The sequence below is a fragment of the Delphinus delphis genome, chromosome 11, assembly GCF_949987515.2.
Source record: "Delphinus delphis chromosome 11, mDelDel1.2, whole genome shotgun sequence".
Classification (NCBI taxonomy): domain Eukaryota; kingdom Metazoa; phylum Chordata; class Mammalia; order Artiodactyla; family Delphinidae; genus Delphinus; species Delphinus delphis.
The window spans coordinates 6,772,233-6,882,419 of NC_082693.1; the positions used below are offsets into that span (position 1 = coordinate 6,772,233).

A 110,187-nucleotide genomic window follows, 5' to 3' on the forward strand; every position below is an offset into this window, starting at 1 on the left:
TCTGTTCATGTCTTTTGCCCATTTTCTAATTGGCTTGTTCATTTCTTTTACCTTTGAGTTTTAACAATTCCTTAAATATTCTAGATAAAGTACTTTGTCAGATAAGTGGTTTCTCCCAGTCTGTCTTTTGTCTTTTCATCCTCTTAACTGAATCTTTTGTAGAGGAAACGTTCTTAATTTTAAGATCCAATTTATCAACTTGTCCTTTAATGCATCACTTTTGATGTCACACTTTGCCTGGCCCTAGAGTCTCATAATTTTCTCCTATTTTATTTTCTAAGAGTTGTACAGTTTTGTTTCATATGTAAGTCCATAATCCATCTTGAGTTAATTGTTGTATGAGGTGTGACGTTTAGGTCGGGGTTCCTTTTTTTTGTCAATGGATGTTCAATTGCTCCAGGACTGTTTGTTGAAAAAGCAATCCTTCCTCCATTGAATTGTTTTGCATTTTTGTCAAAAATTAGTTGGGCATATTTGTGCAGGTCTGTTTCCGGGTTTTCTATTCAGATCCATGACCTATGTGTCTGTCCTTCTGCCAATAACATGCTATCTTAATTACTGTGGCTATGGTAAACCTTAATATAAGGTAGAATTATTTTTCCCACTTTATTGTGCTTTTTCAAAATGGGTTTAGCTATTCTAGGTCCTTTGCCTAATAGATCATTTAAAAAATGCATTTGTGTAAACTGGCAAGAAAATAGACTATTTAAGGACCAAAAAACTAAGTGAAAGCTGGTACCTGGAGAGGTAAATTGAGCACTGAAGCTTGTTTTGCCTTGAGGGCGTTTGCTTAAAAGTTGAATTTAGGCATGGTGACCTCATAGGGTGCCACTGTGGCATAGGAGACAGAACCCAGGGCCTGCATAGGGTTGGAAATCTAATAGAAGGCCCCCACTATAACACCAGAACCCCAGAAGACTATATCCTCATGTAAGAGTGGATTTAAAATATGCTAACACCTGAACTGCCCCTAGGGGACTGCATAGAAAATTTGCTCATCTGGAATCTAAGTGCCTACTAGAGATCTTTTCTTTTTTCTTTTAAATATATGCAGATAATTTATCATCAAAGCTGTGACTTTTCTGCCCGAATGCCTTGTTGGTCCGAAAAACAAAATAGCAAGAATTTAAAATGGTTCCAGGTTGACAGTGCCACCAAGCACCAGCCGAAACAATGCAGATCATCTCTGGATGAGCTGATCTTCAATCTAGGCCTTGGGGAATTTCCACAGATACGGTTCCAAGAAAAGTAGATTTTGGTCAAAAATGGGAAACAAATAAGGAGCAAAGAGCCAGGAGCAAGAGCCAGCAAAGATGGAAATAGGAAGTAAGAAAATTAGAAAATCAAGCCAAATAGTTCAATCTCTGATTAATAGGAGTTCTAAAAAGAGAGAAAGGTATGAGAGAACAAGATTACAAAAGAAATACAAGAAAAAATTTCTGAACTGAACAAGTCTTTCTGGATTACATAGTACACTATGTGCCTAGCACAGTGAAAGAAAAAGAACCACGTCAAGACACATCTTTGTAAAATCTCAGAATATTAGGGGAAAAGAGAAGATCCAAAAAGATTTCAAAAAGAGAGAAAGGGACTTCCCTGGTGGATCCCTGGTCAGGAACTAAGATCCTGCGTGCCACATGACATGGCCCCCCAAAAAAGAGAGAGAGAGAGAGAAAGGAACAGGAATGAGAATGGCAACTCAATACAGTATTAAAAGATACATGATGTGACAGTGCCTTTAAAATTCTGAAGAAACATGATCATTACCTAGAATTCTATACCAGCCAAACGAATATAAGACCAATACGTACCAGTATAAGATAAATATAGACATCTTTCAGATATGCAAGGAGGGAACATTTTTACTTCTCTTTCCAAGTAGGCTACTATAAGATGTGCTCTGGTAAGCAGGAAAGAGAAAGGCAGCAGAGCTAGGGAATGGAATGCTGGATCCACACACAAAACTGGTGGAGGAAATCTTTGGAATGAAAGCTACACCACAGACCCAGAAACAACCTGTCCTGCCTGAAGTAGGAGAAGGAGGAAACTGCAGGACAGTCTCCAGAGGGGGGGAAAAAACCTGTAAAGCATCTGACATGTTTAAATATTTGAAAAAGAATATGAACAAGTACTTTACAAGTCTGATGCGACATGCGGAAAAAATTAGAGCTAGATACATAGAAAATTATATTTTGAAAAAGAGGTAATTATAAACTTAGGGGAAAACAAAAAGTTGAATAAAAACTAGAAATTATCTCACCTTTACGTTAATTGATTTTCAACAAGAGTGTCAAGACGGGACTTCCCTGGTGGCGCGGTGGTTCAGAATCCGCCTGCCAATGCAGGGGACAGGGGTTTGAGCCCTGGTCTGGGAAGATCCCACATGCCGCGGAGCAACTAAGCCCATGAGCCACAGCTACTGAGCCTGCGCTCTAGGGCCCGCGAACCACAACTACCAAGCCCGCGAACCACAACTACCAAGCCCGCATGCCACAAGTACTGAAGGCCACGCGCCTAGAGCCCATGCTCCGTAACAAGAGAAGCCACTGCAACGAGAAGCCCGCGCACCACAATGAAGAGTAGACCCCGCTCACTGCAACTAGAGAAAGCCCGCGCACAGCAACGAAGACCCAACGCAGCCAAAAGTAATGAATAAATTAATTAATTAATTTTTTTAAAAAGGAGTGTCAAGACCATTTAATGGGGGAAGGAATAGTCTTTTCAATAAATGGTGCTGGGGGACTTCCCTGGTGGTCCAGTGGTTAAGACGCAGTGCTCCCAATGCAGGGGACCTGGGTTCGATCCTTGGTCAGGGAACTAGACCCTGCATGCGTGCCGCAACTAAAACATCCCACATGCCACAACAAAGATCCCACGTGCCACAAAGAAGATCCCCAAGTGCAGCAACTAAGACCCAGCGCAACGTAAATAAAGAAATAAACAAATAAATAAAATATTTAAATAAACAAATGGTGAAAGGACAGCCCACAGAATGGGAGAAAATATTTGCAAATGAAAATATTTATATCTGATACAGTACTGGTATCTAGAATATACAAAGAACCCTTCCAACTCAGTAATAAAAAAAATGAATAACCCAATTTGAAAATGGGCAAAGGGTCTAAACTGACATTTCTCAAAAGAAGACACACAAATGGCCAAAAAGCACAAGAAAAGATGCTCCACATCATTAACCGTCAAGGAAGTACAAATCAAAGCCACAATGAGGGCTTCCCTGGTGGCGCAGTGGTTGAGAGTCCGCCTGCCGATGCAGGGGACACGGGTTCGTGCCCCAGTCCGGGATGATCCCGCATGCCGCGGAGCGGCTGGGCCCGTGAGCCATGGCCGCTGAGCCTGCGTGTCCGGAGCCTGTGCTCCGCAGCGGGAGAGGCCACAACAGTGAGAGGCCCGCGTACTGAAAAAAAACAAAAACAAACAAACAAACAAACAAAAAGCCACAATGAGATACTACTTTATAACCACTAGGATGGCTATAATCAAAGAGACAGGTAGTACCAAATGTTGATGAGGATTAAACCAAATGCTGGAGAAATTAAACCTTCATACACTGCTCGTGGAAATGCAACATAATGCAGCCAATTTGGAAAAGAGCCTGTAGTTTTTCAAACAGTTAAACACAGAGTTACCACGTGACCCAGCAATTCCACTCCTAGGTATTTAACCAAGAGAAATGAAAATGCCCACACAGAACCTAATACACGAATGTTCATAGCAGCATCATTCAGAATCGCCAAAAAGTAGAAACAGCCCAAATGTCCACCAACTGATAAATGGATAAATATAGTGTGGAATAGCCATACAATGGAATACTATTCAGCAATAAGAGAAGTGGAGTGCTAATACTTGCTACAACATGGGGAAATCTTGTACCTACACTAAGATAAAGAAGCCAGTCACAAAGGATCACATGTTGTATGATTCTGTTTAGATGAAATATCCAAAACAGGCAAGAATCTACAGGGACAGAAAGTGGCTTAGTGGTTGCCTAGAACTGGGAGGAAGGGGGAACTGATGGTGGCAGCTAAGGGGCAGGGGGTTCATTTTGGGGTAATGTTAAAAATGTTCTAAAGTTGATTGTGGTATTGGATGCACAACTCTGCGAATATATTAAAAGCCATTGAATTGGGTGAATTGTATGTGGATTGTATCTCAATAAAGATACCAAGAGGTTTTTTTTAAATATAAGAAACATAAGTTATACCACAGTACACCATTTGGCTCAGTAGTAAACAATATTTAATAGTTCTAATAATGTAAACACTGTCTACTGATTTAAGGCAAAATGCTGATATAACTATAATGAAGAGGCGTGAGGGATAGGGGTTATAAGAAAGGAGGACATTGGGGCGTGTAAATCCAGCTTCCTAACAAAGTAACTAGTAAGGGCCACCAGCTCCCTCTTCCAAAATCACACGTGAAGAATCCATGGAAGCTATAGGGAATCATGAATCTCAAGAATTAACAAAGACAAAGGCATAAGAATACCTTGGGGAGACTGAAGGCTCTAGTTATGTGTTCAGTTGCATCCTGCAAAAGTTTTTATGTTTAAGTCCTAACACTCAGACCTCAGAATGTGACCTTATTTGGACACAGGTTCGTTGCAGATGTAATTAGTTGAGATGAGGTCATATTGTTGTAGGGTGGGCCCCTACTCCAGTATGACTGGTGTCCTTATAAAATGGGAAAATTTGGAGAGACACACACACAGGGAGAACGCCTTGTTAACATCAAGGCAGAGATTGGGCTGATATGTCTATAAGCCAGGGAACACCAAAGATAGCCAGCAAACCACCAGAGGCTAGGAGAGAGGCATGGAACAAATTCTGCCTGACAGCCCTGGTGAGGCCTCGTCTCAGACTTCTAACCTTCAGAACCGTGAGTTCGTACATTTCTGTTGTTTATGCGACCCAACTCACGGTACTTACGGCCACCCCAGAAAACTAACACAGCTATCTTGAACCAGCACATGTGTTAGATTCCCAAAACAAACAACAAATATCATACATAGATATTACACATACATGTGATGAAAATACCAACAGGGACCTGCAAGTGTGCTAAAGTGTTTGACTTGTTATGAATACTGATAAGTTTAAGAAACCAACAGGAGTAAACAAATATGAGTGTTTCTTAAAGCATGAATCACCCTGAAGACAAAAATAGAACATTGTTTTTCTGGAGGACCTCAGGTACAGAGGTGGAGTTAACTGCTACTCATCAATTCATGACACATGATCTCCACTTATGCATAGAAAGATTTCATTTCATTTTATAATTCCATTTTTCCTTATTCCCCTCCCCCGCCATAGAGAACATTATAAATTGTTTGATATTTATAATTTTGTGTTTTTGCAAAATGTGTAGTGTCTCCTGCACGTGTTTTTATTTTTATTTATTTACTTATTTTTAATGGATTGATTTTTAAAAATTAGTTAATTAATTATTATTTTTGGCTGTGTTGGGTCTTCGTTTCTGTGCGAGGGCTTTCTCTAGTTGTGGCGAGTGGGGGCCACTCTTCATCGCGGTGCGCGGGCCTCTCACTGTCATGGCCTCTCTTGCTGCAGAGCACAGGCTCCAGATGCACAGGCTCCAGATGCGCAGGCTCAGTGGTTGTGGCTCACGGGTCCAGTTGCTCTGCGGCATGTGGGATCTTCCCAGACCAGGGCTCGAACCCATGTCCCCTGCACTGGCAGGCAGATTCTCAACCACTGCGCCACCAGGGAAGCCCCAAATGGATTGATTTTTTTAAAATTATATTTATTTGGTTGTACTCAGTCTTAGTTGCGGCAGGCGGGCTCCTTACTTGTGGCCCATGAGCTTCTTAGTTGTGGCATGCGGGCTCCTTAGTTGTGGCATGCAAACTCTTAGTTGTGGCGTGCATGTGATACCTAGTTCCCTGAACAGGGATCAAACCCAGGCCCCCTGCATTGGGAGCACGGAGTCTTAACCACTGTACCACCAGGGAAGTCCCGCATGTATTTTTAATTTACATAAATGATATCATGTTTTAAATCTCATTGTTTTTTCACTCAGCATGAATTTTTAAAGATGAAATTCATATAATTTGTAAATGATCAGTTTGCTCTTTCCTTCCAATCCTCGCATGCATTTAATTCCTTCCTTCCTTCCTTCCTTTCTCCCTCCCTCCCTTCCTTCCTTTCCCCCTTTCTTTCCTTCTTTGTTTTTACAACACTGACTAGTACCTTCAGTACTAAGTTAAAGTGCAACAGTAATAGTGGGCATTCTTGCCTTGTTGCTGATCTTAAGGGAATATATATCCACTAAATATCTGTTGTTGATCTCTAGTATGTCACCTTTACCAAATTAAGGAAATTTCCTTCTGTTCCCAGGGTTTTATTTTTTAATTATAAATAGCTGAATTACTTAAATTCTCTTTTCTGTATCAACTAAGATCATCACAGAGGACTAAACCTTCACCCTTCATAACAGGAAGCTAATAGATGTCTCAAGCTGATAAGCCATGAAGAGCAGGAGGGCATATTATTTCCAATTACGATGACAAATACTAGAATAGTTCAAAGAAGTGAAAGTCTTTCATTCTGGGAAGCTAGTTTGGAGCGTAGACTGGGGTTAGGCAGGGGATTGCTCTTTTTGTCATATAACTTTCCCTTCTTTTTGATTAACTATATGCATGTATTACTTTGATTTTTTTAAAAATAAAGCTTAATTTAGAAATAAATGTTCAAGTCTCCCAACCCATGTTTTTAAGTGAGATAAAATTCATGCACCATATGAATCCACTCATTCAGTATATACCTAAGTGATTTTTAGTATATTCACAAGGTTGTGCAATCATTACCACTAATTCCAGAACATTTACATCAACCCCAAAAGAAACCCTGTACCTGTTAGTAGTCCTCTCCCATCCCTCACCCCTTACCCCATCCCCTAGCAACAACTAATCTACTTTCTGTCTCTGTGAATTTGCCTATTCTGGACATTTCCTGTAAGTGGAATCATACAATACGTAGCCTTTATGACTGGCTTCTCTCCTCTGCCATAGTGTTTTCAAGGTTCATCCATGTTGTAGCAGTACCTCATTCTAGTTTATGGCTGAGTAATGTTCCATTGTATGAATAGACCACACTTTGTTTATCCGTTCATCAGCTGATGGACATTTGGGTTGTTTCTTCTTTTTGGCTATTCGGAATAATGCTGCTATGAGCATTTGTGCACAAATTTTTGTGTGAATATGTTTTCAATTCTCTTGAGTGTATGTATACCTAGGAGTGGAATTGCTGGGTCATATGGTAACTCTCTATGTAACTTTCTGTGGAACTGCCAAACAGTTTTCCAAAGTGTCTGCATCCTTTTACTAAAGGTTCAGTCTTAATGGTTCTCTAGAGTCGTCTTTGTGATCTGACTCTTGCCTCCATCTCCTGCCCTCTTTATCACGCACCAACAAATACCATTTACAGCTTTCCCATACACACCATGCTGTTTCTCACCTCTGGACCTTTGTTTCTGTTTCATCTGCCTGGAAAGCCTGCTAGCCTCCACTCTTTAAGATATCTCAGTAATGGCTTCCTCCAGAAAGCCTTCCCTGCCCCCACTCCTGCTCCCCCAGGATAAGCGTCCCTCCTCTCTGAACCTACACAGTAGGTAATTAACAAACTTTAAATGCCATGATATATTTTATAATTATGTTTCTTTTTTTTTTTTTTTTTTTTGCGGTACGTGGGTCTCTCACTGTTGTGGCCTCCCCCGTTGCGGAGCACAGGCTCCGGACGCGCAGGCTCAGTGGCCATGGCTCACAGGCCCAGCCGCTCCGCGGCATGTGGGATCTTCCCGGACCGGGGCACGAACCCGTGTCCCCTGCATCGGCAGGCGGACTCTCAACCACTGCGCCACCAGGGAAGCCCCCTTTGCTATTTTTTTAATTGAAGTGTAGTTGATTTACAATGTTGTGTTGATTTCGCTGTACAGCAAAGTGATTCAGTTATACACATATATACATCCTTTTTTTATATCCTTTTCCATTGTGGTTTATCCCAGGAGATTGAAAATAGTTCCCTGTGCTATACAGTAGGACCTTGTTGTTTATCCATTCTAAATGTAATAGTTTGTACCTACTAACCCCAAACTCCCAGTCCATCCCTCTCCCTCCCCCCTCCCCTTATAAGTATGCTTCTTTGTCTACCTCCTGCATTACGTGGAATTCTTTAAATGCAGGAGTTGTATCTTTTTTTCTTTGTATCCCTGGAACCTACTGGTGACCTTCAGTAAATGGCTGTTGAATGGATTACTTCTACAGATATTTACCAAGGGCCTATTAAGAGCCAGTACACAAAGAGACCAGATATTAGACTACTACAGTGAACAGACATGTGCAAGACAGTTCCTGCCCTCAGTGGGAATGAGGCCTACTCCGTGGGGAAGGTGGACAAAGAGATACATAAAACCAAGCAAGATCGAAAAGCAAAAATATGAGTTCAGAGGCTCAGACATCTCAAGGTAAATGGACCTTGGAAAGTATTCCCTTGTCTTCTTCCACTTTTCCAAAGCCGTGGTATTTGACCCCGATTTAGAATCCCTTATGGAGCTTTTGAAAAGATGAATGCTTGGGACACCAGCTCAGGTTGATTTCATTGGTCTGGGTTCTAATCTTTTTTTTCTCTCTCTCTTTTTTTTTTTTTATGTTATGAAACCTGGATTTGGGTCCACTTGCCCAATACACAGCAAAGCCAATCTACTGACACCAGGTTGTGAAGGAAAGTAAAGCATTTATTGCAAGGCCAAGCAAGAAGAATGGGTAGCTTAAGCTTAAAAGGCCAGAACTCCCCGAACTCCCCAATGGCTTTTAGGGAAGGGTTTTTAAAGACAGTGTGAGGGAGTCACAGGGTGCATGATCAGCTCGTATACTTCCTTCTGATTGGTTGGTGGTGAGGTAACAGGGTGATGTTTCAGGAATCTCAATCATCAACTTCTGGTTCCAGCCAGTGTGGGGTCTATGTGTCTGTGGTCAGCATGTAGTTAACTTCTTACACCTGGTGGGGGTTTAGTATCTGCAAAACAGCTCAAGGATACGGCTCAGGATATTATTTATAACCCTCAGAGAGGAACTAAAGGTCCTTGATCTTGTTTTAAGGCTATTTATTTTGTCTTGCTTGACTGTTTCCTTTTGTTTCTGCATTTTCTCACTCCTCTGATTAAATTTGCTCTTTGGAACCTGGGGAAGGCCTAGGAGGCTAAAGATGTTCTACAAACAAGAGGCAGGGGACACAAGTGGTGGTGGGGTGTCAGTCCCCAGGAAGGCCCCACGGGGTCCCGCTGGGTTTCAAGCTCTGACAAGAATTCTAACATGTTGCCAGGATTGAACAGCACTCGTCTGCAGGGGAAAAAATAAATTTAAGCTCTTCATCCTGGCTGGCATTCAAGACTCCTAGTTATTTGGCACTAGATTTCCTATCCAAACTTATTTCCTACTATCAGAGAAAGCCTACTGTGTGTTAATGATCACTAACTAGTCCTATGGACTTGTGTAATTCCCACCTGAATTATTTCTGAATTATTTGAATTATTTCATATTCTGAATTATTTCACATTCTGAATTATTTCATATTCTTCAAAGCTCCTCCCTATAGATATTACTGTCCATATTTAACAAGGATTTCCCATTTCCATCAGCTGAAATTTTCCAAGATTTAGTTCAAATGTCATCTCTTCAACAAATAACTTTTCTGATCTCCCCCCAGCCAAAAAAGAACTAATTTTCCTATGCAATTATCATATCCAAATTTATATTGTTTACATATTGTATCTCTTAAGTAGACTGAAAGCTACTGAGAGTCAGGAACCAACCCTGACTTAGTGACTTATGTCCCTCCAAATAACACTGCACATAATGGTTCAGTGTTTATTGAATAAAAATATTACAGTTTCACACCAAAACCAAGATTGTTCTGTCCTTGAAAACATGATCTTATAAATCTTCACAGCAGGAAGATTCGATGCTCGTTGAATTAAATGATCATTTTCCTCTTTACCAAGAACCACACATCCTACTAAAACATGTACTCATATTCTTTGGGGCACCTTGCACTTAGCAGAATCTCAAATATTTGATTTTCTCTTCTCCAGTCCCACCAAATCATGTAAAGTATCCCAGAGCCACTCATACTTCACACCAACCTCTCCATTCTCATATCCAGCTCCTCTCCAGCCATCCCTTTAAAAATTCACTCCCTTTGAGTCCTGACACTCTCATATATACATTTACATGAGACCCAGGATCATAATGTATGGTCATGTATACCCATCAATCCACTTCTCCAAAATCTACTTTTCAGTTAATCTAACATGTACTTAATTAGCTTCACTTCTATTGAGCCTTCCAAAAGATAAAGTCCCAAGAAAGACACAAAATGTTACTGAGGTAGATTGCCTGCAAATATGTCTGTGGACACTTCCTCACATCCCTGTAATTGCATGCACGTTCTCTGATCCAAAAATGGAGTGCATTTCCACATAGCCTTGAATCTGCGCTGGCCTGTGACTTACTTTGACTGGTAGAATGCAGCACAAGTGACAACATGTCACTCCTTGGCCTGTGTCTATCAAACCTTGCAACTTCCATTTTTGCCCTCTGGAGTCAAGCCTCCATGTAAAGAAGTTTAGGTTAGCTAGACTACTGAATAATGAAATCACGTGGAAAAAAATCTCAGCCACTCCAATTGAGGCACCAGACATGTGAGTGAAGACATCTTGGACATTCTTGCTTCAACCAAGCTCCCAGCTGAATGCAACCACATGGTTGACCCCCACCAACACCAAATGGAGCATAACCGCCCTGCTGAGCCCAGATAACCCAGAGAATATGAGTTCATAATTTGTTGTTTTCAGTCACTAAGTTTGGGGATGGAGTATTATGTAACAATAGATAATCGAAACTGATAGTTTTAAAGGATTTGGATCAAATAAGAGACCTAATCACCCTAATTCCTTTACCTTCAAATCTCAGTTTATATCTATAACTAATTCACTTTCTTTCGTTTGCAATACTTTTATTGAAAAGTTAATTTAAAAAACCTATTTCCATTCATTTCTTCAGGTTTTTCTAATTCTTGGCAACTACACACACTCCAGAGGAGTGTCATTACCATTTACATTGCCAAACTCTGTACTGTTTTACATGCATAATTTCATTTATTCTTCACATAACCCTATGAGGAAAGTATTGTATTGTTCTTAATTGACAGGCTAAAAAAACTAAGCCTCAGAAATTACCTACTTTGCCTAGGGTCAAATAGAGTGGTATAGCTTGAGTCTAAACCCAGACCTGTCTGACTCCAAAGGACGTTTTTAATCAACAGTCTACACTATACTAGAGACTCATAATCAACCTGAAAAACCCTCCCAAGAAACACAAATAGCACTTTTAACCCACATAAAAGATTTCTTTAAAAGCAATATGTCAAATACTTTCCTTTTGCCCATTTCTTTTTTTTTTTTTTTTTTTTGCCATGCCTTGTGGCATGCGGGATCTCAGTTCCCCAACCAGGGATCGAATCTGTACCCCTTGCATTGGGACCGCAGAGTCTTAACCACTAGACCACCAGGGAAGCCCCTCAAATACTTTCCCTACTTCACTCTGCAAATATTTATTGAGAGCCTTACATAGGCTAGGCTCTGGAGACAATTTAACTCTAATCAATACACAATTCTAAAATTGTAGCAACATTTTTCTCCTCTCAGTCGAGTAATGTCAAACTTATTTAACTTGATTTATGGCCAAGCAAATTATTAAAAGATGAAAAAGCAGACAGTGTCATTATAGCTAGACCTACCCAGCCATCTCCCAACACATTCTATATTCCCTCACCATGCACCACGGATCACTCTTCTCTTCCCCACTTGAAATGTTCTACTTCTTTCTCTGCTTTCTGAAATCCAACCTCTTCTATGAAGCCTCTTCTGATTAGGCCAAACACATTCTCTTATCTAGGTTATTTATCACCCACATCAGTGGTTTCCAAACACAGCTAATTAAAATCACCTGGCTTTTAAAATTAGAACTACTTAAAATTAGAGGAGTCATACTTTGAGAAAGCAAAAGCAAAAGCCTGGAAACAATCTAAATGTCTATCAAAATGGAACTGGTTAAATCATTATGGTATATAACGTAAGGATATAAAACCATACCTAAGTTACATTAAGTGAAAATGTAACTTAGTGTGCATGGAATCCTACTTTTTTAATAAAGAAGACAGATAGATAGATAATATAAGCTTGTACATGCACAGTATATATCCAGAAAGATTAAAAAGAATCTCATAAGAGTGGTTGCCTCAAGGAGCACAAAAAGCAACCTGTGAGAAAACTTTTCATCTCATTACTCTTTTTTTTTGGCTGCGTTCAGTCTTTGTTGCCGCGCAGGCTTTCTCTAGTTATGGCAAGTGGGGGTCCTCTTTGTTGCAGTGTGCAGGCTTCTCACCGTGGTGGCTTCTCTTGTTGCGGAGCACGGGCTCTAGGCACGCGGGCTTCAGTAGTTGTGGTCCGCGGGCTCTAAAGCGCAGGCTTAGTAGTTGTGGTGCACGGGCTTAGCTGCTCCACAGCATGTGGGATCCTCCCAGACCAGGGCTCGAACCCGTGTCCCCTGTATTGGCAGGTGGATTCTTAACCACTGCGCCACCAGGGAAGTCCCTGATTACTCTTAATTTGAAATGTCTATATATCCTATATGGATGTCCATATGTCCTATATGGATGGATACATTTTTTAAAAATTATTAAAAAAAAAAAAAAACCACCCACATAGACCCACAAGACTCAGCTCAGCTCTACAGATCACAAATCTTTGGGGGCAGGGACTAGACTTTCTAAATTGTTAAACTACCCAGAGATTCTGATGATCAATCAGGCTTAGGAACCACTCAAGCAAACCACTCATATGGTACTTAATGCCTCATATTAAAGTGTACATGTGAGACTATAACTTTATACACGTAACTAGAAAAGCATGGGGGGAGGATATATTACATTTTGGCTTTCCTACAGTTCTCAGCTCAGAAAAGGTACTCAATAAATATTTTTTGACAAGATTAGTGCAGAAGTATAATTCCATTTTTCTATTATACTTCATTTCAGTGCGGAAGGGTTTTAGAAAATACATTTAACATGATGGCACTGTGGGGCAGTTTAAAATTACCACTTTCAATACATGAAGGGCCAAACATCAACAGATGCCAACAATAACTTTTTAGTTTTTAAACACCATAGGTATGGCTAGACTGCAAAGGGCAAGCGGTGAAGTCCAAACCTAAGACTATAAGACTTAGGGATGAGTTCCACTTCCTAGTCGCATGAATGAGTAAAAGTAGCATCTAGAGGAAAATAAAGATGTGGATAACAGATTTCAAAGAAGTCCCATTTTATTCCTGAGAGCATACAAATCCCTTTCCTCATAAGGAAAAGTACTTTCCCTTTCTCTTGGGTGATAGATACACCTCTTCCACAGTTCCAAGCATTCTCTTCTACCGGTACTTTCCACGTCGGTTAAAGCATTTGTAGAGATAGCTGATGCGTTTGTTCAGGTTGTGCAGGTCATCAATGAACATCCGATTTCCAACCATTCTCTTCTTTCGGATACAACGCTGCAATTCATTCCCCTTCCAGCCTCGAAGCCATATGGGGCCCTTGATCAGTTCTTTGGGGTGCTTTTCAAAGTTTCCTGTGTAATGTGAAAGAAGGTATTAGTTCCAAGAGGAGAGAACCCAGCCTCCACCAGCTAAGCCTTCAACACGGTTGCATCTCCCTAGCAGCACCTAGAGACAAAACACATTACGCTAGGGTAACAAGAGCACAGGCTCTGGAGCAAGACTGCTTGGGGTTCAAATTCTGGACCTGCCATTTACTAGCTTTGGAAAAACTACTTAACCTCCCTGTGCCTCAGATTCCTCACCTGCAAAGTGAAAAGGTTATGAGGATTAAATGTGTTAATGCATGCGGGGCACACAGAACAGTGCCGAACACAACGTAAATAGCCACGTGTTTGTTCTTACTATTGAAGAAGGTACCATTTCTACACAGGTGAAAAAAGATAATCATTACGGCATAACTGCCGCTCTGAAATTCTGCACTACCGAGTCGAGTCTTACCCAGGATCCCGATGTTGTCATATACCCCGAACATGGCCCTCTTCTCGTTCCAACGATCAACCACTTTGCGGGGCGGGAGGGTGACCCTCACATGGAACAATCTGGGAACACCTAGGGATGGGGAAGAAAAGGAATGAATCTGAGCCGCTTACTTTGAAGTAGTTCTCGGGGCGTCCTTCTGCATCAGCCACTTACCCAGAGAGAAGCTTCTGCAGGCCAGCGGCACCTGGCCCCATAGGCTCCTGCCTACTACCCAAGAGAGGCTCCCTGCCATTGCTCTCATCACTCCCCTACAACAGCCCACCTCACAAGCACAGGAGGGAGGGCCAGACGTGGCCTTCAAGGAGAGAACAAGAACCGTCCCCGCCTGGCTCACAAGGATACTACGTGCACGCAGCCATCTTGGGCTTTACGCAGGCAGCTCCGGGTGAGACCCAGCCTGGCCCCGCCTTCCCCAGCCACGAGCCCCGCCCTCCAGGTTCCGTTGCAGAAGGTCTTTGACGCCCCGCCCAGCCGAGGCGCTTCCGGTCTGCCCGCCGGAAGGTTTGGAGCTCCGGAAGAGCTGAGGGATTCGTGTCGTTGCCTAGGGCCCTCCAAAGCTGAAGGTCAAACAAATTCACCCTTTCCTGTTTCCGTGGGCGTCCCTCAACTGAGCGAGAGGAAGGTCCAGAACCTGGAACCCAGAGCTTCCTTTCTCTGTGCCCCACAGCAGTTTTGCGCTGTAGCTGTTTTTATTTCCCCTATTCGACAGGGGAGGAAATCTGAGGCTGAGGGAGTGAAGTGACCTGCTGGACGTCATAAGGCAGAGGACATGGCGGAACCTGGACTAGAGCCTAAGCCTTCTAACTGCCGGCCTGAACTTGCCTCCTGTCTTGGGGGTGACGGAGTGGGTCACGGTCCCAGGGGCACGGCCACTGCCCAGCTACAAACGCGGCATCTCCGGCAGGCACCGCCAGAGCTTCCGCTCCACCGACCGCCAAAAAAGAAGACTCTATGGGGAAAGAGGCGGCCGCGAAACTACGGCGTGGGGCAGTGGTGGGGGGAGCAGGAATCTAGGCCCCGCCCTCCTCGGGCCTTCCGGCTCCTGCGCTCTGATTGGCCGGTGTCTGCAGCGAGCGTCGCGATTGGCTCCCTTGCGGCCGTTGAGGTTTGAACTGCACTTTTGTGGCTTTGCCCGCGCGGCGCCCGGCTCGGAGGCGGGGTTTTGCCTCCGCCTGGCGGGTATTGGTCGGTCTCTCTACCCACGGGAGTGCCGCGTCGCAGATTGGTGCGTCTTGTGCCCTCCTTGGTTTTTCCTTCGTTTCAGCCCTACGTCCCGAGTTGGAGGAACGGCTGGCGAAGTGCTCTTGTAAGGTGCGGTGTTGAGGGGGAGCGGGGAAGGAGAGGCCGGGAAAATCGGCCACCGGGCTGTAGGACGCGGTATTGGGCTGGGAGGTCTAGTGGGTGTGTCCTTGTGGTACGACGTGGTAGAAACAGTAAGTCTCACAGATCCGCAGTGGAATTTGGGCAAATCGCTTAACCTTTCTTAGTCTCAGTTTCCTCATCTGTAAATTGAGCTATATTACCATGCACTTCATGAGATTGGCATTTGGAGACTTAGATCAGATAGGACGTTCAAATAGCCGAATAGAACCTGGCACAGAGTAAACAAATAGTTAATATTCACGTTCTCTCATTCTGGAGACAGGAAGCCCATTAGCCCATACTGGATCACCGTTCTGACCTCAGATGAGACAGTGTCTATATACTTAAGAAGTTTTGCCTATAAAAACAGAAATAACAATGCTAACTTAACGCATCGATATGCCACTTTACAGTTCTTTAAATACTTTAATACCCCTTGACTCATTTGATCCTGAGAAATTTGGTAAAGTAATTAGAGATCAGTAATCCTGCTTGACAGATGGGGCTCAGGGGGTTAAGTGACATGGCCAAGTGTCAGAGTCACAACTAGAATTAGATTCTAGTCCAGGCTTAATCTCACACGCTCTAAGATAATGTTATTAGCTTGATGTAAGACTAAAAAGTGTTATGTATTGGAGGAGGGGAATAATAGAGCCAGATTAAAAAGACGACCCTTAGATATAGACCCTGATGTGTTTGCTGTTTGGCTTCTAGCCCTGTGAGCCACTGGGGGAAAGATGTCTCCCCAACTGTATGAGTTCCATCTGCCCTTATCCCCAGAGGAGTTGTTGAAAAGTGGAGGGGTGAATCAGTATGTCGTGCAAGAGGTACTGTCCATCAGACATCTTCCATCGCACCTTAAAGGTAAGACTCCGTAGCTGCCACTGTGCCTAGCACTTCAGAACAACCACCCACATGTGATTATATTGTGTCTGTCTGTTCCACTACACCAGTAAGCTCCATGGGGGCACGGAACATGTCTTTCCTATTCCTTACTGTTTTCTCCCTAGCGTTGCATTACACGAAGAGTATGTTCATTGACCAGCTTCTCTAGGTTATTCAATAAACAGTCTTGGTGTGTATGGTTAGTCTTTGGGGAGAATTTTATTTTAGATCCTGACTTCTTACCATATGCCAAAATAAAGTACTGGTGGTTTTAAGAGTTGTAGGAGAAGATAGCTCCTAGAATGTCTGGGACTTGACCTGACCTGTTTCAGGTAATACTTTTTTAGAGTCTAGATCACATTTCCAAGAGTGCAATAATGGAAAAAAGCATATGTGCACAGTTGCAACACTGTACAATATATGTACAGTGCAGTTGCCCATTGAAACCTAGAGATGACCGAGAACAATTCATGCATTATCAACAAGACCCCATCCATAATGTCACTGTACTTCTTGGAAGGGTCTTGTGTCAGTTAGATTGCTTTGGAGAGTTATAGAGAGTAGAGATTAAGGCTGTGGAGCCAGGCTGCCCGGATTTGAATCCTGCCTCCACTACTCTGACCTTGGACAGTTACTGATTCTCTCTGTGCCTTGGTTTCCTCATCTGGATAGTAACCTACTTTGTTTGTTATCTCCTACAACAAGTAAGGTTCATTAATTATCAGGCACTTTGATAATATAATTTCAGCTTGTTTCTTCTTGGCCTTCCCATCATTGTTGCCAGATGACAGCTCCTTGCTCTGATGTGCAGAAGTAGAAGGGATTTTTCTATCTTGTGCTTTTTCTTCTTTCTTGTTTTAAAACTACCAGAAGTCTTATAACAGACTTAGCCAGAATTGGATCAGGTGCCTATTTCCCTAACTACTGGTAGGGGAAATGGAATTATCCAGATTGGCTAAATTGATCAAGATCATTACCTAGGCTTCCCTAAACCCGAACATATCACTATTTGGTAAGCAAGGAAGAGAACAGAGTGTGGAGTTGACTGATGGGTGTCCACAGAGAGACCATTCTCTCCATATTGTGTGGATCTGTGCATCGCCAATGGCACAAGCTGCACACTCTGGCAAACTGTTCTTCAGCTGTTATTATGCATCGCTTTGTTACATGAGTGCTCGTTCCTTTTAAGAGTCCTTTTTAGGGCTTCCCTGGTGGCGCAGTGGTTGGGAGTCCGCCTGCCGATGCAGGGGACGCGGGTTTGTGCCCCGGTCTGGGAGGATCCCATGTGCCACGGAGCGGCTGGGCCCGTGAGCCGTGGCCGCTGGGCCTGTGCGTCCGGAGCCTGTGCTCCGCGACGGGAGAGGCCACAGCAGTGAGAGGCCCGCATACCGCAAAAAAAAAAGAATCCTTTTTATAACAGTTGCATTGCTTTTGGTATTTAGAACCCTAAATACAAGTTCTACTATAAATACACAAGATCAGGTCATTTACTTTGTTCAAGTATTTACTGGTGTTATGCTATGTGCCAGGCAGTGTTCTAGGCACTGGGGATACAACAGTAAATAAAGCAGCCAAGGTGACAAAGTTCTTTCTCTCAAGGCTTTCAACAAGTAATAAATAAATATGGAGTATGTCAGATGGTTGTAAATGCCAAGGAGGAAAATAAAGCAAGATAAAAAAGATTACGGTGAGCCAGGTTATGGACTAGCATTTTATGTTGGATGATCAGAGAAGGCTTGCTGATAGATGACATATGAGCAGAGACCATACAAGTGAGGAAGTTACCTATGCAGATTCTCAAGGAAGGGCATTGTAAGCAGACAGGAAAGCCAGTGCTGAGGCCCTGAGGTGGGGAATTGTCAATGTGGTTGGAGGGGAGAACTCTAGGAAAAGAGAGGTCAGGTGGGAAGTGGTACAGATTATTCTAGAGTCTTGCTCTTCAGAGTGGTCTTCAGACCAGGAGCGTTAATTAGTATCATGATTTAGGAGCTTATTAGAAATGCAGGAGGAAGACCTATCCTCAAACTACTGAATCAGAAATCCATTTCTTTAGAAGATCCCCAGGTAATTCTATGTACATTTCAGTTGGAGAAGCACTGATCTAGGGTGTTGTGGGTCATGGTAAAGACTTTAGCTTCAGAGAGAGTGAGCTTGAAAGCCATTGTGTTTTGAGCACAGGAGTGACATGGTCTGACATTTAAAAAGTATATCTGCTGTGTTGAGCAGGGACTGTAAGGGGGAAGGGAAGAAGCAGGGGACTAATTAAGAGGCTAATATAATAATAGCAGGCAGCTTACCTGGGGTGATAGCGGTGGAGGTGATCATAAAAGGTTAGATCCTGAGTGAATTTTGAAAGTAGAGCCAACAGGATTGTTGATGGACTGGATTGGACTTACAGGGTTCGAGAAAGAAGAATTGAGGATGATTATAAATAAGGCTTTTTGACTTGAGCAACTAGAAGAATGGAGTTGTCATTTACTGAGATGGGTAGAGTATGAGAGGAGCACGTTTAGACTGTTGGTTATATGATTGTGGAGTTCAGGGGAGAGGTTGCAGCTAACGATACACATTTGGGATTTAATATTCAGCAGGTAGAGAGTGTTTAAAGCTGTGAGATTGGAGTAAGTATTGATGGAGAAGAAAAGCAGTTTCAAGACATAAGACCTAAGACAGTCCAACATTTAGAGGCTGGGAAAATGAGAGAGAACTAGTAGAAGAAACTAAGGACTAGTTGTTGAGGCAGAAAGTGAGCAAAGACGCTAAATTAAGAGAAGTTTCAAAAGGGAAAGGAGAGATCAGCTACACATTTAATTGCTGGACTTAGCAATGTGGCAATGGCTGGTAACCTTGAACACTATTTCAGAGCCGTGGGAATGAAGCCTGATTGGAATAGTTTATGAGAAAATGGGAAGAGAGAGGTTAGAGATGATGAGTTTAGATAACCCTTTCTTGTTGTTTTGCTTTAAGGAGTAGCAGAGAAATAGGGCGTAGCTGGAGGGGGAGGCAGAGTCAAGGGAGGACTTTTTTTCTTTTTAAGATGGGCAACATCACATGTGTATGTGCTGAATGGGAATAATCAGAGAGGGGGAAAGCTGACGCTCCAGAGGGAGAGTGAATGAGTGTTGGGAGCAGTATCCTTTAAGGAGTCAGAGTAAGCGATCTGGTGCTGGGGGAGGAGGTGGGTTATTAGAGCATGGACACTTTATCCACAGCAGCAAAAAAAAAGGCAGCGCTTAGGGCACAGGTGCAGGTCGTGCTGATAAATACAGACCTTGGCGCAGTTGGAGTTTCTCTTCTGATTCAGTTTTCTCAGTGAGATAGGAAGTGACGCCTTTAACTGAAGGGGAGTTGGGGGAAAATGATCTTGATGTTATGAACAGAGGAAAGGTGTGAAATAATTGCCTAGAAGAAAGCAAATAGGCCTGGGAACTTGTTATAGGCTTACTAAGAAATACTAAGGGCCTACTTGAGGTCATAAAGTGAGAATAGTTGGTATGGTTTTATGTTTTTTTGAGCCACTTTTATTTGTGTAGTTACATGAATGGAGTAATCAGTCAGTGGGATATAATCCAGATTTACAAGGGGAGTAAATGTGTTAATAATTAGTGGAAAAAATTAGAAATATCATAATGTCTAATGATAGAGGAACAGTAAGTTAATTGAGGTACATTCAGTGGAATGTTATGCAGTCATTAAAGACAAAGGTTTTTTTAATATCCTTATTGTAATATTAAGTTTTAAAAAACGGAACAGAGAGTTGAATATGTGACATGACCTCAACAATAGAAATAGTATGCATAGAAAATAAACTGAAAAAAATTAGCCAGATGTTAACAGTGTTTATTTCTTTCTCATTTTCATTTTACCGTATTTTCCAGATTACAGAAGGAGGTTTGTAAGAGTGGGAGATAGCTTTCAATTACTGAGTTACATTATGTGCTAAGTATTGTCCTGACTGTTTCATGTGGATTATCTCACTTAATCTTTACCAAAAAGTTCTGAAAAGCCCTATGAGGTATGATCTGTTATTATTCCCAGTTTACAAAAGAGGAAACTGAGACTTGGTAAGCTAAGTAGCTTAGCCTAGTAAATGTTCAAGCCACATGTAAACCTAAGCAGGGTGACTAGACTAGATCAGCAGGTGATGCTTCGGAGAAGTAAAGAGGGATGTGAATGGAGAGAATCATTGGATGTAATAAAAAATAGGTAATGGGTAATCTTTGAGAGAATAGCTGTTAGATTGGTAAATCTCAGAAACTAGGTTTCAGGGAATTGAGAAAGATTACACAAAATTTTAAAGGGATATGAGAGCAAAGTCATAAATGAAAGGCACTGATCGTTTTTGGTTTGTTTGTTTTAAAGAAGTAGGGGCCTAAGCACATTGTCAGGAAAAGAGCATTCCCTAGAGAGGATGAAGCCAGAGGTGAAAGAAAGGAGACAAGTCTTTGGGGCAGTGAGACAGCTTAGCTTCAGAACAGAAAATCTTTTCACTTGAGACTGAAGCAAAGAATGGGAAGGTGTTGGCAGAATGACTTGTTGACAGAGAGGCAGGATTACATGAGGGAGCTTTGGGTCTCATTCTTTTTGGTAAAGTAGAAAGCAGTCATCTGCTAAAAGAAGAGAGGCAAAGCATAAGAAGAGGTATAAAGAAAGGGGGAAACATGCTATGGGTATAGCGCTAGGGAGTCAGTAGGAATTGGAGAAATAAAATAGTTTGTTAAGCATCGCAGAGGACCAGGTTGTAGTTGGACAGCATAACACTGCAATATGATGAATCAGGTCAGTGAGCCAGCAGTGATAATGTAGTACAAGGTTCAAGCTTTGCTTTCTAGGCAAACCCACTTCTTACTGCAGAAAAGAAGAATTTGGTGGAATTCTTTCCCTCCACATCCACAGAAAGAACTAGATATACACCTTGGTTCAAAAGTTAACTCCCGGGATTTCCCTGGTGGCGCAGTGGTTAAGAATCCACCTGACAATGCAGGCGACACAGGTTCGAGCCCTGGTCCGGGAAGATCCCACATGCCGCGGAGCAACTAAGCCCATGCGTCACAACTACTGAGCCTGTGCTCTAGAGGCCACACATCACAACTACTGAAGCCCCCCTGCCCTAGAGCTCACGCACCGCAACTACTGAGCCCATGCACCACAACTACTGAAGCCCACGCACTCTAGGACCCACGTACCACAACTACTGAGCCTGCATGCTGCAGTTACTGAGCCCACGTGCTACAGCTACTGAGCCCATGCTCCTAGAGCCTCTGCTCCACAACAAGAGAAGCCAACAATGAGGAGCCCGCATACCACAATGAAGAGTGGCCCCCACTCACTGCAGTTAGAAAAAGCCCGCACGGAGCAACAAAGACCCAACGCAGCCAGGAAAAAAAAAAAATTAACTCCCATACTGCCTTGCTACTCTTGCATGTTGTAAGTCATAATTAGGTGCTACTCCCTTTTTTTTTTTTTTTTTTCTTTTTGCGGTACACGGGCCTCTCACTGCTCTGGCCTCTCCTGTTGCAGAGCACAGGCTCCGGACGTGCAGGCTGAGTGGCCATGGCTCACGGGCCCAGCCGCTCCGCGGCATGTGGGATCTTCCCGGACTGGGGCACGAACCCGTTTCCCCTGTATCAGCGGGCGGATTCTCAACCACTGCGCCACCAGGGAAGCTCTGCTACTCCCTTTTATACTGAAGTTTTTATATAGAAGCAGTACAGTGAAGATGAAAAGAGCACTGAGTTTGAGAGTCAAAAGATGCTGGGTTTTCAGGGAGTTCCCTGGTGGCCTAGTGGTTAGGATTTCAGGCTTTCACTGCTGTGGCCCAGGTTCAGTCCCTGGTCGGGGAACTGCAGCCCCCCCCAAAAAAAAAACAAATGCTGGATTTTTTAAATGTAATAGAAATACAGATGTCCCCCAGCTTACGATGGTTCAACTTATGATTTTTCAGCTTTATGATGGTGCAAAAGCAATATGTATTCAGTAGAAACCATGTTTCGAATGTTGAATTTTTATCTCTTCCTGGGTTAGCAGCATGTAGTAGGATACTCTTCTCATGATGCTGGGCAGCAAGCGCAGCTCCCAACCCACACACTTAGAGCCATCCTGTACCCAGACAGCCATTCTGCTTTTCACTTTCAGTACAGTGTTCAATAAATTACGAGAAATATTCAACACTTTATTATAAAATAGGCTTTGTAGTAGATGATTTTGCCCAACTGTAGGCTAATGTATGCTTAAGGTAGGCTAGGCTAAGCTATGATATTCAGTGGGTTAGGTGTATTAAATTTTTGAGTTACAGTGTTTTCAACTTACAGGGGATTTTTCAAGATGTAACCCCATCATAAATCAAGGAAAATCTGTGGTAACATGAACCTAAGTGTGTTACAGATGTTTGACCTAATCGCACTAAAGGATTGCAGGAGAACATAACTAACAAGCAACCAGGAGACCCAGTATTTTGGGTCTTTTGTTTGGCTGCGCTGTGTGGCATGCGGCGTCTTGCCCGACCAGGGATCGAACCCGCGCACCCTGCGGCGGAAGTGCGGAGTCTTAACCACTGGACTGCCAGGGAAGTCCAGCATTTTGACTGTAAACTCTATATGAAAGAACTTTACACGATTAGCGTAAGGTAGTTAGTAAATTTATTTTTTAAAGGGGTGTGGGTTAGCAATTCTGAAACTGTATTATGTGTATACTAGGATCAAGCAAATATATAAGTGAATTTATGTTTTTAATATATACACAGATAAAGATATAGGGGTGTGTGCATTTATACCTACATATATGTATATCCTGCTTTTGTCTACTGACAGGGCCTGAAAGCTCCAACAGCAGTGATTTTAACTAGGGCCTAGAACTTGGTTTCTACATACCATTCTCTCATAAAAGAAACCAGGACTCCAGTGAGAATGGTTGATTCCAGGACTGAGCCAAGGAAGGTACAAGACGAGCCTGGAACATCTTGTGGTACAAGAAAGTAAGAGAACAAGAGTGAAGGGAGCATGTCAGAGACACAGGCCAAGTTGAAGGAGCTCCCAGTGGTCAAGTATGGGACAGTCTGAGCAACAAAATTAATAATAAGAAGAATGATTAAAACACAGAATAAAAGAAACGTTCATGAGCCCATTCTGTTATAAACAAATAATTGGATACATAGATGAAGGGAAAGTAACAGCTCATCTTAGCCTGGCATTCCCATTAAGTAAGCATAAAAGGAATGATAGAAACAGACAAATCACCATTTAGTAAAAGTAATAATTGTGGCAGGCAAGAATCATCCATAGGTGCTTAAATAAGTGGCAGAAGGTGGTGAGAAACGGGATTTTCAAAGCGTCTCCCCACAAGATACTTACTGGTTGCAAAGGGGAAAATAGTAACTTTGTAGCGGAGACACCCAGGCGAACGCTACCAACTGATCAAAGTTAATATCGCTATAGTAATAAGACATTGACATCACCTCCTTCTGGGTTTGATGCATCTGGAAGGACCCATCCTCCCTTTCTCAGTGATCTAGCCAAAAGTGCATGACCTCAATCTAATCATGAGAAAATAGCAGACAAACCCAAAGTGAGGAACATTCTACAGAATAACTGGCAAATACACTTCAAGTGTCAAGATCATGAAAGACAAAGATTGGAGGAGACTAAGGAGGTATGACAAATCAATGCATTGTGGTATCCTAGGTTGGCTCCTGGTCTGGGAAAAGGACAAAAATAGAACAGCTGGCAAAATTCAAGTAAGATCTGTAGATTAGTTAATAACATTGAATTAATGTTCATTTCTTGGTTTAGAATAGATCCTTGTACTATGGTTATATAAGATGTTACCATTATCTGGGTGAAAAATACAAGAACTCTGTACTGTTTTTGCTTCTTTTGTAATTTCAAAATTGGAAAAAAAAAGATCCTGAGTTTATGTTCATTACTCAGTTGGACAAGTCACATAATTTATTTTCCCATAAAATAGGCACCGTACTGTTTGCTTCATCTAGTTCAGAGATGTGGTAATAAAACTCAAGTAAGGCTTTAATTGTAAAACAGGACAAAGTGTCAGATGTTATAATACTAGATTACATTGAAATGAAGTGTCTACTTTTGTGATTCTACCAAGAAAAGCAATTAACTCCATTTTCTGCCATGAGTAGAACTTACCAAAAAGGCCTGTCCCCGGGCTTCCCTGGTGGCGCAGTGGTTGAGAGTCCGCCTGTCGATGCAGGGGACATGGGTTCGTGCCCCAGTCCGGGAGGATCCCACATGCCGTGGAGCGGCTGGGCCCGTGAGCCATGGCCGCTGGGCCTGCGCGTCCGGAGCCTGTGCTCCGCAACGGGAGAGGCCACAGCAGTGAGAGGCCCGCGTACAGCAAAAAAAAAAAAGGCCTGTCCCTCTGTATTGATCAGTTTCTTTCATCTTTATAGCATTTCAGGCTGCCTTTCGATCTCAGGGGCCCCTGGCTATGCTGGAGCATTTTGATACCATCTACAGCATTCTGCAGTAAGTACCCTCTGATACTTTAAAAAGAACTGGTGGCTCTTTGCCCTAACTTTGCATGTTAGTCCTGAAATTCCAATTTATAGTTCACTGATAAATGGTTCTGGGTGCTGACATTTCTACTCATGAGCATTTACCCCAGCTTGCCACCATATTTATTCAGTCGAGTAGTTCCACGTGTTTTTTTGTTTTAAGTATTAGATTCCTCAGGCTTGATCTGATCTATTAGAATGGGCTCTGCAGGTTCCTGTCTCACCCCCCGCACTTTCTTTCCCTCATAGTCACTTCCGAAGTATAGACCCTGGCCTCAAGGAAGATACTCTGGAATTCCTGATAAAAGGTGTTTATGGGATAAAAGGTGTTTATGGGTCGGGGGTGGGGGATGGAAGGTGTGTGTTGCTGTTTGTTTGTTTACTGTTTCCTGCCACATGATGATATCAAGGCTGTGGTGATTCAGTTGGTTTGGCTAAGCCCAGGGACCTCTGACCTATAGGTCTGTAATCTTGGTGGGCAATACAGAGTTATGTGTGTTCACTGTAAGGGCAGACCAACAATAAATTCTTCCCACTCTTGAACTGCCTCTCTTCAATAGAGGCAGTTCTTCCTGTTGCCAGAGAGAAATTGGGGTAACTGGAGTGACAGAGTAGGGATAGGGCATGTTCAGGATATCAGGGTCAGGGGTCCCAGAGGACTTAGCTTGTGTTGTAGCCACTGAGAGATGAAACACAGATCTTTGGTAATCTGATGGCTGCAAGTGCTAGGGGTTTTGAAGTTGGGTTGTATGAGGAAAGTGAATGAAACTGACTCCAGATCCTGCCCCTCGCAGTGGTATCTCGCCACACCCAGGAACTTCCCACCATCTTGGATGATGCAACTTTGAGTGGGTCCGATAGAAGCGCACACCTAAATGCCCTCAAGATGAACTGCTATGCTCTGATATGCCTCTTGGAATCCTTTGAGACCATGGCCAGCCAGAAAAGCCTCATGGACCTGGCCCTTGGTGGGAAGGTAATTTGTTGTTCCTGGCTCACTTAATATGGGATCTGGGGAGATACGGGAATTGGTGGGAAAGATGGAATTCAGTGATTCTGAGAATCTTTTCCTTTCTGCCCTTGACCCATGTTTAAGGTTTATGAGGAGGTACTCAAAAGTATCACAATGTATCTTTTGCTGACAAGCAGCTCTTTTATATTTTGGAACTTGTAATACTTCCGTCTTACCTTCTACCTTGTCTCAATACTGGATAGTTTGGGCACTCAGACTAGCAGATCATGATCCTTTCAGCTTCCTTATTTTTTCTTAAGTATATCCTTTTTTAGGGTAGGAAAGCCCGGGCCAAGGCAACCCATGGCTTTGACTGGGAAGAAGAGAGGCAACCGATTCTTCAGCTTTTAACACAGCTGCTCCAGTTGGACATCCGTCACCTGTGGAGTCACTCAGTAATCGAAGAGGAGTTTGTCAGGTGGGTAGTTGATTGCTATAGGTGATATTGGCTGTGAGGAATGAGGGCTCTGTTGCTAGATATGCTATATATATATATATATATATATATATATATATATATTTATGTATGTGTGTATGTATGAATGAACGACTGCGTTGGGTCTTTGTTGCTGTGCGCGGGCTTTCTTCAGTTGCGGCGAGCAGGGGCTACTCTTCGTTGCGGTGCATGGGCTTCTCATTGTGGTGGCTTCTCTTGCTGCGGAGCACGGGCTCTAGGCATATGGGCTTCAGTAGTTCTGGTGTGTGGGCTCTGTAGTTGTAGTGCGTGGGCTCTAGAGCGCAGGCTCAGTAGTTGTGGCGCACGGGCTTAGTTGCTCCGCAGCATGTGCGATCTTCCCGGACCAGGGATCGAACCCGTGTCCCCTTCATTGGCAGGTGGATTCTTAACCACTGCACCACTGGGGAAGCCCTAGATATGCTTTTTGTTTTGTTTTGTTGTTTTTCAATTTTTTAACTTTTTATTTTGAGATAATCTCAGATTTACAGAAAAGTTGCAAGAATAGTACAAAGAATCCTCTATACCCTTCAGACTCCTCAAATGTTAACATTTTACCACATTTGCTTTACTAGATATGCCTTTTAAATACTTCATTTCATCCCTCAGTTCTGTCTGTAATACACAGAAGTATTCCCATTACGTTGAATTGTTCAGAAGTAGATAATGAAGATTAGAAACTGCGTTGAATTTCTCATCTTTAATGCCATTTATTCATTCATGAAACAGTATTTACTGAGAATCTCCTAGGTGCATGGCTGGTGTCATTAAAGTCACTGAAAACCAGCGTTTCTGCCCTCTTAGAGTTTATATTTTAGATCAGAAGACAATTTTTTAAATAAGTAAAAATATATAGTACGTCTTATAGTTTATTACTGTGGAGAAAGATAGTGGAGGGAGTGGGAAGTTTGATGGGAAAGTGTTGTAATCTTTATCAGCTGTTCTAGCAAGACCTCTTTGAGATGGTGATATTTGAGCAAAGCCCTCGAGAAGGTAATGAGAGCCATGAGGATATTTGGAGGGAGAGCAAGGGCAAGGGCAGGAAACAGCAAGGACAAGGGAGGGAGTGTGTTGAGCACATATAAGTAATAGCGCTGAGGCCAGAGCTGGCAGCTGAGACAGGGTGAGGGGTAGGCTGTGAGGTCGGGGCAACAGGGAGCCAATTGCAGATCCTCATAGGCCGTCACGGTTTGGCATTTATCAGAGTGAGATGGGGCCCCTCGGGTTCCAAGCAGGGCAGTGAGGTGGTCTGGCTTGTCTTCAACAAGGTCATCCTGGCTGTTGTGTTGAAACAGACTCTGGAGGGAAAGGAGGAAAGCGGGAGACCAGTAAGGAGGCTGTGGCGGTCACTTGGGCAAGAGATGACAGTTGCTTAGGCCCGAGAGGGCGCTGGAGATGGGGAGAAGTGCATGCAGTCTGTACTTGTTCTTTTAAGGAGAGCCTACGGGGTGAGCTGACAGATGCGTGAGGTTTGAGGGAGGGTGTGGTCGAGGGTGACTCACCCAGGGTTTTCGCCTGAGCATTTGGAAGAATGTAGCTGCCAGTAACTGAAATAATGGGGAAGGCTGTGGGAGCGTGTTTGGGGGGACAGTAGAAGTTCTGCTTTGGACATAGAAAGCTGGAGGTGCCTATTAGACATCCAAATAGTGTCAGGTTTGGTTGTGGAATGTACAAAGCTGGAGGAAGACAGGACAGCGGTCTAAGCTAGAGCACACATTTGGGAATATAATGCATTTATATAAATGGTATTTGCAGCCATGCGACTGAATGAGATCACTAAATCAGTAAGCACAGCTAGAAGAGGGCAGAAACCCAAGGACTGTGCCTTGGGGCCCTCCAGCATCAGGAGAGTGAGATGAGGAGAAAGAGCCAGCTGAAGAAACTGAGAAGGGAGGCTGGCCTCCTGGTACCAAATGAGGCATGTTTCAAGGAGAAAGAAGTGATCAGTTGTGTCAGATGCAGCTGAAAGGTCAACTAAGATGAGGACTGCGTTGGCCATTTAACAATGAGAAGTCAGTGGTGACTTTGTCCTGTCTTTTATCATATATTCAGCTTCTGTAGACATTATAACTGGTTGAAAGTTGGTAATCCAGAAGGAGGAAGTACCTATCTTCCTCCTTTGGGGGTCAGCAAAGCAAAGCAACTTGGTGTGGAAGGCGTTAGAATAAAGAAAACTAGAAGACCCTGACTGGGGCAGCAGAGGTGGAATGAATGAGGCAAGACCAATGTAGTTGAGTCCAGACCGCTGATGTCACCATCTCTACTCTTCCTTTCTCAGTTTGGTTACTGGCTGCTGCTACCGCCTCCTGGAGAACCCCACCATTAGTCACCAGAAGAACCGCTCCACCCGGGAAGCCATAACACACCTGCTTGGTGTCGCCTTGACACGTTATAACCATATGCTGAGTAAGTTAGCCCTCCACTTTGCCCCACCCTTTTCATCTTGCCCATGGTTTCTCACGTGTAGCACTTCCACAGGTGCCACTGTGAAGATCATCCAGATGCTGCAGCACTTTGAACACCTGGCATCTGTACTGGTGGCGGCTGTGAGTCTGTGGGCAACTGATTATGGGATGAAGAGCATAGTAGGAGAGATTGTAAGGTGACCCTTCCTTCTCTAATTTCTAATTCTCATTTCCCTCAGGGAGAGTATAAAGATTGGAAATTGCTTCTCTGTGTAACATTAGATTCCTTCAGATATTAGATGCCAACTTTACCTTCCCTTACTGGGACCTGAGTAATTAAGTTATGCTGCTATGGCTGTGTTTATTCCCCTGTGTAGAGAGATTGGACAGAAGTGTCCCCAGGAGTTGAGTCGGGACCCTTCAGGGGCCAAGGGCTTTGCCGCCTTCCTGACAGAACTAGCGGAGCGTGTCCCGGCCACCCTGATGTCCAGTGTGTGCATTCTACTAGATCATCTGGATGGAGAGGTAGGCGGTCCCCTGGGGATCTCAGGGTTTTCTAGGGGTTTTAAGTGCATTGTTGAAAGGCTGTTTCTTAACAAGAAGGAAGCTTTCACTGAAGTCAAGTTGTCTAGGCTAATCACTGTGGCAGTTCCTTCCTATAGAGAAGCAGATGAAGTTTATTGAATTAAATAAAGAGCCACTTATTAATCCTATTTCAGTATCACACTGGTTTCACCCAGGTCTGGAAGGGGAGAGTCTAGTGAGAGTGACTCAGCTGTGATTCTGGTTCCCACCCGTTCCTCAGGATGAAGCCCCTTCCTGCCCACCTGGTTCTCAGATCCACCCACATCATCTATCTTATCCCTCAGTGTTAGCCTGACTGCTTCCCAAGCTGATGCTGGCACTCCTCGGTGAATGTCAGGAACAAAGGCAGTCTGCTTGTTCATCTAATGTACTATAACCTTTTATGCAAGATCCCATTCTCAGGCTCTTGGCCTGGCAAAAACCCCAAACACTGTTCCCCATGATTCTGTAACGGACATGGTTGGCACCAGGGCTGATTTCTGCTTCCCTGTAAGTAAGATGTGGGAAGGGAAGTGTGAGAGAAAGGCGGTGTTTATTAGTAAGGATCAAAGGCTTTGAGGCCTCAGGTGAAAGGTAGTAATTAATGCTTTTCAAACATGTGTTGGTGGATGGATGTGATTTCATATTCAGCTGCCACCATGGTTACCTGGGTGAGCCTTGTGGGGAAAAACTGCTCTGGGCTCTTGTTTATTTTGTCCCTACATTCTCCTGACCAGACAAGGCCCTTCTGGGATTCAGCTTTTTCTAGTGACCTCAGGAGTCAATGAATACCTGCTGGGCAGTTGACCAGAGAAAGTCAGAGCTAAGAAAAGCAAGCTTAACCTTGCCTAAAGGCCTTACCCCTTCTTTATGCCTGGATGAGCACAAGAGTTTAGGAAAACGACAGTCAGTATGGGGGTGCAGAGGCTCATACCAGCCTCATATCCCTCTCAGAATTACATGATGCGCAATGCCGTGCTGGCGGCCATGGCGGAGATGGTGCTGCAGGTTCTGAATGGAGATCAGCTGGAGGCGGCAGCCCGAGACACCCGAGACCAGTTCTTGGACACCTTGCAGGCCCACGGCCACGACGTCAGCTCCTTTGTGCGGAGCCGTGTTTTGCAACTCTTTACCCGAATCGTCCAGCAGAAGGTGAGTGTCCTTTGACGTGATAAAGATACACGGTACCCCTCTATGTACAGGCCGAAGAAAAGGAATCCAGGGTCAAAAGAAGAGTAGCTATGTCAAAGAAGAGTCTAGAATTCAGGATTCTACTACCAGTAATAAAGGTCTTCCTCTATCAAGGACAAGGATTCTGGGCTCCATTTAAGGACTACAGTATGTCTTAAGCACTACAGACAGTCCTCTTGAGCTATGCACATCCCGCAGAAAAGTTTCCTTAGAATGAGTGGCTAGCTCATGTAGAGTGTACTTCACGATCATCTTGAGCAGAATGGAAGGTGTGGGGCGGGATCTGATCCTGTCTTTCTGTTCCACGTAGGCTCTGCCCCTGACACGTTTCCAGGCAGTGGTGGCCTTAGCAGTGGGGCGTCTGGCAGACAAGTCGGTGCTGGTTTGTAAAAATGCCATCCAGCTCCTTGCCAGTTTTCTCGCCAATAATCCCTTTTCCTGCAAGGTAAGTAGTCTGGGCCCACCCAAAAGAGAAGGAATTAAATGGAAATAGCAGTGAAATTCCATGACTCAGTGACCCTGATGTTCATTTTTACCTTGGTAGCTTAGTGATACTGACCTTGCTGGACCGCTGCAGAAGGAAACCCAGAAATTACAAGAGATGAGGGCCCAGAGGCGAGCTGCAGCTGCTTGTGAGTAGTTGCTGCGGGGGAGTTCTCACCCCAGACATCCTTCTCCTTGCAGCTGGAAACTCAGTGCAAGAGTCTAAGTGAGACTTTCTCATTCAGCCGCAGTGCTGGACCCAGGGGAGGAGTGGGAAGCCATGCTGCCAGAGTTGAAGGCTACCCTGCAGCAGCTGCTGAAGCTTCCCCAGGAAGGAGAGGGGATGCCCGAGGAGGTTGCCGAAACAGAGACAGCGGAAGAGGTGGAAGGACGCATCCGTCGATTGCTAGCCAAAGCTAGTTACAAGTATGTGAAAGAATGGGATATTCTCTCATGACCTGTCAGGTTTAGAGTTAACTTTTGAGACACAATATTTTTTTTTAATTGAAGTATAGTTGATTTACAGTGTTGTGCTAATTTCTGCTTTACAGCAAAGTGACTGTTAATACACATATGTACATTCTTTAACAATGTTTTTTTTAAATGAACTGCACTTAGGGTATGCTGCCATCAGATGGTGGTAGGTGTTTTCATTGCAGTAATAGTCTGAACACCAGATATATGCCAAAGGCAAAGTCTACAATTAAGCATGCTTTTCTGCTTTTACAAATGTTTAAAAAAACTACTAAAACAACTAGACATAAATCGTGTTATAATTAAATATGACCAAAGTCCTGCTTCATTTGAAGAAGACGACCTATAAGTATAATCCTATTTCTATAAAGTAAGTTACTTAAACTTTCTGGGTCTCAGTTTCATTATTTATTTAAAAATAGTTGATTAGGTCATAAGATCTCTAGTGGCTTTTTAATTCCAAAATGTGTGAGCTGATAAATAATAACAAACGTGCTCAATCGTACCTTAATTTTTAAATCAACCTGGTATGAATCCTGATCTTAGAGGAAAGATTTTTGTGACTAGAACTTGAGAGCACCTTGGCAACAAAAGCGTTAGAGCTGTCCACAGGTATTCTTAAACCTCAGCCACAAGTCATTAGTTTACTTCCTACCTAACTATGCTGCTCAGAAAGGCTGAAGAGAGGGTGGCTAGTTGGCTAATTCCCTACGTCTCTCTGGTGTCTCTCTTTGCTGAAGCGTAAAAGGCAGCCTGCTCTGCCTCCAAGCGTGCTAGTGATGAGTTAGGAAAAGGCTCCTTCTCATGTTAAAGATGCCCCTCCTCCCTCAGCAGTCCTCACGGCCAGTGCTGGGCGGAGTTCTTAACAGCGGAGGTTCTGGCTGCCAGTTACAAATTTAAACGTGTTAGAACGTAACTTTTTAACAGTTTAATAGCAGAGTTTGGGGGGATTTTTTTGGTTTTTTTTTAAGCAGGAAGCTACTTTTTCGTAATTAGACAATATATTCACATCATACAGTATTTAAAATTTGAACAAGGACGTGCCATGAAAAATCCCTTCCAAACCTGCTTTCCAGCCAGTTAGTTCCCTTCCCATAGCGAGCCTCCTTCTAGAGATAATATGTAGTCACACAGTCAGACATATCTACATTTTTTCCCCCTTTTTATACAAGTGACAGAGTTCTCTACCAGTAGGTCTAGGTTCTTGATGGAATCATGACACAGGCTCCCTGACACAAGGCTGCAGTGACACTCTTATGGGTGCCTGATTGGTGACAGGTGATGTTCTGTCAGGCAGGCCATCATTCTCACTCAAGAAGCCATAGGCCACTTCCAGGAATCTGAACCCTTCTGTCATATGGACCCAGAGGAGTCAGAGAAGACTGCGTTCTTGAATCTCTTAGGAACTATCTTCAAAGGTAAATTCCTTTTCCTTCTTCAGTCAGCAAACAAGACACTTCAACTGTATTTATAGACCATTTACTTTCTGTCAGACACTGGCCTGGCTGGCAGCCTGGTGCTGAAAGAGGCCAGAGGGGAGTTAGTGGTGCTTCTGCTCTGGAATGGAAGCAGCCTACGGGCCTAAGATTTAGTCACGGGGTATAAAAGGTTATTTCCAAACTGTAGAGGACTTGAGGAATCTTTTTTGAGAAATGAACCAACATATTTTAGAATAAATTCTAAATTTATACTTTCCTAGTGGGAATTTCCCGGTGGTCCAGTGGTTAGGACTCTGCATTTCCATTGCAGGGGTCACAGGTTCGATCCTTGGTCAGGGAACTAAGATCCCGCAAGTAGCGCAGCACGGCAAAAAAAAAAAAAAAAAAAAAAAAAAAGCTTTCCTATTGTAGAAACAAATATTCAGCGATGTTTAGAACTGTTGGGTTTCCCCGTATACCCTTGAACGAAAACCATCCTGTAATTCTTCAACTCTAGGCCCAGCAGCTCCCACACAGGAGAAGAATCCCCAGGGGGCTGCGGGGAACTTGGGCCCAGGAGAGACTGGCTGCAAAGACAAGCCCAGTGTGTCAGAGCCTGAGAAATGCAGGGAAAACGATGAGCTGGTGAAGCAGGAGATGCTGGTGCAGTATCTGCAGGATGCCTACAGCTTCTCTCTGAAGATCACAGAGGCCATTGGCATCATAAGCAAGATGATGTATGAACACACAACTACAGGTACGCCGGCATCCCCTCTGCAAGGACTGGGTCTTGGAGTTGGAAGAACCAGTCTTGTCCGTACTTTATTGATGTCTGTCCGCTCTTTTGAAAGGCCCGGATTCTTTCTTCAATTTGCTTTGTGTAGCCCTGCGGAGTGTGCATATAGTATTTCACAGGGCATTTAGGGGAGTTGGCATCCTCAGGGAAAAAGGAGGAAGGCCTCTGCTCGCATGTTGCTACATTAAGAAAGGTTCCGCCTTTAAGTATTGGGGGAGTTTTGCCAAGCAGATAGGTGACATTTGTGTCTGTCCTCTCAGTGGTACAGGAGGTGATTGAATTCTTTGTGATGGTATTCCAATTTGGGGTACCCCAGGCCCTGTTCGGGGTGCGCCGCATGCTGCCTCTCATCTGGTCGAAGGAGCCTGGTGTCCGGGAAGCTGTGCTGAACGCCTACCGCCAACTTTACCTCAAACCTAAGGGGGACTCTGCCAGGTAGATGGGCTGTGTTTCGCCTCCTGAAGGAGTTGGGGGGAGTGGGCACCCTTCTTCTAGAGGCGTTCTAGCTCCAGAGGCACTAGGTCTGTAATGGGCTCGGGGTGGGGCTGAACTTACAGTGAAACCCATCCTAAGCAGTTATTTGGTTTGTTTTTCTTTTTATTGAAGTATAGTTGATGTGTACAATATTAGGCGTCAGAAGTGTGCAATATGGTAACTCACTATTTTTAAAGGTTATACTGCATTTATAGTTATAAAATATTGCCCACGTACAGTATATCCTTGTAGCTTACTTTATACATAATAGTTTGTACCTCTTAATCTCCTGCCCCTGTATTGTCCCTCCCCCTTCCCTCTCCCCGCTAGTTTGTTCTCTGTATCTGTGAGTCTAAAGCAGTTATTTATTATTTGACATTGTGGTGGGATTGCCTAATAACCTGTTTGCCAGGTTCAGCTTCTTGGGCTTTTAATGACCCCTGATCTCTGCTGTTCCCACAGAGCCAAGGCCCAGACTTTGATTCACAATCTCTCTTTGCTGCTAGTGGATGCCTCAGTTGGGACCATTCAGTGTCTTGAGGAAATTGTAAGTCTCCTCACTTTGACTTACTCATTCAGCAAGTATTAGTGAGTGATTACTATGTGTTCAGCAACTTACTCAGCCCTGCAAAGAAGTATAAGATTATTCGCTTTCAAGTCTAGTTGGCAACCCAAAACACAACACATTTCTAGAGCAATGCAGCAGATTGCTAAGTGGCCCAGGCAATGATTATAGTAGCGATAGTAATATAATAATAGTAACACATTATGCCAGGTACTGTATTTAGCACTTTGCTCATATTAATTTGCTAATCCTCACAACAGCCCTAGGAGGTTGTGCTATTATCAGCATTTTACAATGAGAAATCTGAGGCACAGAGATCTTAAAGAAGTTGGCTAATTTCAGCTACTTAGGAGCAAAGGTTGAGATTCAAACTCGGGCATAAGAGTTCCAGAAAACATACTCTTACCTGGTATATTATATTGACGAGTAGAGTGGGAAAGGGAGCAGTGTGAGGTGGAATACTCGAGGGAAAAGCTTCCTGAAGGTGGCAGTACTTAATTTGGGCCTTGATGAGTAGGATTTAGAGAATTAAAGAAAGGAAGGAGTTAAAGAGAAATGAAAAAGAAATGAAAACATTTCAGACAGAAAGCCACGAAAGAGCACTGCCTATGTTGTAGAATGAAGACGATTGTGTTCTGGCTCAAAACTGTCATCTGGAAAAGATAGGAAGCTGGAAATGTGGGTTGGAACTAAATCGGGAAGATCCCGGGATGCCTTTCAAGAGTCTAGGACCTGAACCTTGTCAGCCAGGGACTCCAGCATTTTAGTGAGGCAGAGCTGCTTTGAAGGGTTTGGATTATGGGACAGAAGGCAGAGGTGGTGCTGCGTACCAGCGTCCACTGGGAGGAGCGTCACCGCGGGAAAGAAGAGCCTGCTGGTGGCACTTGGCCCGAGATCTTGTAGAGTGGCTGCTGGCCAGGAGCCCATGCAGCGGGCAAAGGAGAGCTATCTCTGCATGGTGAGCAGAGCTGTGGCATGGTGAAACAGACGTCTGGGGAGGTCACAGCATACAGGTTGGTTGGAGCAGAGGCTAGGGACAGGGATGTCCCTGGAGGCTGCTGTAGATGTGCAGTGACAGGGGTCTAGACTTTGGGGGTGGGAGGAAAATCTGGAGAATTGCACTTTAATGGAAGATAAATTTTAAGAGGAAGAATAGGTCGGACTAAGTGACTGATACATAAAATATTAGGTGACTATGAAGTTTGAAGCATATGTGACTGTTGGTGTTGGTGCCGTTGGCAAAATGAAAAGGCAAGAAAGGACGATGGCGTCCATTTCAGACATGCTGAGCTAGCGGTTACAGCAAGAAACCTACTAGAAATCCCCAGAATGTAGTCCAGACTGTAGATCCACAGGAACTCAAGGTCAGTTTCAGTGTGTCATCTTCATGAACGTAGATTTGAAGGCATGAAAGCAGAAAAGTAACAGAGATGGAAGTACCTCTCCAGCCCCCACTTTACATTTCGAGCCTCCTCCTTCCTCTCCCACTCCTCAACATTGCCTTTACTTACTTAGGTTCTCGATATTCTCTTCAGAGGAGGTGGACCAAGCATCAGGGGAATTGTTATTTTTTGGCCTGAGCCCTTTTTCTTTTCTCTTCAGCTCTGTGAGTTTGTGCAGAAGGATGAATTGAAACCAGCAGTGACCCAAGTGCTGTGGGAGCGGGCAACGAAGAAGGTGCCCTGCTCTGCTCTGGAGCGCTGTTCTTCTGTCATGCTTCTCGGGATGATGGCACGGTGAGGCTCAGATCCAGACAGGCGGTAGGACGAGAGAGGAAGGGAAGGTTCTCTTAAGACTGCTTCAGTGGGGCTTCCCTGGTGGTGCAGTGGTTGAGAATCTGCCTGCTAATGCAGGGGACATGGGTTTGAGCCCTGGTCCGGGAGGATCCCACATGCCGCGGAGCGGCCGGGCCCGTGAGCCATGGCTGCTGAGCCTGTGCGTCCGGAGCCTGTGCTCTGCAACAAGAGAGGCCACGATAGTGAGAGGCCCGCGCACTGCGATGAAGAGTGACCCCCGCTTGCCACAACTATAGAAAGCCCTCGCACAGAAACGAAGACCCAACACAGCAAAAATAAATAAATTAATTAATAAACTCCTACCCCCAACATCTTCTTTAAAAAAAAAAAAAAAAAGACTGCTTCAGTAATAGCAGTCAGGCCCAGCTGAGCTCTGTGCACGCATCAGCCACCTAAATGGAGAATAAAACAGTGACCGTACCAGTCTACCCCCAGGCAGCAGAAACAGTGGGGTCAACAGAGCAAGAGGGATGCCAAGGGGCCAGCCCTATGCCAGAGCCTCTCTGTAGCGCTCCAAGGCTCTCGAAGCCCTGAGTTGGGTGCTGGTTCCTACCCCCTTGGTGTTGTCCCCCACGCAGAGGGGTCCGTGAGTGGCTTTAACTCTATGGCTTCCTTCTCCTAGAGGAAAACCAGAAATTGTAGGAAGCAACTTAGACACACTGGTGAGCATAGGGCTGGATGAGAAGCTTCCACAGGACTACAGGTTGGCCCAACAGGTGTGCCGTGCCATTGCCAACATCTCTGACAGGAGGAAGGTACGTGGGGTGGGTACGTCCAAACTAAGGAGAGTGGGCATTCTCCTGTCCACCGTCAACACGCACCCGCGTTGTCTTCCCTGCTTTCGACAGCCTTCTCTGGGCAAACGTCACCCTCCCTTCCGGCTGCCTCAGGAACACTGCTTGTTTGAGCGACTGCAGGAGACGGTCACGAAAGGTGAGCTACCATGAAGGGCCTCGGGCAGAATTGGGCCTTTGTCTGCAGTGGCAACTTCTCCCTTCTGCTGCGCAGGCGTTGTCTGCCCAGACCCACTCTGGATCCCATTCAAGGAGGCGGCAGTGACCCTCATTTACCAGCTGGCAGAGGGCCCCGAGGTGATCTGTGCCCGGATGCTGCAGGGCTGTGCAAAGCAGGCCCTGGAGAAGCTGGGAGAGAAAAGCATCCCCCAGGAGGCCACGAGTAAGTAGGCAAGAGGGTCGGTGGGCCCGCGGGCAGCAGCCAGCTTCTGCTGCCGTCCCTGCCGGCCGGGAGCCACTGATACTACCACTTCCTACAACCACTCCCGATCCCCTCAACCCCCGCTGTCCCTTTCTGTCACTCAGGCCGGGCCCGTCACTGCTACCACACCCTCCACCCCCAGCTCTTGCCTCTTCACTGGGGTGTAGAGCGCGTGAGCAAGGGGGCCATCAGTATGGCGGGGCCTGTGAGACTTGATTGTCTTTTTCTCCGGGCTTTCCCGCTCCCCCTCCTGCAGAGGACACGCCTGTGCTCCCCACTTTCCTGTTGATGAACCTGCTGTCCCTGGCCGGGGATGTGGCTCTGCAGCAGCTGGTGCATCTGGAGCAGGCAGTGAGTGGAGAGCTCTGTCGGCGCCGAGTTCTTCGGGAAGAACAGGAGCATAAGACGAAAGAGCCAAAGGAGAAGGTGAGTGGCACGCCTGCGCATTTGGGTTCGGGTCCCAGGCGTTTCCCAGATTTGCTTCCGGCCCTCGGGTCCTTCACATTTCCTTCTGGGGATCTCCGCTTCTCTCCTGTTAAATGAGCTGATGGAGACTGCCTCCTTGCTGCAACTACTCTGGAAATGATTAGTGAGAACAAAGAAGGATCACCCAGGAAGGAAAGTTTTAGGTAAATACAGAGCATCGAGATAAGGACCTTGGCATAAGACACAGGCTGTGCCCTAGGCAGTGTTTGTTAGTTAGCACACTCCCAGGGCCTTTCCGGCAGCCTTGGTGACTGGGCGTAGCACCTGATGGGACCTTGTGTTCTCTCCACTAGAGGCAGTGATGTCTGGCAGACAAATGATTGACAGAGCCCTGCAGCAGTGAGATAAAGTCTGCCCTTCTCTGTGACCTTGAACCATTGTCTGGCAGGCTCCGTCTGTTTACTGTGTCTAGGAAGTTATGTGCTTCTGAGGAGGAATTCAGAAGAGGTGTGGGGTGCTTCGGCAACTTGAACACAAACGGACCTAGTTCTCTTCCGGTTTAATTCAAGAGTCCTTCTTTGGATACACGTGACACGCCTGTGACTGGTTTTGCAGAATTTGCCTTTCCCCAGATCCATTTGTGCGAAATGAAGGGTAGGCTGGAATCAAAACGGTCTGCTCACCCATGACCTGGCTGCTCTCCCATCAGAATCCAAGCTCTGAGGCCACCATGGAGGAGGAGATGGGGCTGGTTGGGGCTACAGCTGATGACACCGAGGCAGAACTCATCCGCGGCATCTGTGAGCTGGAGCTGCTAGATGGTGAGAAGAATTGCTGAGTGGCCCTCTCCCTGGCTAGGTAGGCTGTCCCAAACCTAGAGTTGTTCCTTCACCAGGCAAACAGACACTGGCTGCCTTTGTTCCACTTCTGCTTAAAGTCTGCAACAACCCTGGTCTCTATAGCAACCCAGAGCTCTCTGCAGCTGCTTCACTTGCCCTCGGCAAGTTCTGCATGATCAGGTAGGCCTTGGGGTGGGCATCACCTTCTCCAGGAGGATGGGGGATGGTATGGTTTCCCTGATGATCCTCTCTTTGCCCCTAGTGCCACTTTCTGTGACTCCCAGCTTCGTCTTCTGTTCACCATGCTAGAAAAGTCTTCGCTCCCCATCGTTCGATCTAACCTCATGATTGCTACTGGGGATCTGGCCATCCGCTTCCCCAACCTGGTGGACCCCTGGACACCTCATCTGTATGCTCGGTGAGGGACACCTCACAGCACCTTCGCCGTCCCTGCCAGCCCTGGAGGCTGTGGTGAAGTCAGTGTGAGAATCCCCAAAACTGTGCCCTGGTCTTTAATGTTCCCTTGAACATCTGTGCAGGCCCTGGCTGAGTGTGGCCCCAAAGGGATTGATGTTTCTTCTCTAAAGCCTTGGTTACAGCCTTGGCCTCTTTCCCCAAACCCAGCTTTCAACTCTAAACATCCCCTAACTGCTTCTAGAATGGCACTAGGAAGAGGCCATAGAGTCCTACTGAGGGCCTGTCTGCCAGCGTCAGCTTTAGCCCATGGTCTTGGTCCTAATGACTCGGATTTCATTCTTAGTCTCCGGGACCCCGCTCAGCAAGTGCGGAAAACAGCCGGGCTGGTGATGACCCACCTGATCCTGAAGGACATGGTGAAGGTGAAGGGGCAGGTGAGCGAGATGGCCGTGCTGCTCATCGACCCTGCCCCTCAGATCGCTGCCCTGGCCAAGAACTTCTTCAACGAGCTCTCCCACAAGGTGAGAGGTGGGGGGCAGCTTAGAGCTTGCTGCTGGGGGAACATGCAGGTCACCTCGTCTCTTTGATATGACTCTGTCTCTCTCACAGGGCAATGCGATCTATAACCTCCTTCCAGATATCATCAGCCGCCTGTCAGCCCCTGAGGGAGGAGTGGAGGAGGAGCCTTTCCACACCATCATGAAGTACAGTTCCCTGGGCCTTGGGGCACGTTTTCCATTGTAGAGCAGCCTTAGGAATCAGACAAACCTGTATGTGATTTCTGGCTCTGCTACTCTTTAGCCTGTGGACTTCAGCAATAACCACCTCTCTGTGCCTGTTCCTCCTGTGTAAAATGAGGCCAGAAATACTTCCCCTTTATTAGTTCTTGAAAAGATTCAATAAGGCAAAAGTCCTGACACTGGACAGCAGCTGCTTTTGTTATAAATTGCGTCACAGTGAAATTCCTCAGGAGGGTGGGGTGGGCCCTTCCCTGAGGCGTGAGAGAGGGCAGGAGGTACAGGCCCGGGCCTGGGCTGCGGCAGAGAAGAGCCTGCTACGGAGTCAGGAGGATGACAGAAGGCTGGTGCTGGGGAGGGTACGGGGTTGGTGTTGGCAGTGGGTGGGTTCGGAGCTGCCCCCAGAGACGGCATATCCGTATCTCCCCTCCTGCAGGCAGCTCCTTTGCTACATCACCAAGGACAAGCAGACCGAGAGCCTGGTGGAGAAGCTGTGTCAGCGGTTCCGCACGGCCCAGTACGCTGCCTGCCTTGAGGGCTCTTTGTGGCGAGAGGGAAAGAGCCCTCCCACCCAGGGGCCTCCCCGGGGCTGTGGGAGGCTGATGAGGAAGGAGGCCTTTCCCTCCTGGGTCCCACTGCTCCTCACAGAGCCATCCCGCCCGCAGGACCGAGCGCCAGTACCGGGACCTGGCCTACTGCGTGTCACAGCTGCCCCTCACAGAGCGGGGTCTCCGCAAGATGCTGGAAAACTTTGACTGCTTTGGAGATAAACTGTCAGACGAGTCCATCTTCAGCGCCTTTTTGTCCGCTGTGGGCAAGTTGCGGCGTGGAGCCAAGCCCGAGGGCAAGGTGAGCGGTGCCCGCCCGCATTCCAGCCGCAGTTCATTCCGCTGTTCTGAGGCTCTGGATTTCTGACTTAGCCCCAGCTGATTGCAACCAAGTAACCAGAGTGACCTGAGACCAGATCTTTCTGTCTCCAATTCCTGATTCTTTGTTTCTCTTTTTTCTTTTCTTTAGTAGACTTTACTGAGGGCAGTTTCAGGTTCAAAGCAAAATTGAGTAAAATATAGAGTTCCCCCATGTGCCCCCTGCCCCCAGGCAGGCACAGCCTCACAGCCTCCCCGGTTACCCGCATCCCCGCCAGAGGCTAGAGCAGGACATCCATGAACCTGCCTGGACACATCACCATCGCCCAGAGAGCGTGGTTTCCGGGAGGGTTCACTCTCGGTGATGTGCGCGCTGAGGGTTTAGAATGTATTGTGACCTGTGCCCACTGCTGTGCGACATTCAGAGTAGATTCCCTGCTCTGAGCATCCTCTGCTCCCCTGTTCACCCCACCTCCCCGAAGCCCTGGCAGCCACTGGTCTGTTTACTGTTGCCACAGCTTCGCCTTTCGCAGGGTGTCATATCATCGCACCCACACGGTATATGCTTCTCTCAGTTGTGTTCTTTCATCCAGTGATATGCGTTTAAGGTTCCTCCATGTCTTTTCACGGACTTGTTTTTTTTTTTTTTTTTTGGCTGCGTTGGGTCTTCGTTGCTGTGCGTGGGCTTTCTCTAGTTGCGGCGAGCGGGGGCTGCTCTTCGTTGCAGTGCGTGGGCTTCTCATTGCGGTGGCTTCTCTTGTTGCGGAGCCTGGGCTCTAGGTGTGCGGGCTTCAGTAGTTGTGGCTCACAGGCTCTAGAGTGCAGACTCAGTAGTTGTGGCACATGGACTTAGTTGTTCCGCGGCATGTGGGATCTTCCCGGACCAGGGCTTGAACCCTGTCCCCTGCATTGGCAGGCAGATTCTTTTTCGCGGGCCTCTCACTGTTGTGGCCTCTCCCGTTGCGGACGCACAGGCTCAGCGGCCATGGCTCACGGGCCCAGCCATTCCACGGCATGTGGGATCTTCCCGGACCAGGGCATGAAGCCGTGTCCCCTGCATCGGCAGGCGGACTCTCAACCACTGCGCCACCAGGGAAGCCCCCAGGCAGATTCTTAACCACTGCACCACCAGGGAAGCCCCAACTTGTTTCTTTTTAATCATAGAAATAACTATATTTCCAGGCCTGCTTTTCACCTCTTTTTGCCTCCAGGCTGTAATAGATGAATTCGAGCAGAAGCTTCGGGCCTGTCACACCAGAGGTTTGGATGCAATAGAGGAACTTGAGATTGGCCAAGCGGGTAGCCAGAGAGCCCCATCAGCCAGGAAACAGCCTGCTGGTACGTGAGGCAGCCCCTCGCGGGACAGACCAGGCGGGGCCCTCCTCTCAGATAGAGGTTCCTTTTGTCTTTCCTTTTTGGACTCATGCCTCTGCCTTTTCTAGTCTCTAGACACCGGCGTCTGGCTTCTGCAGCGTCACACAGTGACTTTGTCACACCTGAGCCCCGCCGTACTACCCGATGGCATCCAGACACCCAGCGGCAAGTTTCAAGAAAGAAACTCAGAATCGTCTTCTCAAGTGATGAGTCCAGCGAGGAAGGTACGGGGCTTCCTTCCACACCGAGCCCAGAAGAAGCATAGCTCGGGGGGGCGGGGGGGAGGCTGGCTTTGATGGGGTCCTGCTGCATAGGCCCCCTGCCCCCAAGGTCCTCTTCCTCCCTGCGCAGTGTGGCCTGGGACTGTCCCATTTGTTCTCTGAGACCTATGTTTCACCATCTTTGTGACTCAGCTTTTTCTTATTCCCCCAATTCTTTGAATAGAACCGTTAGCAGAGATGACAGAAGATGAGACACCCAAGAAAACCACCCCCATCCGCCGCCGAGCATCTGCTCACAGGCACAGGTCCTAGGGGCAGCCTTGCCTGTTCCCAACCCTGCTGTGCTGGTGTCTTGTGGAGTGACCTTGAATTCCGTTCCCCTTGTAAAATACTTGTTTGCCTGTCTCCTTGTTTTTTTTAATGCATAAATGGTCTTTGTAACAGACAGCTTTGCTCTTAAACTAGCCTAACTGAACTGAGTTGAGCTGCTTTCCTTGGAATATACATTTGCCAGTTTCCTAGTTTTCCAATGAATAAACGTTTTTATATACTTTTAGAGGTTTTTCCTAAGCTCATCTTTGTTTCACCTTTCCCGTTAGCCCAGAGGCAGGCAGCAGATAGAGGGTTATTGATCCAGAAGATGATGAGCCCAGGAGTCTGGGGCCCGTCCAGCATCTGCTGAGTTTCACGCCCCCTCAGTGCCTCATCTTTCCCTCTCGACCTCCCCACCCTGCACGCGTGGCAGGATTGCTCCGCTGTGCAGAATTAGGCAGCGTCTAGACTCCAGATCCGCACTTCTCAATCTGGGGGCAATTTTGCCCTGCAGGGGACAGTTGGCAACATCTAGAGACTATTTTTGTGGTCACAACCCAGCAGGGAGGGGTGCTACCAGCAGCTAGGGGGCTGAGGCCAGGGATGTTGCTAAATATCCTACAATGCACAGGACAGATCCCACCACAGAAAATGCTCCGGCCCAAAATGTCAGTGAAGCTGAAGTTGAGAAACCCTCCTCTCCAGCAAGGGCTGGCTTCTGTCCTGCCCTCACCCCGACTCGTGCCCCTGACCCCATCTCTAAAGACAGGTGACTGACCTGGCCAGGCTGATGGGAGATCAGGTCATGATTCCCCGTCAGCTCTAGACAGTGTCTCTGGGGACTGTCTGCCAGGGATTCCTCACCACGTTACAGGGTCTGCAGCAAGTCAGCCCCTCAGATGCAGGCCCCGTCCACCCCCTCCTACTCCCCAGTTCCTCTCTGCTGAATCACCTGAACTGGAGGCAGTGAGGCTGCTGTCATGGCTACAGTGGTGTCTTTGCTGTCATGACAACAGCACACTGCATCAGTCAGTCGTGCTCTCGGAGCACTGAGCTCCCTTTTCAGCAAAGGACAGTAATGAGAAATGACAAGCACGCGGCAAAGGGGGACGTGCTTTGGGTAGCACAGGAGGGTGGAGGGGCTCCTAAGGCCCTTGTCAGGGAAGGCGCTGCCGTCCTGGTGGAGCCTGAGGAGGTGGCGTCTCCCCTCCACTTACCCAGCAGACCCCTCAGTGCGGCGCTTCCCGCCTCCCCCACCATTAGCTGCCCCGTGGCCCTGCTCTTCCTGCTCCTGCAGAAGTCTGGCCATGGGCCATGCAGATGGCTGCCAGCCACAGCCAGCCTTGGGTCTGGGGCCCCAAGAGGGAGGGCAGTCCCAGAAAGGCAAGGGACGGGCTGGAGTCGGGGTGCAGGGCAGTGCTCTCTGCCTTTTAAGCAAAGGTTGTCACCGTGCGGGGCTAAACTTAGCCACAGGCTTTTCAGCTGGAAAAGGGGGCTGGTCTCAGGTTACGCTGGGCCAGCAAAGAGGCCCCAATTCTGTCCCCCAGCACCTGCTGATGGGCAGTGTCCATCCCACCCCACCCCCCTCTAAATCCTCAACCCTTCAAGTCCTCAGAACCAGCCCTTCCTCCATCCTCAGCTTACAAACCCAGCACAGTGCCAGCTTCTGACTGACGGGTCTTGGAGAGGAATGGATCCCTTCCTCCACATCACGTGTGGGAAGGGGCTGGGGGCCTGTTCCCACCATATGCCCAAGACCTCCCAATATTTTTCCTCTTCTGGACTCCTCACCCTGCCCCCAACATCCCCTGGACGCAGCCAGTGAAGGGGAGGCCCTGGCTGCAGGGCTGGCCTGCACGTCCCAGGATGGGGAGGGACTTCCGCCCTAGCGTCCTGCTCTCGGCCCAGGGCTGGACGGGCTGGACAGGGTGAAAGAGGCATTGTCTTCCAGCCGGGGCGGCACAGCCCTCACCTCAGGCTTCCCAGGAGAGAATTTGTGGGAGGCCTCCGGCCCTCTACCGGGCCAGCCCCCAGCAGCGATGCTATCCCGCCCCGGGGCCCCAGCCCGGGCCTAGGGGAGAGCAGCTGGTGCGCACAGGGCCTGGTTTGTCTGCCTCGATTCTCAGGTCTCCAGGCTGCCTGCGCCGCAGGACATCGTGACCTTCAGTGCAGACCCCTCCCCCTCATGCCTCCTCCGGAGCCTCCTTCCTCTCCAGGTCCCCACAGCCCAGGGCCCAGCCCCGGCCCCCGGCCCAGAATGCGGGCCGTTGGAGGGGGGGAAGGGGGAGGGGGAGGGGGAAGGAGGACTGGGCAGGGTCCTGCGGGAGGCCCCTCCCGAGCCTTTTCCTCTGCTGTTCCAGTGTCACTACCGAAGAGCCTCGAGAAGTTCCTCAGCCTTCCCGCCTCTCAGCCTTTGAAAGTAGGGGAGCGGGGGCGGGGAGGAGGAGGAAGGGGGACCCTGCAGCCGCGAGCCGTCCCTGGCTCCGGGTCCAATTCCCTATCTAACCGGCTCCCCAAGTTCTCCCGTTACATCCGTGCAGCATCCCTCAGTTCTCACCAGGGCCCACGGCCCCGAGTCCACAGAATCCCGCAGTAACCCCCCGCCCCCAATCCCCGCCAAGCACCATCACCGGTCCCCTCCTCCTTTGGGCCAGTCTCGGTCCCCTCCCCCTCTCCCTCAGCCCACACGCGCGGTGCCTGCACATTTGAAGAACCAGGCTGGTCCAAAAGAAGCGGGGGGCCGACTACTCGCGACTTTACGGGCGCACGTAGCTCATGCCTCCGCACCCGGGGGCTGGGACTGGGCTAGGCGGGCGTGCGTCACCACGCCCCCGCCCCTCCCCTGCCCTATAAATTCCGCCTGCAGCTTTCCCCTGCGCTCTCTGCTCCTACCCGTTCGACAGGCAGCCGTGTGTTGTGTGCAGTGCCAGGTAAAGCCTGGCGGAGAGGGTCCACAAAGGGCTCGGGGATGGCCCCGAAAGGGACAAGGGGTGTGCGCGGGCCGGGGGTGCGGCTGAGGAGGCCGGGGTCCGGGTCGCGGGGCCCCCGCATTGCAGGGGCGGGAGGAAGGACGTGCGGAAGCGCAGGTCCGGGATGGAGGCCTGGGGGAGGGGCGGGGAGGGCAGCGCCGGACTCCAACCGCTTCGCCGCGCGTTCTAATGCTCACCTCCCTCTGTCTGCAGCTGCGTCCCGGAGACAAGATGGTGAAGGTCGGAGTGAACGGGTGAGTTGCGGGGTGGCGCGGGGTGGGGCAGTAAGTCCTGCGCTCCCCACCGAATTGCGTCTGTGGGTCTTGCCCTACCGGGTCTCTGCCAGCGCGTGGGGGACCTGGATGGGGGTGGTCGTACCGCCCCCCAAGGAGAGCTCAAGGTCGGTGCTCAGACCTGGAGGAGGCCCTCGCAAGGCCTCGTGTCCCCCATCCCCGGCTGTTGCGCCTCCTGTTAACTCCGCCTCTGCGGAGCCTTCCACTCCGCCTGCGGCAGATACCCAGGAGTCTCCGATTCTTGATGTGGACCCATCCTCTAATCTTCCAGCTCGGGCCCTTTCTTTCATTTCGCGCCCTTCGCGGTCACGTGCTGGGGAGGAGCCGGTCCCCCACCTGCAGCCCGTGCCCCCGGCCGGGCGCAGCCCCGGGATGCAGGAGGCACAGCTGCGCGCAGAACCAGCTGGGGGCGGGGGGGTGGGGGCTGTTGGTCATCTGCGGTAACCAGCCGCCATGTTGCAACTAGGAAGGAAATGAATGAACCGCCCGTTAGGAAACCTTCCTTAGCCCTTCAGCCTTCCTCCTTCCTTGCCTATAACTGACCCTCCTACCCCTGTCTCGTGGGGTGGAGTCGCCTTTATCCCTTAAGCCAGGTGAGGCCAGGCTTTCCCGTTCTTGTTCAACTAGACCTCAACTCTGACCATCCCTTAAACCGCTAGCCACATTTTCCCCCAGGGATGATAGGACGCTTTTCCTAGATGGTTATCTGATGAATCAAAAACGTGGGTTTATGGGGGTGGCCTTGTGTTGTGTTGGGGTTTTTTTCCTTTCCTTTTTCCGTAGAGGTGTGGTAGCCGTGGCTTGGCGCCATGCTGGGGGAGCTGAGTCATGGGTACTTAGAAATTTTCCACCACAAAATGGCTCCCGGAGCTGCAGCCCCTGTCTTCACAGCGGCTCTCCTCGAAGCTTATTTCTTCCATCCATGCGTAGAGGTGACCCAACCCTAAGGGCCAGGCTGTAAAGGTCACCAGGAGGGATTAGGTGTCTGTGAGCCTCAGGCATCCTGCCCTTCTCCCCATCCCGTCTTCCAGAAACCAGATCCCCACTCCACCCTAAGCTGGGGTTAAATATAGCTGCCTGACCTTTCTGCAGCTGGGGTCCTGGGCTTCTGCTCTTTTCCACCTCCTCCCCCTGCCCTCCCCACACCCAAACGTCTGTTGCTCCCACTCCTGGTTTTTGGGAAAGAGCTAGGAAGGACAAGTACTAAGCAAATCGGAGTGCTGGGATTAGGGGTTGAGAAACCATTCCTTTTCCCTCTTTCCCTTTTGTAGGAGGGCCTTGGGGAAGGGGGGGTGGGTTTCCCCTGGCCAGTTCACTTCTGACCTTTGCTCTTGCCCTTTGAGCTTGGTGATGCTGAGTGTACAGGTCTTTGCTCTCTAGAGGGTGTAGCCCGAAGCTGGGCCAGGCAGGAACAAGCATTTACAGTCAGATGAGTGCCATGTGCCTGTCACGTGCCCAGACTGTAGGTGGCAGCAGCAGCGCACCACCCTACCCTGTCGCTCCTCAACAGATTTCAGATGGGTGGGCAAGTCTTTGAGCCTAATCACCTCTTGGGCAGGATGTGAGCCTTCACTTTGTGGCCGTGCTGGGAAGCCAGGCTGGCCTGGCAGAGTTGCTTAGGAAGGTGAAGTGAGCTCTCCTGGGACTTTTCTGGTGGTAGCAAAGTGGCATCCTCATCCCTCTGAAAGAGGGTGAGTGGGCCTGGGGCTGCTTGCATACCCAGGAGGACTCTCTCCTCCCTTCTCATGCCTTCTCACCTGTTGTCCCCCTCAGATTTGGCCGTATTGGGCGCCTGGTCACCAGGGCTGCTTTTAACTCTGGCAAAGTGGACATTGTCGCCATCAATGACCCCTTCATTGACCTTCACTACATGGTGAGTGCCACCCGTGCCGGTGGCGGGGAGCAGAGCCCAGCTGAGGCGCGGCCCCCTGATGCCCTCCCTCGTCCCCCCAGGTCTACATGTTCCAGTATGATTCCACCCACGGCAAGTTCCATGGCACAGTCAAGGCTGAGAACGGGAAGCTTGTCGTCAATGGAAAGGCCATCACCATCTTCCAGGAGTAAGTGTGGGAGACGGAACAGGAAGAAGTTTGCCTTGGAGGAGGTGCTGGAATGGGGTGATCTCCTTGGGTCCGTGGCAGCCCATGGCCCTGAGCTTTGTCCTGTCTTCCCTTGTAGGCGAGATCCCGCCAACATCAAATGGGGTGATGCTGGCGCTGAGTACGTGGTGGAGTCCACCGGCGTCTTCACCACCATGGAGAAGGCCGGGGTGAGCCACAGGGAGGCGGGAGAGGAGGGGACCCCGGGCTTTGGTGTGCCAGGAAGATTGGGTGGGGCGGACCTAGGCCGGGAAGGGGGAGCCTGGGTTTGTAAGTGCTCCTCTGCCGCAGGCTCACTTGAAGGGTGGAGCCAAGAGGGTCATCATCTCTGCCCCTTCCGCCGATGCCCCCATGTTCGTCATGGGCGTGAACCATGAGAAGTATGACAACCACCTCAAGATCGTCAGGTGAGCATGCGGAGAAGTGGGCAGATCGCGCTGCGTGTTACGCGAGGGGCGTGCCCCTGACCTGCCTCCCTCTTTCCAGCAATGCCTCCTGCACCACCAACTGCTTGGCCCCCCTGGCCAAGGTCATCCATGACCACTTCGGCATCGTGGAGGGACTCATGGTATGAGTGATGCGGGGCTTGCCAGGGCACATTCAGTCCACACCCAGGGTGGGACCCTTCTCCCTCCCAGAGCATGGCCCTGGGCTGTGGGGCTGAGGGGCTGAGGGGCATCCGGGGTTCCAAGGGATCTGCTCAGGTCACTTCTTCCCCCAGTAGGAGGGAGGGGGAAGGGGTGGCATGGTGAGCACTAGGCAGGGCCTTCACGCCCCCTCCTGTCTCCAGACGACGGTCCATGCCATCACTGCCACCCAGAAGACCGTGGATGGCCCCTCTGGGAAGCTGTGGCGTGATGGCCGAGGCGCTGCCCAGAACATCATCCCTGCTTCCACTGGTGCTGCCAAGGCTGTGGGCAAGGTCATCCCTGAGCTGAACGGGTGAGACTCGCTGCTGCTTTTCTGCCCTGGGGACCCGGGGATCCGGGACGCCTGGTGCCGACTCTGCTTCCTTGTGTCTACAGGAAGCTCACTGGCATGGCTTTCCGCGTCCCCACCCCCAACGTGTCCGTCGTGGATCTGACCTGCCGCCTGGAGAAACCTGTAAGTTCGGGCTGGAGCAGCCTTGGTGGGCTGGGGCTTGCAAGACTGGAGCTTGAATGACCGCCTGTGTTTACGTCCTCAGGCCAAATACGAGGACATCAAGAAGGTGGTGAAGCAAGCGTCCGAAGGGCCCCTCAAGGGCATCCTGGGCTACACTGAGGACCAGGTACTGACGGGTCAGGGAACTTGGTGTCCACGTGGCCCCAGTGAGCAAGACTGGGTTCTATTCTTGGCCCTCTCCCTCCCTAGGTTGTCTCCTGTGACTTCAACAGTGACACCCACTCTTCTACCTTCGATGCTGGGGCTGGCATCGCCCTCAACGACCACTTTGTCAAGCTCATTTCCTGGTGTGTGGCTGGGGTGGTGTGGGAGTTGGTGCGCCATAGTGGGACTGAGTCTGCTGCCCCCTGGCGGCCGACTCGGGAAAACAACCCTTAACTCCCTCTTCTTCCAGGTACGACAATGAATTTGGCTACAGCAACAGGGTGGTGGACCTCATGGTCCACATGGCCTCCAAGGAGTAAGAGTCCCTGGACCACCAGCCCCAGCAGGAACACAAGAGGAAGAGAGAGGTCCTCCGCTGCTGGGGAGTCCTTGCCCCAACTCCGTCCTCCAACACACTTGAGAATCTCCCGACCTCCATGCGGTTTCCATCACAGACCCCCTGAGGAAGGGGAGGAGGAGGGGCTTAGGGAGCCCTACCTTGTCATGTACCATCAATAAAGTACACTGCACCCAGGCTACTGTTCTGTCTTGCTCCAGGGTCTCGGATAAAGGGGACGGGAGCTGGGCTGGGGCCAAGGAGAACTACATCTTGCTGAGACCACCCAACCAGGCAGGAGCCCCGCCCCAGGGCGGACACTGCTCCCCTGAAGAGCCACGTGTCCTCAGGTCACCTTGATTCCTCTCTGAGGCCTTTGGGTGCCACGGGGACTCGCTGTGCTCCAGATGGCTGTGGCTGAGCCCAGGAATGGCCTGGCTCCACGTATCCAGATGCCGTTCTGTCTGCAGCTCCCCGAGGGTGACACTGGCACAGGAAGTCAGGGCAGAGTGTGCCTGGCCTCTGACCAGTTGGCTGACCTCTGCAGCAGCATGGAGCACGGCCAGCCTGCCGGGTGCAGACCCCAGCTCTGCCCAGTGGCTGCAAGTCTCAGTGCCCCGGTGATCACCAGCAGTGCAGCTGGGTGGGTGCCCTAGTGTCACCGGAGGGGTTACAGTAGGCTGGTCCATGGGAAGGGTGGGGATGGCTTTGCTCCCATGTCATCTGTCACCTGTGGATGCACGTGGCTTTGGCGGTAGAAGCACAGAGCTGGTGCCGGGAACCAGGGCTGAGGCTGCGGCCGTGCCACTCGAGGCACCGTTACCTTGGGCAGGTTACTTACAATCTCCGCACCTGCCTTGCACCTGCATGTTTTTAAAGTGATAACTAGCGCACTCTGTGCAGAGGACTGTATAACCACCACCAGACCAGAAAGTGCTGGAAACAGTGACACAGACGTGTTCAATCAATCAACAGTCGCCAGTTTCATTGTCATTAGATTCCACACAAACATCGGCTCAGCCCAGCCCACCTCAGGCGGCGACGACGAGGGACCCTCGGTCTCGTAGCCCCAGTTCACCAAGCTTTTCCGAGTCCAGGACATCTCACTCAGCCGGTTGGTCTCAGTGTGTGACAGACACGGAGGAGACACACCTGCAGCTGATGCTTGAAGAAACTGGGACCCTGAGGGCACATGCGCCCATACATGCTCGTGTGCACACACACGCCCCCCCACACACACAGCTTCACCTTTCTGTCACCGGGCGGTGACTGGGAAACAAGCAGGGGCTTCTGTCTCCCTCCACGACACTGACGCCGCACCCGGTCAGACCCAGAAGCCGCCGGCACCGGACGCACTAGGGCCCCTGCGACGTGCGGCACCTCCACCAGGGAAGGCTCACAGCCACGTCACTGCTGTCGGCCGGCACGGCCGTGAGCACTCGGACAAGAGGGAGGACAGAGCGCCCTGCCCAGGCCCGCTCCCTCCGCTTGTGACACGGAGGGAAGCCCTCTCTGGTGCACGAGCCACAGAACGTCCAGCCTAATCCCCCTCATACCAGTGCCCACGCCAGTTAGCACCAGTACAGAATCAAGACGGCCAGCTGGCTCGAGGCCACAGGGACGGCAGGAAGGACAATCCATCATGTTCCTTACTCAGTGGGGAGGTGAGGGGCCACGAGCGCTCGGGCAGCGTGTTAAAGATGGGAAGTAGCATTCACCCACGCAGGAAGGCAGGGGAGCCGGCTGTGCAGGGGGTCGCCCGGGAAGGGCAGGCCAAGCCTCGCTCCAGACACCCCAGACCCCTAGAGAGGCCAAGGACCAAGGGGGGAGGCTGGGGAGGAGCACCCCGTGGCCGGGGCCGGGCTCGGTGCTGCAGGACAAACGCGTTCCCTTCTGGGAACCACCCAGCCCCCTGCCTCGGTGAGTCCCAGCGGGCCGAGGAGGCCCCTATCTCACGGCGCCGTCGGATGAGACATCGCGATCGGAGTCCTCAGCCTCGCTTGGTGGCGGCGGGGGCGGCAGGTCGCTAAGCGGGGCCGCAGTGAAAGCAGGAGACTTTCTAGAAAAGAGCGTCAGCTGTAACCTCGGGGCGGGTCAGCTGTAACCTCGGGGCGGGAGGAGTCCTGACAAGGCCGGCACGCCCGCCACCCCTGGCCTGATCCCCTGGCAGGCAGCATCTCAGGCAGGGCAGGAGGACCACAGGGCAAGGGCGGATGCAGGGCAAGGGAGGGGGGAAGGGGGTAAGAAACGGTCCCCACTTTAACTTGGGGACCCGGAGAGGCTGAGTTCAGAAGTATCTGAGGTCACAGTATGAGACGCCGCCGGAGCCGGAGGGCACCGGCTCTGTGGCCCCAGCTTCACGTCTATGAAGTAGTTTTGCGATTTTTAAAAACTTACGCAGGGTCAAAGGCACAAATTGTGGCGCTGACTTTAGATAAAAGTCTGCCCCTTGTGCTCCCTGTCAGTCTTTAGCTGCCTTTCTAACCAGGGGAACCGCATCGGGAGGTTTCGGCAGTCCAACCACGGATGGACAACTGCCGAGGGGGAGGGAGCTGCCGGGCTGGGGCGAGCAGACCAGGCGATCTCCAACGGGCAGCCCCACGGCAAGACGGGCCTGAGTCACTGCCGGAGGGTCTCAGGGCTCCCCAGTGAGGGGCGCTGGGTACTGTCCCCTCCCGCCTGTGCCCGGGGGGCCCTTACCGGTCCCCGGACTGGGTGATGAGCCGGCGGCAGGTCTCCATCTGCACGTCCAGGCCCCGCTTCATGCTGCACATCTCCATGTACTCGTGCAGGTGCCGGTTCATGTCATTCTTGGCCGTGGCCAGCTCCAGCTGTGGCGGGGGCAGGGCAGGGCCGCCGGGTCAGCAGGGCCTGTCCCCCGCCCCCCGGAGGCTAACTGCCAAGCACCCCGGGCGGGGCACAGGCAGCCGTAGTGGAAGTGAAGGACTCAGATTTTAAACTAAACCAGCTCAAGGCAGAAGGTGCCCGATACCCCATCATTCCTTCTAGTTTCCCCGGGAGTCTCTCCCACAGAGGCTTTCACTAAGCGATCTGCTCTGGGCCTGCACTCTCGGAACAGACTCCCAACGAGAGCCGTGAGGAACGGATGTTCCTGAGTGCGTGGGCAGCACGTGGGGATGACCTTGCCCCTTCCTGGGGCCCCCCCGGGGCCTGCTCCAGTCCTCACTCCCCACACAGCGCTGTCCCCCCAGCCTGTCCCCCTCTGCAAGCTGGGAGCTCCTGGCAGGGCTGGCCACGGGGCCTACTCATCCCTGCGTGCACACCCCACACCTCGACGGCAGTCATTAGTTAACTTCAAGCAGCGTCCACGAGACTCATGGCCCAGAGGCCGGCTGGGCCCTGTTGAAAGGCACTCTGCTCTCTTACCACCTATTTCCTCTCATTGCTCTTCTCACTTGTAAGTCCTTTTCAGAGATGAACGGAAGGACTGCCTGCCTCGCTGAATGTCCGACGGGCTCTGAGATGTAGCCCGACTCAAGACACGTCATGCGTGACATGACGTGTGGCCCAGAGTCGAGGGCACGCAGTCTCCCTCCCAGACCCCGCCTCTGCGCCACAGGCTCAGAGGTAGAGCTGAGAGCCAGGCGCAGAGGCGGTGAAAGATCTGGCCACAGACAGTGTGCTGCCTCTCTCTGTTCTGGGCACAAGGGGAGGCAGAGAAACTGCTCGGAGGTGACGTGCTTGACTGCTTGAGAGCAAAGAGAAAGGGCGGGAAGCCACCTGTGAACGGTCTGAACTGGGCAGAGAGGATGCGAAACTCGGAGAGAAAAGAAAATAGTCACAGAGCCAGACACAGAGACGGCAGCCCAGGTGGATCAGAAGCCCTAGTGAGCACGGCTCAAACTCCAGCCTTGGTTCCAGAGCTGGGATCCCAGCCGGGGCCCAGCAGCAAGAGCATGTGCAGGGGCAGGACGCACTGACTGTTCAGTCCAGGAGGGAAATACGGTGCCGCCAGCTCTTGTCCAGACTGGCTGCCACCTACACCCCAATCCCTACACCTCAGGAGAGCCCCCCGGTATTAAAGAGGAGGGGTGGGCTCTGGAGCCCATCGCTCAGCGGGGCAGGGAACAAGGGAACGAACCAAACATATTCCAGGAGAATACGAGGCTAGGACGGCCACCAGTCTCTACACAGCCCCTCAGAGCAGGGCTGCAGGAAGGGGACGACCCCAAAAGCCACACTGCAAACCCCGTGCACGCTGGCAGCGGGGCAGGGCGGAGGGGTGAGGCTGGGAGCAGATGGAGGGGAAGGGGTGGGGGAAAGAATTCCCGCCCACCCTCCACCTGGGCCTTGGTCTCACCATCCAGTGGTGGAAATGGTCCTTGCCTCCATCCCAGGGCCCCTGAGAGATCAAAGGTCACTGAGTTGAAGGGACCTCAGGTGTCCCATTTGGATGTCCAGGAGCAACACTGCAGCCACCACCACCGTGTCCGCCCCGCTGACACCTCCCATCATGCCATTCTAGGCGTAGGGAGGAGGAGGACAGTGGGATGGTGTAAACGGGAGAGCGGAGTGCAGTTCCCCCTCCCAGCTCCTCAGCTAGTGGCGCACAGCTGGCTGTGTCTTTCTTTTCTTTTTTTTTTGGCCACATGGCATGCGGGACTTGGGGGGGGATCGAACTGGGGGCGAACCCGCGCCCCCTGCAGTGGAAGTGTGGAGTCTTAACCATGTGACTGCCAGGGAAGTCCCCAGCAGTGCCTTTAAAAGTGAGCACCTGTCTGCCCGGGCAAAAAAAATGAAAGCAGGTTTTGCTGAAAGGAGCAGGGCCAGCTAATGTGCGCTGGGGGAACGAGGATGTAGGAAAATAATTCCTCAACTTCCACTGCCGCTGTGAGGGCAGTGGGCTCGGAGAGAGGCCCCCAGCCTCATCCCCAAGTCAGAGTGCATGGCAAGGACCCTCTCACGCTCGGGCAGGAGGGCTCACGAGAATCGCACGCGCACGCAAGCCTCGTCCCACAGGCCCTCCTCCCAGGTGCCACAAATCCTTCCCGCCGCCCCTAGAGGCCTAGAGTTTAAGTTGAAGCACCAGTTCCACTCGCATCTCTAGAAGGTTCCTCAAGGCTAGGGAATAAGAATGGAGGTTTCCCCATTGGCTCAAAGGTTGAGCCGCGACAGCAGCAAAGTTCAAGTCCATCCGAGTGGACTTCACCACAGCACTAACAATAATAACAGCAATGATGATAAAGCAACGACCATATGCTGTGCTGACGACGAGACAGACGCTGCCCCACGCTCTGCCTGGGCCTTACTTCACTTGACCTTCAAACAACCCTGAGGGAGGTATTAGTAAGAACCCCACTTTATAAATAAAGAAGCATGCTCAGAGAAAAGAGGCCTGTTAAAAGTTAGAGTGGAAGTAAGTGACAGAGCTGAGGTTTGAACCCACATCTGTCGGCCTCCCTCCCCAGCCTGAGGTCTTAAGGACCCACCGGAGGTGCTACAGTGGGGAGATCACTCCGCCCCCGTCAGGAAGAAATGGGGAGGCCCTGGTGTCTGGGGTCCCGCAGGGGTGAGGCCATTGCACCTGCGACCAACCGGGAGCCTGGGCCCCTCGGCTTCAGCGCACGGCCTTACCTCTATCTGGTCAATGGTTTCCTGATATTCTTTCTCCCGGGTTTTGAACAGGGACTCAGTATCTTTAATCACCTTCTCCAAACTGTCTTCCGGCTGCTGGAGAGGAAAGGGAAGCAGGGGGAGGCCAGATGGGAGGGGTGGGACGGGGCACCACAGGGCAAGGCGAGGGAGAGAGTGAGTCAGGTTAAAGGAAGCCGGAGAAAGAGGGGACGAGGACAAAGGACCAGGGAGAAGCAGGTGACGGAGGGTGGCCACAAAGGGAAGACAGAGCACGGCGTGGACGGTGGGCGGGGAGGAGACGGCCTGGCGCCCGGAGAGGAGGAGCCGGGACCCTGCGGCCGGGAGGGCGGTTACCTCTCCCGGGGCCTCTGCAGCAGCCAAGGCATAGCCCGAGAAGTCCTCCCAGAGCAGCAGGGTCTCCTCGGTCTCCTCCCAAGTCAGGCTGTCACAGTCGTCCTCAAAATCATACTCCCTCCTAGAGACAGGGAGCCCCGGCGTCAGGGCGGGCGGCAGGGAGGGGCTGCTGGGCGGGGCTCCGGCCTCGGGGGCGGGGCGGCGAGGGGCCTGCGGGACTCACAGCTGGTTCAGCATGCGCTGCATCTCCTCGTTGATGCTGAGGGCCGTGCTCTCCTCCTCGTCCCCGTCGGGGTGGCAGGGCCCGTCACTCTCTGACAGGGAGGTGTCCTCCTCGACGGCAGCCTTGCGCTCCCGCTTCCGCCCCCCCATGGACGGGACCTTAATGGGAGACAAGTGCAGAGACTACAGAGACGAGGCCGGGTGCATGAGGAGAAGGGCGTGGGCGCCGGCAGGGGAGGGAAGCATGGACCAGCGGGAAGGGGGGGCAGACAGAGAGAAGACACAGTTACAAGACGGAACAGAAACACCAGCGTCACCGAGACAGGCAGACAGACACAGATGGGGACGGGGCTGCAGACTAGGAGGAAGACAGACAAGAAACAGAGAAAACAGAGCAGTAAGATAAGGGGGAAATGGCTGGCCTCGACCACAGTAAGATGTGCATAATGGCCCAGAGGATTTCTTTTCTAAAAAAAGTCTTCTAGTGAAATGACTGAACTGAGAGGAAACTTTCAGGCTGCAAGGAGGAGGGAGACACGGAGTTGACAAAGCAGAACCTGAGTCACACATCCAGATCTGGAAGCCAGAGGGCAAAGGGAGAGAGAGAACTGGAGGCAGAAGAATGAGAGAGAGGGAGAGAACAGGTGGGGGGAGGGGAGAGAACAGGTGGGGGGGGAGAGACAGAACAGGTGGGGGGGGAGAGAGAGAACAGGTGGGGGGGGGAGAACAGGTGGGGGGGAGAGAACAGGTGGGGGGGAGAGAACAGGTGGGGGGAGAGAGAACAGGTGGAGGGCGAGAGAACAGGTGGGGGGAGAACAGGTGGGGGGGAGAACAGGGGGGAGAGAAGTGGGGGGAGAGAGAGAAGGGGAGAGGGATAGAAGGGGAGAGGGAGAGAGAAGGGGGGAGAGGGATAGAAGGGGAAGAGGGATAGAAGGGGGGAGAGGGAGAGAGAAGGGGGAGAGAGGGAGAGAGAAGGGGGAGAGGGAGAGAGAAGGGGAGAGAGAAGGGGGGAGAGGGAGAGAGAAGGGCGGAGAGGGAGAGAGAAGGGCGGAGAGGGATAGAAGGGGGGAGAGGGAGAGAGAAGGGGGAGAGGGATAGAAGGGGGAGAGGGATAGAGAAGGGGGAGAGGGATAGAAGGGGGGAGAGGGAGAGAGAAGGGGGAGAGGGAGAGAAGGGGGGAGAGGGAGAGAGAAGGGGGAGAGGGAGAGAGAAGTGGGGAGAGGGATAGAAGGGGGAGAGGGATAAAGGGGGAGAGGGAGAGAGAAGGGGGAGAGGGAGAGAGAAGGGGAGAGGGATAGAAGGGGAGAAGGAGAGCGAAGGCGGGGAGAGGGATAGAAGGGGGAGAGGGGGAGAGAAGGGGGGAGAGGGGGAGAGAAGGGGGAGAGGCATAAAAGGGGGAGAGGGAGAGAGAAGGGGGAGAGGGAGAGAGAAGGGGGGAGAGGGGGGAGAAGGGGGAAGAGGGAGAGAGAAGGGGGAGAGGCGTAGAAGGGGGAGAGGGAGAGAGAAGGGGGAGAGGCATAGAAGGGGGAGAGGGAGAGAGAAGGGGGAGAGGCATAGAAGGGGGAGAGGGAGAGAGAAGGGGGGAGAGGGAGAGAGAAGGGGGGAGAGGGAGAGAGAAGGGGGAGAGGCATAGAAGGGGGAGAGGGAGAGAGAAGGGGGAAGAGGGAGAGAGAAGGGGGAGAGGCATACAAGGGGGAGAGGGAGAGAGAAGGGGGGAGAGGAAGAGAGAATGGGGAGAGGGATAGAAGGGGGTAGAGGGAGGGAGAAGCGGGGAGAGGGAAGGAGGGGTGGGAGATAAAGAAGGGAGCAGAGCAGCCGGATAGAGGGGAGGGGTCTGCGCTGAGAGCCCTGCGGGTCAGGAGGCCTGGGGAGCTGAGAAATGGGCCGGGGACGCAGGAAGCTTGCGTGAGAGCAGAACTAACCAGCTTCTTCTGTGGAGGAAGCAAGAGAAGATGAAAGGCAGAGAGGCGAGGAGGCAGACGGGAGAGAGAGGGGAGGGGAGAGACGGCGTTAGAGACCGCTCCAAACTCCTCTCCAGAGGTTGTCCCTCACCCCCAGCCTCGTCCCGCCAGGGCCCGGCTGCCGCGCTAAGCTCTCCGAGAAGGGGCCGGGCCCAGCTCCCGCGGAGGACCGGGCTCTCGCGGCCCCGCGCCCCCCTACAGAGCTCGGGCGCGGACACCAGGCGGTGGGACGGGGCGGGGGCCGGACCCAGGCGCCCCTCGCCCTCACCTGGAACATCTTGATCATGTCCTCGCAGTTGCGCTGCTGGGCCAAGTCACAGAGCTTGGCGGTGATGTCGATGCGGCGGCAGATGTCCATGTCCACCTTCATGGCCTTCTCCTGGATCTTCGTGTCCAGGTCGGACAGGTTCTGTGCGGGGAGCACGGAGGGCGGTGAGGGGGTCCTCAGGGCCCGGCAATGTCCCCTCATCCTCCCAGACACACGGCCCCTCCCAGCAGAAGGCACCCCTTTTCCTGGGTGCCCCTCCAGCACTCTGCCCAGGACAGCTGGCTCCCCGGCCAGACGGGGCCCCCGAAGGGCACGGCCCAGTGGCTGGGACATGCAGGGGGCTCCCTCCCGGAACTCAGGCTACAAGAGACACTGACTGGCTGACCACCAGGGGCTATGAGAGTGGAGAAGTATCGCAATGGTGACATCAGCTGACGCTGAACGAGCACCGCTGTCCTAACTCAGTGCATCACAACCTTCGAACCAGACTGCAAAGCGCGTGCTTTACTACCCCACTCCACAGACCCAGATACGAAGGCAGAGTGTCAGGACTTCACCCAGGGCCACACTGCGAGCAAACCACCCTGAGGAACAATGGAGGCCACGGGGACTTCCGCTGTCTCTTCTTCTCCGGAGTTAGGGGTGGGCAAGCGGAAAAGAAATGGAAGCACATACGCTGGGGGGAGGGTCAGTGAATTGGGTGCAACTAAAAAGGCCGGCTCCCTGGCCTCAGGCAGCCTCGCCCCGGCGGGTAGGGACGAGGGGTGACGCGGCGGCACTCACGTTGCTCATGAGCCCCTTGAAGACCACCAGCTCGGCCTTCAGCTGCTCCACCTTCAGGGCCAGCTCCTCCTGGCAGGCGTCAGCCTCCTGGGCCTCCTACGGTCGGGAGAAACCCGGCGTGAGCCGCACTGCCTGCGGGCGGCGGGCAGGGGAAGGTGGGACGAGGCGGGGCAGGGCAGCCCTCACCTCCTGGAGCTCGTTCACGCGCTCCTGCAGCTGCAGCCTCACCACGTACTCCTCTTCCCACCTGCAGACAGCGAAGGGCCAGCGCCTGGGTGCGGGGTCCTCCCGCCTCCGCTCTCCGCCCCCCGCCCGTCTGGCTCAGGCTCAGGCCCCGGCCCCGGGTCTGCTTCCCCAGACGGGAGGAGCCGGGCAGAAACGTGTGGCTCCAGGCTCCCCGCCAGCTCCCAGCTCACCAGCTGCCTTCCCGGAACCTCCGGCCTCGCACCATTTAAGAGCAACTGCGGCTGCTCTGGTCCCTCGCAGGGCCCAGCCCGACCAGCTGTCCGGCTGGCCTCGTCCCCCTCCTTCTGCCCACACCACCCGGCCCGGTCTCCCACCTCCAGTCCTCAGATCCGGGCTCCCGCCTGCTGCCTGCACCAGAACAGAGCTCGTCTAGCCCGCTGCCCTGCCTCCTGTGGTACCATTAATCCTGTAAAAGCAGCTGCAGGACACATACGGCATCAGCAAAGGTGGTCAGGAGCCTGCGAGGAGATGCTTGAAGTCCATCCCCACAAGCTCCAGAAACTGCCCACCCAGAGGCCCCGGGTGAGCCGCAGAGAGGGGCCAGGATGCGGGCAGGAGCCTGGGATCACTGAGCACCCACACCCAGAGGGAGAGGGAAACCGTGGTGGGTAAGAACTAGCGGCAGGACCTCCTGGGCCCCCGCATGCAGAGCCTAAGACCACGAGGAGGCTAGAAGGCGCTCCTGGCCAAGGCTGGGAGCTGGCCGGCGCGTCCCCCTCCTCCTCACACAGGCAGGAGGGCAGCGGCGGGGGCAACACCCCTGCTTAGGATTGATTTCAGGGCCCCGCAAGGTTGGCTGGAACAGCGGGACTCCTCAGACCCCACTGACATAGCCCAGCACTTCTCCCCCATCCTGGAAAGGCTTCCTCCAGGCTGAGAAAGGAGGGCAACTGCACCAGGGGAGAAACCTCAACGCCAGAAAGGTGGTTAGGAAGCAGCATGGAGAACACACTCCGCAGGCCCAGGATTTGGTCTTCCCCTCCCCTCCCCTCCATCTCTGTTCCCAGGTGCCTCTCAGCTCTCTTCCCCGGGCTCCTCCTCCAGGCCCATCTCTCCTAGCCCTCCCGTTCCTCCGCACTGCAGTGTTCCTAATAATAACTCCTCGACCTCACCGTGGCCGCCCCTCCTGGCGGCTGGGCTGGGCCGGGAGAAAGCAGCCCAGCTCCCCTCCCGTCTTCCTGGCTCCCCACCCAGCCCCTCCCCTCGCTCTGGCATTCTCATTCAGACAGTTGGGGCCAGCGAGGTGCCCCAGCAGTGTCAGGTTATGTATTTTCTTAAAGAAGACATTTGTCTTTCTGGGCCTTGGTTTCTTCGTCTACAGCGTGAGGGCAGGGGATGCAGTACCCTGATGCCCCTGGGGTCCATGCATCCCTGGAGGAAGCAAGCGAGACAGACAAGGGGACCAAAACCCTGGGGAAGATGCATCAGGGAGGGCAGGACAGTGAACTCAACTGTTCCAGGTAGAAACTTAAGGAAGTTAGGTATGGCTTAAGATTAATAAAATCTCAAACAAACAAACAAAAAATCTGAACATAAACCATCTGGAAGCTCACTAGAATTCTATTTGTACTCCAGCCAGACATTCCCACGAATGGGTTCGTTTTGACCTCTATTTAAATCTGGTCTCCCTCGCAAGGTTCTTTAAACATGGGTAGACGTTGAGCAATTTCCACGTATTCTACATTGAGCAAACATCTTTCTTCCAAATAAACGGTCTCCCTGAGTGAAGTGAGGAAGCAGGGGCCACTCCTATGTCGGAAAAACTGAGACCAGGAAAAAGAGATCCACCCAAGGTCGCACAAGGCAGGGGAGCTGAACCCAGAACCAGGAGGCCTCAGCTCCTTCCCAGTTTAGTGCTCATACTATGCCCACGTCTTCCAGGCTACAGACGGGAGCTAGCTTTGCTATGAAGAGAAGAGACCAAGGGCAGGGGATCTGGGGTGGAAGAATGAGTTGACTACCAGTATCACGTACCACCCACGTCTGGCTGTGAGGCCCTCTGCACAGCGGAGTGCTGCAGAGCTATGAGCTCATCAGCCCCCGAGGAATAACCCTTTGCTGCCCTGGACAGCTGGACCAAGGACAAATACTCTTCCGGTTAGAAACAGAACACCCCCACAACAGCAGTTGTTCCTGTGGTTATGGATGTATTCCAGAACTGTCCATGTTCCACTGCTGACGGCGTTAATTAACTCCTGCAGTGGCTGGGGCAGGATGGTTCTGGGTGGCATCTGAATGATGGTTTTAGGATAACTGAGACTCCCAAAGACACTTCAGTCATGGACTACAACCAAGGAAGGAAGCCAGCCAGCATGAGGACAGGACTCCACCTCAGCAAGCCTGCTGATCTGTGATCTGCTAGACTCTGGCGGGTTACAGATCCCTGAAGTTCGCCCCCGACCCCCAACCCGACCCAGCAGGCATTTGCCTGAGCATTCAGCCAATCCCCACCAGACACAAATCTCTGCTCCACTGGGCTGCAAGGGTAATTCCCAGGCCTGCCCACAAGGGGTCAGAGTAGCTCATTAAGAGGTTAAACTTGAAGGCTAAGCCTCTTTCCGACCTGTCACCTCCTCCGTCTTCAACCATGGCGTCCCAGGCACAGTGTACGAAGTGCTGGCTGTGCTCAGGCTGCTGTCCTAACAGCATGGTTATCAGCCGTCTAGGGGATCCACCTGGATGCAGCCAGCACTCCTGCGTCGCATCCCCTCCCCTGGCGCCTTGTGCTACCCCGCAGGGCTCCCTGCAGTAAACCAACTCCTCATCTTCAGAGCCACCCGGCCTGCCCCAGCTGCCTTGTGTCAAAGGTGTGGTGTGTCCATGTTCCCAGCCTTCTCCTACTCGGGTCCTTGCTGCCCTCTTCACACTTCCTCCGCCTTCAGCTCTGCACTTTCAGATCCCCCAGCTTCCAAGGCTAGCCCTGGGCCAACTACATAGGCCCTTCCCCTTTCCCTAGGGAATTCCCTTTACTCCTTCTTCCCGCCTCCCTCCTTTTCTGACCCACTCCCAGAAATGCCCTAAGGTCCCCACAGCATTCTGGTTTGGATGGAACCAGAGCAGCCGTGCTGCTCCCTCGGACGCCGTTTTGGGAAACGCTGGGCAGAGGCAGGATCACCTACTGCAAGGTGCAGCCCCTCTCCAACCCCCTTCTCATTGCCCTTCGACTCCCAAATTAAAACTACAACCTTTGCCTCTAACTTTTGATCAGTAATGTGGAGCCTATATCACAAAGTCGCTCCGAGGGCTGAGACTGGGGGATTAAGCAGTAGCCCGGATGTGGCCTCTCCGACCCATGTCCCTTTTACACATCACAAAACCCCCAGTTAACACAGTCCTCCAAACACTGCAGCCTAGATGAAAAACAAGTGTTCCCCGCAGTATTCGGCTCCTAGACGCCTCCTTCCGGTCACGAGTCTCGACTTCTGCATTCTCTAGGGATTCTAGTCTCCGGGTATCCAATTCCTTCTGTGGACTTCCAAGCTCCTCCTTACACAGCAGGAACTTTACTCATACTGACTCCTCCCTGATTCTTGGGCCCCAGCTGCTCTCGGCTCCAGTACGCACACCTAGCCCCGGCCCCAGTGTGGCGTGAGCTGAGCCCCCTCCCCACCTTCCCGATCCCTACCTCCGCTTGTACTCGTCCCGCTCGCGCTTCACTTTAGCCAGCACGTTGTAGAGAGCGCGGATCTCGGGGGTGATGGTGTCGATCTGGACGCCCACCCCGTCGGGGTGCACCCACGACAGGCCAGGCCCTTGCACCAAAGTGGGCTCCAGTCCCGGCCCGAGCCGGCGGGCGTGAGAGAAGGACCAGATGGTGCCGGGCATGAAGCGGGCCGACGAGGAGGAGGCAGAGGAGGCGGAGGTGGAGGTGGAGGGAGCCGGGTGGCAGGCCGCGGAGGGCGCGAGGGGGCCTGCCGGCGAGCGCGCGGGCGAGCCCAGCACCCGCGCCGACGGGGTGCAGACGGCAGCCGGCCGGGCGCCCAGGGGCAGCCCCAGGGGTCTGACGGGGCTGACGAAGCCGGTCTGCACGGCCTGGTCTCGGCGAGCCAGGCCCCGCCGGCCCTGCTTACCCTCCTCCAGCGCCTGCTGCAGCTGCTTCTCCAGCAGCCGGTTGCGGCGCTCCAACTCGTGCACCTTGGCCAGGAAGCAGCGGAAGCGGAGGTTCAGGGTCTTGAGCACGTTGATGTTGGAGCCCAGGTCGTTGCGGAGCGCCATGGCGGCGGGGGGCGCCGGGCCCGGCCCGGGCGGCGAGTAGGAAGCCGAGCCGGCCCGGGCGGGCGGCGCCGGGGGCACGTCCCCGCCGCCGGCCAAGTGGTCGCTTCCCACGGGGTCCCCCAGCGGCCCGGCCAGGCCTTGCTGCTCCTGCTGGAGGAGGAAGAGGTTGGGGCCGAATAACGGATTCATGGCTGCGCCTTCTGCCGGGAGATGGAGACCCGTGCAGGAGCAGGGCTGGAGGGCGAGGGAGGAGAGCCAATGAGGCGCCAGGGGGACGAGGGGCAGCCAATCAGACGGCTCGGCGGAAGGGGCAGAGGTCAGCGGGGCGGAGGAGGCCAGGGAGGAGGCCAATGAAAGGCTCATTCGGAAGCTGGCACCTGGACCGACCTTTCCGGGTCTGAGGCTGAGCCCTGAGCCGACCGGACCCCGACCCATGCCCAGAATCCAGCCAGCGTGGCAGGACATAAAACCCAGGTCCTCCAGTACTCCATGGTTCTGGTGGCACGAAATTCACCTTCCCTACACCCCAATTGCCCTCCTCTCCCCTGAATCCAAACACCCAGGCTCTGACTCCATGACTCTCCTTCCCTGGGTCCCTGGGAACTGACCTTATTTCTCAGTATACCACACTGTCCGCTCTCTTCAGGGGTTCCCCGTCCCACCCTCCCACCTCTACCCTTCAAGCAGCAAAGCCAGTACCCAGTCCCCTCAAAAAAACACACAGCAGCCAGAGATTGTAAAATGTGTATTAAATTTCACATCCCCAGTGGGGAAGCCATCCTCACAGAGGTAAGAGTTCCAACCCAGTAACAATGGCAATGAGCCACCCCAGTATAGTTCAACCATCCATCGGAGACAGCAGGGGCTGGCGGCCGCCTCTGGACAGAGATTTTCTCCTCTTTGCTGGTGGGGGCCGGCTGTGACCCCCCCGGTGGGGGGACATGACTGGAGTCTTAGGTCCCTTGGGGGTACCATTCTGTTTCTGGAAGGCAGCTTTCTTGAGAGGCTGCTCTGGCACCCGCTGTTTAACCTCCTCAGCCCCTGTGGTGTTCCCCAGGGGCTGACCACGGTCCTCAGGCTTGAGAGTGGCCTGCGTCTTGGAGAGGGACGGCACAGCAGGTGTTTCCGTGCAGGTGCCCTTAGGAGGAGCGTGCCGCTTCCGGAAGGCAGCTTTCTTGGAGGACTGCAGTTCGGGTGACTGCTGCTGTAGCTTCCCGGCTACCTTTGGTTCCCTGACCCCTGCTGCTTTTTCAGCTGGCTGACTGCTATCCTGCAGCTTAGAGGAAGCTTGGGCCTTTGTGACAGAACACACAGTGGACACTTCTGAGTCTGTCCCTCTGGAGACACCGTTCTGCTTCTGGAAGGAAGCCTTCTTGGGATGTTTCCGTTTCTGCAGCCGCTGCTTTGCTTGACCAGCCACTCTGGCCTTCTTGGCAGGCTGCCTGCTGCTCTCAGGCTGGGGGGTCACCTGCCCTTTCAGGTGGGGCAAGTCTAGGTTTGTAAGGGTGGATATCACAGAATTTCCTGAGGTTAAAATTAAACAGATGGTTTGAGAAAACAGGCCTCATCACTGGGTCTTGATCATTAGTGGAGGAGGTAGGTAGAGGTATTAAAATAAGGAAACTGCCGGGGTACTATCTCTTGGCCAAGTGTTCCACACAATTGGGACGGTGCCTAAGAGCAGATTACCTGGCTTCATATTACTTAATATCACCTGGTCTTTACGCAAGTCATATTTGAACCCTGTATTAAAGAGAAGGCATCACTACCCATCCCCATCCTTGGGCCAAAAGGTTTTCAGAGGAAGCTGTGCCCCCTTGAGGCCAGCAGGTAACAAGACACTCTAAGGAGGAGGCGAACCCTGAAAAAACCTGAAGCACTGGGCTTTTCTTTTAATCAGAAAAGATATTTTTTTCATGCAGAGTTTGACGAGATGCAGGAAAATAAGAATGCACACAGAGCAACTAGAAAAAGCTAGTCTTCATTAATGAAGACATACTAAATATGTATCTTTACAGTTACAGCAAAAAAAAAATGCAAGAAATTTTGCTACTTCTTAAAGAGGTTTTTGTTCTGTTAACATTCAGATGTGACTTTTGTTAAGAGGCATTGTTTATGAAGAGGAAAAAAAATCAACTCAATAAGTCATGTTGTTTGTGTCCAGAGAAGCCCGCCTCTCCCTCTTCCAACTCAGCTCAGGGTGGCATCCCAGCAGGCAGAGCCCTCAGGCTTGTTTCAGAAAACCCCACCCTTCCCCTTGAGATCAAGGCCAGACTCCTCAAGATGGCTGAGGAAACGATCTGCAATTAGTGTGATGGGCTCAGAGAACGGACAGTTCTGAGGAGTCGCGTGCCAACCCAGTGCTGACAAGGCTGGACTGGCAGAGGTCTATTACCAGTAAGGCAACCCTCGGCCAAGAAACCACACTCGCACTGGGAATGCGTTTAGTGCCGACCAACTGCAGCCATTTGGCAGGATCAAGGGAAAGACCCCACCCACGTGAACCCCGTAACGCACCGAATGGGGCCCAGGCTTGGGAACAACTAGCTGGGATGAAAGGGGTCTCTCACCCAAGCGTGCAAAGGCCAGGAGAGGGAGGCCGAGATCCGCCCTTCCCCGCAGTCACACCAGAAAGCCTCCTGAAGCTATGGTAGAAAGAGCAAAGGTGGAGAGGAGAGGTACAAAGAGCACACTGCTTACCTGTTTGGGACTGGGGGATAGAATTGGAGAATTTCTTGAACTTGGCAATAAAGAAACCATCCACGTTGTGGGTGTGAGGGTAGAAGCGGCGGGTGGAGCGCAGGGTAGGGTGGAAGCGCCTTTCCCGGAAGCGGGTGAAGCCCTCCTGGCCGAAGTCCAGGCCCGTGGGCACCAGCCGCACGTTCCTTTTTCTCAGGGCGTAGTCTACCACCCACTCGTTCTCTTCCACCTGACGTGTGGGGGAGACAGAGACGGAAGGGAAAGCGGAGCTGGAGCCGAGGGGGTGCTGGGGGGCGCCGGCACCAGCCCTGCCCCCTCTCGCCCCACGACAGGCCTCACCATGATGGAGCAGGTGCAGTAGACGAGGTAGCCCCCCGTCTTGGAGGTGGCGCTGACAGAGTCGATAGCGCTCAGGAGCAGCTCCTTCTGAAGGTGAGCGCAGCGCAAGATGTCCTTCTCATCCTGTCCCAGGACGGAGAGACCCACAGCGCTGGACTTTCTAAAGGTAGCCTCAGGAGACGTGAGCTGCTGACTGCCCACCTCCCACTCCGCTTCGCCAGCCCCCCTTCCCCGAGACTTTTCAGCAGGTCCCCCAACCCCTGCACCTTGTTCGTCTTCACTGCTGGGTCCTTGGAGATGATACCGGTGCCACTGCAGGGGGCATCCAGCAGGACTCGGTCAAAGCCCCCCACCACCTGGGGAAAAAGGTAGGCTAAGTGGATGTTTTCGGCAACCTGAACCATACCGATTATTTCCTAAGGGCAGGTCTCAACATCCTGAGGTCGGGAAGGGAGCAGGTGAGACGCCCCAGGAGAGACACACAGCGGGGAGCCCCACCTTGGGAAACTGGCGCCCGTCATAGTGGCTGATGACGGTGTTGGTGACTCCCAGCCGGTGCAGGTTGCCCACGACGCTCCTGAGCCGCTCGGCATTGGCGTCATTGGCGAGGATCACACCTGTGTTCTTCATGAGCTGGGCTGAAGGGAGGAGGGCACAGTGCTCACCGGCAGCTCCTGTGCCTCCACACCTGCCGGCCACCCTCTAGCCCAAGACTCTGCCTGTGAAGTCTCACCCCTTCCCCAAATAAGCTGCAACCCCACCGGCTACCCGGTCCGCACCAGCCCTGTGATAAGCGAGCCCGCCAGGATGACTTTTCTGTTACTGAACACCCTTCTGATCCTTCAGACTAAGTTACTTCTTCCAAGGGATAACAGTTTAATAAAATGGTTACGACTAATTATACGTAGCGGTTACTGTGCCAGGGACTTGCATATGCGCACCTCAACCCTCAGGACCCACGCATAACATAACAGCCAACACGAGCACCATCACCTCGCCGTTCCACAGGTGCCCAAGGTCATGTGGGCAGTAAGAGGCCCTCGTGGGGCTGGAGCTGGGCCGCCCCCAGAACCTGTGCTGCCGCCCACTCTGCTGACCGCCTGTGCAACCCCACCTCCTTCATAAGCAGAGTGCCAGCTGAAGCCTAGCCCCACCAGCCCTTCTCATACCTATGTAGCTGGTCTTTCCTCCAGGGGCACAACACATGTCCAGGATCCGCTCATGTTCCTGGGGTGCCAAGGCCATGACGGGCAACATGCTGGAGGCCCCCTGCAGCATGTAGTGCCCAGCCAGGTACTCGGGAGTGGCACCTGTGGATGAGGACCCGCCTGTGACATGCTGGGACGAGGGCACGGGCAGAAGGGCTCCGGGGCAGGGAACACTTACCAATGGGCACCGAAGAATCATATACCACGAGTCCAGTCTTCGACCACTTGCCCAGGGGATCCAGGTTAACCCCACGATTGATCAGCGCCTGAAAATAAGATGGATGAAAGTGTTAAAACGTCGGAAGCTACTATACCCAGTAGGGGACTGGAGACGTGACACCCTGGTCCTGGCAGGAGGCCCGTGGCACCACGACCCCTGGAGCTTAGTCAGGACACAATCATCACAGGCGCACGGAACAGTCTGTCCCATCCCATGGTCTCCTCTTCCTTAGCCTCAGGTTCTAACTCAAGGTCTGAATTCCATCCCAATGGAGCACACTGCCAGCTCCTGTTCTTTCATCTCCTGGAAATGGACCCCGACTTTCCAAGAGCCTCAGCCCCCTTGCCATCCTAAAACTTAACGTTATTGGTTATAGCAACGTTAAAGATAACTATCGAGTTACCTTCCAGGGAGAGGCAACAGAAGACAGACACCAGGAGACAGACAACACACAAGGCCACACCACTGCCTCTGGCACCAGGGTTTTAACCTGGGGCCCCTGAACCCCTGGAAACGAGGAGCTTAAAACACTGCTTGTGTGTGTGTGTCACGTCTTTTCCCGGGGATAGGGATCACAGCCTCACCAGCTTCTCAATCATCTACGAGGCAGACAACCCCCTCCCACTTCTCTGTGAGGCGGCATTTTCATCGTGATGCGGATGTCTCAGCCCTGTCACAGGGAGCAGAGGCTGAAGGGACGAGCTCCCCAATCGACAGAGGTCCTCAGCCCTGCCAGACAGACCCAGCGTGACACCAGGCCTAGGTCTGCCTCCTGGGACCATGCCTGTACCAAGAAATGCCTAGGTACTAAGACCCCCCACGCCCAGTGCGGTGGGACGGGGGGGGTGGGCGGGGGTCTCTGGGATTCAGTGCCTCCCTGAGACAAGCAAACCTCAGGGCCCACCCCTCACCTGAGCGAGGTCCCGGCGCCGGGTCTTCAAGGTATTGGTCCTGAGGGTGATGGGCCGAGGCACCTCATTGGCTTCCAAAAACTCCACCAGCTGGGACAGAGCATGGCAGGGAGCAGGTCAGGCTGGCCTAGGAGCGCAGCCAGAAAAGCAGAGAGCAAGGGGGCTGGCTGCCTTCTTACACAGTGTAAGAGAAGAGAGAGTGAGGAAAGAAAAGCATGAAGGGCATCAGAATGGCAAGTCGGTACCTCAGACAGAGGAAAGAGGTCCATAAGCTTGCCAAGGAGGAAGTCTCCATAGGAGTAGTAAGTGGCCAGATCCTTCCGAAGCCGCTGCAGGTATTCAGAACGAGACCGACCTTCCTCCCGCTGAGTCCCAAAATCGCGCAGCACTCCCACTATGTCTTGGATGCGCTTGTGAACTCGCTGCAAGTCTGGAACCTGGGCATGTGGACCTGTTAAGGAACTGCTTCCTGGTTTCCTGGGGCCTGGAAATGCCTTCTCCCCAGCATCCCCCTCCGGCTCCCCCTGCCCCAGAAGGATATCCTGCTCCATCTCCCCAGCAGGGGGCAGCACAAAAGTCTCCTCCTCGTCCGCGTTGATCTGCAGGTCCCCTTCCATCTCATCATCCTCTTTGGGACCTGACCCAGGGGACACTTTCTCCTCTTCCTCCTCTTCGTAGGTCTCCTCCTCACTCCACTGGCCCCTATAAACAGGTCCAAGAACAGAGTGGTTCACAGATCAAAGCAGACACCTCCTCCTTCCTCACATTTTCCTTCATCCCAGCCACTGCCTACTCTCCACCCTAAGAGTTTCCAAAACTCACCCAGCAACAGCCTCCTGGGCCTTCTGCTTCCGAGCAGCCCTTTCAATGGGCAGCAACTGAATAAAGAGACAAGAGGCTGGTGATGCAAAGCTTGCCCTTCCACCAGCCCATGAAATACTTCCTACCTCTGTTTTTTTCCTAAATACAAACATAACTCTTGCTCCCAGAAAAAAATTTAGACCCTGAAGAAGTGAATATAAGATTAGCAAAATATTTACCATTACTGAAGTGAAATGATGGATTGAAAGAGTTCGGTACATTGTTCTTCCCATACCCATATGTACACGGGTGGGCAGGCAGGACACGGACACACACACACACACATACACACACACAAAAACTGCCCTGGGCACCCGTTTTGCCATATTTTCCTCCACGCTTACTCTACATTTTTCACACAGTTAAAATCATGATTCATTTTCGAGTCTGTTTCTCGCCTTTTCTCATTCACAGATCACAAGCATTTTCACAGACGCAATGGCCAAACGTTAATTTAGCATACGAATGAACCACAGTTCACTTAAGCCTATTAGGCATTTTGGAAGTTTCCAGAGTTTGGGCATTATGGTCCACATGGTGCCTGGAAATCGCAAAACAGTAGCTCTGCAGAGAGAAGGGGGGTTGGGGGAGAGGGGTGAAAGTGGGAACTTCCTTTTTATTCCATACGACTCGATTATGCTTGAATTTTCCTAGTAACACACTCATATACTTAAACTGTATAATACATGATAACTTCTTATACTTCGGCAAGTAAACCTGTCTACATTCTGGATCACCTTTCTAAGGTGGAATTACTAAGTGAAAAGGAAAAACCTTTTTAAGGTTCTCAGATACCAAATGCTTAAAAAAAAAAAAAGTGTGCATTTCTAGTCCCAGCAGTGGGGCCATACAAGTGTCCGCCTTCCCCTGTCCTCACCAGCACTGAGCATCGTTATATTTTAAAGTGCTCTATCCTGTGGCTCTTTTAAACTTGCACATGCGCTGAGAGGAGGTAAGGTGCTACGAAAAGTGATGGAACGCTAAAATCCCTTTTCTCCACTCAGGCTTATCCTTGTCACCGAGAGATAGTCTCAAGGATCTGGAAAGACTCTAAAAGGCAAGGATAGCTTTCTGAAGACCCAGAGAGATAAAGCTCACCTCTGCACCGTCATCCTCATCTTCGTCCTCTGAGCTGGAGTCAGCTCCATAGTCATCTACCATATCAGCGTCACTGTCCTCGGAGCCCCAGAGGTCCCCCTGGTTCGCCACACCACCCCCTTCAGAGTCTTCCTCCTCTTCTTCCTCGTCACTGCTGTGGGTTGGTGCTGGGCGCTTCTTGCCTCGAGCACTGTTAAATAAGGACGGGGCTCCCTTCTTACTGGGTGCCTGGACAGCTCCTGCAGAGATCCCAGAGGGTTTGAAGAATCCTGGACTGATGGCAGCCACACACTGATGGAGCCTCTGTACTTCCTACCCCCAAGAACGTCCTCTGGCTGTTCCTTTCACTTCAGAAATACTCAACAAGCCCCTCCCTACCCAGGACCCAGAGGACTCCTCACGTGGCACCCAGCTCCTATGTCCACTGACCTTCTGACAGCTTTCCAGGCAATGGTTTGGCCCCAGGGGACTTATTCATCTCAGGGGCTTCAGCAGAGCCCAACCTCCTCCTGGCTGCCCTGAAAACATAAAAGGAGTGAGGAAATGGAACACACCTCTAGGCTCTGCCACTTCCCAGTGCAGGGAAACCTGACAGTCCCCAACAGCTCTTTCCATCAGCATGATCACATGGGAGCAGTGCCTAAAGATGAGTGGGACCAGTTTAACCTGGGTAACGTAAGTCTAGACATGCACACTCACCTCTTTCGGGCACGACTGGACAACCTCTTGAAATTTTCATCACCACCTGTTTAAAAAAAAAAATTTTTTTAAACAGGCAGAACAGGAGGTTACAGGGGAAATGAAAAAAAAAAAGCAACGGGAAAGGAAATAAAAGGGAAAAGAATTGGAACACTAGTTAGAGGCAGTAGATGATAACTCACTCCACTGTGCTCTACCGGGAGCTGGATAAGAGATGTAGAGGAGATGATTTCCACCTGGCTGTTCACCAGCCAAATCCAAACAGGGCCTCCCTCCAGACTGATTTCAACACACAGCATCATCATCATTCTGGTAACACAGATTCAAAACTTTCTTCTCCCCTTTCTTTTACTCTCAACTCATCAGTTACCAACCACGATACATTTTACCTTTACAACTGCTGCTGTTCGTATACTCTCCAAGAAACAGAAAATTTAAATCTCAGCTCTGTCATTTAATAACTATTTACAGGTTAACCTCTCAGCACCCATTTCCTTAGCAGGGCCTCTCTCACAGGACACTGAGAATGAGAGGATACAATGTGTCCAAAGGCTTCGGTATAGTGTTTAGCATTTGCCAACACCTCAGTAAACTGCATCTTTTATATGATGTTCAACACAAACTGCTTGCCCACTCTTCCCTCCCACCCAGTCTTCCATGCAGTAGACTACTAACCATGCAGGAAACAGATCTGTGCTTTCCCATCTCCATGCCCTCAACAATGCAGTTCACAGTGACTGGACTATCCCCTTCCAACTTCCACTTGCTAAAATGTCACCCATTTTTCAAAACCCAACTGCTTCACAAAATCTTTTCAAACAAAATCTTCTCAAACTCTCTAACTCCGTGGGATCCCCCTTCCTCTGAACTCCCGCAGTGTTAAACCACACCTCTCCTTGCCTGAGTACTTGTGTCCCAGTCGCATCTTCCCTAAGTTCTAAACGCTAATGAGAGTACTTCATTCCTACTTATTTCCTACTAACTCATTAAAAGAAAATTCCGCTTTAACAGAAAGCGAACACACAAAATGACTAAAAAAACGGAAGGGGTGAGCTACAGATAAAAGAATAGCGCAAAAGCTGGAGAATCGGGAGAGGGAGCACGCCAGACCCCTACCTGCAGGCAAGAATTTGGCAAGTTCGGTCTCGGCACCTTTCTGTTTCCGGGCCTTTCGGCCCGGCCCGCGCTTCTCCTTCTTCGTAGGGTCCAATTTACGCCCCATGGTACTGGGGAAAACAAAACGGGAGACAGTAGAAGAGCGCGTATTGTAAGGGAAAGGCAGAACGCAGACGAAGCGAAATGGAGCGGGAGAGGGTATCGCCTCCACCAGAACCTCGACTCAACAGCCCCTCGAGGCCTGTCCAAACCTCCACTCCACGCTGAGCCCCGGGCCCTGGGTCTCACGCCCTAGGTACCGCGTACCCCCACCCTCCCCACGCCCCAGTCCAGGCCAGCGCCTCACCCTTCCTTCCCCAAATTCCTCCAGACACGCCCGAAGCCTCGGCTCACCTGGAAGCCAATCCAGCCCCGAGACGGGATTCGGAAGCAGGCGCGGAGCTCCACGTGCGGCCCAGGACAAGCGCTCCGACGCCGCACCACGAAAACGTCTTACGCAGGCGCCCTGCGTGCCTGCCGAGGCCCCGCCTCTTCCGGTCTTCCGGTCCGCCGCGGAAGCCGGAACGTTTGCTTACCCGGCCCGCGCGGGGCTGGGGGGCCGTGCGGCCGGGCACGATTCTCGGGCGGACCGCTCTGCTTTCCCCCCGGCCGGAGAAGGTGGTGCACCCAAGGCGTTTTCGGCTTCCCCGCCCTCCCCTCCGGGCATGGGCCTTTCGCCTCACTGCAGATTTGTCGGAAATACTGTACCCGAAAGCAGCCCCTTCCCCTCGAACGGAGGCGCCAGAGCCGGGCCCTCCTCCGCCCGACATCGCCTCAAGATCGGGGGACCCCACGCCTGCGACGCGGAAACCCTCTTCCTTGACCCCAGACCCCGCGCTCCCCCTCAGATAACGGTCCTCTCTGCCCAGGTTCCCGTCTTGGAGGTCGGGAGGAAGGCATCTCGCGTCCTGACTTCATTCACGCAAGTTAACAGAAAAACCGACTTCAGCCTTTCTTCAAATAGACAGCAAGGTGGTGCTTAGCTGTTAAAACTCTTCCAGCCCTTCGTTGGTTTTGTTTTCCCAACTCTGCGAGGAAGACCCCTTCATTTTATACGCGCGACGTCCACAGCCCGGAGAAGTCTGCTTCCGCACCCTCGCGGATCCAGGAGGCCGCGGTGTGGGCTGTGAACCCGGCGGCTCCGGTGGCCCCGCTGTGCACAGGTGGGCTTGTCAGCACACAGCACGTGCACAGTGGGAACTCGGCTCTTTCGTGAAATCTCAGGACACAAGGAAACCCTTCGTCTCCAAACACACGTCCCAAGGCTCCCATACAGAAACATTCATCCACCTGCACCTACACCCACACTGAACGAGAGCACTAAAATACAAGGAAAATTTTATTTTCAATTTTCGTCAAGAAATTTGCTGTGGTTTTTTATGCTTTTGGTTCTTTTTTTTTTTTTTTTTTCCACTTTATTTAATTCTAGCCACTCAGGGGCTGGAGCCGCTGGGTTCCTGGTATTAAAAAGATGCCAACAGAGGTAGCTGTGTCTCACCCAGGGGCCCGGCCCACTGTGAATACCCCCCAAAAAAGGAGAAAAAACACAAAATAAACCAACAAAATAAAACCAAAAGGAGGAAGAAATTCTGATCATTTTCTTCAAGCCTGTTGGGAACCCGCAACAGTTTGTGTGTAACAGACGTTACAGTGGGGAGAAGCCAGGGCCCGGAAGGCCAGCCCGCCAGCTCCCCGCAGATGGCGCCGGCGCTACTGCTGCATGTCTCTCCAGCAGGAAGGGCACCACTGCCCCTCACTCCCTCCCCTCCCCCAGTGCTCAGCGGGGCTGTTCCTCTACAACTTGGAAGATGGGGCAGAAGGAAGGAGAGGGTCTCTCAGGCCCCCAGGGGAGAAGCTGGGCAAGGGAAAGTGAGGAAGGTCACTGCTCAGCGGTGGAGATGGTATCATCAATCTGGATCTTCACTGCTGCTGGGCTACCTATAGGAAGAGAAAGCCAAGGGAGTCAGAATTCCAGACTCCAGGAACCCACCTGATCCCAAGGGAACTCACTGGTAAGCCAGCCCCACCTGCCCAGTATGTAAAGCTAGGGACAGACAGCAGAGTTAAAGTTCTAGAATGGCTCTGTTGGAAGAGCTGGCCAGACGAAAATGGTCCTATACCTGCTGTGGAGGTGGTTCAGGTGCCCGGTTTGCCAGGCGACTGAGAATATTACGCTCTGACATCTGTAGCCTCACAGCAACTGGGGGAATTCGGGCAATAGTAGCTGGGAGTCGAGTCACATCGGCTTTCATGTCACTCAGCAGTTCTTCTAGCTGTTTCAGAACTGCAGGGGCAAGAAAAAGAGGCGGTGAGCCATGGTAGTCAAGACCGAGGTCCATCTTTCCCATTAAGTGGACCCCCCACACACACCCATTACTTCTCAATGACCAAGTGACTGATGTGCCGGAGTACTGTCTTTTGTCACTGAGTCACCTGACCTGGCTCCACCACACTCAAATTCCTGTCCCTCATATTCCAGTTCCAACTGTCCATGATTCTGTGCTTTCTAAAGCCAACTGTCCCTTGATCCCTATTGTCTCTGTTTCCTCCACTTCTTCAATAGCTATTCCTATTGTTTCCTCTTCTCACTATCTTTCCTCTGCACCTTTGGAGCTGTCTCCCTCTTCCTTTATAACAGCTTTCTTTTCCTTATTTCACCCTCCATCCCCCTTACAATGTCTTAACTTTAATTAAAAACAGAATGTTGAAAGCAGTCTAGAATTTGACAAGATCTTCAATCACCTTGTTACCTCTAAACTATCCCAGATCACACTATATTATTCTGCTTTGCTTTCCACCTCCAAGAACTGGAATACATTCAAGAGTTAAAAAGCAAAGAACTACTGTCCTTGACCGTCTCTAAGATGTTAGCTTCCTAAGAAGGAACGCAAGGATCCCCAGCACACCCTAAGCTCCCAGACAAAGAAAGGGGCTCCAAAAAAGGCTCAGACCTGAGAAGTAGGTGTGTGTCGGGGAGGGGCAGAGGAGGAGGGAGGCCAAGTCCACAGGAGGCAGGGGAGCCACTGGCTACCTTTGTGCAGGACCGCATTTGCTGGCTTGTTTCCCGCCATCGACTCCTTGGACAGGTGCTGATGACTCTCTGCCAAACACTCCACCTCAGCAAAGCGGGTGTTCAGGGCCATGGAAGGGTGAGAGGGGTCCTCTGACATGTTCAGGTAAGCCGCCCGACGCAGCTGCTCCTCAATCACCAGGGCTTGTTCTAAGAGCTGGACAAGAGAGAAACAGGAGACGGCAGCTGGACTGACCCTCACTTTGCTCATTTCTCACGGGCCTCTCAGAACCCACACCTGGCCAGTTCAACATTCCATTGCCTTTTTCACCCCACTTTGAAGGTCTGTGTTTTTAAAGCTCTTTACCCTTTATTGATTCACTCTTATACAAAAATGATAAATCCTCAATTTAGAAAATACAGAATGTATAAAGAATTAAAATCACAATTCCACCTCTGAGAGCTACTGTTAACATTTTGAGGTTTTCTGTTACATGTTTTTTACAGAATTAAGATTCTATATACGTATTTATATTGTATCGACTCAAAGTTACATAGTAAGGCTCTTCCCTTGTTATTAGCTGCTCTTTATAAAAGATGACGTTTTTTTCCCCCATTCTTTTTCAAATTCTTTTCCCGTTTAGGTTATTACAGAATACAGATGACTTAATGGTTGCATGGCAGTCCATCTACCCTATCAAGTTGTTTTACTCTCTAAAATTATTCCTGTTGTTTCTTTTCTTTCATCTCTATATCTCACTCCCATTCCTTTCCTTCCTCAATAGGCAACCCTTCTAATATACCTACTGTGTGTCTTTTTGTGGGTTTTCTTGAAGACAGTATTGTTTCATGTGCACATTCCTCATTTACAGAATGTTTTTCTGTACATTATAAAATGCTTTTTCATTTCCCCACTACATACCTTTTTTAAAGGTCCATTTATGTTACAAAACGTGTATTTTGTTGTTTCTTAATGCTCGGTGATGTGAATCCACATTTTACCTACCCACACTCCCAATGTCAAACATCTAGGTTGCCTCCAGGCCCCACCACCAAAAATCATAATGCAACGAACACTTGCACATGTCACCTGATGGAGCTGTGTAAAACAGCCTTTGAAATACATTTCAAGGGACAGAATGTTGATTCATGACTTATGAGACTTATTTTACTCAAGTATCCACTGGTTCTTAAAAAGAATGAATCCACTAGGGGTCAGGAAAAAGGACAGTATGAGAATGGACAGTTGTTTCTTCCAGAAGACCTGGCTCCAATTCAGGCCTAACTTATCCCCAAACAGACCAAGCACCTCCTTTCAATCTATATACCACCCTGTCTCCTTCACCAACTCCCCTCCCTCTTGCCCCAAACTATGAGCTTTCTCCAGGATCAGCATTCTCCCAAGCGCTCTCTCCCCTCCTGGCATCAGCCAGCACCTCTGTGCAAATGAGTTGGTGCTTTTCAAACACGCATCTCAAGCACTGATTGTTCTGATCCCACTCGTGCGTGGTTGATCACTTTTATCCCACTTGTTTAACGGTGGTGGGAGTACTGGGAGGATATTTACTTGTGAAAAACACCAAATGACTTGTCTAAAATTGAACTTAACTTTTTTCTACAAACTGCTCCCTCTCCTCACTTCCCTGATCTGCCAATAGTAATTTAACTTTCTCAGTGACTCAGACTCAAAACTTCAGTTATTTTTGGAGTCTCATTCCTTTGTATCTCAAATTCAATAAAGTAACTCAGGGGTCAGCAAACTATGGCCTGTGGGCCAAATCTGGGCCACTGCCTGTTTTTGGATGGCCCAAGAGCTAAGAATGGGTTCTTCATTTTTAAATGGTTGAAAAAAAATCAAAATAATAGCTTATAAAGCTTCATAAAAATTATAGGAAGTTCAAATTTTAGTGTCGATAAAAAAAGTTTTACTGGAACATATTCATACTTATCACCTGTGGCTGCTTGCCCACTATGACAGAGCTGAGTATCAGTGTCTCACAAAGCTTGAATTACTCTGGCCCCTTAATAGTTTGCTGACCCCTACAGTAAATCAGTAAATCCTGTAAATTCCTTGGTGTTTCATTCCCTTTATCTTTTATTTATTTATTTTTTTTTTAGTCTTTATTTATTTGGCTGCACCGGGTCTTAGTTGCAGCACGCTGGATCTTAGTTGTGGCACGGGGGATCTAGTTCCCTGACCAGGGATCAAACCCGGGCCCCCTGCACTGGGAGTGCAGTCTTAACCACTGGACCACCAGGGAGGTCCCTCGTTCCCTTTATCTTATCCTTCTCATTTTCCACAACCAGCATCACAGACGAGCCCTTACTACCTCATGACTATTGATAGTTCTGTAATCTCATGAATGTTCTGTTTCAGTTTCCCTTGGCTGTATCAAAACCCTTCACAAACCCTCAATGGCTGCCCATGAACTATAAGGTAAAGTCCAAACTCTCTTATCTGGTGCCAAAAACCTACCTACCGACCTCCAGCCTTACTTCTCTCTCCAACGTACCTCCCACCATCACCAACACAAGTGTCTTCTACACCCCACCTGGACTATCTGCTGTTTCCAAACACCATAAGCTCTCCAGGCTCTGTCTTTGCCTAACCTAATTCTTTTGATCAAAGGGCCTTCTGTTTCTATCCGGCAATCTCTATTACATTCACCGAAACTTCATTCCAATGCCATCTTCTCCCTGGAGCATTTGTGAGCTCTCCCCACATTCCCTCTGGAGAACTTTCTTAAGGATTTAGCAGTCTCCCTCGCAACACACAGAATGACATTCATTTGACCACAATCTGCCTCCACGTTAAACTGAGAGCTCCTTGAGAACAGGCACCAGGCCTGTCCCTGGCCCACCCATTCCCTAGCACGTGATATTTGAAGGTTTATTAGTGTACATTTCTTATTCCCCCAATTATACTCAGCGTTAAGATCCACGTGTCTCATCTCCATGGTATCCCATTATGATGGTCTGCACACAAGGTGCCCTTAATATGCATTTGCTGAATCCCTGAGGAAAACTCCCCTTCAGTCCTGGGCGTATCAGCCCTAGTGATTCTGAAAATGGAGCTCTACCCCTTTGCGTCTACCCCACCCTTCATCCACACAGACCCAGAAAAAAGTACCACCAGCCCACTGGCAGCCCTGCCTCCTCAGAGATCCAATTCAGTCCCACCTCTGTATCTTTCCTGAACACTCCAGCCTACCGTGTTCCCCCAGCACACCCACTGCACTGGGCTGTGTCATGCATCAGGCACAGTCATCTTCAGCCCTTAACCAACTGGTTAACCTTCAGGTCTGTATGTGTTGATCTCTAATATTTAAGATACTTGGGAGCAAAGCCTTTCACAGAATACAAAGCGAAGTGCACAGGAGAACACAATAATCAACGTGGCTGAATGAGCAGACTCCCTCCTTTAGTCCCTTCTGCACTTTAAAGGCTGCCACGTCAACGCTGTATTCCTCCTCGTCCTGCTCACCTTGAACCTTCGGGCTAGAAACTTATTCTTGATCTCTAAGAAATTGCCACGGTTCATTTCACCCTTGAAAGGCTCATTGAGGATAGCATAGCGTGGGTCATTCTGGATGTCCTGCCACCGGGCATAGCCATGGCTATTGGAAAATTAATTGCTCAGGAAAAACGAAACAAGGAAATTAAGAACTTCAAACTGTGGACCCTCAGAAACCTTCACCAAGGACCTCAGCCCCAACTCAGGCAAAGGATACTTTATGATGCCAGCCAGCAGCCAGTAGTCATGCCGTCGGTGCCAGATCTCATAAGTCTTCTTGGTGACTGTGGCTGCCCGCTCCTCATTCTGCCAGAGGGAGTGCAACTCTGAAGAGGAATTTAGGGAAGGTTGGGGAGAAAAAGAAAGGCAAACATCTGTGAGAATTCAAAAAGCTATTTATTCCTGATTCCCTGATACCAACTTAATATGCCTCTGGCTTTCTAACATGGACCCCAGAAGGGTGTGCAGTCAGCCTGGCATTCTCTCTAGGAGAGGTAAAGTCTCTGTACCCTGGTTTCTGACAAGAACCCTGGTTTCACCTCGAATTCATCTAACCCCAAGTGGGCCCCTCTTTTTCATACCAGTAAAACCGCCATCTGCAATGTTGAACATGAAACGCTGTTTAATATTTTTCTTCTGCTTCTCATCATTCAGGTCCTTGGGGGTCTCTCCATTCTGAAGCATCACCTCTTTTTTCTCTTCTTCTTCTTTCTTCTCCTCTACAGGACATGCAGAAGAAAAATGTCAGCTCCAGACAGAAGCCAGCACCATATGCTACAAGATACCCAGCCACCTCCACCCTTCTCCACAGAAGTGTTCTTAAACCCAGGAACAGGTGCCACTGGCCCACCGACAGCCACATGTGGGGAGAGGTGGAGTCTTTTAGCTTGGGATAAAATGATTATATGGGTATGGATGGGGGAACCTGGGGGTGGAGGGGTGTCCAAGAGATAAAGTCCTTCCTTTCAGCTTTAGAGTCCTTTTAAAAGCACAGTCAGCTTCTCCAAACACCCACCTTTGTCCTCCACCACAATGGGAATCAGATCGACTGCTGACTTCTCCTCCACCTTCTCCACATCAGCAATACCTGGGAGAACAGATGGCACTGAGAGCATGTCTAAGGAAGTGTATTCTCTGTTCTACACTATATCCTGAACCTAAATCATGATGAAAGTCATAAAAGATGTCTTGAGAGAGAAAAAGCCCACAGTTTAAAATCAAGGGTACAAGATTCTTCAGTGTGTCACTTCCTCTGGACTTCCCTCCAGCCGGGCTGCAAGCCCAAGAGCAACTGTGGTTCACAGGGATCTGTAGTGTGTGAAAATGTACATACCTTTGGGATCTGTCTCCATTGGTTCCTCTGTTCTCTCCTTGACCTCTGCCTTTTCCACTTTCTCCTCTCCCTCGGGAGGCTCAACAAGGACTTTTTCATCCTCTGAGGCAGGGGCAGGGGGCTGTGTACACTTCAAAGGAAAGAAGAAAGAAGCTGAAGCAGACAGGCCAGCACCCAAGAGGAAGAACAGGCTTCTCCATCTGCCTTTGGTGCGGCATCCAGTCACCCCCGTCTCTTACCTCAACAGTGGCTTCAGGGGCTGCAGATTTCACTTCCTTTTCTCCTTCTGCACTGTCTTCTTCTTTGAGGCTATTTTCCTCTATTTTTATCCCATCCTCTGCACACCAATAATAGACATTCATTAGGAAGAAGGTCCCAGATCAGAGAGAAGGTCACACCTTCTCAGTTTGTCTCATCTTAACTGTCCTCTCGTGCCTTTAAGAGCCAGCCCTATTCTTAGGACAGCCCTCCTAAACTGAGAGGGAGATTGCTGTGTGTCCTGCCAGACTCCCCTGTTAGAACTGAGTACAGGGAAACAGAAAAAGCAAAGGCCAGGACAAGAAGAAAAGGATAGAAAACAACAGTCCAGGCAGACTTACCAGCAGGTGGGGCAGGTGCAGGAGTATTGGGTTGTGTGTCCCCTGGAGTGGAGGGTGTGGGAGTCTTTGGGGAAGGTGACCCTGGCTGTGACATTTTCTTGTTTTCCTCTACTTCCGCAAGTTCGGGCATGCTCCAGCGCCCATTAACATGTTCAAACTCCTGAACCTGCAGCAATGGGACAAGATGCTGAAGACCCAATTCCATCTAGGTTCCTTTCCTGCTGGCTCTCCAGTTTCACCTAGAAACCCCTGAACGATGGAGGGAGGTTCAGGGCTCACCTTCTTGCGAATCAAGGACATGACACCAATCCTAGTAAGGACATGCTGGCGAGACAGGCCTTCTCGGGGTACACCATCAGCAAAGGTCTCGGCCCCGTCTGCTCCTGGCTCACATAAATGCCGCATAAAAAGAGAGACGTAAGCCCTGTAGTAAACAAATAGAGAAATGGGTCAAACAGCAATCATGCCAACTCCTAGATCAGATTCTTTCCCACCCGCAGTCAGGCATCAACTATGGCTCCATCTGAGGTAAAGCCCACCATCGTGCTGAAAGCTGGTCTCCAGACCCCACACCATGTGCCAGGTCCTCTTCCAGGGAAGCGAGGAGTACAAGGAACCCTATTACTAACAGCTTCCCTTGCCAACGTCAGCAGAGGAGACAGCCGATGTCCTGCACAGCCTGCACTAGTACTGTGGAGTGACCAGAGACTAAAAGCCCTTGCTCTACATCAGTCATTCCAGCTCTCAACTTACTTGAACTCCTTCTCTGACTTGCCTCGCAGATCTCTCACAAGCCACTGGGTGGTAAAAGCGTCCTGAGGTGGCATCCCATACCGCATAATCGCATTGAGAAAGGCTTTTCGCTGACGAGCATTAAAGCCAAGAACCTGGGGGGAGAAGGAACCTAGGTGAGAGAAGGAGTAGACCTTACTCCACCAAAGACCCGACAGCAGCACTCACCCAGCCTTCCCTAGAACGCAACGGTACTTACTTCAATATTCCCACCAACACGGGCCAACAGAGGAGGCAATGGCTTATCTTTATCATTCCGCAGGCCCTTGCGACTGGGCCTGCGGGGAGCTGCGAGAAGAAAAGGATGCGTGAGCGACACCGATAGGGATATTAGACAAGGCAATATTTTAAAAATCCAGCAGAAAGGCATAGCCCTCACCTTCTGAACGTTCATCAAAGTCTTCATCACCTTCCTCTGAGGCCACTGAATAATCGGACTGGTTGTCGGACTGGTCGTCCTGCCAATCTGGAGGGAGAGAGGGCAGATGAGCGGGGCCCACTGCTCTAGTGGAACGGCCCATGGGTTGGGGGCGGGGCCGGCCACACACACCTCGGTCCTCCTGGGAGCCATCATTGTAGTTGACCTGTTTACGGATTCTTTTTCCTTTGCCCAGATTGCGGGCCAGATCTTCTTGCTGCTGCTCATAATGGTGCCGCAGCAATTTCTCCCAGTAGTCAGGATCCACACTTTCTTCCTGTTTTATGATTTCCCGTTCTACCTCCTCTTCCTCCTGGGACAGAGGGAGGGCCAGGACTCAGGGGTGCTGAAGTCGGCACCACCAGCTACCCCTGGTCCTCATAGTCCCCATTCTGCTATAGCTCCTTCTCATGACTGGACTCTGAAATACTTGGTGAGCCTGCTTGGACCTAAGAGCTTAAAAGAAATTTAATTGACAAGACATGGTTGGTTCCTCGTGGTTATGTTTAGATTAGCAGTCAAAATAACTAAAGAAAAATATAGGATGGAGTTGTTATCACAAGAGAAGAATGAAGAGGCAGTATGTTTTCTTTTAACTCCTTTTGCTGATGCATGTACAGTTGCGAGACAGTAAAATGGAGACAAGTGAGGTCGCAGCCTCAGCAAGGCAGAACGGAGAGGCTTCTGCAACACTGCAGAAGATTCTCCCAGGAGAGGAAGTAGAAGGGCCGTAAGCCCTTTCTGTTCTGCATAAGCTTCATAAAAGTTTACCAACCGTGAAAAAAAATTATATATATCCTCTTATATCCCAATAATGTTTATGCTCCTTTGAAAGTCTTACCTTTTTTTCAGATCATTCAGGACCACTAATTCCAAATCCCTTACATTAGAATTAAGCTGCTGCTAACAGCATAATACTAGAAACAACCTAAACATCCATCATTATGGAACTTGAATAAATTATGGGGGGTGAAAAGGGTGAAGAGAGTCAAAAGGTATAAACTTCCAGTTATAAAATAAATAAGTCATGGTGACTTTATGTATAGAATAGTAACTATAAACTTCCAGTTATAAAATAAATAAGTCATGGTGACTTTATGTATAGCATAGTAACTATAGTTAATACCATACTGCATATCTGAAAGTTGCTAAAAGAGCAGCCCTCAGAAGTTCTCATAGGAAAAAAAATGTATAACTATGTATGGTGACAGATGTTAACTAAACTTATCAAGGTGACCATTTCACAAAATATACAAATATCAAATCATTATGTTGTGCACCTGAAACTAATATAATGGCATATGTCAATTATATCTCAATTTTTTAAAGTAAATAAATTATGGTACTTCCAAATAAGGACATATTATGCAGCGAATAAAGGGGTGCGGAGGGGGGAAAGCTCTTTGGGTACTGACTTGGACAAAATCTTCCAAGATTTATTAGGAGGATAAAAATAAGGTACAGAATGTCATGTATAAGAAACTACTTTCCTTATGCAGCAACATGGATGCAAGTAGAGATTATCATACTAAGTGAAGTAAGAAAGAGAAAGACAAATATCATATGATATCACTTATATGTGGAATCTAAAATAGGACACAAATGAATCTATGTAACAGAAACAGAATCACGGACAGAGAGAGAAACAGAATCACGGATGTAGAGAACAGACTGGTGGTTGCCAAGGGGGAGGGGGTTGGGGGAGGGATGGAGTGGGAGGCTGGGGTTAGCAGATGTAAGCTTTTATATAGAGAATGGATAAACAACAGGTCCTACTGTATAGCACAGGGAACTGCCATAGTGGAAAAGAGTATATATAAAATAAGAGAATATATATATATGTAAAACTGAGTCACTTTGCTGTACAGCAGAAATTAACACAACATTGTAAATCAAATATACTTCAATTAAAAAAAACAACTACTTTCCTTAAAAGGAAGAGGAAAAAAGGCATTCATATGTATATACATGTATATGTATATATACATATATATGTAATTTGTGCGCACATAAAATAATTTATAAAATACATATCCCTTATCCCCAGGGAGGGAGCTAGGTAACCAAAGGACTGGAGTGGGAAAGAGATACTTCTGTAGCTTTTGAATTTTGAACTAGGTGAATTACAGTTGACCCTTGAACAACACAGGTTTGAACTGCATGAATCCATTTATATGCAGATATTTCTCAATAGTAAATACTACGGTATTACATGGTCCATGGTCAGTTGAATCTGCAGATGTGGAGGAACCAAAGATATGGAGGGCTACACCATCTATTCAAAAAATAAAGTTTAATGGGACCTAATGAAACTTAAAAGCTTTTGCAAAGCAAAGGAAACTACAAACAAGATGAAAAGACAGCCCTCAGAATGGGAGAAAATATTTGCAAACAAATCAATCGACAAAGGATTAATTTCCAAAACATATAAACAGCTCATGCAGCTCAATATTAAAAAACCAACAACCCAATCCAAAAATGGGCAGAAGACCTAAATAGACATTTCTCCAAAGAAGACATACAGATGGCCAAGGGGCACATGAAAAGCTGCTCAACATCACTAATTATTAGAGAAATGCAAATCAAAACTACAGTGAGGTATCACCTCACACCAGTTAGAATGGGCATCATCAGAAAATCTACAAACAACAAATAAATGCTGGAGAGGGTGTGGAGAAAAGGGAACCCTCCTGCACTGTTGGTAGGTATGTAAATTGATACAGCCGCTATGGAGAACAGTATGGAGATTCCTTAGAAAACTAAAAATAGAACTACCATATGACCCAGCAATCCCAGTACTGGGCATATACCCCGAGAAAACCATAATTCAAAAAGACACATGCACCCCAATGTTCACTGCAGCACTATTTACAATAACCAGGACATGGAAGCAACCTAAAATGCCCATTGACAGAGGAATGGATAAAGAAGATGTGGTACATACATACAATGGAATATTACTCAGCCACAAAAAGGAACGAAACTGGATCATTTGTAGAGACGTGGATAGATCTAGAGACTGTCATACAGAGTGAAGTTAAGTCAGAAAGAGAAAAACAAATATTGTATATTAACGCATATATGTGGAACCTAGAAAAATGGTACAGATGAACCGGTTTGCAGGGCAGAAATAGAGACACAGATGTAGAGAACAAATGTATGGACACCAAGCGGGGAAAGCGGTGCGCGGTGGGGGCAGTGGGGGAATGAATACGGCGATTGGGACTGACATGTATACACTGATGTGTATAAAATAGATAACTAATAAGAACCTGCTGTATAAAAGTTAAATAAAATAAAATTCAAAAAAAATAAAATAAAATAACATTTAAAAATATTATAAAGTAGGGGCTTCCCAGGTGGCGCAGTGGTTGAGAGTCCGCCTGCCGATGCAGGGGACACGGGTTCGTGCCCCGGTCCGGGAAGATCCCACATGCCGCGGAGCGGCTGGGCCCGTGAGCCATGGCCGCTGAGCCTGCGCTCCGCAACGGGCGAGGCCACAACAGTGAGAGGCCCGCGTACCGCCAAAAAAAAAAAAAAAAAAAATTATAAAGTAAATAGCAGCCTCAGCCACTAATGAGAGGGCTGTCTGTATACCTGTGTAGTCATCAGGAGAGGTCATCAGTGGGAGGGAGAGTACCACCCCTCCCTTACAACCACTCAGCACGTTCTGCCCCAGTCAGTCACTCCCATATGCGGTCACCACCCTGACAGAAGGGCAGTTTTGGCTGAATACTACTGGTCTGTAGACCTGTCAGACTTTTCAGCCACAGTTACACCCAACTGAAGTTAGTAGAATCACTTTCAAGAACAAAGATAATACGTATCAGAAAAATAAAAAAAAGGAAAAGAAAAATACAACAAGGGGGATGGTTCTGAATTGGAAGGATGAGAAAAGATGGCAAGGACCAGCAGAAACTGATGCCAATTCGAAGAACCTTGACCTGGGCGGCTAAGAGAGGACCAGAAGCGAAAGCAATTGTTTTTTCATTTTATACCCTAGATATCATTAGGAGGAAAAACTTCATTACAGAGGCCAAGCATTTATAACTGAGTATGTTTTGTTTTCTACTAAAAAAAAGACCAAGAATACACAAGAAAACAAAAAGGGAAAACAACTCTAAAGTTTTAAAAAGCACAGGGGATATGCTAAGTATGTATCGTATCTCCTACCTTTTCTCCGGAGAGACTTGAGATAGCAATCCAAAATTTATTTATAGGGCTAATAAAATACATAAGAGAAAATAAGATGAGATTCTGATAAAGAAGAGCTAATACAGGGCTTCCCTGGTGGCGCAGTGGTTAAGAATCCACCTGCCAATGCAGGGGACACGGGTTCAAGCCCTGGTCTGGGAAGATCCCACATGCTGCGGAGCAACTAAGCCCGTGCGCCACAACTACTGAGCCTGCGCTCTAGAGCCCGCGAGCCACAACTGCTGAAGCCCGCACGCCTAGAGCCCATGCTCCGCAACAAGAGAAGCCACCGCAATGAGATGCCCGTGCACCACAACGAAGAGTAGCCCCTGCTGGCTGCAACTAGAGAAAGCCTGCACGCAGCAAGACCCAACGCAGCCAAAAATAAAAATAAAAGTTATTAGAAAAAAAAAAAGAAGAGCTAATACAAGTGTTTTGAGTGTGAAAAGTGGCCGGACAGCCACGTCAAAGATGAGAATGTGATTTGCTCATATGTTACAGAATTTTTCTTCAAAGGAAGAGGTGTATCAATTCAGCAATGTACTAATTTGCCTACGGATGGTTTCCTCTCATCTCAAATACCATCATGGTCTCAACTCCAATTTCTGGACCAATCACCAAGCACAGCATTGCTTTGGACTCATACTCACCCCCATTTCTTCTTCTCGCACCACATACTGGGCCACTTTGAATGAGCTCAAATATTCATTCATGCCCTGCAATTCCGTATCTTCTGTCTCATCCTGGTTCCGGTCCAGCAGTCGTTCAATGGCCTTATCATCATAGTGGATAACACTGCTGTCTTCTCCCTCTTTGTTGTCTCCTCCTATAAAGAATCAGGGGTCCATACCCCCAGTTAACTTCAGCAGCTGCAGTGGAAAAAGCAAGTCCCACAGGACCCTAGGTCTGAGTCTCAGGACCCTAGGTATCAAAGATATCCTTTAGAGAAGCCAAGCCCCACACCAAAACAAGCTCCTGCCTAGCTCACCTCCATCTGTGGCTTCGTCCTTGAATAGCTCCTCAGTGCCAAACTTGAGGATGTCATCAAGCTCCTGTTTGGACATGGATCCAGTCTTGGAGCCCAGCCCAGGCCGAACAACTAGATGCGTCAGCATCATCTTCTTCTTTGCCACCTGCGTGATGCGCTCTTCTACTGACGCACGGGTCACAAACCGATAGATCATCACCTTCTTATTCTGCCCAATACGGTGAGCTCTGCTAAAGGCCTGGAGTTGTGCACAAAACGGAGGCAAAAACTGAAGTAATCATATTTCCTTACTCCTACTCTTGACTTCCACATAATAAGTTAAATCCAGCATAAGGCAGGAGCTGCAGCTTGCCCTCACACAAAACTTCCCTTTGCATCCCTACCCCAAGATACCACCCTCTATCATGTTACCCAAAATAGGACCACAGCTAACCCAAACTCTCTGGCTTACAATAAGGTAAAAGACATTTGAAAACAATCTATTGTTTCCCCCTGAAACAACTAATCCCAGATGGTGGAGCCCTCACAGAGAACACTATGCATTTCCAAAAAGTCACTGTAGACCAAGGCTGCTACCTCTGCTCACCTGGATGTCATTATGGGGGTTCCAGTCAGAGTCATAGATAATAACTGTGTCAGCAGTGGCCAGATTGATTCCAAGGCCCCCAGCTCGAGTGGAAAGCAAGAAGCAGAACTGCTGAGCACCTGGTGCTAAGAGAGGAACCAAAAACACCATTAGAGGTGTCTCTAGAATTCCAGTTAATAAATGTTTAAGGAATATCAGAACTATAAAACCTCATTAGGAGATGCAAACTATTGTATATAGAATGGATGAACAACAAGGTCCTACTGCATAGCACGGGGAGCTGTATTCAGTATCCTGTGATAAACCATAATGGAAAAGAACATGAAAAAGAATGTATATTTTAAAAAGAACATATATATATGCATAACTGATCACTTTGCTGTACAGCAGAAATTAACACAACATTGTAAACCAACTATATTTGAATTAAAATACCCACCTCATTAGGCAAACACAAAACTAATAATATTAATAAGTAATACTCATAAGCAAGGTCCACCAATGGATACTGAAATCAGTGTGAAGGTTTAAGGAGAAACAGGATGTCACCACAGTCTAAAGTATCTCCCTCAAGATATTTATTAATCACAATGAAAAAAAAAAGAGTAACTTTACATGGGAGGAATTCAACAGACACCACCTTAACCAAGTGATCAAGGTTAACACCAGCAATGGAACATTATCAACATCATGTCCTCCCTGGGAATGATGCACTGAAAAGGACACAGCATCGCTTCTCTGGGATTCCTGTCCAAAATGTCTAGTGTCAATCTCAGCATGAGAAAATATCAAAGCAGAGACGTTCTAGGGTGTCCCTGGTGGCACAGTGGTTGAGAGTCCGCCTGCCGATGCAGGGGACACGGGTCCGTGCCCTGGTCCGGGAAGATCCCACATGCCGCGGAGCAGCTGGGCCCGTGAGCCATGGCCGCTGAGCCTGCGCGTCCAGAGCCTGTGCTCCGCAACAGGAGAGGCCACAACAGTGAGAGGCCCGCGTACCGCCAAAAAAAACAAAAAACAGAGACGTTCTACAAAAGAGCTAACCAGTCGTCATCAAAGGTATCAACGTTGTGAAAGGAAAGGAAAGAATGAAGAACTGGAAGAGAAACAACAACTACGCTCAACGTGGGATCTGGGACTGGATCCTGTCACAGGAACAGTGGTGACATTCAATTCAAGTCTACAGTTTAGGTAGTAGTATGACACCAGTGTTAATTCCCTGGGTTTGATCATTGTACTGAGGTTATATAAGTCATTATTAAGAAATGCTGGGTGAAGTGTATACACCAACTCTCTGTATTATTTTCTGAACTTTAAGTTCACAATTATTTCGAATTAAAAAGTAAAAAAAAAGAAGAGGAGGTGGTAGTGGCTACTGAGACAAGCCTGCCACTAACTTGCTATCTGGGTTTGGTAAGTCCTGGTCCCTCCTGGGCCTCAAGATGCAATGCGGAGGGTTAAATAAAGTGTCCTTCTTTTTAGCAGAAAGAACAAAGACTCCAAAGGGAATAAACAATCTCCTAGCAATAATCCAAACATCCTTCCAATCAAGACATTCAACAGTACTCTTCCACGTCAATTGACAAAAGACCCTAAACCTCTACGCAGAAAAGCAGATGCTCAAGAAGAACAAGTGATCGGTCCAGAGCCGTGAGTGAGGATGCCAGGACCGAAGCCACTCCTTCCCTCTCACCATTGAAGCGGTCAATGGCCTCCTGACGCATGTTCCCAGTGATTCCACCATCAATACGTTCATATTTATAACCTTCGTGTTCCAAGAAATCCTCTAGCAGGTCCAGCATCTTGGTCATCTGGAAAATGAGCATACTTTAATTATGGGATTAATCAGATGACAATTCCTCCCCTACGTCACTGAGCTGTCCACTGCTACCCACAAAAGCTCCCACACAATACCTGGGAGAAGATGAGTACACGGTGCCCACCCTCCTTAAGGTTCTTGAGCATCTTCTGAAGCAGCAATAACTTCCCAGATGCTCTGATTAGGGCACTGCCATCATACATGCCATTAGGCATCTTAGGGGCTTCCTGAGGAAATAAGCAAAAAAGAAAAAAATATGGAAAGAAACCCCAAATGGAGCAGTTCCCGCCCAGGGAGGGACAAGAGGTGGCACAACGTACCATGGCAGCCACGGGGAAAAGATACGGGTGGTTGCAGCACTTTTTAAGATCCATCACGACGTTTAGCAAAGAGACCTGGTTGCCGCCACCTCGAGCATTGAGCGCTTCAAAGTTTCGAGTGAGGATGTACTTGTAGTATTTCCTATGTGGGCAAGACAGCAAGGTAAGCCATGCTCAAGAGCCTTTGTGTGACTCATAATGCAGTCCCAGGGTCTGGGATCTTCTTTCCAACATATCTCCCTTTGGGACCGAGGAAACCTAAGAAGCGCCGCCACCATCATTTTAAACAAGGTAAGGGTTAACTCAGTAAGAGCTCGGCCGCAGCACCGTAAAGCAGTTACACTCCAGTAAAGATGTCAAAAAAAGAAAACAAAGAACTCTGGGCCCCAGCAACCTGGCAACAGGTTTCTTTAGCCCTCGCTGGCTCCTGTCACCACACGCCTTGCGGCAGAGTATGGAGAAGGAAACACTGTGCAGACTGGCAGGTGTCTAAGTGTGTCTGCAAAACAGAGCCAGTGCTTCTGTCCCTTCAGACTCACTTCTGCATAGGGCTCAACTCCACACGCACAATCAGTTCTGTCTTGGAAGGCATGTTCTTGAACACGTCAGCTTTGAGCCGCCGCAACATGTGAGGCCCCAGCATGTCGTGCAGCTTTTTAATCTGGTCCTCCTTGGCAATGTCAGCGAACTCCTCCAAGAAGCCTTCCAAGTTGCTTCAGAAAGAGAAAGGAAAAGCTTGTTGGAGGGGGAAGGAAGAAAGGAAAGTGACATAAGAAACAGGCAAAAGGAAGAACTGGAAGAACGCGGAGCCGACTGTGGATAAGCACACACTCACTGGAACCTCTCAGGGGTGAGGAAGTTGAGCAGGTGAAACAACTCTTCCAGGTTGTTCTGTAATGGAGTCCCTGTCAGCAACAGCTTGTGCTGGAGCGAGTAACCGTTTAAGACCCGGAAGAACTGGTGAGGCAGGAGAGAAGTGGAATTCAGTAAGAAGAGGGCTCCAGCACATGTCCACAGACTTCTGCTTTGCCGCCCAGCAGTTACGCCCCCATCCCCACCTTTTTTTTTCCTTTATCTTCTTTCCCGTTACTAACTCTTTTTTCTTTTTTTTTGGCCGCACCGTGCGGCATGCGGGATCCCAGTTCCCTGACCAGGGACTGAACCCGTGCCCCTTGTAATGGAAGCGTGGACTCTTAACCACTGGGCCGCCAGGGAAGCCCTCCATCTTACTTTCAAGGCCTGGCCTCCAAGGGTCGCCTGCCGCGAGTGAGGAAGGCAGGCAGCGAGCCCTCCCCCTCTCCTGTCCTCCTTTCAAGGCCTGGCCTCCAAGGGTCGTCTACCGCGAGTGAGGAAGGCAGGCGGAGCCCTTCCCCCTCTCCTGCCCTCCTGGGTCCCCTAATGAGCAGGCAGTACTAGAGCACTAAACTGGGGGCCACACCTCCCGCCCCCCTCACCTTAGACTGATTGTTCTTGAGCCGATGGGCTTCATCCACGATGAGGCAGGCCCAGTCAATAGAGCCCAAGATGGCCATGTCAATGGTGATCAACTCATAGGACGTCAGCAGCACGTGGAATTTCACAGATGCCTCTTTCTGCACAAGAAGGCAACCTGGTCACTCCTGTCCAACTCTGCCGGTACAGGCCAAGCCGAGGGACTCCGGGGGGTTTCCCTCCTCCCGGCTATTATCCTTTCGCCTCACCCCGGGGACCGGGGCACGAGGGGCCCAGAGCGAGAACTCCCCTCTCCGAGGGTGGGTCTCCCTCCCGCTGAGGTACCTTCATGCGGGAAGCCTTCTTGCCGCCACGAATGGCATTGTCCTCAAAGGAGAACTCATTCTCTCGGATGATGGCACGGCTGTCTTTGTCACCCACGTAGGTCACCACATACATATCTGGAGCCCACATTTCAAACTCCCGCTCCCAGTTGATGATGGTAGAAAGAGGGGCGCTCACTAGGAAGGGGCCTTTGGAATGACCCTTTGAGGAAGAAGAGGAGACGGAGAGTAAGGACTGAGGGTCCCACACGCAACCCGAGCGCCCACCCTGCCCCTGCCCCTGCCCCGGAGTGGGCGGAGGACAGGCGTGTGCATGGCCGCTCCTCTCCCTCCCTTCTCCATGTACCAACACGCCTGCCTGCCCTGCAGGGAGCTTACACCGCACCCCTGCCGCTCGATGTCTCTCCACACTACTTCTACCCACAGTTCTGCTTGTCTCAGCGCATATCCGTCCCCCAGGACCGAGGCTACAGGCACCCACCACTAATCCCACCCACAGCTCCATTCCCTCCAGTCTGTCTCTGTGTACTTGCATCTATCTTACTGTCACTCAGCACTGTTCTCCAGGGCCAGAGACCAATTTTTTTTCTTCCTTTTTCTGTCTCCTCAGAGTGTAAGAGAAGACCACGAACACAAAATACCCACACAAAAAACTAACAGCCCCAGCTCTCCTACCTCCTTGTAGAGGGAGTAGAGGAAGACTGCGGTCTGAACGGTCTTCCCAAGGCCCATCTCGTCAGCCAGGATGGTGTCGGTACCTTGAGCCCAGGAGAAGCGCAACCAGTTCAAACCCTCCATCTGATAGGGGTGCAAGGTTCCACCTGTAGCGTCCAGGTACTCTGGCTGTCGCTCATATTTCACTGTTGGCTGAAGGATGAAATAAAGAAGTCAAGAGCTGGCCAGGAATTCCCTTCCTTCCGTAAGACAGCAGCGGCCCCTCCTGACACACTCTCACTAGATCCTACTCGAGGGGCCACAAAAACTGGTGGGAAAAAGGTGCTTAATGGTTACTGTAACTTTGTGTTTTATTTAGGATCCTCCAGGAAGCAAGGCAAGACGCAGATCTTGGTCCTACAGACATCCAAGAAAGACACATCATAGTCTCCTTGGCAGTACAGTAAATTCTACCGGTCAGGAACCACGAGGTAAATGATCCTATGCCCCCTCTAGATTTATCTGTTTAACCTTAACCAGACTCACCTTATATTACACGAAACCCCGGAAGAATTGAGCCATGAATTAAGGGTCAGAAGACCCAGGTTCCAAAATAAGTTTCACAAAAGCTCGGTTATGTGACCCCTCCATACATAACACCTCCTCAGTCATATAAACACTAACATCTATGTTTTTAGTTTTCTGATGAGGAAGAGAGAAAATAAAGTAATCCTAGTATCTTTCCCCTGACTTACAGAGATGTGGAGAATTAGGGAAGCAGTCTGTGTGAAGCAACTTAGCTACAGTGATCACTTGAGATCATGCCTTCAGACTGGAGCACACAACATACATCGTCCTACCCGACAAACCGCCCTCCCTCTCCTGATGACTCACGTCAACCGTTGGGGTTTCAGGGGGCCTTTCCAACTTCCTCAGCTTCACCTTCTTGAGCTTTTTGCCTGGTCGTCCTTCCTCACCCCTCATCAACTCCCTAAGGAAAACAGATACATCAACAGCTGCCTGGAGTCCTTCTCAAGGAGCAGCAGCTCTACTCATCAAAGTCCCTCACCTGTGATTCCAATAGCTCTGCTTGAACAGGTCGTAGTCCTGTATCTCCACATCCTCACTCTCCCAGGAGGCCTGATCATAGGGCAAGTCCCGCCACTTGATCAAGTAGTGGACGTGGCCCTTCTTGTCCACGCTACAAAGTCAAGGAGAGAAAACCCTCAGAGCCAGAAGGCCACCCTGCTCTGCTCCCCTCAAAAACCAGACCTCTAAGGAGGCCAGACACCACACGTATTCAGAAGCAAATACATCTGGTCCACCAGTCTTTGCACGAAAAATGATCTCGTATCTACAGTCTATAGCTCAAGTACCAGGATTCAGTCAGTTCATAACATACTGAGTGTCTCATCCAACTGTAACTTACTGGTGACATCTACTTTCTTAATTAAGCCCCCGCGGATACGCTGCCCACCTCCAGGATGCCCACGATGCCCACCTCCAGGATGCCCACGACACGCTGCCCGGCCCAGCCCCCCGGTACCTGTGGTTGAGAATCCGGTGGATCATCATCCACTCGGGTTTGATCCCGTAGCGATAGAAGCGTTCCTCCATCTCTGCAAACTTGGGGTCCTTGTTCTTCCGCTTTCGGCTCTTCTCTTCATCGCCACCGAAGTCCCCGGAGGGCGGCTCATCCATGTCATTCTTCCGCTGATAGTTCCGGAACATCACCTGACAGTGCAGCTCCAACTGCAAGAGCGGAGAGAGAAGGAAGTCCCCAAGGAGCTATGTCCACTCCTACCCACAAGGCTGCTTTCTCTCACTGCCCTCTTCACCGCAGCCCCGCATCTGCTCTACCCCAGGGTTACCTGCAGCTCAGACACCCAGGAGCAGTGCCAGTACGACATGCCTTGCCACTTCACAAAGAACTGCCGCTCCGGCCGCCCCTCCAGGGGCTTTGGGGGCGGAGTACTGGGGTCAGCATCTGGGGGCCGAGGCACTGGTGTGGGAGATGGTGGCTGACCCCACTTCCAGATCAGGATCTTCTGAACTTTGCCCTTAAGAGCTGGACACTAAGAGGAAAAGAGATGATCCAACACCGAATCATTACCACGGCATAGCCCACAGGCAGCTTCAACCTCATCAGAGCATTATTAAAACCTCGTTTCAAGTAAGACCTAATCCCAGCACCCTAATCCCAGGAGAGAAGAACAGAATTCCCTCTCTGTTTCTGGACTTCGTCCAGGATTTGTGAGACATTATCACTCCTATCTGCCTAACAGAGCCAGTAGCTAGACTTCAACAATAACCCAGAACAAGTAGGCACAGAAAAGTCACAGACCTGGGGCTCAGAATTCCTCTCTTAAGCAATCTAACAGCATTCGGTGGCCCTATTATATCACCAAGCTACCAAGACCTCGAGGCTGGGTGTCAAGACAGGAAAGGATATTCTGGGCTAAAAGAACACGGCTCCATCCCACTTCGGAGAGCTGGCAAAGCATCAACTCTGTTCAAAGTTAGTCCTACGGTTTCCCAGAACAAAGGTATCCCGTGACTCTACGAGGAAGGAAGATCCATGCCTCAGGGCTGAAAGGCCTATAGCCCTCCAGTGACCTCTCCTGCACCTCAGCCTCACGACACCTACACGCAAGAGGGGTAAACCCTGCTGCTGGACCACCGGCCGGGGCCAGGCACCCACCGTACAGCGGGGACAGAGCCACTCTCCGTTGGGGATCTCTGGAAGGGGCGGGTTCAGGCAGTGGATGTGGTAGGAGGAAGGACAGGCATCGCAGCACAGCAGCTCCCCCCCATCCTTGCAGACCCGACAGAACTCCATGTGGTGGTCATCCTCCTCTTCAGGGTCTCCCCCCACCTCTTCCAGGATCTCCTCACCCTCCGAATTGTCCTCTTTAGCCTCCCACTGGATGCCTTCCTTCTCCTGCAGTCAAGGACCACAGAGTCAGATTACTACCACCCCCACCCCCACCCCCACCCCCACCCAACCCCCATCTGAACCGTGCCCATCATTCCTTTGAAAGCTTCCCAAAGCCCGTAGCCAGCAACGCCACCACTCCTACCCCCACCCAGGCCCCAAAGAGTTTCCTCATCCCACCCTTCCGCTCAAGGGTCCCGAAGGGCCACGACGGCCCGGCACTCACGCAGTGTGGGCAGCTCCACTTGCCCTCGGGAGCCTTCTCCATATCCGGATCCAGGCAGACCATGTGGTAAGCTCGGGGACAGGTGTCGCACAGGATGATCTCCCCGCCTTGCTGGCACACCTCACAGTAGTCCTGGTGGTCTGTCTCATAACCATCCACAGCAGTCACCTCCTCCTCGCCTAGGCAAGGAAGAGGGAAAGCCCAGTTATTAGAAAAAACCTACCTCCCCCCACCCCGCTAAACCAGCCCCTATCTCCTTAGGGACATGCTTCCCCAATCATTCCCCCCTCATTCCATTACATACTGATACAGAAGAGAAACACACCTTTCTTTTTCTTTTTCGTGGTCCGGAGTTTCTTGCGGCTGCGGCTACTGCGGCTGGTAGAACCATCAGAAACAGAGTAGCTATTGATACTGGCATCATCGAAGTCAGACTCCACATCTAGGTCGTCATCCTCACTCTGGCAGGATGAGAAGGTTAGAGGTTCAGGCCAAGGGGAAGGAGACAGTGATGGAGAAGGGATCACCCTTTTACTAGGGGTGCTGGAATCCCAGCAAGGAAGCCTAACCACCTCTTCTATGGCCAACTCCCCACATGCTCATGCACCTACTGAACCCTGAATCCTGACCTAAGACCACATCCTCCCCGTTAGCTAAGGCACCCTCGCCAGGGGACAGGCTGGGCTCTCACCGAGGATCTCTTACGCTTAGAACCGAAACCTCCCAGCTTGATTTTCAGGGGAGCTACTTTCTTGGGCTTAGGCTTCTTGGCGTCAGGGACACGAGGGCTGCCCTTGGGCTTCCTCCGAGCATTGGGACCTAAATCAGGAGAAAGCAGGTAAGATCATACAATCCAAATACACACCACAGAGCAGAACATGGGAAAGATATTAGGTTGGCCAAAAAGTTCCCTCGGTTTTTAAGTAAACATAAAAGACACATTTTTCATTTTCACCAAGAACTTTATTGAACAGTGTATTCACCGTTTTGTTCCACTACCCTCTGCCATTTTTCAGGCAACTTCATAATTCCATCTTCCCAAAACTTTTTATCTTTTTGAGCAAAGAACTGTTCCAGGTGCCTTTCACAGTCTTCCAGGGAATCGAAATTTTTTCCATTAAAAGAATTTTGTAAAGACTGAAACAGATGGAAATCCGAAGGTGCAACGTCTGGTGAATATGGCGGAGGAATCAGAACCTCCCAGCCAAGCTGTAACAGTTTTTGCCTGGTCATCAAAGAAACATGCAGTCTTGCAATAGCCTGATGGAAGATGATGCATTTTCTGTTGACTAATTCCGGACGCTTTTCATCGAGTGCTGCTTTCAGCTGGTCTAACTGGGAGCAGTAGTTGTTGGAATTAATCATCTGGTTTTCTAGAAAGAGCTCATAATAGGGGACTCCCTTCCAATCCCACCATATACACAGCATCACCTTCTTTGGATGGAGACCGGCCCTTGGCATAGCTGGTGGTGGTTCACTTCGTTTGCCCCACCATCTCTTCCGTTCCACATTATTGTACAGCATCCACTTTTCACCACCTGTCACAATTTGTCTTAAAAATGCAACATTTTCCTTACATTTAAGTAGAGAGCGGCATGCGGAAATACGGTCGAGAAGACTTTTTTCACTCAACTTATGTGGAACCCAAACATCAAAGCGATTAACGTAACCAAGCTGGTGCAAATGATTTTGAGCGCTTGATTTGGAGATTTTGAGTATGTCGGCTACCTCTCACGTGGCATAATGTTGACTGTTCTCAGTTAAGGTCTCGATTTGATCGCTATCAACTTTAACTGGTCTACCCGACCGTGGAGCATCGTCCAGCAAGAAGTCTCCAGCACGGAACTTCGCAAACCACTTTTGACAGGTTCGATCAGTCACAGCACCTTCTTCATACACTGCACAAATCTTTTTTTGCGTTCCAGTTGCCTTTTTACCTTTCTTGAAATGATAAAGCATAATACGTCGAAAACGTTGCTTTTTTTCTTCCATCTTCAATATTAAAATGGCTACACAAAAATTCACCAATTTTGGTAAGTTTTTTTTTAAATGCACACTGATATGACAGCTGTCACAATACAACCTAACGAAATTGTTTCAAATGAAGTTAAAGACAACTACTAAGTGCTACTAGAGCCAGCTTATGGAAAAAACAGAATGAACTTTTTGGCCAACCCAATAAAATATTCCCCACCTAAAATATTTCTACGTGGCCAGCTTCCCCAGTTTCCCTCCTAATCCACGGTTCATTCCCACCTCCTAGCTTCCATCTTTGGGTTGACAGAATAGCGCGTCTGCGCTTCCTCCAACTTCGACATCCCAAGCCCACTAGTCCCCACTCCCACTGAGCCCCATGTCACCTTTGCCCTCCTTGGTCTTGGCCTTGCGGATAGGCACCTCCACAGGGGGCGGAGGAGGTGCAACTTCAGTGGCCGTCACCATACTCTCCACCACGGCCACTGCCGCAGCTGCCGCTGCTGCCACAGAAGCCCCAGAACTGCCTTTGAAGGGGTTGTTGGTGCTGAACTCCCGCCACTTCGCACCCAAAACCATCATCATCTTGGAGACAGCGATCTTGGGGTTTTTGGCAGCAATGAGGGGTCTGGGGGAAAAATGGCAGGAACAGAAAAGAGAAAAAGTTTAAAAATAAAGGAGGCGAGGGAGGTGAGAAGAGATTACAGAAGCGCTCTCCATCTCCTGCCCCCAAGACCCTCCTGTTTACCGGACAAACTGGCTGAAGGCCTTGTAGTTGGTGAGAGTGCGATAATCCTCCTCTGAGAACACGTGGTCAATGTCTTCCATGCCCCAGTCTTCCAGGAGCTGAGCAGATGATTTAGGCTCCTGCAGAGAGAGCAAAGTCAAAGCCTGACTCCTAGTGCCCACCCTCGCTAAGGGAGTTTGAGTTGCCACTAAGGCTGGCAAGTCCAGGGTAAGAGGGCTAAGAAGAAATCATCAGAAACAGGTGGAGAGAAAACATTCTAAGGGGCAGCAGAGTGTCTGGAAAACAAAGGACAGAAGTACAGAGAAGAGGATGGAGGTCCAGGCACCTTTGAATCATCGTCTTCGTCATCCTCCTCCTCTTCCTCTTTCCGCTTGGACTTACTCTTCTTTTCTTTCTTAGGTCCGAGCTTCTTCTTCTTCTTCTTGCCAGGGGTATAGTCGCTGCCCTCACTGTCTGAGCGCAGAGCCACCTCTTCGTCCTCCTCCACAAACTCCGGCCCCTCCCCAGAGCTGTCCCCCAGCTGCCGGCATAAGAGCATACGCTGGAGCAGGGAAGGGGGAGAGGGAGACACACACACACATGCTACACACATGCTGACCTCAGGATGGCCCTGAGGCTCACGCCCAGGACCTGGCCCACCGCCCCAGGGCAAGAAACGCAGGCCCCAGCCCTCCACAGAGCACCTCCCACTCCCTCCTGCCGCCCATAACATCCAGTCACCCACTCACCTCCTTTTTTTGGCGCTTGCTCTTAGGGATTTTAGGGTCCCGAGGTTTCTTAGGCTTTTTCTTTTTCTTGAGCTTTGGAGTCTCTGCTTCTGACAAATCCTCTTCCGGGTCCTCTTCGTTTTCTACATATGTTTTGGCAAAGAAAGGGAGGCAGGGAAAAGATCAATAGCAGAAGGTTAGAGCCCAATCCAGAGGCTTTAGACTTTATTCCCCCACCTTCTGTCCCAGATTCCACTGAAGAGAACTGCTATACACGCCACAGAAGGAAGCTGATACTCAGGACAAAAACAGACAAAGAGAGAGCTGTATATGCCTGAAATAGGCCTGCCGGGCCAGACCAGGCCCACCTCGGGCAGCTGTCCAGACCCCTGCCTCCTCTCCCTCATCCCTAACACGAGTCCTCTATGTGTTCACCAGCGCAGCTGAGTCAAGCTGCGTACAGTTAACCAAGTAAGAGAAACGTGCCTAGTCCTCCTATAACCAGCCACCAAGCATTCCACAAGCCGGGAAACGAGAATGAGCGGTCCTACGCAGAAGGTAAAAACTAAAGAATATACCCTCAGCACATTCCCAGAACAGTACCTGCTCGAGGGTCCCAGAAACCACACCCTTCACTAACCCCTTTGGCTCATCACTGCGCAAAACAACCGGAACCTCCAAGCCCCAGGCTCCGGTGCCAGCCCAGGATCACGCCCACTCCCAAAGCTGATTTCCTTTCCCCATCTCCAGCTCTACTGCTCCTCCCCAGCTTCTCCTGGGTCAGTAGCCTCTTCTCCCCAGGGGCCCAAATCAGCCCAGCTGTCACCATCCCCCCCCCTTTCCTCCCCCCATCTGGCTCCACCTCCTCCCCGGCTGGGAGCACACACAAAGCCTGGGGTAATACTGAGAGCTCCTGGGCAGGCCTAGGTGGGAAGGGGCACAGAGGGGGAGGAGAAGGCCAGGAGGCAGCTTCCTTTGTAACAGACATTCACACCAGCGAACCGGCTCCCTCCTCCTCCCCCTCCTGCTTCCCAAGCCACCCACCCCCCTCAAGGTGGGAGGAGTGGAGAAGGGAGTGGAGAGAAGGAGGGAATGCCTCACCCACTGAGGAGAGGGAAAATGGCTCCTGACCACAGAAGCCAACCCAGGGCACCCAGCTGCCAACAGAGGACAGACAGGAAGTGGCAGGGGAGGGAGTGCGGTTGAGAGAGGTAGCCGGGGAAAGACTACCCTCTCACAGAAGACTTCCCAAATTACTACCTGGCCCCAGGTCCAAATGCCACCTCTTCAAACACCTACTGTGGGATGACACTGTTCTCAAGAGGCCATTCTAATAATGTCTTAGGCAAGGAAACCCAAGACACCTTGAAGGGTTACACCATGTGAGGGGCTGACTTACTCCCTCATTATGCCTTCAATCATCGGAGCTTAGATTTAACAAGAGTTCAGTGGAGCTGTGGGCAGAGCACACAACCTTCCTTCTGACACCCAAAAGATTTACCTTGAGGAATGGGAGCCCACAAGACGCCTCTGAAACTCAGTTTCCTCATCACCTCTACCAGAGTGCAGACCACAGATCCTAAACCACCACTAACAGATTAGAGGTAGCCACCTATCCAACAGAGAAAAAGGAGCAGCACCTAGAGAGTGGTGGACAACAGAATGCTTCCTTTTCTCCTACACATGCTCTCTGCTCCTGACCCCCAGAACTGGCCCGAAAATGCCTCTGACTCCGCCCTTCCTGTGCGAGGCAGATACTAGGGAACAGGCGGCACTGGGCTGGACAAAGCACCATCAGCCTCCCCCTTTCCCTCTCAGCCCAGGATCAGGCCAGGCACAAGACAGCCCCTCCCATTCCCTTGGGAATGGGACACCAGCCTGGATCTCACCAGAAAGAATCATTTTCTTAAGGGCTTCTCCCCAGCAATCCCTGTGGTGCCCCCCTTCCCAATCAGCCATGCCTCCATAAAAGCTGGAAGTAGAGACAAGGACAAACTCGCGGAGGCAAAAGGGACACCCTTCCATCCACCTAAGACCCTCAAACTTCTCAGGCAGATGTGCTGACACAGCAAGCGGCAAACTGGCTGAGACATAGAGAACGATTTGGGAAAGGGGCAGGAATGGGGTGGGGCAAGTGGAAAAACTGGGTCACGCTACAGCTTGGGGCAGAGTTCACCCTGGGAGCCCACAGGCTCCCAGTCAACACAGGGGCAGCCCCAGACCAAGGGGCCAACAGGAAGCCAAGATGTGGAACCAACACTGGCTGGATGGCACTGCTACTTCTCATGCCCCGCACAGAAAGGATGGGACTGCCTCACCACTAGCACCACCCTACCCCACCTTGGGCAATAGCACAGAAATCTACCACCTTGCCCTACACGGTGATGAGGCTCAAGCCTAAGATTCTCATCCCAACAGCTGAAGGTTCAGTAAGAAGACTGACCCTCTCCTAAGTGGCCTCAGGTTGAAGTGAAGACTTCCAACTTAGGAAGTGCCAAATGTGGAAACACCTCTCCCAGACCACCTCAGCGTGCAGTTGGAGCTAAGCAAAGAGAAGGCAAGAGTGAAAGATGCTTGATGGGAAACAAAAACAGGACCAGCAGGCTCCAGAATTAAAATAAAAATACAAACAAGGAAGATGAAGAAATGGCATGTAAAAAAAAAACTAAACTAAAAAAAGATCAAGGAAACAAGTAGGTGACTTAGCTAAGTGCTCTGAAGAACGAAGGACAGAGGAGAGAGACATCCACTTAGAAACATGACATCCATCATCAGTTGAGGATAGACAAGAGCCATGCCAATCATACAGGCTGGTTATAACCACTGGGGTTCGGCCAGTCCAAGGAGCCACCCCAAAACACAGACAGCACAACCCCCAACACACCGACACAAACACTTCACACCACCAGCCCAAACCCCAGGCTACCTGCACAGGGCAGAAGCCTCCTGGGAAAAAAGCCAGGATTAAGTCCACTTGCCAGGGGAAGAGGGGTGCCCAGGGTGTCACCTTCCTTCTTTTTGCTCCTCCTAGTATATCCTGCAGGCTATGACATCCTACCCCTAGCCTCACTCAACATTCCAGCAATCTGCCTGACTAAAAGCGCTCTAGATCCCAGCTGAGGAGCGCAATTCAAACTTCACACGGTTGAAACTGCACAGAAAGCCGGTAACTGATCAGAAGCTAAAAATAATCAGAGAGTAACCCGCACTCCCTCTTTCCTTTCCACAGCAGCAGCTACAGGATCCTACTAGCAGAGATGCCCGGCTGGTCTCCTCCAACCGCAATCCTCAACCCCGCCGCCGCCGCCGCGCAGCCTCCAGGGGTCCCAGCTACCTGCATTCCTCCTAGGACCCACGCCAGGCAAAGCCTGCCAGCCCGGAGAGCTCCCTCAACCGGGATCTGCACAGCATTCCCGAAGACAGTGCAGCAAGCTTGCATCGCGGTCCGCGGAGCCCAGAAGGCACATGGCTTCCAGCCCCCCTCGCACAACAGCTCCGCAGAAGGGAACCACTCCCTTCGGATGCCCTCCACCTCCGACTGCACAGAGAAAGCCCAGAAACTCAACCCTGCCGCACCAGAGTCGCCAGGGAGGGCCCAGATGGCTCCTTCCTGCCCGGGGCCCTTGGGGAAGCTGTTACCTGGGTGGGGAGGGGGCAAGCTGTTGTTCAAAAGTGCATCCATATCCTCCTCCTCGCTGCCCGCTGAGCAGGGGGACGGGGAGCCCAGGCCCGACGCCATCCCCTTCCGCTCCCGGCCAGGGAATTGGCCCAGCTGCTCCTGCCTGCGGCCTGGGGCCCTCGACACTGGCCCGAGTCACTGTGCGGGGGAGGGGGGAGAGAAAGAGAACAGTGACGCGCACGGCCCCCTCCCCCACCCCGCCGCGCTTTCCGCCCACCCCCGGCCGCCCCACAGCCACCCGAGCAGGGCACCCGAACCACTCAGGCTGAACTTTAGTTCCACGCTCCCGGGGGCAGCCCGGAAGCCGGCTCCCCGGCTGGAGCCCCCCAGACGAGAGGGAGCGGCGCCCCCGAGGGCAGGCCGGTGCCGGCGTGGGGAGGGGAGAAGCCGCTGGACGGAGCCGGGCGTGACGGGGGAAGGGGTCCGAGTGGCCGCGGCGCGGGGGGGGCCGGGGGAGGCGGCCGGCGGCGAGGCGCTCAGGGACACAAGGTCACTGGGGGGTGGGGGGGCGCCTCCCTGCGCCTGGGGAGGGGCCAGTCCCCAGACAGGGTAGCTCTCCAAAGGCTGTCCTCTGGGACAACTCGGGTTCTCCGGAGGAGCCGCGGGGACGAGGGGGCGTGGAGGCTCGGCGCTCCAGGGGGCTGGAGGCAGGGGCGTGGGGGGCCGGAGCTCCCACTGGGCAGGGGGCCGGGCCACGTGTCCCGGGGGGCAAGTGAGCAAAGGGCGAGGGGGGCGCCGGGCATTGTGGGAGGCCAAGCCCGAGGTGGGGAGTCGCGGGGAGCGAGACTCGGGCCGAACGAGGGCGGGGGCTGGGCACCCTGCAGGAAAGGGAGAGGCAGGGTCGGCTCCCCGGGCAGAGGGCGGTCCGCTGGTCCGGGGACGCCCGAGGGGCGGCTGGATGGAGGGAGGACCCTCGGGGCTGGTCGGGCTGAGAGGGGTTGTCTCTCTGGGAACCCCGCGTTCTCCTCACCCCAGAGCCGCCGCAGGTCGCGCTGGGTCCGGCCCGGTGTCACTCCCGCTCCGGCTCCTCCTCGCCGCGGCCGAAGGGGGGAAAATGGCTCCGGCTCCAGCTTCGCCTCTTAAAGGGCCCGAAACACCGGCCGGGAAATCCCACCGCACAGGCCCCGCCCCCCCACGGACAGCCCATAATAACCTCAACCAACTCCAACCCCCCCTCCACTACCGCCACCCTCCTCCCTAGGTCTCCCGGGCAACCCCCGCCCCCTCGTCGCTCCGGCAACCATTGACCACGCCCCCTCGAGCGCGCGCGCGCGTGTCACCCGGGCAACCAACCACCCCCTGGCCATCCCATAATACACACGGACACCACCACCACCACCACCACCACCACCACCACCACCCCCACCACCACCACCCCCACGCACACACACTCCATACACATATATGCCAGGGCTGTTGACATCTCATGGTATTGCCGACCTTTTGCAACTAACCCTTTACACCCCCAGACATCCCATAATAGCCATCCTTTGCCAACTTCTTCACTCTTGGCCCTAATGCTAACATCCCATAATAATTCGTCACCTCTCCCTCCCCATGGCCATCCCATAATAAGCACCCCTCCCAGCCATTCAGCCTCACATCCCATAATACTCAATCCCCATCCCCCACAGACATCCCATAATAACCACTCTTCATCCACCCCCAGTTTGATATCCCATAATAGGCAGAAACTCACCCCCCACACACAACGGACACTTCGGCCTCCTCCCACACACATCCCGTAATAATCAGTCTCCCACCTTCTATACTGACATCCCATAATAACCAACCCCCTGGCGCTGCCCTCGGCCCCTGCAAGGCTAGATCCTCACAACATGACCCCCAAGCTTCACACATTCATTCTAAGTTCACAGCCCGTAATAACCACTCCTGCCCTATCAAAGAGATAGCCCATAATGATCAAGAGCCCTACTGTCACCCCACAGAGGGACAACTAATCTCCTTTCCTCTAACACTGGAAAGATATCCCATAATTTTACTCCCCCACCCACATCCTGACATCCCATAATAATTGCAAAGAACCCGTGGTCAACCAGACATACCATAATACTCCCAGCACAACCCAGAGTCACATCCCATAATGCTTCATCTCCACTCCACCACCCCTCTACCTTTCCAGCCAGGCATCCCATAATATTCATACTCGTATCTCCCCTGTCTCCAAGGCTGTCCGTCTATTCTAACACCCACACCAGCGAGGATGAAACAGGCTAGGCACATTGCCCTCTCCCCCACCCCAACTTGTACACACCTTCATCCCTTAATGAGCCAAAGCAGTGTCCTGGCACAAAGCCTCTTGATGTCTAAGATGGACCCTAGCTTCCCTCATCCATCATTTCCAGACATGCAGGAACTGAGAGTCAACCTAGGGCCCCACCCAATCCCACCAAAATCCAGGTGTTCTCCAGACACTTACCTCCAGTTGAGTTTTGAGTAAGACCAACCAAATACCATACTGGCCAGATGAGCCATTTACATAAAGTTTAGTTCACCCCAAAGCATCCCATAATAATTACAAACTCCCACCTAAAGATTATTTCTCAACATTCCAGCAGTCCTCTTCCCACACCGCCTCCCCAGGTCAAGCGGTCTATTCTCACCCCTAGGCCATTCCTATGGGTGGACATCCCACCATGGTGTGAACTGAGGATCCCGCTATATACACACAAAGATCCAAGAACTGCTCTCCCTCTGCTCACTGCTGCTCGCGCTTATGCAACAGATGTTGACGGAGTACCTAGCAAGGCACAAAGATGGGCACCGTGGGGAGTGCCTCCCTTCAAGAAGCATAAACAACCAAACTCCAAGATGAGATAGAATGTCTGGTGTCAATGGAAAACTGAGTGCTATTTCCTAATTTTCTGTTACAGAGAATAAAACAAATCCCAACTGACCTCAGGAGAGATCAGATCCCAGTAGAAGTTCTCAGCGGTCCTTCTAGAGCCCCGAAGGTATTTCAAAAGGATTTACAATATAGATGGATGGTCAAGATAATCTCCTATCTGCTCCCTACATACTAAGGGATTTTGATTGGAAAGCAAGGTTCATCCATCCAGCGTTTCTAATACGAAATCCTATAACATCATCATGTGCTTCCTTCTTGAGAGACTCATCAACATGCCAGAATTGTCATCCTCATGCTTGAACACCAAGTTCTGCTTACCCTCAACGCCCCATGTTTCTCATTTATATCCTTTCTCATTTTGTATCCTGAAATCTCATAATACTTCCAACTGCCCCCATCCTCATCTTGTTGAGGTCCCATTCTCCACCCAAAATACACCCCTGATCTTTGTATAACGTTCACCATCTTCCCCTCCTGTGTACAAGTCAACATCCCAGAATGCCTTCTTCATTTATTATGCCACAAGGTAGCCTCCCAACACATACCACCCCCTTCCCTAACTGCACCTACCCTGCAGCCACACTGGGGACCCAGCCCAAGAAAGTCAGAGAGCCCAATCTTAGAATTTTTTGGCCCTAAGAGAACCTAAGTCTATAGCCTGTCACTTTTCCCTCTTCCTGATCCCCAGAGAACCAGGACCTGGGTGAAAACCAATATCCCAACGCCACTTCCTTGCTGCCACCGCTCCAGACCCCAAAGTCAGATAATATCTTCCTCTGCTTTTCACACAAGTCCAAGACCCTTGGTGGTAGGACAGGTTGAAGAGAAACCGGAACTTCCTCCTAAGAGAGGCCCTTCCTGACCAGAAGTGAGTGGGACGAACCTCACATCATCTCTGCATTGCCCTTCTAATCTCACTTCCCTAGAGAAAGGGCCTGGCCAGATGACTCTCCCTCCTCTGAGAACCTCAGGACTGGAGAACTGGCGAGGAGAGATGAATTCAGGAGAGGCAAGAGCTTGCTTTGGGAAATCACTATCCCTGTGCCCCCAAGCAGACCACCAGTGATGCTGGTAAGGCTTTCCCCCAGCTCCTACCTGACTTAACTCCCTGGACCACCCTTTCGGCATATCCATTGTGGCACGCAGGCTGTTTCCCCCATTGTGCAAGGCTGCCTAGTCTTCTCATTAAATTCTCTTGACATCAAGATTGGACCCCATTCATTTGTGCACCCCCTCCCCCATGCTTATTCTGAGTACTAAGAGGAAAACTTTTACTCCTTACTTGGGGGAGAGGGGACAGCTCTTTCATTAAGATACCATAATGTGGGTAGACCTCCTTTCAAGAAGTTTCTCATTCGTGTATGAACTGCCAGGTACTTAGTATGCCCTCCTCCTTCCCCATTTCTCTAGGGGATCCAGCCTGCCTCCGGGGCTCAAATTCCCTTCTGTAACGTCTCCATCTGCCCCATACCCTCTTCTTCGCATATATATACCACGTTACTACAGTGACTCATAATATAAACCAGGAAGAGAGTTTTGTAACTGGGTAGTCACAGCCTCTTGCCTGGGATTACAAACATGGTCCCTTTTGTCCACCACAGCCCCTCTGCCCCACCCCTGCAGGTTGTACCCACTTATCCCCCAGCTCCCCTTACTTCCCACCTCTCCATGATACCACCACAAGGAGAAGGTTAAAGTCCCTTCCTCTATTCTTGAGTTCCAGAGGGCTAGGATGTGTGTGTTTGTGTTTTGCTTTTGTGGTCCTTCTGTGCTTCGCCTCCATACACTAGCCCCATGCTACCCTCCCAGATAAATTATAAATAAACCACCAGCATGATTGGCCCACAGAGACTAAGGGTGGGATAATCTCCTGATTAATGCACCCAGGGGGACAGCCTCTCTAGCTGGTCACCTTAGAGTTCTGCTTCCATCCCATGGTACAGAAGAACCTAGAATAACAGAATGGGCTGTCCATGGAGTTTTCAGCACATGCTCTATAGCTCTTCTCTCTACATCTCTGTTCTGTGAGTCCCAGAAACTCTGCTCATAAGACGTCTAAGGGACTAGGGTTCCCCTGCTCTGCCAGAAAAGGGGGTTTGGGAAGGCGACATAGGACAGAAAAGCCACAGTGACAGTGCACTCTGATAGCTAGACAGGATGCAGGTGGTGCAGGACTGGGGGGCACCACCCAGGCATGTGTCCTGCAGGAGCCAACACAGCCTCAGCTCCTTGGGTGTGACTGCAAGGTGGCAGAGCTCCCCTGGCCTGACCCCTACCTGAGCTACAGTCCCAAGGCTCAAACCCAGGAAGGCAGGGAGCGAGAGGAGTACTTGGTGCTGTGGTCACCCAGGAGCACTACTACCTCGTGTGTTACACAGCCAGAACCCAGGCCTCCTCACTGCATGCCTGGACTCAGCGACCCCGTAGCTCACAAGCTGTTTAGGGACCCAGGTGTCCAGGGCTCAGATCTGGCTAGCTCTAGCCTGCCCCCAGGGGCCTCTTCAAACAGCTGTCACTGAAGAACCTCTCCAGCCAGTCACTCTTGCCAGGCCTCAGGTCTGGCTCCAGGGCTCACCCCACCCTCCCCAGCTTCTTCCCTCCCTCTTCCTTCCTTTCCTTCCCCATCCCCCTTCCCCAGAGCTTCACCTACCCAGGACAGCCCCACCCAGCTGCGCTGGGCACATCCCATAATAATCCTTCTCCTTGCGAGCCCCCACCCCCCCCAAAAGAGAGGCGGCCATCCCATAATAGCCACCCACAAGAGACATTCCGCGGTGACCGCCCCCTCCCTGCAGAGCTGCCGGGAGCAGCCATCCCATAATAACTGGCCGCCTGTTTTACTGGTTACGGCTGTGGAGGGAGCTGGAGAGGAAATGGAGGGGAGGGGGAAGGGGAGGAGGATCGAGGGCCCCCACTTTGGGGAAGGGGACGGAGAGTGACCCACGGGGATGGGGAGCCAAGGGGACGCCGCACAGGTGGGAGGTGTGGTCCACTGGCCACCACATCCCCGCTTTGGGACCTTCTCCCCATCCCCAAGGGCTCCCTTTCCCCCTCAGCACCCGCAAGGTGGCTGCTAATTAGGCGGGATACCTAGGATGGGTCGAGGTGCCCACAGAGCGAGGGGGGGGGTGGTAGATTTCAGGTGTTCTCCTTGGGCCATTTGCGAAAGAAGGCAGACCTTAGAGAGGATGGCAAGAGAGTAAGGGGTGTGGGGGGGGCGGTGGGAGAAGAGCGCCTCAGGCCCTCCCCATTCTGCACCACCATCCCATAATAATCCCCCAGCCCCTCTCCCCCTCCCACACACGACATCCCATAATATCTTCTGGAGAAGCAGTCCCCGCAGTAGGTACAAAGAGCTATCCCATAATATGCTCCCCCACCCCCACTCGCCACCCCCCCAACTTGGCCCCCCCCTCGGTCACATGCAGCCGGTGCCATCCCCCGCTGCTCCCCCCTCTGGCCACCGAAGGCCTTGCCAGCCCATAATACTCTTGCCTCTGGTCGCAGGAGGCCTCCAGCCCATAATATTCCCTTCCACCACCACCCCCCCTTCCCGCCCCGCACCCCTTCCTCCCGCCTCCAGTTGGAGCCGGGCCTCACCAGCCCATAATATTCCCCTGTCTCCTAAGGCTGTTCCAACCCATAATACTCTCCCTGTCTCCTAAGGCCTCTCCATCCCATAATACTGCCAGACGCCTGACCTGTGGGCCAAACCCCAGCCCGTTCCACACATCGAGGCTGTGTCAGCGCCGCCGGTCTCCCAGCCTGTCCCTCCCTCCTCCCTCCCCAGCGCTTTCCCTCCCAGGCTGTCTCCCGCCCTCCCGCCCTGGGCCCCTCTCCCGGCCCCACCCTGTGCCTGCCTGGGCCCTCACTTCCCCTCCAGCCTCCTCTTTTGCCCTTTCTCCCTTGATTGGTTCTTCATCCCATGGCCCCTCTCCTCTCCCTTTCAGGCACTTTCCCACCCACTCTTCTGTCTGTGGGGTGGACAGCAAGGCCGGTGGGGAGAGAGTGCCCCCAGAGGGCGACAGGCCAGTCACTGCCCCTGCCTCCTTGACCAAGCACCATGGCAGCTGGCCCAGCCTGCCTCGCTCACCCATCCCTGGCCCTGGTTCTGATTGCCCGCAGAGCTCTGTCTGGGTGAGGATTCACCTGGAACCCCTGCTGTCTTCCAGAAACACTCCCGCTGAGCATCACAAGCAGACTTTACTAACAGCATCTTCTCCCCACAC

The 110,187-nt window shown here is 50.7% G+C and overlaps 6 protein-coding genes and 2 non-coding genes across 22 annotated transcripts; 3 read left to right on the forward strand and 5 right to left on the reverse strand.

The window, feature by feature from the left end:
• Window positions 1–9,884: 9,884 nt before the first annotated feature.
• MRPL51 (mitochondrial ribosomal protein L51) lies at window positions 9,885–14,596 on the reverse strand. Its single transcript, XM_060024164.1, has 3 exons — window positions 14,333–14,596; window positions 14,138–14,248; window positions 9,885–13,710 (listed from the first exon to the last, which is right to left on the reverse strand). The coding sequence occupies exons 1-3, from the start codon at window positions 14,418–14,420 to the stop codon at window positions 13,514–13,516; spliced, it is 396 nt and encodes a 131-aa protein (XP_059880147.1). The 5' UTR covers window positions 14,421–14,596; the 3' UTR covers window positions 9,885–13,513.
• A 406-nt stretch (window positions 14,597–15,002) lies between these two features.
• On the forward strand, window positions 15,003–43,201 carry NCAPD2 (non-SMC condensin I complex subunit D2). 4 transcript variants are annotated; one of them, XM_060024162.1, is made up of 32 exons: window positions 15,003–15,404; window positions 16,256–16,405; window positions 24,837–24,912; window positions 25,191–25,249; window positions 25,736–25,917; window positions 26,229–26,371; window positions 28,686–28,813; window positions 28,886–29,009; window positions 29,190–29,337; window positions 30,331–30,528; window positions 30,878–31,012; window positions 31,112–31,199; window positions 31,296–31,476; window positions 32,818–32,942; window positions 33,460–33,699; window positions 33,999–34,173; window positions 34,675–34,759; window positions 36,380–36,513; window positions 37,196–37,328; window positions 37,422–37,506; window positions 37,582–37,749; window positions 38,045–38,214; window positions 38,924–39,035; window positions 39,110–39,233; window positions 39,316–39,471; window positions 39,814–39,991; window positions 40,080–40,174; window positions 40,644–40,724; window positions 40,873–41,056; window positions 42,285–42,411; window positions 42,516–42,671; window positions 42,892–43,201. In XM_060024162.1, the coding sequence occupies exons 2-32, from the start codon at window positions 16,279–16,281 to the stop codon at window positions 42,978–42,980; spliced, it is 4,206 nt and encodes a 1,401-aa protein (XP_059880145.1). In that variant the 5' UTR covers window positions 15,003–15,404; window positions 16,256–16,278; the 3' UTR covers window positions 42,981–43,201. The 4 variants fall into 4 exon arrangements, with proteins under 4 accessions (XP_059880145.1, XP_059880144.1, XP_059880146.1 ...); XM_060024161.1 differs by lacking the exon at window positions 15,003–15,404 and adding an exon at window positions 15,406–15,490; XM_060024163.2 differs by lacking the exon at window positions 15,003–15,404 and adding an exon at window positions 15,406–15,490 and having other exon boundaries at window positions 31,302–31,476.
• LOC132434656 (small nucleolar RNA U85) lies at window positions 25,333–25,659 on the forward strand. Its single transcript, XR_009521373.1, has one exon. It is a non-coding gene; the product is annotated as a small nucleolar RNA U85 (small nucleolar RNA).
• Window positions 43,202–45,793: 2,592 nt separating the features above from the next.
• On the forward strand, window positions 45,794–50,184 carry GAPDH (glyceraldehyde-3-phosphate dehydrogenase). The gene is made up of 12 exons (XM_060024169.2): window positions 45,794–45,910; window positions 46,163–46,203; window positions 48,016–48,115; window positions 48,196–48,302; window positions 48,421–48,511; window positions 48,633–48,748; window positions 48,828–48,909; window positions 49,132–49,283; window positions 49,367–49,445; window positions 49,528–49,611; window positions 49,695–49,792; window positions 49,900–50,184. Exons 2-12 carry the CDS (start codon window positions 46,181–46,183, stop codon window positions 49,967–49,969), a joined length of 1,002 nt encoding a protein of 333 aa, XP_059880152.2. The 5' UTR covers window positions 45,794–45,910; window positions 46,163–46,180; the 3' UTR covers window positions 49,970–50,184.
• Window positions 50,185–50,267: 83 nt separating this feature from the next.
• IFFO1 (intermediate filament family orphan 1) lies at window positions 50,268–63,822 on the reverse strand. Of its 3 annotated transcripts, none has more exons than XM_060024167.1 (9): window positions 63,041–63,822; window positions 59,356–59,416; window positions 59,170–59,265; window positions 58,387–58,527; window positions 56,159–56,316; window positions 55,936–56,056; window positions 55,582–55,674; window positions 52,687–52,817; window positions 50,268–52,045 (listed from the first exon to the last, which is right to left on the reverse strand). In XM_060024167.1, exons 1-9 carry the CDS (start codon window positions 63,817–63,819, stop codon window positions 51,934–51,936), a joined length of 1,692 nt encoding a protein of 563 aa, XP_059880150.1. In that variant the 5' UTR covers window positions 63,820–63,822; the 3' UTR covers window positions 50,268–51,933. The 3 variants fall into 3 exon arrangements, with proteins under 3 accessions (XP_059880150.1, XP_059880151.1, XP_059880149.1); XM_060024168.1 differs by having other exon boundaries at window positions 50,268–52,041; window positions 55,582–55,677; XM_060024166.1 differs by having other exon boundaries at window positions 55,582–55,677.
• A 542-nt stretch (window positions 63,823–64,364) lies between these two features.
• NOP2 (NOP2 nucleolar protein) lies at window positions 64,365–73,250 on the reverse strand. 2 transcript variants are annotated; one of them, XM_060024171.1, is made up of 16 exons: window positions 73,176–73,250; window positions 72,783–72,892; window positions 71,667–71,712; window positions 71,397–71,485; window positions 70,968–71,206; window positions 69,831–69,886; window positions 69,548–69,710; window positions 69,254–69,451; window positions 69,009–69,098; window positions 68,056–68,143; window positions 67,839–67,979; window positions 67,168–67,307; window positions 66,936–67,025; window positions 66,670–66,756; window positions 66,331–66,559; window positions 64,365–65,154 (listed from the first exon to the last, which is right to left on the reverse strand). In XM_060024171.1, exons 2-16 carry the CDS (start codon window positions 72,886–72,888, stop codon window positions 64,469–64,471), a joined length of 2,448 nt encoding a protein of 815 aa, XP_059880154.1. In that variant the 5' UTR covers window positions 72,889–72,892; window positions 73,176–73,250; the 3' UTR covers window positions 64,365–64,468. The 2 variants fall into 2 exon arrangements, with proteins under 2 accessions (XP_059880154.1, XP_059880153.1); XM_060024170.1 differs by having other exon boundaries at window positions 66,670–66,792.
• Window positions 73,251–74,147: 897 nt separating this feature from the next.
• Window positions 74,148–104,157, reverse strand: CHD4 (chromodomain helicase DNA binding protein 4). 9 transcript variants are annotated; one of them, XM_060024179.1, is made up of 40 exons: window positions 104,060–104,157; window positions 103,050–103,227; window positions 99,432–99,553; window positions 99,029–99,223; window positions 98,704–98,822; window positions 98,342–98,583; window positions 96,673–96,800; window positions 96,307–96,442; window positions 95,982–96,160; window positions 95,522–95,761; window positions 94,692–94,895; window positions 94,367–94,572; window positions 93,890–94,021; window positions 93,715–93,811; window positions 92,842–93,033; window positions 92,168–92,368; window positions 91,846–91,983; window positions 91,227–91,348; window positions 90,931–91,104; window positions 90,392–90,533; window positions 90,167–90,298; window positions 89,946–90,063; window positions 88,256–88,380; window positions 87,670–87,907; window positions 87,332–87,507; window positions 82,620–82,800; window positions 82,449–82,535; window positions 82,269–82,357; window positions 82,031–82,164; window positions 81,557–81,701; window positions 81,278–81,443; window positions 80,918–81,015; window positions 80,679–80,808; window positions 80,361–80,432; window positions 79,927–80,064; window positions 79,563–79,671; window positions 79,316–79,448; window positions 75,853–76,048; window positions 74,942–75,105; window positions 74,148–74,759 (listed from the first exon to the last, which is right to left on the reverse strand). In XM_060024179.1, the coding sequence occupies exons 2-40, from the start codon at window positions 103,147–103,149 to the stop codon at window positions 74,742–74,744; spliced, it is 5,718 nt and encodes a 1,905-aa protein (XP_059880162.1). In that variant the 5' UTR covers window positions 103,150–103,227; window positions 104,060–104,157; the 3' UTR covers window positions 74,148–74,741. The 9 variants fall into 9 exon arrangements, with proteins under 9 accessions (XP_059880162.1, XP_059880161.1, XP_059880163.1 ...); XM_060024178.1 differs by having other exon boundaries at window positions 75,850–76,048; XM_060024180.1 differs by having other exon boundaries at window positions 75,850–76,048; window positions 95,982–96,121; window positions 99,029–99,244.
• Window positions 81,099–81,238, reverse strand: LOC132434643 (small Cajal body-specific RNA 11). Its single transcript, XR_009521361.1, has one exon. It is a non-coding gene; the product is annotated as a small Cajal body-specific RNA 11 (non-coding RNA).
• Window positions 104,158–110,187: the final 6,030 nt, after the last annotated feature.

What these genes read in the sequence shown, in the direction of transcription:
- MRPL51 (XM_060024164.1), bottom strand. Translation starts at nt 14,420, where the DNA reads ATGAGAGCAATGGCAGGGAGCCTCTCTTGGGTAGTAGGCAGGAGCCTA. An exon ending in CTGCAGAAGCTTCTCTCTGG is followed by an intron (nt 14,249 to 14,332) that starts GTAAGTGGCTGA and finishes CCCCATCCCTAG; the next exon opens with GTGTTCCCAGATTGTTCCAT. An exon ending in TGACAACATCGGGATCCTGG is followed by an intron (nt 13,711 to 14,137) that starts GTAAGACTCGAC and finishes CACATTACACAG; the next exon opens with GAAACTTTGAAAAGCACCCC.
- NCAPD2 (XM_060024162.1), top strand. Translation starts at nt 16,279, where the DNA reads ATGTCTCCCCAACTGTATGAGTTCCATCTGCCCTTATCCCCAGAGGAG. An exon ending in ACGTTATAACCATATGCTGA is followed by an intron (nt 28,814 to 28,885) that starts GTAAGTTAGCCC and finishes GCACTTCCACAG; the next exon opens with GTGCCACTGTGAAGATCATC. An exon ending in CTTCTCGGGATGATGGCACG is followed by an intron (nt 36,514 to 37,195) that starts GTGAGGCTCAGA and finishes TCCTTCTCCTAG; the next exon opens with AGGAAAACCAGAAATTGTAG.
- GAPDH (XM_060024169.2), top strand. Translation starts at nt 46,181, where the DNA reads ATGGTGAAGGTCGGAGTGAACGG. An exon ending in CCACCATGGAGAAGGCCGGG is followed by an intron (nt 48,512 to 48,632) that starts GTGAGCCACAGG and finishes CCTCTGCCGCAG; the next exon opens with GCTCACTTGAAGGGTGGAGC. An exon ending in CCTGCCGCCTGGAGAAACCT is followed by an intron (nt 49,446 to 49,527) that starts GTAAGTTCGGGC and finishes TTACGTCCTCAG; the next exon opens with GCCAAATACGAGGACATCAA.
- IFFO1 (XM_060024166.1), bottom strand. Translation starts at nt 63,819, where the DNA reads ATGAATCCGTTATTCGGCCCCAACCTCTTCCTCCTCCAGCAGGAGCAG. An exon ending in CTGCAGAGGCCCCGGGAGAG is followed by an intron (nt 55,678 to 55,935) that starts GTAACCGCCCTC and finishes TTTCCTCTCCAG; the next exon opens with CAGCCGGAAGACAGTTTGGA. An exon ending in ATCACCCAGTCCGGGGACCG is followed by an intron (nt 52,046 to 52,686) that starts GTAAGGGCCCCC and finishes GCTCTTTTCTAG; the next exon opens with AAAGTCTCCTGCTTTCACTG.
- NOP2 (XM_060024170.1), bottom strand. Translation starts at nt 72,888, where the DNA reads ATGGGGCGTAAATTGGACCCTACGAAGAAGGAGAAGCGCGGGCCGGGC. An exon ending in TGCCAAATTCTTGCCTGCAG is followed by an intron (nt 71,713 to 72,782) that starts GTAGGGGTCTGG and finishes TTTTTTAAACAG; the next exon opens with GTGGTGATGAAAATTTCAAG. An exon ending in TGATTCTTCGGTGCCCATTG is followed by an intron (nt 67,980 to 68,055) that starts GTAAGTGTTCCC and finishes CCTCATCCACAG; the next exon opens with GTGCCACTCCCGAGTACCTG.
- CHD4 (XM_060024172.1), bottom strand. Translation starts at nt 103,149, where the DNA reads ATGGCGTCGGGCCTGGGCTCCCCGTCCCCCTGCTCAGCGGGCAGCGAG. An exon ending in GCCTTCAGCCAGTTTGTCCG is followed by an intron (nt 98,584 to 98,703) that starts GTAAACAGGAGG and finishes TTTTTCCCCCAG; the next exon opens with ACCCCTCATTGCTGCCAAAA. An exon ending in TGCACCTGCCCCACCTGCTG is followed by an intron (nt 81,016 to 81,277) that starts GTAAGTCTGCCT and finishes ATTGGTGTGCAG; the next exon opens with AGGATGGGATAAAAATAGAG.